This window comes from Molothrus ater, chromosome 4, assembly GCF_012460135.2.
Source record: "Molothrus ater isolate BHLD 08-10-18 breed brown headed cowbird chromosome 4, BPBGC_Mater_1.1, whole genome shotgun sequence".
NCBI lineage: Eukaryota > Metazoa > Chordata > Aves > Passeriformes > Icteridae > Molothrus > Molothrus ater.
This window is the reverse complement of record NC_050481.2, coordinates 23361668-23499795: the sequence shown is the minus strand read 5'-3', so window position 1 is coordinate 23499795 and position 138128 is coordinate 23361668. Positions and strand designations below refer to the sequence as shown.

General features: G+C 45.5%; 8 protein-coding genes across 12 annotated transcripts; 4 read left to right on the top strand and 4 right to left on the bottom strand.

Annotated features, from left to right (window-relative positions):
• Positions 1-23607: 23607 nt before the first annotated feature.
• On the bottom strand, positions 23608-40327 carry REST (RE1 silencing transcription factor). Its single transcript, XM_036382212.2, has 4 exons — positions 40286-40327; positions 38317-39227; positions 32095-32178; positions 23608-29079 (listed from the first exon to the last, which is right to left on the bottom strand). Exons 2-4 carry the CDS (start codon positions 39215-39217, stop codon positions 27383-27385), a joined length of 2682 nt encoding a protein of 893 aa, XP_036238105.1. The 5' UTR covers positions 39218-39227; positions 40286-40327; the 3' UTR covers positions 23608-27382.
• Positions 40328-50957: 10630 nt separating this feature from the next.
• SARAF (store-operated calcium entry associated regulatory factor) lies at positions 50958-61203 on the bottom strand. Its single transcript, XM_036382533.2, has 6 exons — positions 61071-61203; positions 60289-60464; positions 58669-59059; positions 55514-55622; positions 53883-54001; positions 50958-53343 (listed from the first exon to the last, which is right to left on the bottom strand). The coding sequence occupies exons 1-6, from the start codon at positions 61144-61146 to the stop codon at positions 53318-53320; spliced, it is 897 nt and encodes a 298-aa protein (XP_036238426.1). The 5' UTR covers positions 61147-61203; the 3' UTR covers positions 50958-53317.
• Positions 61204-61370: 167 nt separating this feature from the next.
• On the top strand, positions 61371-66654 carry LEPROTL1 (leptin receptor overlapping transcript like 1). Its single transcript, XM_036382641.1, has 4 exons — positions 61371-61452; positions 61701-61776; positions 62967-63153; positions 64166-66654. The coding sequence occupies exons 1-4, from the start codon at positions 61437-61439 to the stop codon at positions 64280-64282; spliced, it is 396 nt and encodes a 131-aa protein (XP_036238534.1). The 5' UTR covers positions 61371-61436; the 3' UTR covers positions 64283-66654.
• Positions 66655-68129: 1475 nt separating this feature from the next.
• On the top strand, positions 68130-82078 carry SRP72 (signal recognition particle 72). Its single transcript, XM_036382280.2, has 19 exons — positions 68130-68272; positions 69332-69452; positions 71175-71298; positions 72102-72245; positions 73019-73130; positions 74205-74236; positions 74809-74933; positions 75040-75097; positions 75277-75408; positions 75807-75935; positions 76432-76504; positions 77065-77129; positions 78125-78220; positions 78665-78768; positions 79381-79458; positions 80074-80211; positions 80492-80529; positions 80849-81005; positions 81822-82078. Exons 1-19 carry the CDS (start codon positions 68167-68169, stop codon positions 81994-81996), a joined length of 2007 nt encoding a protein of 668 aa, XP_036238173.1. The 5' UTR covers positions 68130-68166; the 3' UTR covers positions 81997-82078.
• Positions 82079-84007: 1929 nt separating this feature from the next.
• ARL9 (ADP ribosylation factor like GTPase 9) lies at positions 84008-91040 on the top strand. Of its 2 annotated transcripts, none has more exons than XM_036382337.2 (4): positions 84008-84263; positions 84677-84845; positions 87560-87735; positions 90919-91040. In XM_036382337.2, the coding sequence occupies exons 1-4, from the start codon at positions 84114-84116 to the stop codon at positions 91015-91017; spliced, it is 594 nt and encodes a 197-aa protein (XP_036238230.1). In that variant the 5' UTR covers positions 84008-84113; the 3' UTR covers positions 91018-91040. The 2 variants fall into 2 exon arrangements, with proteins under 2 accessions (XP_036238230.1, XP_036238229.1); XM_036382336.2 differs by lacking the exon at positions 90919-91040 and adding an exon at positions 88806-89986 and having other exon boundaries at positions 84024-84263.
• Positions 91041-92956: 1916 nt separating this feature from the next.
• On the top strand, positions 92957-98381 carry THEGL (theg spermatid protein like). The gene is made up of 6 exons (XM_036382334.2): positions 92957-93072; positions 94063-94185; positions 95150-95263; positions 95557-95677; positions 97342-97517; positions 98105-98381. Exons 1-6 carry the CDS (start codon positions 92957-92959, stop codon positions 98217-98219), a joined length of 765 nt encoding a protein of 254 aa, XP_036238227.1. The 3' UTR covers positions 98220-98381.
• Positions 98382-100056: 1675 nt separating this feature from the next.
• Positions 100057-107567, bottom strand: HOPX (HOP homeobox). Of its 3 annotated transcripts, none has more exons than XM_036382341.2 (3): positions 107374-107567; positions 102763-102938; positions 100057-100504 (listed from the first exon to the last, which is right to left on the bottom strand). In XM_036382341.2, exons 2-3 carry the CDS (start codon positions 102904-102906, stop codon positions 100427-100429), a joined length of 222 nt encoding a protein of 73 aa, XP_036238234.1. In that variant the 5' UTR covers positions 102907-102938; positions 107374-107567; the 3' UTR covers positions 100057-100426. The 3 variants fall into 3 exon arrangements, with proteins under 3 accessions (XP_036238234.1, XP_036238232.1, XP_036238231.1); XM_036382339.2 differs by lacking the exon at positions 107374-107567 and adding an exon at positions 103201-103268; XM_036382338.2 differs by lacking the exon at positions 107374-107567 and adding an exon at positions 103034-103192.
• Positions 107568-116155: 8588 nt separating this feature from the next.
• SPINK2 (serine peptidase inhibitor Kazal type 2) lies at positions 116156-123135 on the bottom strand. 2 transcript variants are annotated; one of them, XR_008508348.1, is made up of 5 exons: positions 123070-123135; positions 122595-122632; positions 121934-122043; positions 117930-118032; positions 116156-116228 (listed from the first exon to the last, which is right to left on the bottom strand). XR_008508348.1 is itself a non-coding variant. In XM_036382451.1 (4 exons), the coding sequence occupies exons 1-4, from the start codon at positions 123116-123118 to the stop codon at positions 117987-117989; spliced, it is 243 nt and encodes an 80-aa protein (XP_036238344.1). In that variant the 5' UTR covers positions 123119-123135; the 3' UTR covers positions 117870-117986. The 2 variants fall into 2 exon arrangements, 1 of the variants encoding a protein (XP_036238344.1); XM_036382451.1 differs by lacking the exon at positions 116156-116228 and having other exon boundaries at positions 117870-118032.
• Between the last annotated feature and the right edge of the window lie 14993 nt (positions 123136-138128).

Here is a 138128-nt window from a genome sequence, read left to right as displayed (position 1 = left end):
CCTTCTGCACGGGTGTGTTTGTCAATGTGCTTTGGCTAAGATTTGTGTTCCAGTGACTTACTCGGTTTCCATCACACAGTGATGGTCCAGGAGTGACATCTTTTTCTGGGTGCTGTTCTCCCGCTCTCCTGGCTTTAGGTGACCTTGGCTTCATTGGTATTCAGTCAGTGTCAGAGATGGGCTTGCCTCAGCTGCCTGGGCCCCGGTGAGCAGGTGGAGAAATGACCGGTTGAAAATGAGTTGTTAAGACCAGTACAGCAAAAAGATTGATGCAATTAATTTTTCATTACGTACAGTGTCTGTGGATTGTAATCAGCTTGGATTGTTCTTCCTCTGAGGCACAAATAAAATGCAAATGGTTTTTGAATGAAAGGAAACGTTCTTTATGAGGCACTGTACTATTCAGAGCTGCAAAATGGCTTGAAATAAATGGGGATTATGAGGAATGTTTTATGAATCTACCTAGGAGAACTTAATATTAAGTTTCATATGGGAAAACCACAGGTGAGTTTCCCATCAGATGAACATATTACTGCTCAAGCAACTGGAAACAAGAAAAAGCCAAAGGCTTTAAGCCTTATTTAATACTACTAATACCTAGCTCTTTCCAGAAGGACATGTCAATGCTCTTCACAGCAAAAGTACTTGTCTTACAGGTGAGTTTAAAATTAAGTATCTTTCCCAAGCCCCCCTCACATCCCTACAGCAAGGAGTAGAAGGCATGTGTGCTGTGCCCTGTCAAGAGCTTTACCCCTTGGTGACACTTTGGATCCCAGTGCAGCTCTGAACCAGCCTCTGAACCCTGTAAAGCATCCAGGTGCACAGAACTCTTGTGTCCTGGAGTTCTTCAGAGGCTTGGCCACAGAGTCTTAACAGGAACATGCTATAGACAACAGGATGGTAGGTCTGGAAACAAAATAGAAATCAATTTCTGCATTTCCCCAAAAACAGAGTGAGAGGGACATCTTGGTAGGAGAAATGGATGATTTCCTCACAAGCACATGCAGGATGAAGAGGAAATGGGAGGGAATACAATGAGATTTTATTGCCTGCAAAACATGAATGGCTTTGTTGTCAAAGGAATTACCAGCAATGCCTAGGCAAGGGTTTGCTAGATTTCCATTTAATTTTGTGCAGTCAGTCCTTCCTTCTGGATATTGCTATAACATAAGTACATTTTAAGACTCAAAAGACCTCATAAACTACTGGATAAAAGGCTGAAGTGACCACTATTGCCACCTATGGCAATCAGTAGAGGATAGCATTTCTGATCCTCTGCTCTAGGAAGCCCTAACAGTGCCACTCTCTCTTCAGAAGTATGAAGTGACTGGCTCCCATAAATTCTACACAGGCACATGTGTTTTAAAACATCAATCAAATCCTGGTGATACCAGTGAGCCATACAACTTCATTCACAGCTTGGGGACTGTTTTCTTCTTCTGTTGCTTTCTAAGAATTAATCTAGACTGTCAGGCAAGGAGATGTAGACTCTGACAGCTACATGCACCAACAACTTCTGCTAGAGGAGCCCAGGTTGTGTGTGCCATTGCTCAGGTCAGCAGGGGTTGTCACTGTTGGGCACTAATGGAGAGGTCTGCTCCACTGCAGTCAGTGTTAATTCTGTTTACATGATTCACAGAAAGGCTACACCAAAGATGACTGACCTGGGGAAAGCCCAGAACAATTTTTCCCTTACTTTCATGGTGAGGCACTGCTGTTTGGTTTCACAGTGCCTATTAGTTTAAACATGATTAATTTCAGATGATTGTGGCAGAGGCTAACCGTGTGTCCAAAACCTGATGTTTGTGTTTCAGAACAAAAGAAGAAATATTTAAATCCATGAGTATGATCCAGTACTTTCTTCTTTGTTTGCATTCTCAACTCTAACAAAATGGCTGGATATCAGCTGATAGCACAATTCCACAAGACCTTAATGCTACCTCTGGAAGATCTCACTCACCAGATTTATATGGACCCAGTGTCAGGTTTACACAGCTCTTGCAAAAGTTTAAACAGCATCCAGGAAACGAATTATATCAAAGCAATTTTAGCCCAATGAAGCCCTTTTCTGGCTTGGAACCTTTGTCAGTCAACACAGCACAAAAAAGATCAAAATACCTCAAAACACCTTGAATTTCAAGCACAATGTTTTCAAATTTCATTTGGCTTATACAGTACACATTTTCTAACACTCTGAGGAACACCATACTCAACAGATAAAAACTATTATTGTCCTGCAAAAAATGTGCATGCCAAAGTCAGTTCACTGCAAGAAAAGATGAACTTACTGTGCAGATTAGAAATGCAGATGAACAATCAGAATCTGGATTTCTTGGTGTTTTAAAACAAAATTGAACATGGGTTTTTTTCTTATACCATTGCAGGATATGTGGCATTTTTCTAAATAGGAAGAAATGAACACTCAGGAGAGAATAGAGGCAGTATGAACAAAATTAAAACCTTAATGGTTGGGAAATTTGAAAAAAAGACTGCCAATCAGCTAGGTCATGTCAGGGCTGTGAAGTGTAACATAGTTCCAGCTCTGCCCCACAGAACCATCAAGTCTATCAGCAAGGCCACTGGCCTTTTCTTCATGGTATGATTTTAATGCATTGTTTCTTTTTTTTTTCTTCTTCCAAAAATCTCTAACCTCATCTGAACTCTTTTCCTTCACTCTCCTCATTTTCTTTTATGCTGTCATTTTGCCCTTCAATATCTCGTTTAATTAGTTTCTGGCCTTAGCTGAAGACACTTAGAATAGTTTTTTTCTTGATCTACATTTTCATTATAGACTTCTTAAAAATAAGACTCTTTTGTCACAGTCTTTCTTTGCTCAATATCAACCTAGAGCAAATGTGCCAACATACATAAGAGTCAAAGATCTGAAGAGCTAAACAGTTACAGGCTAGAAGCCTTTTAGGACAGGGAGAATATTTGGGGTGGAATTTCCTGCAGATCAGAAAATCCTTGCATCGTTGCAACATTTTTTTGGATTCACAAGATATAAAGCAAATATTTCATATTTATATGTGTTTGATTTTAAAGGAAACACTATGTTATGTTGAAAGAAATAAATAATCCTGGGCTGACCACTTGTCAGTTTTTGCAGTTTAGGTGGAAACTTCCTGATTGACTGTATGTGAAATGATGTTAAATGATTGCATGACTGTTTGTTTAGTCTTAAGGATCTAACTGCAAAAAAGGCATCTGTGAAATTTATTCCTGCACATCATGCAAAAAACTCTGCTTGTTTTTGGGTTTTTTTGGAGAGTGGCCAGGAGCAGATGTACAAGGATAAGACCAAAGCAAGATCAAAGCAGTATTTCCCAGGTACACTAAAGCTTACACTAATCCAAGACATAAGGCCCTGTGAATGGGATGTGGTGATGTGATTAGCACTCTTCAGTGATTTTTCTATTTCTCTTGAATTTATTCAGTCACTTTTTGAACCTTTGTAAGCTCTTAGCACCCACACCATCCAATGGCAACAAGCTCTACAGATTAGGTGCATGTTGTATTAGAAAGCATTTCCTCATATTTCCTTCAAACCTGCTCATCCATTACCTTGCTCCTCTTACAAAACCTGTTCTGTTCCACTGCAGACCTTTTCCTGCATGCCAGATTTCAGAGGCTGGAATACCCTGACCAAAAACCCACAAGCTTCAAGTCAATGCTGAGCTCCTGCTGCATGCCTGGGCTCTTGATATAAGCTCATATTAAAGGCATTTCTGGTGGGGGTTGGCAAACTTGTTCTCAGATGACAATTTGCCAACAGACGTTCCTGAAACACACAGAATAGGTTTAAGTGTCTTAACCTGATCTGAGTGTGTCTGCAGCATAAAGCACAAAGAGAAATGATGCTGTCTGTGTGACAGCCAGTTGCTGGCAGCTTTAACCGTGAACATCTACATTAATATTTCTCCTTTACTGCTTTGTGTGTATTTGTAGCCCTCAAAAGCAATAAAAGGAAAATTAAGCCCTCAATGTCACAACCCATAAACTAATTTTGCTAACAAAGAACAGAAAAGGAGGGGTTCAAAAGGAGCAGAATGTCTCTTTCCACTCCTAGGAAGCAGCCAAGCAGCCACGTGGTATTACCCTGACCTTTCTTTAGCCATTTGTTCCTCTCTGCTTCTCCCTTGGATGCGTTTCTGTGTCACTTAGCAGTTGCATAAATAATGTCAAGAGGCCTCATGTGATGGAAAGCTGCAGTGAGCCATGAGACATTCCAGCTTTAATTAGGTACACAAACTAAACCCAGCAGTAATATGTCTGGAGTACCATGAATGTCACAGTCACAAGTCCTTTCCTGGTGAGGGCAAAACATTGTTAGAAGGCATAACAAAAGCTACTATTTATTACAGAAGCTACTTTTGCTTTCAGGTGCTCTGTTTCAATTGGCAGATATTCTGTTGAGCAAAGACCTCAGGGTATTCCTCTCTTCACCTGCCAGTTTTTAAGGCTATGTTTTTCTGGGAGGATCTGGGGAGCAATGGCCACAACCAGCAGAGGTACTATCTTGAGGCAAACAAAACTATGTGAGCAGCACAGGCAGCATTCCTGATGTAGGAAACTCTTTGGAAGAGTTTCTGGCTGCCTGAATAATGAAGGGCCAGTCCAAGGGTCTTTGAAGCTTGAGGACGTTGCAGGCTGTGCCCAGCTAAGCCCTGCTCTGCTCTCCATGAGCAGGGAGCTCAGTCCATCCCGTGCTCAGTTATTGCAGCTGACAGCTGGTTCTGAAAGCCTGGCTCTACAGCAGAGCTTCTAAAGAAGCACAGCTTTAAAAGAGCAGGGACTGGGGGTACAAAAAGGATTTTGACTCTCACGTGCCTGGCAGGCCAAACTGCTCTGAAGACAATCTATCAGAAGGCAATGATGCAAGTGAGGACAATCCAAATGCTTTCCCAAAATATCCAGTTCTTAAAAGTGGGTCTGTAGAAAAAATTATTTTATAGGTATGGTTAATACTAGCACAAATCTAATGGTCCCCAGTAGAAGCAGCTGAAAAACAATTTCCCTAAGCACTTTCATAACCATTGATAACCATTGGATTTGTAAGCTACAATATTTTAGAGCTAGTTAAAGGCACAGCATTTGTAGCTTCTATGGAAGTTACAGGTTTGGGGTTTTTTTACTTGAAAAACACTGGTTATTTCAGTGTTTATTGCAGCTATTTAAATATCCTGCCAGGTTTAGATGAACTGAATTGAGACCTCATGACTCACCTTAAATCAACTAATGTTTCTTATCAGCCAGGGTTAATTTAAATTATCTTTTGTGGTTTGACCAGTCATTCATTCCTGCAGTTGAGAGAGACAAGTGAAGTTATAATTTTATTCCCTTTGTTTTCCTGGCCAATTTGTCTCAGTTGTGTGTACCAGCTAAGTTTTCTGCAGAAGTTTTCTATACAGAGTATGTCTGTCCAGGTCTGCTCCTCTAGAACTTGTCAGAATATTTAGTGCTGCATAAAAAGGATGCAGGAGGGCCAGGTGCATAAGGTAGGGAAGGAGAATCTGCAGCTTCCACTGTGGTGTGAATCAGGCCACAGGAGGCTAGGTCATAAAATATATTTTTCAGAGGGGAAGTTTAAATATAATCTAAACAGTACAGCTGCACTATCAGTGGGTTTCAGTGAAACAGGCAGCTAAAGATACTTCTGTTGAAATAGTTTGGAGAGGGAAGCAAAGGGTTTTTTGACAGATGACAAAAGCACTACATGAATTGATTATTCAGTATTTGGAAAGCAACCACCTCTTTAATGAAGTATCAGAATGTAAGCACTTGTTTTCTTCCTTTGCAGAAAGTTCAAAATTTTAATCTCATTTTGGAATTTTCTGTGAGCTCATTGAACAGATACACTGTAGAATAACTTAGCTGTGCCTTCTGTGTTGAAGTGTAAACATAATTTACTGTACAGTGCAGTCTCAAAAGCTGACCATATCTTACCCATTTCTACCTCTTTCATATTATGTATTAAAGAATATTCTGATGTAGCAAGTCAATTCAAACATGTACAACTAAGCATATGCCAGACATTGAGCATTTATCTAGGTCCAATACAATGAGTGCTGTACTTGGATTTCAGTGATATAATCAAAATCTCTGACTTGACTACAAAAAAAAGTCTGTCCTTTAGCAGGACTTCTTATTCTTTAGTATAAGATCTGCTTGAAAATTGATATGGATTTGTACACAACCAAGTAGCAGGGCCTGCATCCTTGAGACAGCAGCATTTGGGATAAAGGCTTGCTGAGAGAGTTTGGTGCAGCACTCGAGGTCTGAGCTGCTTTTCTCAGCTGTGGCTGTGGCAAAGCTGCTCTCTAGTGGAACTGAGGCAGAAACACGCTCCAGTCACACCTCCTCAGCCCCTTTGCTTCACTACAGCTCTGCTGCTGAGGGGTCTCGTGTGTCTGGAGGTCCCTGATGAAACACTGAGATCATCCCAAGTGGCAGACCTGATCTGTGGCTCAGAGAGAAGCTTGCACTCCATTTGCAGCTCACCTCAGTGCAGCCCCTGCATCTCCATGGGCTGCATCATTAAACCACCAGAACATCTGGGGTTGTCAAGATTATGGACAGGTTATTTCCCCAAAATAGTTCATCTCTGTGGACCCAAAAATATTTCATCTCTCTGTTTTTAGCGACCACTGGTGTCGTATGTTAAATTTTCAGAGATTTTAAGTGCCTTAATAGGACATGAGTTCTTTATAATATGTCCCAAGAGCACCAGACCTTCAGGCTGCTTAAATCACTGTGGATACACAAAAGTCAAGTGGTAGAGCCAAAGCTGGAGTTATTGCCAGTAAGTGAGTTAAAGTGAGGCTAAGATCAGTCCCTGTTGTTTGAAGAATACAAGATGTGCCTTGGAAAATGTCCAAACCTCACCTGATAGGAAAATTGATTAGAACTAAAGGGCTTTTGGTTGCTACATAGCAGTCAATAGCAACCAGAAGGAACCCTGTGTGTTGTATTAATTTCACTTGTGTGAACTCTGTGTTCTGAACTAAAGCCATAGGTGAAAAAAAAAAGCATAAGAAAAACTAATTCAGATGTACAAACAACACAGGTGCAGAATTATTAATTACTGCAGAGTTATTAAAAATACAGGAGGGAACATATTTGGTGGCTGAATATGACATACATTGAATTCAATTTGGCTTTACAAACAGAGATACCACTGTAAGTTTTGCTGCCATCTTCTGTTACAGGGCCAGTATGGCCATGGCCAGCAGGTGTGGACTCTGGGTTGCTGTGCCACAGGGAAGAGGTGAGGATGCCAAAGAATCTGCTGTTGACAGATTAAGGAGGAGTTTGTGGACTCTGAGGAAATTAACTTTGTTTCTTCTTCCAAAACAAAAGCAAAATTTCAGAAGGATTTGCCAAATATTCTTGGCATGAGAAGCAGAATTGAGGAAACATTTCTCTTGGTGTTTGTAAAATGAAGTACTTTAAGACCTTCTGAGGTAAATTTTGGGCTACCCATGATCTTATTTTCATTTTTGCAGACTGAAAAAAATAACCAGGACAAATTATGTGAATCAGAAATGGACTGTGTGACCACTTGCTCTATAGAAGTGCTAAGGCTCTGGAGTTTGTGATCTGTGCTGTGTCTCTGTTGCTGGTAGGCCCTCACCTCTTGGATGAAAGGTGAATCAGGCAAGTCATGATTGATGATTGCATCTCAGATATGCCCTTGTCATGAGCACAGCAGAGAGCTTTTGAATTTTTCCTGCTATCTGTGTGTGCAGCACTGTGAATCTGGTTTGGTGATCTAGAATTCACACTAGTACTGCCAATAACAAAAAAACATTCTCTGTCTGAATATCAAGTCGGCATTTTCTGCTGAACATTTTAGCCTGCACGCTGAATTGCAGATTTTGTGATAGAGGCAGCTCTTCAAGATGCTAGTTTCAAAAATACAAAGATCATTTAAAAGCTCTTCACAGCTGATTTAGGGGAAAAAAGAGACACACGAGGGACTTTATTTCCTGATAGCTGTGCCTTCATCTCGACTGTCAGCGATGTGATTCTGTCACAGGCTTTCTTTGCCAAACATCAAAATACCTCCCTTTGCAGGGGTAATGTTAGCTACCTCTTTTTGAAATGGCATCAAGGGAATGTGCTTTTCTAACTTCAGTTTCCAAAATGAGAAGCTAAGGTTTGAGCTCTTCTTCTTGCACTGAAGAACCCAAGTGACTTAATACCTTCTGTTTCAGAGAACACTCTCCTTTTGTGCTTCATATACTACAGTCTCCATCATTACCATTTTTAAAAATAAATAAAAAAACAAAACAAAACAAAACAAAAAAAGGACATAAACAAAAAAGAAAACCCCAAAAGATACAACAAATTTCTTTCTTTTTTTTCCAGTCATCATAAAGCTGTAGCCCATACATCATCAGTCAGATGCATGAATAAAACATTATGAAGCAATTTTTCTTCTGCCTTGTCCTGTTTCAGTCCCTTTTCAAGTTGTTGGCTTCAGGCAATAATTTGTCAATGCAGGTGTGCCATGTTTTCTTGTGACTGCAGAAGCTGGAAAAGTGACTTTGAATAAAGGAGGGTGGAAATTCTAAGGCTGTAACAGCACTGGGCCTAAAGGCAGGGCTGTGGACTGACAGGGAGCATCATCTTACAGCCATGACCATGGAAAGAGATTTTGGCCTTCAGAGAATGGAGGGGAGTTATTCCAGAAACACACTAATTGATTGAAACACAGTAATGTATTCAGTAAAGGCAATTAAGGTTAAGGGTTAAAGATGTTTTTCATGTCTGTCTTATGCCCCTCTAACCACAGGCAATTCCACTCCCCTCTCACACTCCCATCCCATGGTTAAGTAGTGAGGCAGAGCAAGGATTGGACCTGGAGCTATGAAAGCAACACCTTCTTCAAATCCATTTGTCTTAACAAGGCCATAAAATCAGAGTCCAAAACAGAAAGCTGCCCACCTTCCCTGAGGCTTCTGGAAGACTGAAACATCAAGAAGGATACCGATGGTTCTCCAGGTGCTGACACTCTCCTAAATCTCCCATTGCTCATTTGCTTCAAAATCTGGCATCAGCACACTGAGAATCAGGCTCTAAAATTCTACTTTAATGTTTTTGTCGTGAGCTTTGAGGAGGAGATGTTGCCTCTTGCAGAAAGGAAAACGTTGAAATAAAATAGAAGGAGGAATAGAGGGAGAGTATAAAACGATATTCAGATTTAAATAAAGCCTATTTTGCAGATGCTAGGGTTAAGGTGCTCAACAATCAATACAGCTGACGTTTTACTCTAATTGTCATCCTCGTTGCTCTTTTCTATCAAGCCCACATGCTATGAGAAGCAGTGAAGAGACCATTTCATATCTACTAATTATTATCATGATGTTATTAATTTAGACTAAGGATAATAATAAGATTGGGTGTGTGTAGAAAGAATTCATTATGAAATTAATTGCACTGATTAGGGTCAACACATGAGATAAGGTTTATAAAGCATTTTAGAAACAATTAGCTTTGATGGCTATTTGGCATCCTAAGACATGTAAATCTAGAGCACGCATTTTACATTTCTCCCCCCTCCCCATTCATATGCTAAGTCCTCTGATAAATGCAGCTTGTTCAAAAGAAAATTGAAATCAGTGGATTGAAGCAAAGCTGGATAATGAGGTATTATTGATATATTCTGTAAATGCTTCAATTATTCCTGCCTTCGGGTTTGAAATTATTTCAAAGAAACAAAGAAATATATTAAAAATGGCTTTTTACAAAGTCAATTTTAATGTCTCCATTGCATTTGTGGTTGTTGTCTTTTCCCCTTAATAGATATAGAAAGGGCTTGATTATAGTTATCTTTCTGAATATACTGTTGCTTTTTGCAATTCCTTTCTCTTGACTCTCAAGGGCTCTCTCACAGAATGGTGGCCCTCAGTTATGTGAAGCACCTGTTCCCAATTCATCTCTGTAAATGAGACTTAACACGGCTTTGTCTCCTTGCATCCTAAATGCCCTTTCTTCTTCTCTTTCTTTCTCCTGAATCCTTAAAGAAAACAACTGTCAGAAGGAGCAAGCAGAAACATCCTTTAAACCAAAGAGTGATTATGCATGCAGGATGTTCTTTACCAGAAAGATCTGCAGTAGAACTCTACATTCCTCCCTAATGCAGCTGATTTTTGGCACTTGATTTAAAATGTGGCCATACTTGGTCAATCCTGGCAGCTTTCATAGATCTCATCCTAAATCCAGGCTGTTCACACCAAAGAGGCAGTTTAGCTAAACTTAACCACTTCTGACCCAACAGAGGCCTGATCCTTGCTACCACAACAGGTGGGCTCTCAGAGGTTCATCGGTGTGGCTGCCCTGAAAGCAGACATACCCATTTAGGTCTTGCTCATCTCCCTTTCCCATGTTCCAGTCACTCAGACTGACCATGGAAACAACCAGCTCCTCTATACAACAAATGAGAAGTCCTCAGGCATTTCTTTTTCAAGAAGCAGTTGTCATTATCTACAGCTTTTCCCATGGGGAAACTGAGGCCCTGAGGTCCGTGACTAATGTACCCAGAAGACCAAAGTGCTGCTGGCATCCAGCCTGTTTCTCCAGAGCCCTGGCACAGAAAGGACATTAGGGAGCTGTGGGTGCACAAGCACAGCACACACACCTTCCTGGATTCAAATCCCTGAGAAACACAGGGGGGTGCAATTAGGCATGGAACCAGAGCTCACTGAAGTCAGTGGAAATCTTTCCAATTTTTTCAACAGGTATCTGGCACCAGCCCCTGATGAATCCTCTGGGGCTGCCTGTTACCTGCGCTGCGTGGCTCATTAACAGCAAAACTCACGGTGAGCATGCAACTCCTCAGCTGGCAGCTTTGCAGCTATCTGTGCTTATCTTTCCATTGCAAGCAGCAGCCAACAGAGACAGGGTGCGGAAAAGAATGTAAGAGGGGAGAGATCAGCCATGGCAAGTCACAAGAGGAAGCAGCTTACAGGAGTGGCAGGACCCCTTGTTCACTTTTGCCTGTCCCCCAGGAGCTTGGCAGAAAGCTGACAGCTCTGTGGCAGTCAGTAGAGCAAACACTATTTCTCAGCTTATATTCTATTGAAAAAGTAGCTTGATCCTGTGATTGATCGATGCTCCTGGAGAGTCAATACTCAGATCACATGCAGTAAATCCCACAAGCAACACCAAAACTGCAGTGAGTGACTATGTCTCAGCACACTGCCAAATTCTCTTTCCCCTCTCACACCAGAAACCCACCAAGCTGATGGAGCTGAAGTGAGTGACATCAGCCCACCAGAAGCTAGAGGCTGGCTCATTTCAGTCTCAGAGACATCATCACTGGACATATGGCTCCATGGGAAAGGTGTAGAAAAAGCAGCACATTCTTTAAAAGAGAAAATAACACAGACAGGAATTTTGGAGAGCTGCAGTAATGCAGTACAATACCCCAGGTGATATGCCACTCAAACCATGCCCTGCATCAGGGCAAGCTAGACTATTTCATTAGTCTAGTAGAAGAACACAAAAGAAAATTAAAAAAAAAAAAAAGGCAAACAGAAAAAAAAATAAAAACAGATTATACAGCAGCAGGCAGCCCTGCCACTCAATAGCAAGTGATAAAAATCAATTGTATGATCAATAGGCTTTTCTGTCCACAGGGCTTTGAAGATTCTGCTGTCATGCTCTCTGCTATAATTAGCACTTGATGAACTTAAAATGTTTGATGACTGTGAAATTGCATTCCTATAGAGACAATGCACATCTGGAATAACAGGATTCAATTCAGGCTCTATGGAGTCTCACGCCATTAAACACAGAACTTTAAATAGTTTTCACTGTGAAAATGGGGCAGCCTCCTTGACATGCTAACATCGGCTCTGGTCCACTTGCTCCTCAAATCACTGGTGTAGCAGACAATCTCCAAAAAGCTCGGGATACACTTTTAATACAACTACAATGTTTGCTTGTTTAGGAATGAATGTACTCTCCCAGCAGGAGAGAGGCCGACCACCCTTACTTCAATTTCACCTTCACAGTCAGAATGAAAAGGAGAATGGAGTATATCCCTCTATATACCAATAAATGTAGGGAGAGAGAAAGACTCATTAACAAATTAACTCATTCTAGCTTCAGTACAAAATAAGCTGCTTTGTGATACAGATCACAAACTCTTTTGTTGAAAGAAAAAAGAGAAAATGCATTGCAAACGTGATTGACTCCAACTCCCAGTTTTGCAGGGCTGAGAATGCAAGGAGATGTAGAGGAGAGTGTGTGTTTTCTTCTCCAGACCCAGTATTTTTCACTGTAGCCATTTCTGCCTTGCACACAAAATGAAAACAGACCTCTCTTGCCTGGGCTGGGAACACACACCTGAAAAGGAAAGCTGAACTGGAAAAGGGCAAGGAGAAACTGATGTTTTCATTCCCAAGAGCAGCAGAAACTTGGCCACACCCTCAGTTTAGAACAGACCCCTTCATAGGGTCAGGATAACCTGCACTAATGTTTCCACCTGTGCTGCTCATCCTAGCAGCTAAAACCCCCCAAAGAAAAGGTCCATTGTATCAAACAACTATTTCCAAAGAGTGGGCACACAACACAGATCAGGTGGGGTCACCAACCCTGCTTTACGGGTTAATGCCAATGGAGTGTGGATGTGACTTTGGGAAGACATTGGGTGAGCAGCTGGCCCTCTCAGAATGAGGGCCCACAGCATGGGAGCAGTGTGTGGCAGCTCAGACTGGCCTAAGCTGCCTTTCACTCTACACAAAAGCCTAAAACCAGAAAAATAAAAAATGAAGGCCTGCAAATGGATCTTGAACTTACAGAGGTGGTCAGGGCCAGTGTTCAGAACCAGGACACTGGTTTCTACCATCATGCTGGGCAGATATTAAAAGAAGCTGAGGCAGAGTCCCCATCAGAATTATCTCTTTTAGTGCTGCCTCCTCTATCATGGAAAAAAATTCTCTTCTGTCTCTCAACATGTCCTGCCATTTCCCCCAGAGTCCAAGGAAACAAATGTAAGCCTAAATATTCATAAATATTTTCATGGTTTCTCTCTGACTACATATGTTTCTGCACTGAAATTCAACATGGATTCCTGTCTTAAATCTCATGCTTGATCTCTTCAGTTTTTAAGTCTGCTATGGGAAGCTTGTCATGAATTGTGGAACATGCTGAGTTGCAAGAGATGCACAAGGATCATTGAGCCTAACTCCTGGTCTTGCACAGGAGCCCCAAGAATCACACCATGGCCCTGAGAGCATTGTCCAAACACTTTTGGAGCTTTGTCACTCTTCCCTGGGGAGCCTGAATTTATTGTGAAGAATGAAAAGTAAAATTGTTCACACTTTTCTGGCATTCATTATGTGACAAGGTTAACGCATAGTAAGGTTTGAGGGCTGGATTTGAATCTAGGGGGCTGATCTCAGACTTCAAGCTAAACTTTTTTAATTTTTGCTCATGCTAACACTGCTAGAATTATCAAAGCCATTCCCATTTCTGATCTGTAAGGTCTGAAAGCTAACAGTTTCCTGCACATACAAATACAATGAAGAACACACATTGCCAAAACAGAGCAGCATCTCATATTTAAAGACACCTGCAAAAAATGTGTGAATATGGATCAAAAACCAACAAAAAATTCCCTTCATATATGACATGAGAAATACCAGTGTGTATTTTCTGTCTGCTTTTGTAAGGTGCCTATAGAATATTTTGAAGGTAGAGGTTAAACATTCAACCTTTACTTTGAGCTTTCCTGCCCCTGAAGTGTTTCCATAGATACATAAAATATAAGACAACCTGACCTTTGAAGGATGCTCTATTGAGTTTTCAGATATTATCTGATTGTAACACTTTACCCCTAACCTATTCTTGGCTTCTGCTTTGTATTATCATGAATCTCTAGTTTGTACCTGTAGGAGCAAGGTCTTGGGGTTTTTTCTTCAAACTTTAGTAGCATGGCACTGGGACCAGCTTTTGCTTCACCAATCCTTTGATCACAACAGAATGGCAGCAAAACCATAAAGACTAGAAAAGCTTTTGTTAATTCAAGTCCCTGCTGCTCTTAAACTCCCCCCCAACCCCCTCACTATCTTTTTTTTCCAGAAAGTGTAAGTGTAATTAGCTGATATTTGACACTTCAGCCATGACAGGTAGCAAGACAACCTGAAGATGTGGCACATCCTTGCTTGACTGTTTTGCAATATATTAAGTGGGTACCGAAGGCTGTGCCAAATTCTTTGTTGTCCTAAGGGCACATCCCAGCAGGAAGCCTGGAACACCCGTTACTGATCTAATGCACCTGCCTTGTGATGCTCATCTCAACTGAGTGGTTCATAGTTCATATTTAGGGAAACATCCCAAGCTGTGAGAGCTGGAGGAGCTGAGACACTGACCTCAATGAAGACGTGATAATTTACATCAGCCAGAGCAGCAACTTTGTGGAACTTTAAATCAGTGAAGGATTTCCCTCATTATCCCTGGAAATGTTCCACAAAAATACACTGTTCCCTCTAGTCTCAGTTGTCATTGTCTTAAGCAATTACTGCTCTATATTCCCCAGAAAATTGTGTAGCAGTATATATTTTAATCTCAAGGTGACTTACTGCCTGTTTTTCCATAACGAGAGATGGGTGCTTTACTTCAATAGCTTTTATTAGTGGTGAAAAAAGAAAAGGCAGTGATCAGATTTTGTAATTGAATAGAGAAGGTAATTTGCACTCCAGTCTTCTTGGAAATGAGGCTTTTTATTAGAAAAAGGAAAAGGTCTGAAAGGAATAACTGTCTTTCATGCATTGTGGCACAAAAGAAAAAGGCTGGAGAATAGTGGGGGCAGAGAAATCCAGAGCTAAATCTTGGCCAGATCTCCGTGGCACTGACCGGTTAGTTGGCTCTCAGGGGTCCTGAATGTGGGCAGCCCTTGTAAGTACAGGCCTTGTCTTGCACTGGTGACTCAAGACACAGCACAGAGAAAAAGAGGGGTTGGGTTCTGGAAGAGTGTGAAGACAGTGTGGAAACCTGTATCATATCCCAGGCTGCTCCTAAGGACACTTTCCTCTCCTGCCACCAGGCCACAGGAGGCAGCACTACAGAAACTGTAGAAATAGACAGTAAACAGACCTTTCATTGCTGACATATTTGAGGTAGGGGTACTGCTCCTGCAAAATCAGATGTTGTAGAAAATGAGCATTGTGTACTTCGAAGAAGTAGAAAGCCTCAATTTTAAATAAAAGGCTTGGAATTAAAAATGGTGTCAATAATTTAATGAATGAGACTGAAATCAGTGGCTCAGAGAGTTGATTCCACTTAAGTAGTCTGAAACATGGTTGAAAACCCAAAGACCTTTGTTTTACATAAAATTGTTATAAATTATCAAATCGGTAGCCAAATTTATGAAAAATTTAACAAAGATTTATTGGATCGATAACAAAAAAATAGAATTTCGAAAAACCACCACAGCCAAGACAGCGTCAGCGCCGGGTGCAGGCGCTGGGTGAACCAGGATTCGACTGACAGAGTGACAGCGTGTCCCCAGGAGTTCACCCCGAGTGCTTCCAGCAGCCAGCTCATATACAGTTTGTTCTGCCTGAGGCAGGGATGACCGCACATTTCTTTGTGTCTCTTCACATGTAGAGCTGGCTCCACACATGTGCAGGAACAGACGAAGATGAATCCGGAGATGCAGACGAATGTCTGAGCATCCAGGCAGAGGCTGTATTTGTGTGTAGTACAGTGATGCTGGTTCCTGAGCACAGCAGATGTAATCATGTCCAGGTGCAGGTCTTGTGAGTTTCTGAGACATTCCATCAGTCATGGTCCAGGAAGGTCGAGATGCTGTCTCCCTGGTGCAGATGCCAGGGAAATCAGCGATGATGTCCCATTCATACGGTAACAGACCTGATATTATCTTAATGCTGTCCAGGAACTGCTTACATGAAAATAGAACTCTGTTCCCAGCCACAGTGGTCAAAGACATAACTTTAGATCTTCACAATATTTTATGCACACATATATACCTATATAGCATGAATTATCTCTACCATATACTACAATATGACATAATATTTTTGAAACAATCTTCGGTAAAGTTTTTAGGTAATGCAAAAAAGCCTGCTTACAAACTGAATTTACATTTCCATTTCATTATGAAATAGCAATTTCTTTTCATTTGCTTATTAAAGTCCAGCATGAAACACAAACAGAAGGTGAAAATGCCAGCTTTACTTTGAATTTCCTCAAGAAAAAGAAATTTATAGCCAAAATGCAGAAGCAGTTGACAATAAAGACTCCACTGTCAGGAAAAAAAACAAACTGCTCATTTCCTGATTAAGGAACAAAGGTAAGAACAGTGATATTTTTCATAGACGTTAAAAAACCCTAAACCAACTGAAATACTGTTTCCTCATTTTATACAAAGGAATGGATGTTCTCACTGTTTTTGTCTCAGACTTTTCTCTGTCTGCAGGCTATTCCCCATGCCTGCAAAAACCAGAAAATGATGCTGATACATAAGTAAAGAGGAACTCAGTGGAGCAGAGAGGTGTGAATGGTTGAGCCAGCCTTGACAGCAGCTCAAAAGAAGATTATTTGTTGCTCAGAGGGGCACTAGATGGTTGTGTAAGATGAGGATGGCAAGATCTGCTGAGATTACAGTCTGTCCTGAGACTGGAACAATCAACTGTATCACTGCAGCAGGAGAAAAGAAACATAAGCAAAACCTTCCCACTTAGAAATATTGAGTAACATCCTCTACCAAGACAATAAGCTTCTCAAGATAAACAGAGCCCAGGATCGGGCCATCTGCACTTTTTGTTCATATTTTCAGAGCAGCAACAACCACCACCATCATCAGGTGCAGCTGAAGAAGAACATTTTAAACACCATATATGAAGTTTTACAGTTCAAAACTACTTGGGGGATCTTCCAGAAGGGACACAAATATGAACTGTAGGTTTTAATTAACTGGTGTGGTCTTGGTTGCCCCCTCCACTTTATTTGGTTGCTGAGTATATGGCATGAATTAATGAAGAGAAATAACCAAGGGGGAAAAAAACTACATTGCAAACACAGTTCAGCCAAGCTTTATTTTTCAATTGGCTAAAGAGGAAGATTCTTACACTTAATGTGACCTAGAAACAGCACATTCCCCAGCAGCCCTAATTAGTTGAAGAAACTAAGCATTTTACCACATAACCTTCAAATAATCTCTTTGAATTCACTGGTTTCCCAAGTGTTTCTTCCTTGTCCCATTTCATACAGTTAATGAAACATCTCAATCAAGGAGCAGGTTTTTATATGTGAGCAGTTTCTGTCTGCATTCTAAAGGACTGAGATTTGAAAAAAATTACCACTCTTTGTTTTGTTCCTTAGGGTAAAATGAGTGTCAGCACCATATCCTCTTTCTGACCCAGAAATTATTTCTCAGGTACTTCACCTCCCTTTTTTCTCTCCAAAGGATACTTTCATATCTCAGGAGGAGGAGAGTATGGGCATGGGAATCCAAAATGCTTTGTTTCTCCTGTACAGCTGCTGATTGGAGCATCCAGCCCCTCTCCACCTTTACCTTTGAGCTGGGTTAATTTGCACTGTGCCCTGAGAAGGTTCCTGTGAACAGAACACGCTTCGTATGTGTCAAGGCACTGACATTGCCATGGCTGGCACATATGTATGTAAATAAAATTTTATCCAGGGCCGAGGGAGACAGGGGCATCCTGTTCATGGAAGGCCTGTTTTCCTTTGTTTTTTCATCCAGCAGCTGTTCCGAAATTGCTTTTTATTGACCTTTGGCCCTACCTTCTGGGAACAGATCTCTGACCTAAGATACCTAACCTAAGCTGGCCAAAGTAGTGTCATCCCATTCCAGACTCCGGGAAATTAACCCACACAGAGAAAGTCTGAAATGTGTACAGCATTTCTAGAGCTTCTTCTGCCTTTCTTCTTGGTTTTTTTCCACTCACTCATTTCCACTATAACTAAGTAGGACAAATACAGTTGAAATTCCTACTGGAATTATTGCTATTGGCAGATCCTCTACTAAGGGGAAAATCTGTTGGAGTTTAATCTGTATGAAATATTGAGCCACATAGTTCAGATGGTTAAAGTGTTCATGTAATACAGGTACTTGATGACCTTCAAATTTTGGAACTGGTTGTCTCAGTGACCTACCCCAGAATCCTCAACATGGTCACTGTTTGCCTTTCTCTCATTTTGAACTGCACTTTGGTAAAAACTTAGCCAAGAGATTTATGAGCTTATCAATTTTGATGACAGCTGGTAAGCAATAGAAGATTAAGTCAACTAATCTGTAAAATAATTGTTAAGACTGTTTTTATTTCTAAAAATGCTCAACCAAAAAATTATTTAAAATATGAAAACATATTGCTGGATGTTCACTAGAAGTCCAAATTCTGTTTGTGCTAAGGTTGTGGGGGTTTAGAATAACTGAAGAACTTTGTGTCTGTGAAAGTGTTCCAGTGAAAACATTTGGCCAGCCCCAGCAGACTCCTGGAAAACTTCTTCCTTTGTCTTACTGTTACCAATATGGGGGTAAGTACACATTGGAGTAAAGAAATTACTTATTGACCAAGGCTTTTATCTGTTTACTTTCTGAAATAAATACACATTGTGGTTTTGAAGGCTATAAAAACTACAATGCAAATGCAAGCTCATGATCTGCAGCATAATAACCCATTGATGACTAGGCACAAGGAAGAGAGCAAAGGCCAGAAGGGAAGAGACAAAGGAAAGCAGGGCATACAAATCTAACCTCCAGAGCCAGCTGGAAATTATCCATCAGAGGGTTCCCTAATGGAAACCAACTTCAACAAAAAGGCAAATTGTGTTTTTTACAGTAATTATTTCAAGTCCACAGGGAGAGAAATTGCAATGAAGTTATGTTATTTCAACAGTTTTCAACATTTTCAAATCCTACTTCAGGTCATAGACAAGTGCTCAAAGGTTGAAATATTCCTTAGGACGAGGAAGGGGGGAAAAAAAAAAGAAAAAAAAAAAGTCCAGACTTTCTGGACTTTTTACTCTGGCTCTTCCTAAGATTTTTTTTTTTTTTGACAACCAAATTCTCACCAGGTGGAAGCAAACCCAGTGGGTAAGAACCGAGTTGTCATTTGGCTCACAGCTTTGACAGCCTCTGTTTTCCTGGATGTTCTGGGAAGAATGCTGCTCAGAGAAAGTGTTTGTTTCTGGTTCCAGAGGCATTTCCTTTTCAGAGTGTCTGGGGACGCACAGAAACCAGCACCATCAGTGCTCTGCACCACGTTCTGACTCCTCACAGTGGGGTGACAGAGAGGGTTCGTAGGGTTCAGTGTCACATAAACATGTCATTTACCTCTTCTGCTGCAGCTGTTATTCCTTTCCTAAGAGCTGCTCATTTGCTTCATCTATAAAATTTTACAGCTGCTTGAAAATGTGATCATATTTCTGGCACGATTTTTGCCTAGAAGCGTTTCACTAACTAGGAACGATGTGAAAAACGCAGTTGATTCTTGTTTTCAGCTTTGGAAAAGCAACCCGGGCTCCTCATGCTCAGCCCGGTGTCCAGAGCATCGCCCGAGCCCGAAGCTGCCGCTCCTTCAGGCTGCGAGGGCAGCGCTGGAGCTGCGGACTGCGGCACCATCTAGTGATGCCTGCGGGCTTGCACAGCTCCCTCCCGCCTGAAACACCAGGGAATCCTGCCTCAGGATGCCAGAGATCTCTGGCAACACCTAAACTACAAATACTGTTACAAGGACTAGAGTATCACCTAGTTTTAGGTGGCTTTTCCCCTGGCATGCCGTGTAACACTGAGCTAAGCACATCTGCATCACATTTGGATGGATATCTAATGAATTACAGAGGGTTTACAGGGCACAACAGAGTGGTATTTACTGGAGAAAGCAAGATGCAATGGGAAGGGTCAACCACATTTCCACATGGATTTTTCTGTAAATTCAGAGTTTTCAGTTTAAAAAAAAAAAAAATCTGGACAAACCCCCAGGCTTTCTCTCTTCCCTGTTGAAGTTGTCAGCTCTCAGTCTCTGCTCATATGGCAACAAGGAGAATTTCTACTGGTCCTCTTTAAGAACCTTTTGAAAGGCCTTCAGTGGGGACACCAGCCTTTCTCTAGGTCTCCTCATCAGCTGTGAGACTTTGGTTCCACTGCAGAAACCCAGGTGGGAGGTGCTGCCACATGTCACCGACCATGAAGGTGGGCTACAGCTGAGAGGAGGCCTGTCTTGTTAGTAACAACAAGTTACTCCACCGTGAATTTCACTGTAGGTTCCTCATCTCATCCCAGTCAGCTCCCTTAGTGGTCCCTTGCCTTTCTTGCCTGCCCTTCTGCTTCCATGCTGGCACAAACCAGAAGGGAAACATTGCAGTGCTCAGCCCTCAGAGGACTGATATCTCCCATAAAGCTGGGCACATCTTTTCTTTCTTGCTGCCCATCTTCAGGAGGAGATGGTTTTGGGACTTTGTCCCCTTTTTTCAGTCTGTTATATTTTTTTTCCTTTAGAGGAAAATTAATCAAGGTATCCAAAGACCATTTTAGGGTCTATAATATCAAAATCAGGCCAAAAAAATTCTAGGAGAGTTGGAAGACAGTTGTAATTTAAAAATCTTCTTTCTTGATAAGACACTACAGAACTGCCACTGAATGACAGGCTCAAAGTTGAAACCAAGTGTTGAGACTGACCAGAAATTTTTCTCCCATTGCTTTCACCCACTGGCAGATATTCAAGGTCAAAACCAGATTACTTACTTTGAAAAGAAAACATTACCTTTCGTCTGTGCTCCTTAAGCAGTGATCTGAGTTTTGGTGATCTCTTCAGTGCCACATTGCTGTAACAATAGCAGTGAGGGACACACTAAAGACCATAGAAAAGGCAGAAGACGACGGAGATCATCAGGTTGGAGAGACCCAAGGATAAAACAGGGGACTTTTCCTGAAGAGAGCTGGCTGGAGAAACAGGTGTCCATTTCCAAATGAGGTCAGCTCGTGCCCTCAGCTCCCAGGCAGGAGTTGGGTCACAACCATGGAGTGCAGAGCAAGGTACAACCCCTAGATAGAGGATGGCTTAGCTCCAGCCAGCCCAGGGGCATTTCACTGGAGTTCAGCCCTTGCCAGGGAAGGAAACATAACCTGCAAGTTCATGCTGAGGCAAGAAACCTTGCCTGGGGCTAAGGGTTATGTCAGGGAACCAACAGGAGACCCCCAGCCCCTGGAGTGGTGCTTGGAGGAGCAGCCCAGGAATGCATACACTTTGTAGGGACCAGCACTGCTTAGAAAAGACAGGGTTTGGTGGTTGTTTTTTTAATCAGAAGTGGCAAATAGGAGTCACTCAGGATCTGTGCTGTAAGTTACTAAGCTCTTAGTTTAACTTCAATTGCATTGCCTGTCTCTATAGATTGTTGTGTAAAATAGGGACAATTCTTGCCTGAATTGTCAGAGCATTTCCAGGGTTTGCTGGCTAATGCTTGAAAAAAGGCACAGAAACCTTTGAATGAGAATTCTGTGACAAAGAATTTGGGATACTAGAATTAAAACAGAGCGAGAAAGAGCAGATTTGTGTAAAAAAAACCACCACAAACATGTCTCCAGTTCTGCCATGGGGAGTAGGGAAGCCATTCACCTAAAAATGAACTTAAAGGCTATTGGTAACTTCATGGGGATTTTATTTTTTTCTTTTGAATTTGAGGGCAGAGAAGATGGGAAGGGATGAGAGCAGAAGTGAGGTACTCTCCATTTTTCCTGCTACTTTGCTAAAACTGAGGTTGACATTGAGCTCCCAGAGATTAAGCACCTACTCACATTCCAATTTTTATTAAAATTATCCAAAGACGTCTCACCTGCAGAGTTAAGTTGCTGAGTGACATCTATATATGAGCTGATAGCTGCACTCTGCAGTGACTCAGGGCACTGTCACCATCCCTGCCCCTGCCATCCCCACCAAGGGACCATCACTTCCCTTCCAACGTTTTGCCATAACTCTGCTTTGGCTGTTTTTGATGGAAATGAACCCAGCCATAAACCTCATCTGTCCCTCAGCTGCAGCACAGCCTGTGCTGCACATGACAGCAGCTTGAGCACTCTGACCTCAACAGGGCTAAGGAGACCAACAGGGCTCCTTTGGTCAGCCCTGGGGCAAGGGACAGGTTCAGCTGCCTGGCTTGAGGCAGGGTGCACTGCTGCAGGTCTGGTGCTCCCAGCCAAGGGGGACGTGCAGAGAGCTCAGTTTCCTAAGGTTAAAAATACAACCTGGGCAAGGCAAGGATCTATCCTTTTAGATCTACCTTTCCTACATATAACTTATATTATACATATATACACTTGTATACAAGAATGGTGGTAAAGCAATTTATGTCAGCATGGCTAAGCTTTAAAAACAAACAGAAGACAACCACCAAACCAAAATCTGGAACCTAGCATTTCAGCTCCTTCAGAGCATTAGCAAAGCCTGAATAAGGCAGCTGAATTAAGACATGAGCTCACTCTCTCCCCATACAGGCCATGAGGAAGTGAAGCCATCCCTCACACAAGCCAAGTCACCTTTTGGGGGCAGGATCTTCTGCTGCCCTGCAAGGTACTGCAGAGCCATGCACTTCTGCTTGGCTACCTGGTTCTGTTAAAAAACAACTTGGCACAAAGCAGGTTCTTAACATGTTTTCAGCTTAGTGGGTTTTATCCTGGTTTTCTGCTGGGAAAAAAAAATAGCTGATTTTCTGCCAGGCTGCAAGGAACTAGTCAAAGATAAGGATGACCTGACTGCAGGTTTAAGGGAAAATGATTTCTCAGGTTGCCAACCCACTGGGGTTCTCTAGATAAGGCAGCTTGTCCCAGGAACACCTTCCTGAGGTGGGGGGGCAGCACTAGCTGGTGGTACAAAGGGCAGGGCCTCCTCTATTGATCCAGCTTGAAATCATTAACTCAGCACAGGCAGAGGCACTCAGGTACCCAGCCCCTGCCATCTCTGTGCCACACTCTTACATCCCCCTTGCAGCCCGAGGGCAGGCTCAGGCACCACTCCTGTTCCCTGTCCATACCATGAACTGCTCACAGGCAGCCTAGAGGAGGAGCAAGCCAAGCCTGCCCCTTGCCTGGGCACTGCCAGCCCCACCACTGCAGCCCCCAAGGCTACATCCTGTGGCAGCACTGCACCCTGCTCTTTGCTGCTTGGGTAACAACCACATAGCTCACAAACCCACATTTCCACTGTCACCTGCATTACCTCTGAAACTCAAATTTAAATTCCACAGCTTTCATCAAGCTGCACTTCTTGTCTGGTGGCAGAGAATATTGCCCTTCATGCCCATTGGGCCCATCCTTCCAAATCACAAACAGGTTCAGCATTGCATTTGAACCTTGTCCATTTGTGTGCAGCCCCCACCTTGTGCCCTGACCTTACAAAAGTGGGCAGAGAAATGAAAACAATATGCTGAAAAGGAAAAAGAACATATTTCTGGAGCCACTGTCCCTATCTGCAGTCAAGTCTGGCATCTCTGTACTGACTCCCCCAGGCTCACCTGCCTGGCTTGAGGTCCTGAGGAGCTCTGTCGATGACACTGGCAGTGCTCCTGCCTCTAATTAAAAATGGCTTCCACAGCCATTAATAAGTGGAAGATAGAAGCTGAAGGTTCCTTAATAAAGTTTATTTAATCATAACTATGCTTAGGAAAATACACTTGTAAAGGTTAATATAATGCAATTTAGTTTAACTTTATACTACATTTTGAACAAAAGACTTCTTATACATGATTTAGGTAAAAACAGGAAGTATGATCTGGCTCGTTTTACATCTATTACAAATGCAGAAAAGACTGTCATGCACTACAGTAGAGAGCATGAAAAAAATTACCTTTGGTTTAATTCAGAGAATACAAGTATTGCACTGTAAAAGCATCAAACATGGTGCAACTAAACATCATAAACATGTTTCCATGCCAGCTTACAAAAGTTTGTTAGCTAGTGTAATTTTAGAGAGGGGAAAATATATGTACACATAAAACAATTTCTTTAGCTATTTGGATTCTGTTAATATCATATCCACGTCACATATCTATACAACTGACATTCAAGAAAACTCTTGAATTTGATTTAATACCTTTCAGCTACATTAAATCAGTTGAAATCAATGACTTTACTGAATCTTAACTGGCCTGTCAGCTGTTAAACATTCTTCTTTAAATGACTGAAGTTCCAGCCTAGCTCATCAAAACCCAGAAACAACAATTGCAAACCATGGATTTTAGGTGCCTAGCTAGCCATTTCTTGACCATTTTTTGGGGCAGTTAGTTTGAATGTATAGATTCATACAGAAAAAGCCCAAAACACAAGACTCAACCAAGGGCTGGCAGTGTAGGGGTATATCAGCATGCTAATCCTTCCAACCACGTATTGGAGGTTGAACACAAATACAGGTATTATTGCCAAAAAACACAAACATGCTAGCATTGGCAAAACCAACACAAAATAATTTAACAATATTGAAAAAGACCAAAAAAAAAAAAAAAAAAGGCATTGTTTAAAGGGAGACACAGCAATGTAAGACCACCACATATGGTGGGCTATGTGACCCACACTCCCCCTCAAATACTCATATTAGCAGTGCCTAACATTTGAGATAAACATAATGCATTACATCCTTGCCTTTTTACTGTAACATAATCCCAAACTCTGCAGAGAATTCCAACACAGTTCTGCACCGAGATTAGCTAGTTCAGGATGTTCTTGATGGGTCTCAGACAGAAAAATTCAACTTTTCTTCTTCTTAATATGTTAATAATTTATTTTCAGTTTCTCGTCTTGTGGTAGGAAACTCCGCCAAAGAGGAGCCAACTGTTGTCTTTGAAGAGTTCTTGTCAGATCAAGGATTGAAACCTTGACCACTTCACAGAAATGTGCAGCACAGTATTTCAAAGAATCACCTTTGCTTTTGTCTCACAGAGAGAACTTTAAAGTCAGTTAATAGCATCGTTTTCATAAAAAAAAATAACAGGAAAAAATCATCAGGCCAGTCCACGAGTTTACTTGAACATAGCTAAAGTCCTTGAAGTCTCTCACAAAATGGCAAAGGCTCTTCGCAAGGATAGGAAGGGAGCTTTAAACCTCTACACAGCACTGGAATTCCCAGCATCTGCTCACATCACTCACAAATGGTGGCAACATTTATATATAAAGAAACACTATTATGAAAAAAAAAATACATCTAAAACTATTACAACTGGTAGTTTAGGAAAACAATTCAGCTAGGTTTGTTTTCTTAATGTTTAACATAAATATAGTTGCAACTTGATCTTGAGTTGACAATGATTGTCACAGCCAAGGTAAAGATTGAACACTATCTATGCAAACAGAAACTCACTATACATTATACAACTTATTTCTGCCATGAGGGATGCCTTCCCTCTCAAATCTTTGGCCTCCTATTACCAATCTCTCCCAAAAGCAGAAGCAATGTAGCATTGCTGCTCTCAATTCATTCACAGCAGTGGGTTTGTTTGGAGGGGAAGATGCTGTGGGGACAACACAGTGAGGAATGGGGTTTATTCCAGAGCTTACACAGAGAGAGTTATTTGCAATAAAGCGCTCTGACAAATGCTGTCTGAGCTCTTCAACTCCACTCCCCAAGTAACACCTGTCTCCAAATTTGCTTCTTTGGAGCTGTCCTCAACTGCTCCCACTGGAAAGGCAGCTAATGACAGTCAGAAGAGTGCACAGATGGGTCCTGGAGGGTTTTGCCTCTTCCCTGCTGGTTTGGATTTTGTTTACATGTTGCCGCTGGTTGGCTACAAGCAGTCAGGTATGCAATCTCTCTTGCATTTGTGTGTACTGGAAATTAAATCTGTTTAGAATTAAAAACTCCTTGTATGACATGCAGACCTGAGATGACAATCTGATAGCTTGCATGTTTCTCTCTGCATGGAAGCAGGATGGTTTTATTAAATGCAACTTGAATTAATATGGAGCAGAAATTCCTACAGATTTTAAATGCCAGGTTTGTTGCTTACCAGTTGATTCATCTTTATTTTATTTGCTGGGTTTTTTGTGTATGAGATGTTAGATTATATCACTGCTACTATTTTATTTTTTTAAAGCTCATGAAATTTGACTGCTGTCCACCACAAAAATGAAATTGGAAGGGAAAAAAAAATTCCAGACTTGCAGAATCTGCAGACTGTTTCCACTGAGAGAGATTCTTTTCCTGTCTGGTGATCTCAAATTATAAATCAGAATTTATTACTCTGCATGTGTATTCAAAGTATCAGAAGTGGCATTTCCATGACAGAATAAATCCTGTAAAAGTGTTTTGGAACTGCATTGATATTGTTTTGCTCAAGGACTCTACAATTCTAAACACAGTAAAAAATACATAGCCAAGCAGTTCATCATTTCAGCAACTTCATGCACAGTTAATCACACCCCAGGAAAACAAGAAAAATCTGCAGTAAGGAGCATCACGGAAAACTGCCGCAGAAAACTGTCCCACTGTAAGCAACAAGTCTGAACATCTCCATATAAAAAAACTTACACATACAAAACCAAACATGCATATATAAAGTGTACATATACTGCACAAGCACTATTCCTAGAAGATTAAACTGCATAGGTAAAAATCAAAAACAAGTGCAACATTTTAAGCCCTTAAAGCACAATCAAAAAACAAAAAGCAGGAATTAAAAATAACAAACTTGCTCCCCCACAACAAAGCCAATTACAGATCAGTGATTAAGATATTAATCAAGACAGAGGTTCTCCAATCAAAAGTTGGAAGGACAGCTCTCAAATTTTGGCTCATCATTCACGCTTAGGGGACCTGAAATGTACGTTCATAATTGTAATTAGCTTAAACAGTTCTGTTCATCACTAGCCAACTTTGATTTCTTTTACAAAGTGCTCTTTATGTAATAGAAGCTATCTTCCTGGTAGAAAAACCATCAAGTAGTTTAACACTTTGAACATCAAGATACATTGAAAAGAACTAAAATAAAAAAAGGGAAAGGGAAAAAGGGAGAAAAAGAGAGTTGGCTGCTAGAACAAAAAGCAACTTTTGCCAGTGGCTCTATAAACATCCAACTTGTATATTGTTAGCTCCAGTCTTGTTCCTAAAACTCAGTTTATAAAAGAGCTGCATAAGCTAATAGACTAGAAGCTTACAGTGACTTTATAGGACACAACCTCATACACCCTACCTGCTTTCTCTAATTAAGAGATCCAATAGTTAATGAGTTCACCATGACACATAAAGTTGTCAAAAATATTTTCAACTTAAAAAAAAAAAACCTAAATCAAAAAAGAAACCAATGCAGACACTAAAGCAAACCGTGCTTAAAAAAAAATCTACAGTATTTTTACATAAGCTGTGTAAGATCTTACAAAAGAAGATTCCCCAAACCACAGCTATTTCTACTCCTGCCCTTTTGCTGCCTTCTCAAGATAATACACATTAACTAAGTGCCTGTTGAGGTGCTTGCTGTATTCACCTTCCTTTTTAAATGAGCGGTCACAAAAAATGCACACATAGTTTTCCCTGGCCACCGCGGTGTCCGGAGCTCCTTGTGACATCTTTGGGCTTGCTTCCTCTTGTACAGAGCGAGCACCATTTAACCCCGAGTCGTCGCTCCCTTCGGATATGTTGTCACTGATGTCACTGCCTTCGTGGCTGTGGATGCCCTCATCCTCCTCCATTTCCTGAGATTCATTCACAGCTGTGTTATCCCGAGGTAAGGACAGAGCCACTTTAGGGCTTTGTGTACACCCTGCTGCGGGCACAGGCGCTGGCACAGCATCTCCTGTTGACTCTGTCGCTGGCAGGCATGTCTTGGTCAGGTCCATCAGGCTGGAGTTAGTCTCAGTTTCTGCCACAGTTTCCTCTGGCTCCTTCTCAGGTGCCAGATCTGGTACCACATCCATGAGCACATCCACGCTTTTTTCAGAAGACACTGCATGGGAAGATTCCTCAGAGCAAGCATCTTCCCCTTTGTCCGCCTGTCTCTCCTCCTCTTTTGCACCACCAGTGTCTTCACTCTCTCCTACTGCCGCAGGCATTTCTTGGTCCTCTACCTCACCTTCAGTGTTGGCATCCTGAGCTGGCAGACAAAGCTGCCCTGGACCTTGGATGCAGCTTCCTTTGGGATCAGTGCCCTCCCCACTGAGAGCATGACCGCCGTTGTTGTTTAATGCCACTGTGTCAGTGGGATCCTGCTCCTTCCGGTCACTGTCCTCAGTATCCAGCTTCACACCTCCATCTTCTTTAGTGACAGGATACTCATCTGGCATCTCCTCTTCCTCAATCTTCTCCTGATCAGGTTTACTGCTTTTTTTACTGTGCTTAATTTTCAGAGCTTTCTTTTTTCTGTTTTTCTTGAGGCAAGAATTTTGCTTTTTAGGCTCTTCCTCTGGTGCAACACCACTTTTTTGAGCTTCCTTACAGTCTCTGGGTTTAGCTTCCACTTTCTTTTTCTTTTTTGTTACTACTGAGGTATCATTTGCAGGCTCTTGCTTTGAGGAAGTTGCCTCAGTCTCTGCCTTTCTTTTGACCTTCTTTGTTTTACATGTTTTCTCAGTACTTTTCTCAGTTTTAATATCCACCTCCTTGTTTTCTGAAGCAGATTTCCGACTTCTGGTTGTCACCTGGCCTGCAGAAACATTGCTCGCTGACTTCTTTTCCTTTGCCGAATTATCTTTTTTCTCCACCTTCACGATTTTCTCCGTTTTCTTTGCAGCTGAATCCCCTTTTGTTGGTTCCTTCTCCACTTTGTCATTACCGCTCTCAGAAAAGTCAGCTTCGCTCTTTTTAGTCCGTAGCTTCACCTTCGAGACATCCATGGTGATGTCAGAACAATCGGGATGCCTGGACTTGATGTGATACTGCAGGTTGCATTTTTTAGACGCTGCATAATCACAGACAGGGCAGAGAAACTGGCGTGGGTTGATGTGGAGCTCCACGTGCTTTTTGAAGTTGCTGCGGTCAGCGGTTTTGTAGTTACAGTGCGGGCAGATCAGAGGCTTCGGCCCGTTGTGCACCTGCCTCGCGTGACGAGTCACTTCGTGCTGGTTTGAGGCCACATAGCTGCACTGGTCACATTTGAATGGCTTTTCACCTAAGGGAGGAAGGATGGAAGGGAATGATGGTGATTATTAAGCACAGTGGTTGTGGAGCACTTACTTCCCACTAATACAGATATAGAAATATAAAACTTTAAAGGATAAAAAAAAAATATCCATGCGCCTTTAAAATTAAGCAAAGTCAACATAAGAAATCCACGAGTCACAAACACATTCACAAGACACTAAGAACAAAATACAAAAAAAAAAGAGAGAAGGAGTGAGGGCTGGGAGGAAGGGGATCCAAAACCAAACAAGCAGTAACAACGTCACAGGTTCTGGCTAGGCATACATACCGGCAGAGATCTCTCTACAGTAATATTAGCAAATGGAATCCATACCCAACTGGTCCATTGAATGCATTGTAGAAAAATGGAAATGCAACATTTGATGAATAGCGGTTTCACACAAACGTTTCAAAAAAGTCCAACTTTATACAGATTTAGCATACTTCATGTTTGCATTGAAAAGGAAATGAGGGAAAAGAAGCTAGCAAAACCTAAGAACATGAAAGGGGTGTCCAGATGATCTTTACCTCTGAAAAAATTCTGTTCATTGTTTTGGTGCCTCAAACACACATAGTGCTTTGGCTGCAGGCTACTCTTGGCAAGGCAACCAATTGCAGTCCACAGCCATCACGTTACTATTAAAATCTGCATTTACATTAGTGTAATGACTCCTACAGAAGTGTTCATGAAATGTTCTGCTTAGTGCAGGCCACTGCAGCAGAAGCAGCTTTCACCTTACACATCAAAGCAAATAGGAAAAACACTTCTAGTGCAACAACTCAAGTCCAGAAATACTTTGGGAGCATCTGTGTATATGCAAATTTAGCTGAGGAACTTGGGATGCTCCTGAGCTCTGAACCAGCATCTCAAAACTGATCTGCAGAACTAATGCTTGATACTTCTTCAGTATGTTGAAAATCCACTCCAGTCCCTTGTGCTCACGATACAATAGTGCTTGTCCCACCCCTGCAAGCCACTGCCCATACTCAAGCATGCTGTGTGGCATGGCTCAGGAGACCAGCCAGCCTGCACTGAAGATGTGGTGCCTGTTTGTGTGTGTTAACCACAAGATCTGCAACACCCTTACAAACTCTAGAAAAGACTGTGCTGCCTCTCTGGCAAGAAGCAGGGGGACAATTGTTTAAGAGTCCAGATTGTCTCATGTCTGTCTGCAGCATCTATTTATTATTTAAAGAAGAGCTACTTTGATTCCCTCCCTCTCCACTTTACTTCCTTCTTTTTTCCTCCCACTTCCTGGTGACATTTTCTACAAGTTTAAGCTTGATGTGTTTATTGCTCATCCTTCCTCCAAGTACAGAGCCTTTATCACCTACACTTCAAAGAACAGTTCTGTGCTGCCTTTGGGAGGACAAGTACAGCCTCTCTCACATACACATGAACAAGCTGTTCTAAGTGCACAGAGTGCTCAGAGGCAGCTGCAACTGGGTAACTCAAAGACAGCACATGAAGAGCTTGTGTCCATGGCCTCTACTAAATCCTGGGGCTTTACTGTGCGAGTGAAAAGGATATGTACCAAGATGGCTAAAACCAGCTCTGAATTAGGCTCTAAACCACTGCCATTTGCTGTCTAACATGGAAAGAAAGCTACAGCACCCATGGGCCTTAAACAACCAGCCTGTCAACTGCAGGAGTCCAGAAATTGCTATAGAAAAGGTGCAGCTGCCTGGGCAATGCAACAAAACATACAATAGGATTTAGGAGAGCTATTAAGACAAGACCCCTGATAGCAAAAGTCATGCCTTCCCTCAGAGACTTCTGAGGCACGGGCCACAGGCAGATCCCATTCCTTACCTCCTGGGGAGTTGAGACATCCTTGCACAGAACAAGGGCAGAGCAACATGTTCTTGAAATGGTTTCCAGGTTTGGTATTGACCAAACCATTTGCAAATTTGGTGGTTCATTTGCAAACCAGAGGCTCAACCAAATATTTTTTGTTTCTGAAAGCAGAATACTACATTCACAAAATCCTCACACCAAAATATTGACATGTCATTTTAAAGCTGGCTATTTTCAATGGGCCCAAGCCCCTCTCTACTACAGTTAAAATTGCCTGTCTCCTGGTTTCAATTAAAAGCCTCATCAATTGAAATTGAGACAATTTTTGCTCAGGAGACTTCAACTCTTGTTTCTCAGCATTATGAATTCACCTAGGGCTGGTCAATTCAATTTTACAAAAACAAATCAAAAGCACAGGCTCCCTTATGAGAGTCATAAAGGACAACTATGCTTGTGTCTATGGTGTTACAACTCCCAAAAATGCTGTTAATTCATTCAAAAAGAGATTTGCAAGAGCATGAGAGCAAATGTTTGCAACACCACAGCTCACAACCAGTAATGGGAAATAAAGGCTAGTGAAAGTTGCTACTTTGGCTTTTAGTGCCACAAGACTGAGTCACTTGTGAACATCCTCTGAGTTTGCTTTTTCCTCCTGTGTCTCCTTTCCATAAGCAGACACTAATTTACATCACTGTGTCATACTGAAAAAAAGCTAAGGGTTCCCTCAGAACCCCTGGATGAGATGCAATCCTAGGCATCACAGAGGAAATTCTCAGCTACTCAAAATGTTCCCAGTTTCACTGATTTGAACTCAGCTATGACAGCAGACAGTATACAAGAATTTGTTCCTATATCATCACGATGTTGGATTTATTACTAGATTACTACGACTACTAGAGCAGCCCTATGAATATCAGAATAGATCTTGAAAAGTAAAAGAAAGAAGATATATTTCCATTATCAGTTTTATTCATGACACTTAGCATTCTTTAGCAAGACAACCTTCTCCATTTAAAAACGAGCTAAAGCCCAGGCCTTACTGGCTAAGATGGCATCTCACACAGAACTGGGCAGACTGCTTTAGGTGGCCCTTCTGGAGGCAGGGTGTGGCCAGATGAGCTCCAGAAGTCCCCTCTGACTGCAGGATGCTGTGATACTGTGAGGCACCCCCTTTCCTCAGCCACGCTGCTGCCACTCCATACCAACCTGAGTGGGTGCGCATGTGCCTGGTTAAATGGGTCTTCTGAGAGCTGGAGTAGGGACACATCGCACACTGATAGGGTCGCTCCCCTGCAAAACAAACAGCAAAGGAGTTACTGAAACAGCAGATTCCCAAACCTGGTTACCAAGCCACACAGGGGAGGCTGGCACAGATCCTCACACAGTACTTGAGAGCATGTTATCTCTCAACAAAGGGACAGTGAGAAGCAAATGCCCGAGCCAGACCACTGCAACGTGTCATGCCTTATTAATGAGGGTAGTAAAAGGGCAGGATATGACAGAGGCACATCCTAATGTCCACCTCGGGCCAACTGTAACCTCAGCCAAAAGATTATCAGGACAGACAACTCCAGGAAGCCTTAAGCCACCAGACCTGACTTCCCTACAGCATCTTCTCCCAACATTCAGAAGATGCACAAAAGATCCTGTAAGAAACAAGGTATGTTCTTGCTTTGCTTAAGCACACCTTACCTCACACCTCCATATTTAATTTGGATTAAGATGGAATACAACCATCCATTCAACCTGGACTTGCATTTACCAGAACACAAGTGCAGATAGAGCAGGTCTTTGCTTCCAAAGTTTTACTGGCAGAGTGAAAATAGTTTGCAGCATGGAAAAGCATGATGCCCTGATCAGTGCAATTATGCTGCTAGCAAAAGCTTAAGTGTAGCATAAACACTTATTTCAAAAGACTCAAACCCCCCTGCCTGAAGAGTTATTGGTTCTGGAGAACTAATGGAAACTAAATGGCCATAAATTATATCTCCACTGAGGACAGTCAGCTTGCAATTGTAGCTAAAAATTGTATCAGTACAATGATACTTGAAAATCTTTTTCAAGTGAAGACAAGCTCCAAACAAAGGCAAACAGTTTTATAATTAACATGTTAGGCAGGTCTGGATAAGCACCAGGGTGTCTGCCCCAAACTGCTAGCACACTGAATTCCGTACAAACACTTTTTAGTCTTGGGTGGACATCCACAAGAGAAGAGAGGAGTGAAGCTGAAAAGGGAAAAAGACAGTTTCTCAGTCCTAGTATTTATTCAAATCATAGCCAGAATTACACTACAGCATTTTGATAAATTTGCTACATATGAGGTATACAACCAAGGTGCTCTCTAAATCACAGAGACCTGGACATCCACAAAAGCCCTGCACACAGGGTATGTGTACACTTTCAGAGGCACAGCTCTATCTGCAGCAGCAAAGATCTGCATCTGCCAGTATGCGATGTGAGGCTCCACTGCTGGCCTGTGCCAAAAGAGCAGTAGAAGCAGCCTTTGTAATGCAGCTTAATTCCACATTTCTTCCTTCCATCAAACATTTAGACTATTGTTCTTGATTAGATCAGCAGTTTAAAGGTAAATTCACCCTAACAACCACAACTCCTCTCCCTTTCCAATTAAAACAAGGTAGGAGATTGGCGCAATACACACAATAAGATTAAGTCATGTTCAAGGGAGGGGTAGTCCTTTTGGTACAAAGAAATGGTTTTGATTTTAAATTACTCCTTACAATTAAAAAATATGTGGCCAAAGGTCCTGGAATATTCAGTCATATCTCTTCCCATTTACCTGAAATTTCATATCTGTAAAGTTACCTACAACATTAGGAATGTGAAACAGGCTTTCTTTCGTGGCCTTTTTTACATAGGGCACAGCCACAAAATATACTAGATTCGAGTATAATGACCACAACTAATTTAAAATGTGTTATTGCCACTTGAGAATTAAATGCATTGTACAGGCTGTTCTGTCAAATACTATTCCCCAAAGGATTTGTATTGTAATTTTACAAGCTGTTTCATTATATGCAAACAAGCCATTAAAAAAACCTCTCCAAAAGACACTTACAGAATAAGTCCCAATCTAGCCAAAGCTCAAGCAGGCACTTTATGCAAATGAACAGGCACACTGACATCGGCATACAAGTTTAAGACTATCTTGTTAAGGAAAGTTCCCAGTCTGACCATGCAGGAGACTCTCAAGAGTCACACTCCCGAGGCCAGACTGCTGGGACTGAAGCCCTTTCATGGTGGGTGGCTCCAGTGACCCAACAAGTGCCCCCGTGATTCTCTGCATGCCCCACTCACACAGGGTCAGACCAGGTTTCCTTACCAGCTTGACCCCAGGTTTTCCACAGCAGTCTCAGATGTCCCATTCCATAAAGCCACTTACTCATGGCACAGTAACACAGAAACACCTGGAACTGTTGCCTCCAAAAAGGACCCAAGAGTGGAACCCCTACACTTTTATACCCTCACAATCTACCTGCACACAAATCTCACTCTTCCTCCCCAGTCTTCTGGTCTTGCTGCTGAGCTTCTCCATGTCCACCTTGCTGGCCTCCCCAGTCTTCATCTGCTTTGTTATCCAAAAGGTTGGCAGTTCATGGCTCCTGCTGTGTCTCTCAGTGTCCATCCACCTGGCTGGCACCACCGGCACAGGGTTGTCAACCCATGGCCTCTGTGCCCTCACCCTGAGCAAAACCTGATCTCGAACTGCAGCTTGCACACTGAGCTACCTGCACCAAAGGTATTCCTCAGAAACCTCTTGATAAAGCCTTTTTTTTATAATGCCATTAGAAGTCCCATCTGCTGGAAACAAATCTGCTTACATCAAACTTCAAACAGAGTGGCAAGCAAGAAAGATCCCCTCTCACAACCAAAATTTAAATTAAAAAACAAAACAAACAAACAAACAACAAAAAAACCACACAAAAAAAAAAAAAAAACAAAAAAAAAAAAACCAAACCAAAAAAAAACAGTCCAAAACACAGAACATTGTGACTGACTGAAGCAGATGTCACTTATATAGCCCTTCAGATTATTTTCAATGAAGTTTTCTAGAAATCTCTTCTAACAAGCAAAATAAAGAAAAAAGAAAGAGAACAATGCTGCACTGTCTTGCCCGTAGCACAGCTCCAGAATCAGCAGGTAAATCAAGTCAAAACTTGGTATAAAAGATCTAACGAGCACAAACGAGCCCAGGTAGATCTGTCCCTGACACAAAGAGTCTTTTCTGCCCAAGCAGCAGAGGAACAGATAGTCCTGAACACCTCCAGCCAGCCACTCCTGGGCAGCAGACAGGCCCCTCCAGATGTAGCTTTCCCAGGTGATAACCCTATGACCACCTGTAGGGTGGTTCTTCAAACACCCCTCTGCCCAAGGTCCCCAGCATTTGTCAGCAGCCTGTCCCACAAGCACTGTCACAAGCTGCAAGGTATCTTCAGCACGGGGCAGGTTCTGGGACACCTGCTTTTCAACATGAATGAAAGCAACAACAGGCAGGCAGATAACCTCTGCCCATCTTCCTGTGGTCCCCAAACATGCCAAGGATTGGTATTTTTCCCAATCATGCAAGGTGCTAGCATGCAGCCCCCTTCCCTGCTCCTGGCCATGTGCTCTGGTATTTGCATGTGTCATTAGTAAGGCAACTAAGTTCAGTAGCCAGCAGAAAACCAACCTGGGGAAGAGGAAAGGAGTATTTTTACTCCTTTACTCCATTTTAGTGAGCTGAATCAACTAGTCCCAGGATATAGGTAGAAAACTGAGACTGCCCTTCTCCAGCAGCAGCACATTTATCCTGTGAAACTCCACTCTGTACAGTCAGTGTTTCAGAAAATTGTATGGCTCCAACACAACAGAATCAAATTAACTGCAAAGAGGCATTTCCCCCACAAAAAAAGTCTGATGAGGAACAAAAAAACAGGAAAGAAAGGCTAAATAATTTTGGATACATGCTTTTCTATTAGCCATCAGAAAACCAAAGAAACAAATGATTCCAACTTTCTTGTTTAATATTCTGAATCCATAAAATAGGAAGAAAATGATGGATGGATGTAACCCATTTATTTTTCCCAACAAATATTTTTTTTAGTTTTTAATGAAAACTACAATCCAAAGCTATTTTAGTATCATTCAGCCAGTTTTTACTAAATTCAATACTGTTATGTAAACAGTCTGCAAATACTTTTGACTATAAAATAGCTGTGGGTGTTTTTTCAGGGTTTCTTTGGGTGAGGGTTGTATGGGGGGATTTTTTGTGCCTTCTGGTTTTGTGTTCTTTAAGGGAATAGACATTAGTATTGGCAGAGACTTTTAGCTTGGTGTATAAAATATACCTGCCAGGAGCTTATTAATTCTTCTAGTACTCTAGCTTAAACACTCTCCTCCACAAAACCAATGTTACTGGAAGCAAGGCACATTCCTAAATCATTCTACTACATATTTGGAAGTTTTTAATCAAGCAAGAATTGCCTGAAAGAACTTAACTATGTAGTTATGAAGTAGCAAAGAAACACCTACAAGGGTACACTAAAACATGCTGAAATCATAATCACTCATTCCAGCTTAATTACAGTAACTAAAAGAACCAGAAACCCTGACTGCACAACTGTCTTCAAAGGAGAAAAATAGGATCTGGATACGCTTGATTTTTTAAAAAGTTTAATACAGTTCATCGGTAAATTGGTCAAATGCAGTGATAACAGAGCACTTCCTCAGCAAACATGCTTCCATGGTTAGTTCCTGTAAAAGTCAACAAGCACTTTCAGAAATCGGAAAGGGGGACCCAATGTCATCTACAAACATAAGTAGAGATTAATTTAAAGTTGAGGCAAATGTAAACTAGACAAGAATCAAAGCACCGGCTCACATGTGGCCATGACTTCCCCACAAGATTCATTTAGGTTTTCTCCTACTATTTTGCCATTTTTACCTGGTCTCTTTCCTGTTAACTCCTACAAAACACACAAAGAAAATTAACTGAAGGATAAACAACACCATTTTCCTAATAACTCTCACAATAAACTTGGTTTACTTGTTTAGGAAAAAAATATTTAGACAGGACTGAGTTTGAAATTGATGGCATCCACTGAACAACAGCACGCAGCTATTTTTAGGAAAGAATAAAGTACTAAAATTCCCAGCAGACCCTACCAGCCCCAACAAAGCAGACACTAAAGCGAGCTGACAAACACAAACTCCTGCACACTTAAGCTCAAGCCCAGCCCCGAGGCCTCCGGAGTGCCCACCCTTTCCAGACAGCTGCAGACAACTGAACTGAAACCTCCAAACCATTCATGCCACTGCTGTGACAAAACATGACTTGAAAGGAGAAATTCCCCAGTGCTTTGCTCAGCCAGCACAGTCTACAGTAAAGGGGAACCAAGTCAGGTGAGCACGCTAGAAGATGGTTAGCAAGTGAGCCCTCTCCACAGAAAATCCCTGACACAGTGGAAATAAAAGCTTCTAAGAAGCAGCAAGGAAGCTCTGAATTGCCCTCTCACTGCCACAAAAGGGATCAGGAGGCCAAGTAACTGTACCCCATGGCCCAGACAGGTGAGATGGCTGCGATAACCCCCCCATCAAAAGGAGTTTTGGTTGGTCAGAACTCCCCATGTGCGAGGGTGGTGAGGCTCCCTGATGAAAAGCAAGGTATTTCCTAAGGCACCTGTGGTCCCAGCTCACAGGACGGCAGCAACACTGCAGTCCTCTGCTTCCACTTGCCATACACCAGGGAAAAAAGGGGCCTCACACTGTCTCTTCCAATTACAAACCAAGGTTAGAAGAAGTCAGGAAATCAGGCCAGACTCCCCAGAAGGCTTCTTATAGGGCAACAGAAGTGTGTGTCTACTTCTGGCTGCTGCAGTGATGCAGGGCCTAGAAAAAATGAAGCCTCTGAGCATGAAAAGGAATTAATTCACTGTTCAACTCTTATTCTGACTTCGTGGATGCTGGAGAACTCCTCTGCATGCATATATCGGCTGGCTCTTCTCTGTAATTACATTGTAGTCAAGTTTCAGCTCAGTCTAAAGGTACCATTTTCAAAATGACCTATGGGATTCAGGCACCTTTTGTCAATCTGCTTGCTTTGGTTTTAGACTACATCAGGTTTCAGTGTTGTGGACTCTGACAATTATCACAGGTACACTTCGTCATGTCTTCTTCAAAAAATTGGCTTAAAATTACTAAACAGAATGCCCTTCATCTCCTCTTGGGCACCTGACATTTCCTCAGTCCTCTAGGACTACAGTCTGGAGCTCAAAGCAAATTCCACTAGGCTATAACCTGGTAGCACCAGAGAAGAGAGCACAAAGCTTTATCAGATAGAACAAACTTTGCAAAAAGACTCTGCTTCCTTCATTTATCACATATTCTCAGTAGTCTTACAGCATTTCAGTCAAAAAAAGATTAAAAACTTACCTGTGTGAGTTCGAATATGTTGAATATAATTGTTCTTCCTGTCTGAAAAATAAGAGCACTCTGAGCAGGTATACACTTTCCTGGGAAAATGATTTCTTAGGTGTTTTTTCCAGTGATATTCACTGACAGTAGTGTATGTGCATATGGTACACTTGTAGACTCTCTCATTTTCCCCTGCTTTGTTGTGGTGCTTCAAGTGAGCCAGATAGTGATCATATCTGTTAGTGTTATAGCCACAGCGATCACAACGGATTGGGCCCTTAGAGAAATCCACCTCTTCTGCAGTGCAGGAATCAGACTCCTTCACCTGTGCTTGCTTTTCTGCATTTTCTTCCACGAAGAACTTCTTAGCACTGTGAACCCTGATATGATGCACAAACTCCTCTTCAGACTCTGCCTCATACTGGCAAGGCTTACAACGAAATGGTTTGCTCTTCAAGCTCTTACACTTGTCCTCTGTGCTTTCTGGAGTAGCCGGTGCTTCCAATGAGGCATCTTTGTCCACACTGGGAGTCTTAGGAGGGGAACAAGCAGCTGGACCTTGAGTTTCCACACTAGGAACCTCAAGGGAGCTTAATTCCACATTTTCAGGTGCCTCACGGTCACTCTCTGCAGTCTGGGTATCTTCCATACCCTCTCCATCACTATCTGAGAAGTTGCTGTCCCCCACCGTTGTCAGTTCTGCCATTTGTCTCTCTTCTCCAACCAGGTAATCACAGCAATTGCCACTAACTTCTCCCGTCAAGGCCACATTTGCCAACATAATAAGCTGAGGAGCTGCCAGCTCAGCTTTAGAAAGGTCCTGTAAGTCATACATGTCATTGGACAATGCCATGCCAATATTAGAACTGCCGGGAAAGAGGCTGTTCCCACCAGACTGTCCCAGCACTTGAGTTGCCATGGCAGTAATTCTGTCGGAAGAGAAAAGGAACACCTGTAAGCACCGGAGTGTGAAAAAGTCTCCTCTGCTGTGCACTGTCGAAGTAGCCCTCCAGGGAACATCAAAAAACTAAAGCTCTCTGCTGAGGTGCTGGGGCAGCGGGAAGCAGAACCCGGAGCTGGGGGTCTCGTTCTTTGCCTTAAGGAGTGGTTGGGCTCTTCCCTACGTGTGGTGCAGGATCCCACCGTGTGGAGGACGGGTGGGAGGCGCTGACAGCGGGGTCCCAGGGCCCAGGCGGGGCTCGGCACAGGTAAGTGACCCCGGGCCGGGCCCCGCGGCTGCCGCCACGCCAGACACCGGGGGATGGGGGGTGCAGGGCCAGCCGGTGAGCGCTGTGGCCGCGCTCCGCCGAGTGCCCCTGTCCGGCCGCCGCCCGCCCCAAGGGCCCCGCCGGGCCCAAGGCCGCCAACAAAAGGGGGCGGCCCGGCCCTGCGGCGACCTCCCCGCGGCCCGGCGCACATCCGCCGGGGGAGCCGGGCCGGGCCGTGCCCCCGCCACCCTCCCTCCTTCCCTCCCTCCCTGCCTGACAGGCATGCGGCCATTTTCTGCCTGCCCACACAAAGCGCCCTCCCCGCGCCGCCCCCGGCCCGCCCGCTGCCGCCGGCCGGTGGGGACGCCCGGCTTCCTGCTCCCCCCGCGGCGGGCAGGGCAGGGCAGCGGCGCCGGTGCGGGGGCGCGGGGCGGAGGAAGCGCCTCGGTACCGGCAAGGTCACAGCGGCCGCGCCCACCCGGTGCCCGTCCGCGGGAGGGGGAGCGAGCGGCGCCCCGGGCCTGCTCCTGGGCCCCGGGCCTGCGGCTGCGCCCGGCCCGGCCCGGCCGGCGACGGCTTCGCCTTCCGGCGGCGGCGCGGCCCGGCGAGCGCCCCCGCGGCCGGCGCGGCTCCTTAGCCGTGGTGCTGATCGCCCCGCGGCCGGCCCGCCTGGCCGCCCCCGCCCGCCCGCCGGCCGCAGATCAGCTCTGGACAGCGCCTCTCGCCCGGCTCCCGGCCCCCCCTGCCCGGCCCCGCCGGGCCCCGCCGCACTCACTCACCCACCGGCGGCGCGGGGCCGCCCGGCCGCGCGGCTGCTGCGGGGCGGGGCGGGGCGGGCGGGAGGCGCTGCTGGCGGCGGCGGCGGGCGGAGGCGCCCCCGCATTCCAGCACACAGCGCGCAGCGGCGGCGCCGCCCCGCCCGCCCCCGGCAGGAGGGGCCGGGCCCAGCGGGGTCACCCGGCAGCGGCGGGGGCACCGGGCGGGCGCGGCGGAAGGGGCACCCGGCCGAGGAAAGGGGTCATGCCCAGGCAGGGGCAGAGCTGGCGGCCGCAGGGTTTGTCCGTGCCCGGCCCCGCTGCCGTGAGTTCCTTTGTCCCGTTCAGGGATGATAACGCTTATCTGACCAGCTGCGAGGCGGTGCCCACGGCATCGCCTTCACGAGGCGAGTCCAGAGAAGGGCAGCGAAGCTGGTGGAGGGTTTGGAGCACTGGTCTAAAGAGGAGCAGCTGAGAGCACTGGGTGTTTAACCTGGTCAAAAGAAGGCTCTGGGTGACCTTATCACTCTACAATCGACTGAAAGGAGGTTGTGCCAGATGGGGGTCAATCTCTTCCCCCAGGCAGCTAGTGAGGAGAGGAGAGCTTTAAGCTGCACCAGGGGAAGTTTAGGTTAGATATTAGTCATGGAAAACGTGGTTAGACATCGGAATGGGCTGCCCCAGGAGGTGGTCATCATCTCTGGAAGTGTTTAAGGAAAGACTGGATGTGGTAGCCTTTCTTGCCATGGTCTAGCTGACATGGTGGAGTTCAGTCAAAAGGTGGATTCAATGGCCCCAGAGGTCTTTTCTAACCTAACCGATTCTGTGATTCACCCTGCTCCACCATGGTCTAGGCCATGAAACTACCCAAATTGCTCTCAAAACATAAATGCTGTATGCAACCATAGGACTCAAAACCTCCATAGATTGTCCTCATTGTTCCAAAACCAGGGGAAACCCCCAAAAGTTGCTTTTGCTGAGCCCAGCCATGCACTCACTGGCTGCAACGGAGAGCTCAATAGCAGCATCCAGTCCTGCCTAGGTGACAATACCAATCCTAAATGAGGAACCCAAATTTCTCAATGGTTCTTTATTCTCTTGGGCACTCATGTAGCTCTTCACCGTAACTATTGGAAAATTTTCCTTGGCCCTGAAATTCCTCAGGCGGAGCTGATTTCTAAATCTCAACATTTTCAGCAGGAGTGGGCACCTGTTGGGCTGATATCACTGGGAGGCTGCAAAACCCCTTCTCTCTGTGTCACTGGCCAGCCTCAAAGCAAGCTGTGCTGCCCTGCCTGGCAGTGGGTGCAGAGGCAGGGCCAGCCACCCCAGCTGGCAAAGCAGAAACGTCTCTGAAACTGGGGAAAGCAAATGGGATTTTTCCTAGGAACAAAAACAACTGGAGAATGTAAATTTACATCAGGAAATGTTGAAGGAGCATAAAGATACTTTGTTAGATATTGAAACTGAGAATCTAAAAAGTATCCCTGATCTGTTCCTGTGAGAACAGCCTTCCTGGCCTGGACAGCAGAGATGTGGTGTGTGTGCTGGCCAATCTTGCCACCTGGCCCTACCCTAGCTATTTCTGTTTCCCAAGGGCAAGCTCCTTTCTCCAGCCTCCATATCTGCCTGACTGTCATTTTCATCATCCAGAAGAGAAACTCTGTAATACACCTATGATGTACTATGAATTTATATATATTTTTATATATTATGTTACAGATTTATTTGCGAGAGGTTGCCCTAAAACCTTAACCCAAGGTCCCTTGCCCAGGCACCATGTCCTTGCAAACTCTGTGTATCTTTCCTCCCTCTTCACTGCTCTCAGGACACATGTAGTTTGTATGCTCTGGTATTAATGCAGGGTACAGCTCTGAGCAGCTACCCTGGGAGAGGAGCTTGAGCACACAAGGGGACAGACTCACATCAAACCTTTGCCTTTATGAAATACATGGATGCTACTGGCTCAGAACTCCTGGCTCCAAAAAATCTAACCCAACTTCAGTTGGGTTCCAATTTCTGTAAGTAGTTTTGACACTGCCATTGCCTACACCTCTTCCTGCAGAACTTTGCTTATTTGCAGACAGCTCTTTTTTTGGTCAACACTCTCCTTATGCTAGGCAAACACAAAAGATGCATTCCCAAGTGAAAAGCTCCTTTGAGCTCTATGTCAAGTCTGAGCCATTCCCAAACCCCCTTAATTCTAGGGCTGCCCCATCAGATTTATAGGTTAAAACCCAAGTTACACCACTCCTAAGCTATGCCAGCAGTCAAGTGCAGTTAATTCTCCAGTGCTTTCCAAAAAAATCCCACATGTGCACCCCAAGAAATCTTAGCAGCACACGGAAGTGGCTACATCAATTATTTCGTGGTCAGGATGCTTTTGAGCAGCTTGAATGTAGATAGTCCTGCAGTGAATATGTATCATGAAAGAAATGTTCCACATCAAAGCCTGTAATGTCTGCAAAAAATGCAATCATAAATAAAAACTTCTGCCAAAACAAGAAAGTTGACATTAACAATCATATGGATTGTTTCCATCCTGCATCAGCTGGAGAGCAGGGAGCTGAAACTGTGTTTCTAATAGAAAGCATACTTCAATATTAACATCCATCTGTTATAAAAATAAAGGCACTGCATTTAGAATTGTTAAAACTTTTCAGATGACTTGGGGTTCCTATGGGAACTTTGGTTCTTTCCTTTGTGTATAATTTCACAACTGGATTTGACATAAGCACCCTTTTGGTTCATTGCCTGGAAGCAGGTTTTTTGCACTGTCTGATTTTTCTCTTTTTTTTTTTTTTTTTTCCTGGTGACCAGATTGCTTGCTGAAAGCACCACTTTTAATGTTATCTTAATAGTATTTTAATGTTTATCATTTCACCAGAGATCTCTTTCACCTTTCAAAAACCAGTCTGACCAGATTTCTCAACTTTTGTACTCTGCAAGTATGCCAATGTGCCGTAACTGTCTATGTTAATACTGTAAAATGTGTTTATGGTTCCAGTGTTCTAAAAAAATTAAATATTAAATGCTTCACTGCCAGGAATAGATCCCACAAGCACTGCTTTAACAATACAAACACTATTCAGAGCCTCACACCATATATACACTTTGCACTATTGTGCTCTGAAAGAAATCTCTTTTGGTACTAATGGAGAAAAAGCATTGCTGTCTGGATCAAAAAAGGTCTCCATTTGGTTTGTTTTGCCTTGTTTGCTACTTATGAGACATGTCATGTTTGAAGGTCAGAATGGGCCAAAATTTCAAGCTCTATGCAGCATCACTTACATCTCAGAAGTTCTTGCCTTAATCCTTTTGAACAAGCTCATTGTACAGAGACACAGGTCTCATGATGGGAGGAATCTAATAATTATCTTTTTTTTTAAAGAGTCAGTAAAATTCTCTGACTCACAGCTAGTGTGGCACCTCCTCCCTCCTTCCAGCATGAAGGTTTCCACATCTGTGTGGTGAACAGGATCACTAGAACAGCACATATTAAAACTACTTCTCCAAAAAGCTCCTCATCAGTGATCAGCCCTGGTTTGTCTTACCTTACAAGGTCAGTGCAAATGCCATGTTCTCACTCCTGCCTAGAAGTGGGTGTAATAGGGGTCAGTTTTAGTTTCCAGAAGGTTATCCACACTTAGCTACTTCACTTTGCTCTTTCAGAAAAGCTTACAGGATAGATTGTATTTGTTATGGCTTTGCTGCCTTCTTGGGCAGCAGTTGATACTCTGAAGGGGCAAACTTTGGCAAAGCCACCATTTCATACAGTACAAAATATCATATGCAAAGAAGGCTAAGACTCTTCAAAAAGATATTTACTGAAAGTTACCTTTTTTACTCACAGGGTATTTCTCTACAAGCAATCAGCCTTAATATTTGTACCTATTTTAACACAGCCTTTTCAAAACATCTTTAGGTTCTAACGTAAGACTGTTTCCAACTGCTGTGGCTGGGATTTTACCAAGCAGTAAACCCAGTGTTCAGGCTGCCACTGCCAGACCTAATCCACCAAAGCCATCTGACTCAAATCACGAACCTGGCACAAAACACATCCTGTCAGGTCCTGTTTGTTTCAAGATGCTCTGAACAGTTAATTTTGTGCCATCAGACTTTACACAGTTCCCATTTATGTGGTTGGTACCACATGATTTCAGTCCATGGAAGGGAGAGGCAGTAGGTACCAAGTGCTGTGGAACACGTGATCTCAAGTTTGCAGCTGAAAGCTGTGCAGCTGGGTGTCAGGGCTAGGCACACAGCACCTCATCCTCTGCAGCAATTCCTGGCTTCTAAAACTAAAGTTGCCCAAGTAACTGTTTGGAAGGGGAGGGTAATGTTGTACCTGGAATTACTGTGCCACAGCCTAAACAGACATCCAGCTGCAACAACTCATAAAACTGTTTTTAAAAACCTTTCTCGTATGGGAGCACTGGTGTAACTGGATTTGGACATGCACATTTTTTGTCTTGGGTGATGACAGGATAGGGAATGGTGTGCCTGATGTTTTACAACAGCTCCCTGGATGAGCAACTGTTTCTTAAGCAACAGCCCTCTGCGCTTTGCCACTGGCTAATTGACAACAACAGGGATTATGTGGGAAGGAGAGAAGATGTAATGTACAATTTCTGGGTGAGAGGAAGAGCAAGGGAGGAGGAAGGCCCCATTTAGAAGAAACATGCGGTTGTGTGATGGAGGTCAGCTGACCACAGTCCTGACCCTTGGTTTCCCCTGAGTTCCCAGCGACTCAAACTCTGTGTTGCATGTCAGCTCTCAATAAATCCCACTGGGAAGAGTCTGTCTTATTCACCTCAGCTTCAGAAATCCCACCTAACTTTCTTAAACACTTCTACATTTAAGCCACAGTCCCCTTGCTCCTGCTTCTCTCCAGGCTTCCTATGACCACTGGCTTGTAAATGTCACTCAGCCAAACCCATGTGGGATGTTAACCCCTTTCTTAATTGAGACCTTTATTCCTCTGTTTCCTCCTTCATTGAGTCTTTGCCCATCTTTCCTGGAGCAGCAGCCACTGCCCATTCGACCTGCTGTGAGTGCCAGCTCACCCTCTGACAAGCAGGCAATATTTTACCGAGTTTGACTCTCTGGAAGAGCTGTACCCCTCCAGTACCAGGACTGGAAAAGGGGTTCAGGACTGTACAGTTGCAAGGGGAGGGTACTTTAAATCATGCAATAAGTCTAAAAAAATACTTTAAAAACTTCCAGCATTCTCTCCAGCCCAGCTCTCCACCCTTTGCTGTTTGTACCAGTGCAACTGTTCTGAGGGGAAAAGTTGAAAACATTGCCTAAATAAACATATAAACCTTTCCACTTTGCCTCCAGTAATTGTTCAGTCAACAGAAACATCATTTCACTAGCCTGAAATAATCCCTAAGAATCAGTGAAGTGTATGAGCATTTTCCCAAGCACACTCTCTGTGCACTCCCCTGCAGTTGTATGTGATTTTTCAAATGTTCAACACTTGTCCATGCCGTGGCTTTCCATGCTAGGAAAGCTGCACCATGTAGGACACCCATTTATTGTCTCAAAAAACCACCCAAGGGTGTTTCTTGCCCTTCTGCTCTCAGAGTAAGTTATGGGGTTGCAGTTCAGTTTCAAGAGAGGCTTCACTGGTGCAGTACAACACTAGCTAAAGCTCAGGTTTAAGCAAAGCCTAACATTTCCTTTAAATATGGAAAATGTACTGCTCTACTCAGAGAAAATGACTTTCCTATTGTCCCTATTTTTTTCTTAATGGGAAGCCAGAAAAAAACCCAGAAAACAAACAAAACAAAAGCTGTCATTGACAGCTGCCCTTCACCTTTGACCCCCATTATTAATGTCTCCCTTTTCACTCTTTTCCTTCAAGTATCTGCAGCTCATCTTAAGCTAATAAACCTCTTCCCCCAAGGTAAGAAAGGAACCAGAAAACCCACCTCCCATCCATCCTTGCAGACTGATCCTTGCCCACAGTCTTTTGTCAGGGGGACCTGCAGGAAGGGAATCCCCTTATGTCTTATTGGAGGTGAAATGCTGCCCAGTATGGTCCATCCTTTTCTTCTTCCAGTCTGGGCATAGTGTTTTTCAGTTGGCATTACCTTTCTGTGCTAGGAGGCTGTGCCTAGGATAAGTAGATCCTTATCCTCATAGATAATGATGTAAGAGCTGCCATACTGCCTCGGAGGAAAGCTCTGCCTACCCCAGTACCCTGACTCTGATGGAGGCCATTAACATTAATACCTTCTGCTTCTGGAATTCAAGTTCTAGGGATTTTTCAGCAAGAAGTCATGCAATGGCTCAGTAGCTGATGTATTGTTTTTATGTAAAATAACCTAGTCCTTTCCTTTTCATCTTTAGTTTTGGCCTTTAGAATGTGCTGTGGTACAAAGTTTCATAAACCAGATTGCCTGCGTATAAAAGTGCATGTGATCTCTGAGCTGGCAAGATTGTGAAAATGCATGGTTAGGCTGTGCATTTGGAGGGAGAGCAAGAGAGTGGCCAGCACTGCTCCAGCAGCTGAACCAACACAGCCTTCATAAGCCACATGCAGACCATGGGATGCAGCTGCCCCAGCCTGCTGCAGCCACTGTGTACAAGAACAGCCTCCAGTGTGCCGACCGGCTCCACCAGGGCATTCTACATCTCCTTCTAAAGGTCTCTGCTGCTGATTGTTCCATACCCTTAATTTATTTGGCATTCCAGGGCATGACAAATTCCTGTAGCTCAGCTGTCTTCCTGGGCCTCCCCTGACATGCTGTCCAAAGGTCAGCAAACAATCTTCCCTCACCCACAGCCTCTTTGCTTGGAAGTATGCCAAGCTGAGGCTAAGTGGTAGCACTCATGGCTTCATGAGGCCTCTCAGGTGCTTAAGCAAACAAAGACTGGAGAGGCACAGATGCCTCAGTAGCAGGTTCAGGCTAGAAACACTCACTGGTTTGTGTGTAGGACTTCCTGCTCCCCCCTCCTCTTCCCAGGCTGAACGCCCTTGGAGGATGGTTCACACTGTGATTCTCTCTCTCAGCTGCTGCAGAGAGTTCTGTTTCTCAGTTTTGTCCAAAGCAGCTCTGCAATTTAAAAGTCAGTATCTGCCCAAACACTAATTCCTCTTTAGCAGCTGCATCAGCTGGGCTAAAGGGAATGTATTAGTATCTTAGGTGAAACTGGATTACCCAAGTCAAGTGTGGTCTTCCTCTCATCACTTATGCTTACTCTCTTTCAGCTCTATACACATTCACTTAGTTACAGCCTGATCTCCAGCTCCTTGTTAAAAAGGGAATAAATCCTTCCACCCGTTAATGTAGAATTAACCACCCAAGCCTGCCAATTCAGAATCACACTGCACTGTGACCCAGGGTGGCTGGCTGATTTTCTAATAGTCAGAATGAGGATGGAGGGTTTGCCTGCCTAAGGGAAGGAGGACTTCAGTGCTGACAGTTGTTGTCAGCAGCAGATGACAATTTGTGCCGAACAGGATCTCAGCTCAAAGCAAAGACAGGAACAACCTTCTAAGCTGTTTCAGACTGACTGGAGCTTGTTTTTACCTCAGTTTCAGAAATAGCACAGATCAGTTTGTTTCTGCCTATGCTAAAGCCACATGAATTTCTATGCTGACCTAACCTCATATTTACTGCTACCAATTCTTTGCAAGCTGTGCATCAAACTACAAAAACCTCTGAACAGTCTGACTTTGTTGAACACCAAACCTGTTACAATTCTAAGTCTCCTACTTCTGCAGTGCAGAAGACACTGCTGGCATTATTTAAATCCACATCAATAAAGTGCTCATCCAACTCCTGGAGAAGGATGTTCAGAAAGTAATCCCATGATGAAGGTTAGCTCTGCAAAATTGTTCCAACTCAACATTTTTTCTACATTCATTGCACATTTTTTCCCTTTTCTTCCCCCAACTGTATTTGTTGTCTGTCTATTAAAGCAGATGTGATATGTTTACAGCTGCCAAATGACATGAAAATGACCACAGGAGCTGACTGGGAGATGAATAACTCCCATTATGCAGCAGCAGCAGCAGCAGAAGGTATTCTGGATTGCTGGTAATTCCAGTGCTGCCTCAATAAAGACATCCCCACATACTGATTACAAGGACACAGGAGGCACAGAGAAGAAGGCTTACAGAAACAATGATGTCAGGGCTGTGATCTCAAGGCCAAGTCTCAGAGGATCCCACACAATGGCATCTAAATAAAGTTGCACAGCAAAGACTGTGTAAGTCTTGATGCCAGGGAAGTCAGGGCAAATGCAGGAAATGAGGAAAAGTTCCCTATGCAGTACTTCAGAGACTCTGGTCTTTAAGCAGGCAGTGATTTGTCTTCTCCAAATTTCACAGTGGGTAGTTTGAAGTCTGAATTATGGAATGGCTCAGATGGCCCTCAGAGCAAAAGGTGTCAATCCATACTACTGGTAATTGCATATAGGACTTAACTTTAGGGATGCAGGAAAACTCAGTAAAATAATCCTGATACAACAGCTGTTAGAACTGCCTACTACTTCCTGCTGTGTGAGAAGTGAGCAGGCAGGACACACTAGGACACAGGTTTCACCTGCAAGCTTTGCTTTGGCCTACTTGTTACCCTTTGTCACAGTTGCTTGCTGCTCTTTCCATGTTTGGCCTTCTCTGTTCATTCTAAGCCACGCTGCAGAAGGAAAGAAACATGGATGCAGGGCCAAGTCACCTTTCTTCTGCTTGGCATTTTCAGAAGCACCTGGTATCTTTAAACATACACCTACCCACAGGATCTGCAATGGCATGACTGTGGAGTGGCTGAGCTAGCACATCCTAGGCCAGCTTCCTGGTGCTACATCATTCCTAAGTTAGGATGGAGAGAATGTTTTCAGGTCTTCTCCTTGCTGCCAGTTCACCAGCTCTGATCTGCTCCAATCCCCAGCTGCCATTCTGTACCTTTGACAAAAATGCTTCTCTGACAGAAAGCTAAAATAATGTCTTTCCAGACATACTGCCCACACAGGTCAATTCACAGCCTGACAGTTGGCTCCCTTGACTTTATCACTATCTACTCCATCTATTCCCAGCTCAATGCACTTTTTACAACTGCTCAGCCTTTCCTTGCTAAAGAAACAATGACCCCCAGCCAGAACAGAGGGAACCACAAAATGGAAGAGAGCAGGAGATAATATACATAGGCCACATAAAGGGAGTCTGCTGCTTATTTTCATTAGCATTGGCAAATCACACCTGCAACAGAAAAAGAGGCGTAAGAAAGTGAAGACTACTGCAGCTACACACAATATTAGGAAAGCAAAAGACCTGGCTGAAGAGGAAGGCTCTAGCAAAATATGCTGAGTGATAAGGAGCCGCTCCCACACAGCACTCAACCCCAGTAGGTACAGAAGGAGAAGGAGGGACCTAACATTATGTTTCAATAGACATAACAGGACACAACAGCATTGTCTGCTGGTACAGATTGCATTGCTGTGAGATTTTAATGTTTTTGTGGATTTGCTCATATGCCTTAGTTCAAAGGCAGCTGGGCTATTTCTGTACCACAATCACAGGTTGATAGGGATTCTGACAATATTAAGAATACAAATCTGCTCTAGTAAGGAAGAAAAAATACATCGCTTTTAATCAGTGCTACGTGGACAGCAGTCTATGTGCAAGGGCTGCATTTTCAGCTTTTAGACAGCTGTGCAGGCAGGTAGGTATTGCTTGCTACTTTACTTCAGCAATTCTCTGTGCAACAACTCCTAGTCCTGGAAATCATACCATCTGGCTTAATTCCTTTTTTGGAAGTCAGTGATGTAAAGTGATGACCATGGAAGAATTTTATTTTTCAAACAAACCACCTACCATCTTGCCTTGGTGCTAAGTCAAACACGCACATGGTGCCCAGGGAAAAGAGCAAGGTGCACAGTATGAGACTCAGCAGAACTAGCCAAGATCTGACCTGGCAGCTGAGTCACAAGACAGAGCAGCACAGAGAAAGCTTATCTCTGTCCATCTATTTTTTTTTTTTTTCATCACATGCTTCATGGAAAGTCAGCTGTAAAACCAGGAGTTTTGTTTCTGTAATGAGTTTTAGCTTTGTGTGAGGATGGAAGCATTGTCAGAGTACAAGCAGTTCTGGTCCCAGGTCCCAAACAGAACTGCAACTATCTACAACAGCATTTAACAGTTTGAGCATTTACACATGCCTTGCTCCTGTGAAGATGCTGCCAGAGCCCTGCCCAGGAGCAGAAGGGAGACTTGGACCTTCCAGATCTGATGCTCAGGAAGGAAGCTCAAGGTCTCAGAAGTATGAGCTCTAAGCTGCCTTCCACGAGTTCTTTTCACTCAGAAGCATCAGCAGCATTTGATGAAGGAAACACTGACAGCAGAATTTGCAGGCCCTCATTTAACCCCAGTTTAGAACTGCCAAGACATTGAACTCTCTGTGTAGACCATGTCTCTGTTCAGCAGTGACACATCCTCTGTGTAAGAAGCCAATACATCAGCTTAGGCTATCCCTGTGTCGAGTTCTGCTCTGCCTACAACCAGAACAGCAGCAGTGATCATAAATTCTTTTGAAGGGTTCAGCTCACCACCTTGTAAAACCAGGAACATGCTGACATAACAGAGCTTTTCTGCAGACTGAGATCCCAAGCCCTGATGTACAAGAAAGCCTTCAATCCCTTATAGGATTCAGTATTTTGTTACTGAAAACATAATCAATACAATAACTCTATTCCCAGTATTGGTTTATTTTATTGAAACAACATACAGCTTACTCACTTTGCATCTGGGGGTAAAGGATGATATTATTTACCCAGGAAGTGGATGATGAGACAGAGAACTCTGAGAAAACAAACAATGCCATCCCTGCAGGCCTCAAGACAGTGATTTAAAGACAAAAATACTCCTTATTCACCTATTTCATTCCTTTATCAGAGGGAAGGGCAAACATATCCAAACAGATTCAGAAGCTATAGTAGATTTATGTATCAGATTTATTTTGCACATTTCATGCAGAAACTATAAATACATAAATACAAATGAAAACATTGTCTAAAACATTTCATACCACACTGTAATTTAAGAGCAAACTTTAGCTTCCAACTACTCAGTTAGAAAAAATCCAGTTTCACTGTTATGCAATTAGTTGGCAAAGCAAATATTGACTGTGACAAGCTTAACCTGCATTCACTTAGAAATAAGTAAGAACTCCATATTTAAAATATATTCTTCTGCTACACTTTGTTATAAAGAAAAGAGATTTACCATGGACTTCTCATAAAAGGCAGAGCTTTCTAGGAGGCCATGAGTAAGGTCTTTGTCATTTCCCTTTTTAGGTTCACAGTTATTTTTCCCCAACCCTCAGGTAGCTCTGAGAAGCAAACCACTATTTCACCCTCAAGTTATTCTGAATGTATCAAATGAAATTGATAACACTTTTAGTACAAGAACTTTTTCATGAAGCACTTTTTCTGGCTGTTGACTTCATAAAGATTTCTGGGATTTGCTGGTTTGGTTTGCTTGTATATTTTTTTCTTTTCTTTTTTGAATTTCTCTCTTTTGGTTGCTTAAATCATACACTGAACTTGGGTGTTAACATACGAACTAATGTTCTATACTCATGAATGGACATGGCTGCTTTTCCCTGAGTTCTGCTGAAGTCACTTTCTTGGACTAACCAGACCTATTTAATCTCCTTCTGGAGATGCAACCTGTATCAGCTGAACAGTGTCTTGCTTTTGCTGTAACAGCTGCTATCAATTCCCAACACAGTATTTTCCCAAGGCTGAAAGACAGCGCTTCTCTGGCTGCTGCCAGCATACATGAGCTGCAGCCACAAACACTTCTACACTCTGCTCGGATGGGCTCTGCACAGGAGCTGGTGATCAAGCACCCCACTCTTCACTCTTCCCCTCTCCCACAATCCTGAGAAATTTCTCTGCTTGTTATCCAGCAATGCCTCTTCCAGGAGAGAATAAGTCACCCAAGAACTGTATGACACTTCATAGAGGCACCAAAAGATCATCACAGAACAAAGCAAGGCCTCTCTGCTTCCCACTCTTCAACAGCACTTTGTTTTTAAAAAGCACATTTGGGAAAGTTTACATGCTGTTAGACGTCCAACTTCTTTCTTAGCTTGGCATCAAGGCCTGCTGTGTCCCAGGGATTCTATCATCTCTGCAGTAAGAACATTCCCTTCCCTTTTGCAATGAGCACCTTTTTTACTGTGCCCTGGACAGGTGATCTAGCAGGACAGACCATTCACATTATAAGTTTTCATTTCATTGCCAACCCACCATTAAAAGGAAAATCTGTGGCCTCAATGCAGGCAAAACATCTGTAATCACTTGAATTTAAATTACCTCAGTCTTCCAGAAGAAGGTCAAGATTTCCAGGTTACTTATTTATTTACCCACATTAACTTATAGACAAAGTTCCCCAGGTTTGCAGAGTCACCTTGGATAAACTCTATAACATGGAGAATCCATGCATCTGCACATTTTTGCTCCAACAGTCACATAGCACAGATACAAACATACTAATGTTAATCTCTTTATACATAGTTTTGCTCTTGTCCACTGAGGAAGAACTCCTACACTTACCTGAGTAGCTGACTGCACTTACAGTAAAGTTCACATTAATTCTGCAAAGGCAAACAAAAATAGCTTCCAAGAACAGCACTCCTTACATATCAGGTAGATGCTGGACTACCAGAAAAGAGGAAAAATATTATCAGAAATTCTGGACCAAATGAAATGAAGCCCAGAACATGAGTAGTAAGATACAAGCTTTGAAAATCTGGTAAGGCTATCACTGGGGCCTCAAGTACAGACAGATACACGGTCACTGTAACATCATTCTTCTTAACCTGGATGAGCTTTTTCTGTAGGGGATGCTGATCTGAAATAGTGGATGTTCCAGCACCTGTCATACCCTAAATAGCAGTGAGAGTCCACAGAGAAAGTGAGGAATTCTTTGCCTAATCCTTCATAGCTCATATGCATTTTTGAAGTATACTACTATTAAAAGAAGCACAAGTACACAACAAGATTTAGTTCAATCGCTCTGATGTAATAATGTTAAGGATTTCATCTTCGCTTCGTGCCCCCAAAGCCTGAAAAAAAAAAAAAAAAAAAAAAAAAAAAAAAAAAAAAAGAGTCAGCTCCACCATGGCCTTTCCTTTCCATTGAACTCTCTAGTTCTAAAAATGCTAAAGGTGGCAAGGGAGATGAGGTAAACATATCCACATGAAGGAGAACAGCAAGCAACTGTGGGCTGACTGGCCTGGAAACTATTCTGCTCTTGCAGATTAGACAACCTGCATTCTACAGAGAACATGTCTGTGCATGTTTTCTAGAGAAGAGTACACGTAGTGCTCATCAAAAGGGAAAGCCTTAAACTAATGCACCTTGCCAGTGAAGACAAGCCCGATGCTGATGCTGCCATGCCCACCACAGGCCTGTGGGGAATTTCATGCCCCACAAAGCTGCTCTACTTCCATAGGGAATGGAAGGAAGGGACATTGTTACATGCCATCTACACCAACTGGTAAAATAAAACAAGGATGCCTGTTGAACCGCAGCTAACATCTGCATGTTTTTCATAGGTCAAAGTCCCTTGAGCTTCAGGGAATTAAAAGGTGCTTTGCCTTACCAGAAGCAGTTCTTGTTCCTGAGCTGCTGCCTTCTGTGGAATTCCTTGAGTGCCCGTACATAGGAGGTACAGCTGTGGGATCTGTCCACATACTGTGATATGGGGAACGCGGCTGCGCTCTGCCATGAAACAGAATAGAAGGAAGGCTTCATTAGTCCCCTTCGGAAAAATTAAGAAGACACCATTCCAAACAAAAGAACTGCATCTCCAAGGGAAAACTGTAAGCAATTATTTCAAAGCTATAAATATTCCTATTTAATGTATGTATTTAACACATTGAGAGCAAGGACATCCACTGCTATGATTTCATAATCTGTAGACTTTCAAAAGGAAATTAAGCTTTATTCTTCAGACTAAGGAATTTTAACAACTGCAAATGAGGAAAATTTTCTTTCTGAAATTTTGACCTCAAATTCCATCAGACAAGAAAGAAGTTTGAAATCTGAAGTTTAAATGCATTTTGGCATCACCTACATCCCAGCCATGTTTGGCAAGAGAAAACATCCTTTTGTTAATTCTTTTGAAAAGGTCATATCAGTAACACTAACATATCATGGTCCTTGACTCACTCACTTAAAATTACTTGCTTCCATGGATATGGAATTTCCTGCTGTTGAAATTTACAAACAGCTCTCTCACACTTCCTGGCACCAGCATTTTGTAGCACATAATTTCAAAAGCCTAAGAAACCAAATTAAACAATAGTGGACCAAAGACTGTTTTAAACAAAAAGAAGCTTAAGTTAGGAGGCTTGTTTGTGTATTTGGACTTAGTTAGATCTCTAATCTTGAGCAATAATTTGTGCCTACTGAAATGGGGGTGTGTACAGAAATCAGGGAACTAACCTGTATGTAGATACTACATAAATAGAATGCCTCAACACAAGAGTCGTGTATTTAAGCCTTAAGAAATACCAGGCCAATAGAAACTTTAACACATTATACCTTAGAAAAATTCTTAGCTGAATTAATATAAGGCTTCTGTTATTAAAAATAGCCCACAACTTTACCACACAGGTGCTTAGCACTCCTGTCCATATATCTTACTCTCTAATCTGTTACATTTCTACAGGAATAGACTTGATACATAGGCAAGTCATTTGATAAATAGAGAAAACTGCTTATGATCTGAACATTCCCTGCAGGAATCTCATATTTTCTCCAGTGAAGCCTAAAATGGCAGCAATTGCTCTCTTTAAACTGTTAATCTAAAAATGATGCATTCTGAATGTCTAAAAGCCTATACCAAATATGGTCATCCAGACTTATTTTAGGAAAGATGACACTGATACAAGAGATCCATATACAGAGTATTATATGCTTAATATGACTATGTGCGTTTTAAGGCATTCTGCAGATAAATTGTTTAAATGCTCAGTTTAATTTTGTAGGCCATCATGCCAGGTCAGAGGAAGCAGAATGAAGTACCTCATTCTTTCAAATTCTGCCTCAGAAACGTGTTTGAAATGTCTCTGGTCCTGGAGCTGCAAACAGCTGCCCAAAATTCTTCTAGTGATAGAATTTTATAACTTGAATGACACAGGTCTGAAATCTTAAAAACAATGTCAAAAAGTACATGGCATACCCCCTGAAAGCTTAAATGCTTAAAATCTGATAGTATGCATATTTTACCTGTGACTGCCTGCTAAGTAGCCTAGCAAGCCTCCTGCTCCTAATCCAGTCCAAAATCCTGGTCCTGAACTGGTTCCATGATGGGAATGAGTTCCAAAGCTGTTGTCATCTTAAACAAAATGAAAATAGGAAGCATAAGTTAGTAACAGACTAATCCTCAGGCCAGCTGATGCAACAAAATTCTCTCCTGTTAAAGATAATGGAAAATTAAACAAACTGGTCCTGATTTCAGCAGATTTTCGATCAAGCTTAACTTGAAAGGCCTCATATTTCAGAAAGCAGGACACCCCATATAAACCAACACTACTATAAGGAGTTTTATGTTAAAAATCTGCTTCCACTTCATCTCACAACCCTGATGTTTGCAAAACATGGAAAGAGTCCCTGCCTTGTCCCTAAACAGCCAAGTTAGAGTAAAAATAGAAAAAGAAACTAAGAAAGAACAATCTGCTGAAGGTCACCGAGCAGGCCAGAAGCAGATGCAGGAACACAAATCAAGTAGGTAACAGTGCAGAGTGAGCAAACCACAAAGACACAGAGCTCCTAATCTCACTGAGCACAGCTGCACAGTTTGAGTCACAGTGGCTCAGTGTAACGCTGACATTACTGGTATTGTTCCTGGTAATCCTAGTCTGGCACTTGTTATCAAAAGCCAAGCTAACTGCAACCACATTGCAAAGTTTTCATTATGCATGAGTTGCCAAGCTTGACAAATACCTTGATGAAAGTGCAAGCATTTCAAGTAGGTTGTGGGGGAAGGAGAGTCACAAATTTTCTGACTTGTGACCTGCACATAACATGAGGTTCTGAGCCAGAATGAATGTTTTCCATTTAGAAAGAAAAAGAGAAAATACAAACTCAAAGTAGAATAATTTTTCTGGTCTAGCAAAAATCATGGATGCAAGAATAAGCTCAACTATGGGTTTAACACATAAGGAAGTATAAAAAAAACTGAAGATAGCATTAGGGACTCCCTAAAATATGCCCACCTGAACAATTGGGCCAGAGATGACGTAGGTAAAAATCAGAGGGCCTGGTTTGTCTTCAAACTGATATGGGTTGTTTGAAGTCATAGAAGATAAAACAATATTGAAATAATCAGTTTCAGTCTAGACTGGATTTGATATTGAATTTCATTTAGAATGTGTGGGGATGATTGGGATGATATACTACTAAATTATGCTGATTTGGAACAACAACAAAAAAAAATTACTTAATTTGCTGCAAAAACAATGAATTAGAGATGAACCAACTCATTTGTTCAAAAGCACCATGACTGAACACTGACTCAGAAAACTAAGTAATTTTTTTTGAAATAGCAAGAGTAAACATTAAGAATCATGTCAAACAACTAACTGAGAGAAAGCAGAATTTAATTAAGATAGTCTAGCTAAACAAGTTCCACAGGACACATTCTGCATGTTAAGGGGATTTAAAATGAGGCAAATTAAATATTAACTGCAATATGTGAACAACATTGCTCTTTGTTACTGTCCAGGTTTCCAAAGACTAATACATTCCTGGAACACATGGACATACACATTCAGAGATGTGCTTTTGCTCTGCTCCCACAGTGTAAGGTAGACACTGAATGCATGATGTAGCCTAACATTTCGTATTTTTAATCTGGCTCCACATTTCAGTTTTCCTCCTTACTTTGCCTGAAATCCAAAGACAAATCATTGACATGACTTATTAAAAACATCACAAGCTAAGCATTATATGGCTCCCAATGTGTATCTTAAGTGTCTAAGTTTTCAGCAATCCTCAAGAAAACATTCTCAAGGCCCTGCCTTTGCTAGATTTGTGACTCCTGCAAAGAAAAATGCATTGGGGCAATTAACTGACACGGAACCGAAGAGAAAAAAATGAAAATAACCCTTCATTGTTTCTCCTGTGCCCAGTGTGACAGAGCTGTGTGTCATGGCCAGGGCTCCTGCTGACCACCACAGTGCAGCCAGTGCCATGCCCACATATGGCCACTGATGCCCACGCAGCACAGACAGACAGTCTGATGTAACCACATGCAAACCAATTTGCAAAGCCAACAGAAGCAGATTCCCTGTAATTTTCTGGTGCAGGTACAGCTGAAAGTTTCTGCTGTGCACGCCCTGCACAAGGGTATCCAAAAGAATTACACTGCACCCTCTGTTGGCCAAGCTGTTTGAACAAAACTCAGAGAAAGCATTAATATGCATTATTAAAATATAAAATTTTGACAAATAAACCTAATCCTTGCTACATATTTCCTTGCCAAAACCCCTTCTCTATTAACAAAAACCAAAAAACCAAAAACAACAACAAAAAAAACCAAACCAACAAACAAAAAAAACCAAACAAAAAAACAAAGAAAGAAATTATGTAACTTGTGAGAATGTGAGAATGTAATTTAGTTCCAGTGCTGTGAGCAGCTTGCATGTTTACAGGGTTAACTGAGTTAGTCAGACACCAGATGAGTAATGTTTATTTCCCTGAGACACTATGATGGCCTAAGGAAGACAACTTACTCTGTGACAGAAGACACCAGTTTTCTGGGAAAAGAAAAATTGCCTCTTTTCCCAGCAGCAGCCTTGTCACTGCTTTTGTAATTTTCAACTTCAGATGAAAGGCCACACATGAGACTCAGATGCTGTACCCTCTAATGACAGTTCACAGACACTGTCCTCTGCTTTGGGAACCAAATCTTTCAGCCCTGTTAAACAGAGGGCTGGTACATGATACTCAACCCCAACAACTGCTTGGTTAATGAAATCAGGGCTGAAAGGCTGTTCTGTAAAGTTTCAGAGTGCTCCTTTGGCATGGCTTTGTTTCTGGCTGTGTAAGAACATTCTCTTTTCCAGATTACCTAGGACAATTATTCTCCCCATCACAATCCTGCTATTTCACAGGTGATGAAAAGAATGCTTGCAGAGCACGGGGAGGTAGCTTTGCAATGGTTCAGAGGGCAGCATGCCCTGAAAGCCTGTGGAAAGCCAAGCCCTTATTTCATCTTTTGAACAAAGAGCAGAACAAAAGGTGGCTGTAGGCTCTGCAGCCAATTCGGCAGCTGCCTGCAAATGCTGTGGTTTTAACTCTATCCCACTTTCCCTTACCACAGATAAAACAGGACAATCCTGCTTGCTCTTTTGAATACTGTAAATGGCTCAGAGCCCTACCTGTGAAGGTGGACTTAAAACCAGGAGGAGGAGGTGCCTGCTGATTCTGCCAGAAGGGCTGAGAGAAGCCATCACTGCCCCCAGAACTCTGCTGAGACTGCTGGTTGCTGAGGAAGAACTTGTAAACTCCAAAAGCAAGAAGGAGAAGAACAATTACAACAATTGCTCCAGAACCAGAATCAGAATAATCTTTGCTTGACTGGTAATAGCTAGAGCCAAAGCTTCCAGAGTTCTTCACTTTCCTTGCACCTTCTGCAGTCAGCTCTAGCTTGAACAGCAAACTACAGGAGCCTCTTAGTATGTAAGGATCATCCGGGTAATCGTAGCCCTCACAGCTCACTTCCATTTCTCCAAAACGGTAGGCATTTTCCAGGTCTGCTTTGCACTGCCACTGAAAAAATAAACACAACACAAAGTAAAACATACTGCCCCAAAGATGAAAACACCCACCTGCTTCCCCACATACACCCTGAAATAAAGCTGTAACTGCTAACAAATCATCTATGGGCCATATGTAAGAAATCTCTGTGTGCTCCTATTTTGAAAAGGAGTAGGAATTTTATGTTTAAATGAATTTTAAATCCTAAAACTTAAAACAGATATTATCTTTCAGAACACTGAAGAACTGCAGCTCTGGAAGATTTAGCCTTTTCTTCACTGAATGCATTTTTCAAATATCCCTTCCTGAGATACAGCAATACTTCTAAAAAATGTGCTGTACCCTGTGCAACAGCTACGTAATAAATGCCTGTCCTGTGCAAACTCATGAAAACATACCACGTGAGCCTGAGATCCAGGGCACTTATTGTGTCCATTTGTGTCTGTGCAGAAATCAAAAGAAACTGGGACAAACATCATTAGGCATCCATATGCAACACTTAACAATTATGTTGGGGATTGTCTGGTTGAACACAGGTGGATCCTCAGGCTCACGTTCCCTTGAGGTACTCAAACAAAGGGATCTCTAATGGCACGTGACACGTATTTTGGAGAGGAAATAAGAAAGTCGTTGTCTCTAAATTAGTAATTCAGTACAGCAGTACCAACTGCCAATTTTGATTGTTCTTTCACAATACTGTATCAGTTTTAGCAAATACTTTCAGCCTTGATTACTGGTTATCTATTGACAGCAGCCTTTTTAACAGCTGAAAGTCAAGACTATTTACTGACTAGCACTCACACCCTAAGGTGAAAGCGAAAGTCAGGCAAGACTGAAATTTAGTTTCTAAAAGGTAGAGCTGAAGTGAAGCACATATTAAGAAGACCTTTCCATGCTAATAAAAAATGGAAATTCACAAGCAATAATTCAAAAGCATCCTCCAGGGTTCGCAAGAGTTTAATTTTATAAACTCGAGCACTATTTTATTTAAAACCAACAAAGGTTTGCTATGCCGTGCTTTTACATTAGCTCCTTCAAAGCTATATGAAACATATAACTACAGTAGTTCTGGAAAATCCAATCCTAAAAGTATTTAGGTCAAGTTTTTAGTGCAAGAGTTCATCTAGCAAAAAGAACTAACCTGAACTGACACCATAGCTCACTACTCTTCGCTCCTTCAGAACTTCCCAGCTTGGGGGAAAGCGATTTCATAGAGAATTTAACAAGTTTTAAACAGTTACCTGTACATCGTAGCCATCCCATCCTTTGTTGTAGCACTGCACAACCTCAGGGACACGGGAACACCCCGCAGAGCCTCCCGTGCACTGCAGCTGAGGGACCGAGGCTGTCCGCCTGGATGTTGTGTACCGCCCTCTGTGCAGAGTGAGCGCCTCAACATCCCGCAGCAGAACCTTCCCTGAAACAGGCAGCACAAGGAATCACAGAATCCATTAGGCTGGGAAAGACCTCAGTGATCACCGAGTCCAACCTCGATAAAAGAACTCAATCAGCCAGACCACGGCACAGAGCGCCACGTCCAGTTTTTCCTCAAACACCTCCAGGGACGGTGACTCCACCACCATCCTGGGCAGCCCATTCCAATATTTGATCACCCTTCCTGTGAAAAACTTCTTCCTGCTGCTTGTCAGCGCTTGTGCAGGTGCACTCCCCTTGGCTACGAGGGCCTGCTCTCAGGAGAAGGCTGCCGATGGAGGCCGAAGGGAGCAGTACGCCCGCATCTTTACGGGACGAAGCTCGCACCAGACGGAAACACGGCAGAGTTCCCCATTTCCTCCCGAGGCGGCTCTGGCCTGCGGCCACTGACCGCGGCGCGGGATCACTGCTCCCACACAAGCCGGTATGGAGGGAGCCCAAACCCCACAAGCCCTTCCTCCCCCGTGCCGGCCGCCGCTAAACCGGTAGCACCGCGCAGTGCCGGGCCGCGAGGAGCCGCCGAGGCGCCGGCAGAGGCGGCAGGGGCGGCCGAGGCCGCGCTGAGCCCCCCGATCCCCGCGGGTCTCACCCGCTCGGTCCCAGCCCAGCGCGGGTCCCGCGGCGGCGCAGAGCAGGAAGAGCAGGCGCACAGCGAGCCCCGCCATGGCAGTACCGGGCGCTGTCACCGTCACCCAAGGGAGCGGCGCCCCCGCCGGAACGCGCGGGACTCGGGGAGAAGCCCCGCCCCCACCGAGCCGTGAGGCCAATGGGCGGCGAGGGTGTGGCGCTGCGTGAGGGGGCGGGGCTGCCGCCGCGGGGCCTGCGCGCGCTCCACGTATGAGCGTCACGGGGCCGTGCCCGCCCCTTGCCCCTACGGCTTCCTCTTCCGCGCGGCATTTCCGGTTCCCGGCGCGCCCCTCTCCGGTGCCGCGCGGCTGGCGGGACGGGCAGCGCCATGGCGGGAATCAAAGGTGCGCGCGAGGCGGGGCGAGGCCGGTAATGGCGGGCACGCGCGGCCCGCGCGGGGAGGGGCCGGGCCGGGCCGGGCCGGACGGGCCCCCGGGCGGGAGGGGCTGGGAGCCCCCGCGGCACCCCGAGTGCCCCCGCTGCGCCGGGCGTCCGGGGCTGCGCTGAGCCCCGCGTTGGTCTGCGGGCGGTGGTGGGTGCCGTGCGCGGTGCGGTGCTCCCTTCACGTTGACTGGGTTTGTTCTCGTTGTAGCGCTGATCAGCCTGTCCTTTGGGGGAGCGGTCGGACTGATGTTCTTGATGCTCGGATGCGCCCTGCCCCAATACAAGTACCGTGCTCTCTCTTTCTGTGCTTCTACTTCTGTTTGTGTGGCTGTAACTTCACAGGAGTCCTGCTTCCATAATGGTGGATTGATAAGTTCTCTCTGTGTAGGAGGGGCCTTAGGTTTTGGGGGCTTTTTTGGTGGTTTTTTGTTTGTTTGTTTTTGGGTTTTTTTGTCCTTTGTTTCAAAAGGTTGGGGTGGGAACAAAAAGAAAGACCATCCAGGATTTAATTAATCCTAAAAAGTAATGGCAGCAAAAGTACCAGGCCTGGCTGCAAACCGTGAAAGGATGCGTTGCCCTGACTGTCTGGACTTGTGTCCCGCTGTGGGTGACCCTCAGACAGCAGCATTCTCGAGGTGGGCAGCAAGTGTGGGTCATCCAGGGAAAGATTTGCATTTTCTGTGGCTGCCTAGGGGTAGCTGGGCTGTCAGTGACTATCAGGTGGATCCTTGGCTGTGTCCCACACTTGTGATATAGCATCTGGAGTAATTGCAGCTGCTGTCCGTACTTTCCTGACATCGATTCCTACAGGAGATACAAAGTAGCAGACCAAGTACTCAGATAGTAAGGCCTATATGGCTTTGACTCTTTGCAAGTGAATGCTGACTTTACAGAAAAGATTTTAAATTGACTTATTCACTGTTGAATAAATATTAAATATCCTATTGATAGACCTGTTATGGGTTGTGAATTGCACTTTCTACATATATGACTAGAATTCCTAGGCCAGTTTTCTTTTGTTATGAAGCCAGTGCTAGTGACACAAACCCTTGGGAAGGAGACCCTTATACAGTTGCCCTTCAAACAATGCAGTAAAGTTTTATTGAAACAATGCTCACCTGCCTTTGTGTGCCTGAGAAGTCTGTTCTGGGGTGCTGCAAGGGTATCCCCTAAGTACAACTGATAGGATAAACTTGGAGTTAAGCTCACCTTGTAAGGTGGCATTAGATTTAGGCTTGCTTAGTGCAGCCTTGGTTTGTGAATATCCTGTTAGTGAACTCTGCTGCCGTTGAGGTCAGCCGAAGCCACTCAGGCACACGGTCTGTAGGATTAATGTCAAAAGATTTGCCTTCTCTGGGCTTGTCTGTCTGTCCTAAATGGGGGTGCTGGATGGGAAAAATGCCTTGCATGGATTTTAGGAGGAGCAGGAAGTAAATCCAGTTAAGTAAAACTTTTTTTCTCCTTTCTTTTTCAGCCAGTACTGGCCACTGTTTGTTCTGTTTTTTTACATCCTTTCTCCTATCCCGTACTGCATAGCAAGAAGATTGGTAGATGACACAGATGCTACAAGTAATGCCTGCAAGGAGCTGGCCATATTCCTTACAACAGGCATTGTGGTCTCAGCATTTGGGCTGCCCATAGTGTTTGCAAGAGCAGAACTGGTTAGTAGTATTTCAGCCTGTGATTGCCTTTTTTTTTCCTAGAAAACTTTGTGTTTGGTTGTTTATTGAAGGTAAACCTTTCATGCACTAAATAACTCTTACAATTATGTACTTTTGGAACCAGAGTAAGATTTTTTTTTTTGGCAAAAAAATCAGTACTGAAGTGGGAGCATGGCAGAACATTTGTGATTGCCAGTTGCTTCACATGGTCATGGAATAAAGCCTAACAATGCAATGCAGAGAAACACTGTGAAAACTTAACAGGGAAGTAATCAAATATAGAAGTGTAAAGAATACTTTGAAGACAATTTGTGGAGTAGTTGAGCTAAAGCAGCATGAATAAACAAAAAAAAAAGTATTTTTATACTCACTGTAAATGATATTGTAAGCAATATTGGTATAATTTTTCTTAAACTTCCAAGTTCTCATTACATATTTTCCAGTATAGAACTTTTCACTAAAATACTTTACAAGTTCACTTTGTTTGTGTGAATGTCAGAAAGCACTACCAAGTCAAAGAACATGGAGTGCACTTTCATAAATGTCTTCAGGCAAGAACAGCTCAGATGGACAGTTGGAATGCCTCACATCCTTTGAGTAATCCCCTTACTCTCCTGTGAAAACATTCACCTCCTTTTTTGTTAATGGGATATCTGCTGGCGTTTTGAAGACCTTAAATACCTGTTTTAAAAAGTCTTACAGCATAGCTGGGCTGCAGATGTGTTTGATGCTGTTGTCTAACCTTACTTTGCATAGCAAACCAGTTGTGCCTGTAGCTAGCCAATGCTTTGAGTACAGCTAGAAGAAACTTGCAGTGCTGCTTGGCTGGCTGTGAATTTGTCAAGTAATTTTGGGTAAACCTGCTTGGTGTAACCACAAATAATGAGGTATTGCGTCTTGCATCATGGATGTGTTACTGAACTTTGTTGAGAATGGGATAGTAAAGATGTTACCTTTTGTCTTGTTAGTGTTCAGCTCCAAACATGTCTAACTGAATTCCCCCTGTTCACAGATTTACTGGGGTGCGTGTGCACTCGTTCTCACTGGGAATACAGTCATCTTTGCCACCATCCTAGGATTTTTCTTGGTCTTTGGCAGCAATGACGACTTCAGCTGGCAGCAGTGGTGAAAGGAAGATCAGAGAACTATCCACAGGCATCTTGTCATGCAGTGGCCATCCATACAAATGAGAGAATGGGCAATAAAGAGAAGTAGCATAGCAAGCCTCTTGAGTATTCTAGATGCTCCTTTTGACGTTGTTCGTTCTGAGTGTCCTACTGTTGCTGACAGGGTTTCTACATTTTTATGAAGTGGAGAGATGATTGATTTCATTTTTACCTATGGTATGTTTTTAGGTGCTCTCTTGGTTTAAAATTGTCATCCTTCTGTCCATTGTTTTATGTGAAGCTTTAAACCAGGAACAACATTTAAACATAGTTTCAGAGATTTAAAGTTGAGGGGTTTTTGTGGGGTTTTTCTTTGTTGGTGGGATTTTTATTTGTTTTTTTAAGTTATGAATTAATACTATGTTTCATTTCTTTTTAAAATGCCAGGATTAAATTATATACAAGCTGAATGGAAGTAAGAGATTGTCCACCACCATTGCCAATTGCCAGATCAATAGATTGTTGCTGTATTTTAGCAGAGGCAAGGTGGGTTGGAGAGTACTGGTTGCAGATTTTCTTCTGCCCATACCTCAGACTGGGTGATGAATGTTGATAGCCTTCATTTCAGGAGAAGGCTGAGGAGCAGGTAGAGTTATCTGGGAGAGAAGTCCTAAATTTTACACCACTAGCTCTTTTACCTGCTTTGTTATCAATTCTGTGGAGGTGACATTCAAATACTCTGTAAATGTATTGATGCTGACATACAAAACTGAAGTGTATTGTAGGGGAAGAGAAAATGATGTTTAAATTACATTTTTTAAAAAATAAGTATCTTTTGAACTCTTTCTATTTATAAGCATTGTATGGTTTTGAACTTTTATGTCAACTTTTTACCACAAAAATGGTAAAATGTTCATTTATGGAACTACTGGTCTGTGTTAATTTGAAGCATATACAAAGCTATTTGCTCCTCTCCCTTTTTAATTTATTTTATACATAGCATATATATATATATAAATATATAATAAACCAGCTTTTAAAATGTAGATTAAAACTGTCTTAAACTTACCTGAGTTTTCCTGCCCCCCCGCCCCCCGGTTGTTTTCTTGTTTTTTTTCCCCCTCAATGCAGCTGAGGCACGACTTTTTTGGAAGTCACTGGCTGAACTGATTTCACTGACTGTTTTTAAGTTCTTATGCACTGTTGGTTAATAAGATTTATTGTTATGTCTGTAACTGTAGCTTGTGTTCTGTAAGATTTCACATGTAGCTTCAAGTATTTAAGACAAGTTTTCTGCATACCTCTCAATTGTCCGGATTTTTCATTTGAGGAAATCTGCCATTGGACATTCCATCACAGCACAGTTGATGAGTACCACTTAAGCAGGTTTGCTTGTACATGTGCAGTGATGACCTTGACCAAACTTACTTCTAAACTGTATTTTTCAATTCTTTAAAAATAAGTCTATGAAACTTAACTATGTGTAATTGAAAGCTTAGGTTTTGTTCAACAGTATGAAAAGTCAGAGAACAGCAGGTCTTGGCTGTAATATTTGTGCACAGATGGAAACCAAGTAGAAAGTCTGCATACATACATACATACATATATATATATATATATATATATATATATATGTTCATAAATGTATATGAGTATACAAAGTCTGATAGTCATGGGGTCCATGGTGCTCCAGGAACTGATACTGGCAGGTGGGGGCAGCTGGGCTGTAGCTCCCTCCACACGCTGCTTTGTTAATGTCCTGTGTGTGGAGCAGAGGAACAAGCAGGTGCCAAGGCTCCAGAGCAGATGTATTTCAAGTGTAACCAAGTGCTTCGCCAGGCTGCCTGTGATGGTGGTGTTTGGAGCTGCACAAGGGCTGTAGGATCATGTTTCTTTCCCTTTTTCAGCAAGATTTCTGCACCCACACCCCCAGTACAATGGATGCTTCAAAAAATCTTCCAAACCAGTGGCTAAAGTTGCAGTCCCCTGCAGTCCTTATGGAGGAGGAATGCCTAGGACTTGTACACATATGATCTGTTACCTATTCCTTTTTCATGGTCAGGAACTGTTTTCTCCTTCATTCCTGAAGCCACGTGATGCTACTCTCTGGATCACTGGTCATGGAGCTGACTCTATGTATTGGTGGTGCATTTTTTGTCTGTTAATTGCATTACAGCACTCCCTCCTTGCTTGTACACCAAGTACATGCAGTATTGCTCTGATTCATGAGCAGGACACTTGAGAGGTATGATCCTTCCATATAATATGCACTGAGATTGTGTTACCATCCTTCTAGAGGGAAAAACTTTGAGCGATACAAATTTTAAATAGCAATCTTGAGTTCTGTATGTTTAATCAAAAATACTCTAATAAAAAGAGTATTTTGTTTAAAGTATTAATTGTTCTTTTTCCTTTATTTAATGTGGTTGTTACTCCTGTGGAAGAGATGACACCAGACTGCTCACTAGTCCTTCAGAGCGAGTATTTGTGGTTTTTACCTGGGACTGATTTATAAAGAGAGGCTCCAGTGTCCAAGTTGCACTGAGTTGACTTTGTTGTGTCACATTGCAGTGTCTCCTTCAGTTTCTGTTTGAAAGCCAAATCCTGAAATGTGGGTGGTGTTATACAAAGTGATGGCCACCTTAACCCTCTGATGTATTTATAACTCTGCAATTTTTATTTTAAAAACTACACAGCCTTTGTGATATTTGTAATCATGATGTTTCTGAAATTTGAAAGCTGATGACTGATGCCAGTCTTCTGGCAGAAGAAAGTAACAGGAGTTGGTGGAAAATCCTTTTAGGATGATCAATCACCCTTTCCCTCTCTGCACACATACTCACTTTGGTCAAAACATGGAAAGGGGAGTGGAGTTATTTGGCAATAACTAAGGTGCTACATCTACAGAGCTTTTTCATGAAAGCAAATTAAATCAGTAGAATCACTGAAAGTGCTGGGCTGGAAGAGACCTGTCAGGATGACTGAGTCCAGCTCCAGTCCCTGTGCAAGACAATCCCCAAAGTCACACCCTGTGCCCGCGTGCATTGTCCAAAGGCTTCTTGAGCTCTGTCAGGCTTGGTGCCGTGACCCCTTCCCTGGGGAGCTGTTCCAGTGCCTGACAACCCTCTGGATGAAGAACCTGTTCCTGAAATTTAGCCTGGACCTTCCCTGGCTGAGCTCCATTCCGTTTCCTTGAGTCCTGTCACTTGTCACCTGAGTGAAGAGGTCGGTACTTGCCCCTCCTCTTCCTCTCTTGAGGATGTTCAAGACCACAGTGAGGTCTCCCTCTCTCCTCCAGGCTGAACAAACCAAGTGGCCTTCACGGCTCTTCATACGGCTTCCTCTCAAGGCCCGTCACTGTTCCCTGGACACTCTCCAACAGCTCAGTGTCTTTCTGATCTTGTGGCACCCAGAGCTGCCCCCAGCACTGGAGGTGAGGCTGCCCCAGCTCAGAGCAGAGCGGGACAATCCCCTCCCTTGCCTGGCTGTGCCTGCTGCCCCCCAGGACAGGGCTGGCCCTCCTGGCTGCCAGGGCTCAGTGACTCCCATTCAATGCCATGGGCCAGGACCCTCAGCTCCCTTTCTGCAGCGCTGCTCCAGCCTCTCGTTCCCCGGTCTGTGCACACCGCTAGGGCTGCCCGGCTGCGGAGCCCGGGCTGGCCCGGTTACCCCTCTGCCGGCAGCAGCGGGAAGCTGCGGGCCCTGAGGCGCTCACAGCGCACCGGCCCAGCGCGGTACCGGGCAGGGCGGGCCCTGAGGCGCTCACAGCGCACCGGCCCAGCGCGGTACCGGGCAGGGCGGGGCCACCGGAAAGGCACGAGGGCCTGTCGGGGGCGGGGCCCCGCTCGGCCCTTCCGCTTCCGGCGCGGCGCCGCCCCCGCGACGTGTGTCTGCTCCCGGTGCCAAGATGGCGGCGGCCGCGGGGGCGGCGGCGGCGGCGGGGCTGTGGAGCGAGGTGAACCGCTGCGGCCAGAACGGCGACTTTGCCCGCGCACTCAAGTCCGTCAATAAGAGTGAGTGCGGCGGCAGTGCCGGGCCCCGCGCCGCGGGTCTGGGGTCTCTGCTCGGGCGCGTTGGCCTTGCGGAGGGTCGGTGCGGTGCGGGCGGCGCGGCGCGGTGCGGCGCGGCGGGGAGCGATGATGTCCGTCCGTAGGGTTCGTGCCGGGAGCGGGGCCGCGGGGAAAGGCTGCGGGGATCTTACTGTGTTGGGCTAGAGGGAAGAGGGGCGGCCGGGGCCCAGGCTCCGCTGCTGTACCGTGACCGTCGGGTCCTTGTGTTGCATCACGCACCTCTTGCTGTGGGTTAAACCCTCGGAGTTACTCCTGGGTTTTCCTTCCGTTTTGATCATGGGAGGAGGGAGGGCTTTTCCCCCGGGAACTGGAGGAGGAGTGGTGTGCATATGGACTAACTGACTTGGGAGCAACAACTTGCTCGAAACGCAGAGTTCACGTTGAGATGTGTTGTTTTGGTGGCTAGGCATCCAAAACGGGATTGCAGTATAAGGCACGTTGTGATTATACATTCTGTCTTTGCTGCTGGTAGGCAGTAGGGATTCATCTCCTGTCCTGGAAAAGCTGGCATCCCTGAAAAAAATCAAATAGCAAAACCCATGCCTCTCTTCTAGTTCTCATTCCCTGTCATCCACTGACAGAAAGTTTTAGCATGTAAAGTGACTCCCTGACAAGAGCCACACTGTTCTTCTATACCAGCTGTTTTCCTTCCTGAGTGTGCTTTACGTGGCCCTGGGGCCTTGGCACTGTGTTCTTTGCCTGAAGTGAAATGCCAAGGAAAGGTTTGCCCAGGCCTGTGTAGCCTCTTTCAGACATGTGCAGCTCTCTTCCAGACATGTTAGCACAGTGCCTGCTTCTGGTAAGTTCAGGATCTCTACTGGATTCTTTTATCCTGCTGGGGTTTGTTTCATGATCCGAGGAAAAGCAAGCCATGCCAGGATGCTGTAAGTTGATGTGGCCACTCTCTAGGATGGGTTTTTGCAGCTCTAATAATGTGAGTCTCTTACAAAGCCTGGCTGTGTTTGAGTTGGATCACTGTGTTGAAACTGGTTTCTTCTCCAGTACTGCAGATCAACAAAGATGACGTGACAGCACTTCAGTGTAAAGTAGTGTGTCTTATCCAGAATGGGAACTTCAAGGAAGCCCTTGGTATAATCAATACCCACACTAAAGTGTTAACCAGGTGAGTTGTGCCTTGCTGTGCTCTACGAAATATGAAACTCCTGAGTCCTTGAGAAGCTGCAGCTTCAATGGAGGGGACTAATGAGGCAGCAAAATAAAGAGCAGGATATGCTCAGGGACATTTGGGCTGGTCTTCTCAGTGACAAGCTTATTTATAGGAGGGGGTGAGACAGGGTCTGGTTGAGTTTGAGGCAGTCTAACAGTGTGCTATTACCGTTGAAGGGATTGTCCCTGAGTTTTCAGCCACTTTCACATGCTGATTCTGCTTGTAGATGTGGCTGGGTAGCGTGGCTGGTACAAGGGAAGGGGACAGATCTCTCTGGGAGGGAAGTGAGAAGGGAGAAGCCTTTGTTCGCTTTGCTTGGCTGTCTCATCATACAGCTTTGCTTTGCCAGCCTGAAGGAGCTGCCTCAGCTTTTGGGGTGGTGCAAGCCCTTTGTGCATCCTCTCAAAAGCAGGACCCTGGAGACAAATTGTGTTTGAGAACAAGTCAAGCTTCTCCTTTGTGTCCTTAAGATTCTAATTTTGTTCCTCATAAGGATGCACTTTGTGCAGTGACAAGGATGAAAAGTGCTACACAAGAACTGGCTGGCAGCAAAACTTTTTTGTTTCAGATGCTGTTCTTATTAAAGAAGTTCCCAGAAAGGTGTGTTGAAGTTATCAGTGTGATGAAACATACCTTTGTTTTTGTTTGCATCTGAATAACATGTAATAACCCTGTTCACCACTTCCTTCTTTCCTGGGACAAAAGGGGTTTAATTCAAGTTTTTTAACTTATTATTTTATTATATGGTAGGGAGAAGCATTTTTTTTAATATTCAACTGGTTTCAGAGTTCTTCCTATAACTTCTTTCAGCTCATTCTACTGTGTGTCTGTGTCCTGCAGAGCAAGGAGAATGGTGGTTCTTGGTCTGTCTTGAAGTTTTCCTATCCTGCACTGAGGCTGCTTTGATATAATTCTAAATGCCATTGATTTTCAAACTTCCTTAATACTCAGTTGAATCGAGATAATTTTAAATAGTCAAAGTAAAGCTAATAATAAGTGGCCCCAGGCGTGAGCTAAAGGAATTGCTGATTATTTTCATTTGGCTTAAGTGGTAACTCAGGGCTTAGGTGGAACATAGCTTTCAAGGCTCAGATTCTTTGAGAATGCTTCTCTCCTGGTGTGAGCTTGCTTTGAAGCCAATTTATGTTTGTAAAAGCAAACCCTTTTGCTGCAGTTTGCTGCAATCATATTTCAAAATATGTTAATGTTACCTTTGTCTTGGTATCAGCCTGTAAGTGGGCTGTGTTTTATACCTTTTATACCTTTTCCTCTCTCTCTGTGAGTCAGTTGTCTTCACAAGTTTGCAGTAACAATGTTTCATTGCAATGTAATCACAGAATGAAGTTTGCTATTGTTTTACCTTTTAAGAATTTGATTAGCATAATTAGTAGGCGGCCTGGAGCAGAGAGGATTTGGAATACCATGTGTGTGGAAATGCCATTAAAAAGGAACCTTTTGTTTTTGGATGAAGTTTTGATATGCTTTCTCTGTTAAACACCAAGTACACAGGAGATACTTTCAGTGCTGAACAGATACATAATCCTGTAATCTGGGATTGTGTGTTTGGATTTTTGGTTATGTAGCAATCTGTGACTAATTAGGGCTGGTTATATGTGAATGAATACTGTTGAATGGAAACCCTAGTGCTGGCTGTCAGCCTTTGTCTTGTCCTTGCAGTGATGTTATTGCCTTTGAGAAGGCCTACTGTGAATACAGGTTGAACCGTATTGAAAGTGCTCTCAAGACTATTCAGAGTGCCAGTCAGCAGACAGACAAACTGAAGGAGCTTTATGGACAAGTGGTAATTACAAGCTTTTCTTCCTGGTGGGAGTTTCATATGCTGGATGCCTTGTCCCTGCTCTAATGGGGGACAGGTATGGGGACAGAATTTCCTTCTCTAGCTTGAAGGTAAGGACAGGTATGGTTCCAACTGCTCAGACTTCTGTGAAGCTTCAGTTGCCTCTTTCTGGAGGCAGTGTTGTCATCTTATTCCCACAGAACCAAAACAATACATTTGTGACTTCTGCTCCTTTCCTGGGTCTGGCCTGATATTAGCCACCTGGTTGAGAAAGGAGGAGATCTGATGGGATTTGTTTGTGGTTCAGCCATCTGTTTGCATTAGATACCTGTTCAGGAATAGTTTGTGGGACCTGATGTCTCAGGCATTAAAAGTGATGCGGAAAAGAAGTTATGCTTTTTCCTCTTCTTTTTTTCCTGGTTGATCAGAACAGTTTTGTGAAGAATTGGCTGTCTTCTCTCAGCTGCATGAAAGACCATTCATTTAATTTCTTTCTTAGAGAGGCGATCTAATTTGGAAGAAGGCTGTTTGAGGACAAAACTGAGTAAACTGCTGCTTTTAAAGAAGCTGTTTTAGGAGTAGGAGCTGTGTCATTTTTGTGCAGGTATCTGGTGTCATTGCTTGAGTCCTTGCAAGTGTAGTCTATATAGCTTGCCCTTGAAGGTAGATGCAAATGTTAGTAATGTTCAGCTTAATACATATGATGCTCTACTGCCCCCAGTCCATGGGGAGGGAGGAAGGAGGCTGTAGTTACCAGCATGCACAGGAAAATACTGTTCTGATGGCTAATCCCTTTCCTTTCTCAGTTGTACAGGCTGGAGCGTTACGACGATTGTCTGGCTGCATACAGGGATCTCATCCGCAACTCCCAGGATGAGTATGAGGAGGAGAGAAAAACCAACCTCTCTGCTGTTGTGGCAGCACAAAGCACGTGGGAGAAGGTGGTGCCAGTAAGTGAGTATGTATGTCTTTGGGTGTAAGAATGAGAGCCAAGGAATAGAGGATACAAATTGTATTGGAATTGTGGATACTGAACAGGACGGAAAGGTGTTCCTGTCTCGTAAAGATTTCTGAGTATGTTGAAGATCACATAGTGGTTTTCCCTGTATGGAGGAATAAATGCTGTTATTATTTATGAATTACACTTCACCTTTGATCTCTAAGAGACCTTGTACTTTAGATGTCACAGCAGAACAGGAAGAAGATCTTTCTGAACCTGTATTAGCAGAACACCTGGTGCGACTAGCACTTTTCCCTCTCATTACCCTCTTGCCCAGGGTTAAAACTAGTTGTTCTGATCACCCAGCCATGCTTGGGAATATTTTTATTAATGAACAGTGAAGATTGTAATGTTCACATTTGTTTAGAAATCCTTGTCCTTGGAGGTGCACACAGCATGCTCAGCTTTCTGTTCAGTGCTGTGGATTCACTTACTAATTCTCTAGAGCAGCAGTTCTTAGCTGCCCTTTTGCACAAGCCTAAGTAGTCCCCAGGTTCAGGCTGGAGTTTCCCTGCTGCCTTGTTAGTTGCCTCTGACTTTGTGCAGTGTGAGGAAAGATCCTTTGTGCTGCAACTTACTTGTCAGGAGTGTGCCCTGTTAAATTTGCTTCTTAAATTTATTTTTCAAGGATTAGTTTGAATGTACAGGAAAACTCTGGTTTGTGTGTGTTGCCTGTTAAATCTGTTGGTGTTTATGCAATGTTATATTTGGTTTTCATGCTAGGAGGATTTAGGCCTTCGAGAAGCTACCTACGAGCTGTGTTATAACAGTGCATGTGCATTGATTGGGCAAGGAAAGCTGAATGAAGCAATGAAAAAACTACAAAAAGCAGAAGGTAAAAGCCTGGTGAGGTGAGAGGGAAGCTTTGTGTAGAGAAGCAGTTATTTGCACTTTGATGCACAAATCAGAGGAAAAGAGGTTTTGAGAATTTAAAAACTGATCAGCAGCAGGATTTGTTGTGAAGCTGGTGTTTTTGGACAAGTGTTCCTCTGGGACACTTTTCCAGATCCATGCAGCATGTTCTGGCTCTCCTACAGCCCCCTGATTTGTATTCAATAAGTTTGTGCATTTTTTGAAGCAGGAAGTAGATGTGAATGTAATCTCATAAACATGAGATGAGATTTTGTTAGTATGAGTATGTATTTAAGTACATGCTATAAAAGTTCAAGGTACTTCATGGTATGAATTAGTATAAGCCAGTAAATGAGCTTTTTAGCAAAGAGGATTTTTTTTTTCAATGGAGTTAAAGGGGGATTTTGCATGTTTAAAAAAAGTCTGGGGAGAGAACTAGGAAGGACTAGTTCTGTCTGATCTAATTGCTCTTACAGATAAATAGGTCAGTTCTGTCCCAGTTTTGATGAAGAATAACAAGTGTCCCATACAACTGATAAGCATGTGTAATTTGAGCCTATGTCCTTTGATAGTAGTCCTTTGGAGGGCAAACAAGTCCCATCCCAAAAAGTTACCACTTTCTCTGGTGAAGTATGAGAAAGTGAAGAAGTGACTAGTATGGGTACTGAATACTTAGAGAATTGCTGCCCCATAAAGGGTGCTGTAAGCTGAATATTGCAGGCTTGCAGCGCTTAACCGGTGAGCAGTTGCAGCTGATCCCTATGGAAAAATCAGGAGCTAGGTCTAAGGAATTTTGGTCAGGAAAGAAAATTAGTGTCTGGGAGGGACAGTATCTTCTGTGCCTTTGATTGTTCTTCTGCTTCACATAGTCTGCTCTCTTACGCTTAGTCCCATCCATCATCAGCCTGGTAATCTGCTGTGCCCTTGTAGTGCTGCAGGAGTTTCAGGGATACATGGAAAGGTTCAGGGATACATGGAAATGTTCCCTCATGCTTCTTGCCTGGTTTTTTCACCCTAAAGCCTTCTAAATGGTGTTTTTCAATGTTTTTCCTTGTAGAACTGTGCCGCCAGTCACTGTCAGAAGACTCTGTAAGTTCCTGATGTTGTTCTGGAGAGTGTTTGCTTTGCAGCAGGGGAAGCGAGGGTGCAATCCCAAAGTGCAGAGAGCCAGAGCAGAGCCAGGGCTGCTCTGCTGGTACCAGCTTGTGAGGCTGGGGCAACCATCATGGCTGTTGCAGGAGGGCAGCTGACACCACAGGCTGTTTGCTGCTCTGCTCCTTGCATAGTTGCCTGTTCTGGTGCAAGTAGAAGGGTGCAGGTTGTCCGAAACCTCCCTGTGACCTACCCCTGCTAGGGATGAACATACTGAGTGGGTGGTGACAAACAGGGAATTTGTAACCAATTGTTGCAGAATGGCAGACTGAATATACAGGTTAAAGTAATCTTCAGGTTCTAGCTGGAGTAGGTAAAGCTTTCTTTTCTCCTAGTTTAACTCAGATATGCTGCTGTTAGTGCTGTGGGTACAACCTTCACCTGTAGTTGCTGGGATACTTTGCTGCTAATACTGCCCTGGAATGCTCACAGATGTTTGCCAGCAGAATGCTGAAGCTGGAAGAGAGGTGAGATAGCAGCTTTTAACTTTTGCTTTGATTTTCCTTCAGGATGTGACAGAAGAAGACATTGAGGCTGAACTGGCTATTATTCACGGTCAGATGGCTTATATCATGCAACTGCAGGGGCGTACAGAGGATGCTCTACAGCTCTACAATCAAATAATCAAGTTGAAGTAAGGGTTTTTTTTTTTGTTTTTTTTTTTAATCAAATGCCCAGCCTTCCATCTGTGAGAGACTGCTGTTCAGTAACAGTATGCTTTCTACTTTTCTTATCTGCAGGCCAACAGATGTAGGACTCCTTGCTGTCATTGCAAATAATATCATCACAATTAACAAGGTATAGATTTACCTTGCCACTTTCATTGTGGTTAGGCTGCTTGCTTCTCTGCTTCTGTGGAGAGAAGGAAGATAATCAGTAAAGATGTTTTCTTAAACAGTAGTTAAATTGCAGACCCAGGGACCTTTTCTTCTTCAAGGAATGTAGTGAAATCTTCTCATGATGTGTGATTTCCGCAGGACCAAAATGTCTTTGATTCAAAGAAAAAGGTGAAGCTGACCAATGCAGAAGGAGTTGAGCATAAACTCTCCAAGAAGCAGCTCCAGGCGATTGAATTCAACAAAGCTTTACTTGCAATGTACACAAACCAGGTAGGGGAAACTGATCTGCAGTAAGTAGCTGCAGATGGATTAAATCCACGGGAGTTTGACTGGACAAAAATAGAGATGCAGCTGTTCTATTTCAGAAGACAGGACCACTTGGTTTAGGCACGTAAGTGAGCAGAAAAATAAAACCATCCCTAAAAGCACAACTGGCTCTTTAGTTATTTGGGCATTGCTGTAGGGAGGATGGTGTGGAGATACCTAGAAGACAAAAGGGATGTGGGGGTTCTTAGATGTATCTGAAGGGCCACTAAGAGGACTTGGTTCTGTGTACTCATTTCAGGGGAGTCACCACTAGTATCTCTTCTTAGATCCTGTTGGTTTCTTAGCCCTGTGTAAGGTGCTTGCAGAGGCTGAGAAAAGTGTGTTCTCTCTTTCCACTGCAGGCAGATCAGTGCCACAAGCTGTCAGCAAGCCTGCAGTCCCAGAGCCCCGAGCACCTGCTCCCTGTGCTTATCCAGGCAGCCCAGCTGTGTCGTGAGAAGCAGCATGCAAAGGCTGTAGGGCTTCTGCAGGTAGGTTAAGAGAAAGTTGGCCAAACACCATTTAAACTTGTGCTTTGTGTTTTCCTGTGCTGTCTTCCCTTAGTTTGTTTTGTTTGGTTTAAATTTCCAGGGGTATCTGACTCCTTATTTTGGTTTGGTTTAATACTGCTGGAAAGCCTTCACACCCAATTGAAAATTCTGCTTTTAAAGGGAAATATTTCCCTTACACTTCTGGTTTTTATGCTTATGAAACTGTAGTAGACTTCTGGGGTAAGCTGTAGTAGGCTTTGCTGCTCTGCTTACAAGCAGTTTGCAACGCCCTTCTTTGGAATGACTGAGTGGCCTGGGACAGAAATCTGAAAGGGCACACTTGGGGGTCCTTCTCTGCTGTATGCTGAAACCTGCCTGTGCTGGAAAGCTTTCTTTGGCTCTTGCCAGCTTGCTGTGACTGAGCATGACATATGATTCACCAAAGCAGCAGCCTGGTGCCCACACAAGTTGAATTGTTGTTTCTTCTGACTCTCAGGACTTTGCAGACCAGCACCCTGCCAATGCAGCTGAGATCAAGCTGACGATGGCCCAGCTAAAAATTGCTCAAGGTATCTAGTGTCCTCCTTTGTTGGGAAGTGTCTGCACATGACAAGGGTACAAGGGGTAAGAAAACCAGACTTCAGGGCAAGCTTTGCTGCAGTCACTGTTATGACAGGGGTGCAGAGTAGAGATACTTTCAGTGAGGTAATACATATATTTAGCTATGGCAGGATAATGCTGATAGCTAATGTCTGGATACACAGGCTCCACAGATTGCTGGCAGAAATGCCCACAGTCTCTGTGAAATGCTGAATCTCTTCTGGGGCAGGATAATTTTGGGAGCAGTATGAGGCTCCATAATGGTACCATTCCTGTATGCAGTCAGGCAGCACAGACTTGAACCTGAAGAGAACTCCCTGGTAGCCAAAGCTTGCTCCTGAACCCTTGCAGGATGTGACAAGAGCAGAAGGGTCCATTGTGTGGAGGCCTGTCCTTAACTCCTGCAATGGGGGTGATGTGAGAAGGGGAATTGTTCTGTCCCTATTGTTTACCTTTGGCTCAAAGTTCACTGGTGGGATCAGGTGTTGTGATGCCATTCAGAGTGTGTTCTTCCTTGTCTCTCTTCTAGGCAGTGTCACCAAAGCCTGCATGATCCTGAGGAGCATAGAAGAACTGCAGCACAAGCCTGGTATGGTAAGCAAAACTCCGTCTGAACTATGTAAGGTTTTTCCCTTGCAGGAGAGCTTTGCACTTCTTGCTCCTTTTTGCCTCTTCCCCATGGCTGCCACTTGACTTGAGTGTCTGCAGGGATTCTGAGCCCATCTTCCTTGTCTTGGACAAAGGTTGTATTATAACTTGCTTCGGGTAGCCTGAACATAGTCACAGAAGTACTCTGCCTGTCAGAGGGATGCTCTCTGCCTATGTTCCCACTCCCTGGTAATCTCTCAGTCCTGCATGTTGCCTGGATTTACTTGCAATAACATGACTGGAGCAACTGCTGGTTGCTGGTAGGTGCTGTTGGGACATTTTAGAAGGAGCTTTAGGACAGCAGGCCTCAGGGGGAAAGTGCTGTGTTCCCGCCCTGCAGCATCACCCTGATCTGCATGCTTATCCACACCTGCTATTCAGAAATGCTTGATGGCCTTGTAAGTGCTCACAGGTTCAGCATAAGCATCTGGAACAGGAGCTGAGAGTTGGATCTGTTCCGATTGTAAGTGTGAATGATCAAAATAATTTATAGGGGCAGTTAACAATAACAATAACAGCCCTCGGTCATCTCTACTTGTGACTGAAATGTCAGCAAATGGATGATATCCTTTTAATCTCTTCACTGCTGATTTCTTTTTTCATAGCTCTTGAGGTAGAGAATGGGGAATGAAAAAGGCTTTGTAATGAAACTGAGTTCTGTGATAAGCAAATAAAGTGCCAAGACTGGAAGGTTCCTTCTATGAATGCAATCTTAGGCTTGTACTATAGGAAAAAGATGTTGGGGATGTTCCTTTGGGAGTGACTTGGGTAGGAAGATGTGGCCTGGGTATCCTGCCTGTTACCACAGCCGTTTTTTAGGGACAGAGCAGAAAGCTCACATTGACTCTGCTTTTGGGAAACCCCATTGTTTAACTGCTGAGACTCTGGCTGTAGACAATTTGCATGAAGATGTGCTATTTACTGCTCTTGAATGTTTGCAGGTGTCTGCGTTGGTGACAATGTACAGTCACGAAGAGGATATCGACAGTGCAATTGAAGTCTTCACACAGGCTATCCAGTGGTATCAGCAACACCAGGCAAGTCAGACCAGAGGAGTTATGTGCAAGAATCTGTCCTGGATTTTCTAGACAGTCCAATTCAGCTTTTCCTTTTGATGCATAGCCCCAGCAGTTATCCACTTGGGGATTTGGAGACATGTGAGCTCCTGTTTTGTGAGCATTTATCAATAATATATTATTTTATATGTGTTATGAATAGGGAGCAGCAGCTCCTGTCAGATTAGGAGGGTGGCATCAATGGATGCCTAAATGTAGCAATCAGGACTTCTCCCTGGTAGGAAAATATGGTGGAGCAGCAAGCGGCGTTGCAGTTCTGCCTCACTTCCCAGAGTGCAAAGGTGGTCTGCTTTCTGCGTGACAGGATGCTAAGTCAGGGCCAAGCCTCAGGGGCATTAAAGCCAGCTAGAGCTGGGCTCCACGCTGTGATAGTAAGGAACTAATCATGGCTGCTGTGTCTTTCAGCCAAAGTCTCCTGTCCATTTGTCACTGATAAGGGAAGCTGCCAACTTCAAACTAAAGCATGGCAGGAAGAAGGAAGCAATCAGCGACTTGGAGGAGCTCTGGAAGTGAGTTGGGTGGTTGCTGAGCAGCAGGTCTCTGCCCAGCGTCCTCTGCAAGCTGTCTGGTGGCAGGCAGTGTCTGACAATTTTGACTGACCAGTAGCTGTCCTTTAGAGTTGCCTTTGCATGGGGGCTTCAGTGCAAGGCTGTATTTTGGAAGAAGGGGAGATAATTTTTTTGATCTCTAGTTGATGTTCACTTGAAAACCTGGTAGACTTACCCCAGAAGCCTCTTGTGTGCAGTGAACATTTCTTTGGGGACAGGAATGCAGTTTTTTCTAGTGCCAAATAAATGTGGATGTCTAGATTTTAGTTTCTGTTGTGCACTTAATGGGATCTTTTATTGGGGGGAGTGTTAACTTGCCTTTGCTACTGGGTTTTTCCTCTTCTATTGCCTGCTTCATGATACTGTGAAATTGTCTGTACCTCCCTTAATCCACACCAGTCATGTTTGGTGGTGTGCTCTGGAGGAGACCACATACTAACATGCCTATCCCCACAGATAGTAACTGTGCTGCAGCAGCAAGCACTGTGTGGTGTTACCAGTCTTTGAGATGAGTAACATTGGTAACTTGGTCCTTTTCTGTTTTGTTTTGTTTTCTTTTATTCCTCTAAATAGGCAAAACCCAAAAGATGTGCATACTCTGGCACAGCTCATCTCTGCCTATTCCCTGGTTGACCCTGAAAAAGCTAAAGTGTATCCTTTTAATGGTGGTGAAAGAGGTGTTTGGGTATTCCTTCCTTGGATTTCCAGCTGTGTGGGGACTTCAGACCCACTCTTAACCAAAGAAAGGCAAGAAACCTCTCTGGAACAGCTACATATCCAGGTCAAGTTGTCTGGAGCTACATTATTTCTCTAATTGGCTTCATTACCCTGATATCTCAGGACCCTTTAATCTTTGGCCTCCTCCGCTTTCAGAATTAATAAGACAAGGTGGAACCAAAACCAAGAGCACCTGCATCTTTTCTGTCAGAATCTTTAACCTGTGGTAGTAATGCAGGACTGATACAATATGGCTAAGCTCTTGCTTACCCAAAATCTCATTCACATACTGCTTTTGTCACCTGAGCTGCTTTCACAGGAAGCTGTTCCCTGTATTAAAGAGGGAAAAATGAGGCAGATGGCGATTAAGCAGCTCATCCCAACTTGTGTAAGAAGCTAGTGAGAGAGATGGAAATAGCCCCATAGGCCTGTCTGGTGTCTGCATTGTTAACAGAGAGAATTTATTTAAGCTGAGGTTGCCTCTTGCTGTCTGGAAGAACATGGGTGTTTATGCTTGCTGGTTTGCATCCCTGAACTCTTCCCTTGCAGTCTTAGCAAACACTTGCCTTCTTCAGACACCATGTCACTGAAAGTAGATGTTGATGCGCTGGAGAACTCCCATGGAGCAACCTATGTTCGGAAGAAAGCTGCAAAGCTCACTGGAGACAATCAGCAGAAGGAGCAAGGGTAAGGCAGGCTGCTATATTTTTTATTTAATTGTATTGCTATAGCTCTGGTGCATCCTTCTTTGGGGTGGTTCAAGAACTACACCTGGTGTGGTGAAGGCATTGCTGTAGAAGGCAAGCTGGTGGAAAGGGAGCCTGTTGTTTGACTGCAAGGAGATTTATGTAGCAGCAGACCCAAGTTATTAAAGAGATGGGAATAGTTTAGCTTCTTCCAGAGCTAGTTTTTAGTTGATTTGTCTGCTCTGTCTCTGCTATGTCACAATGTCTCGTTTTCCTTTCAGACAAGGGGAAGTGAAGAAAAAGAAGAAAAAAAAGAAGGGTAAGTCGTATTTCCTAGGTGTTGAAACAGCACAGCTCCAGAGAGTTCTCCAGATTCTTTCTCCAAATAGCTGGCCTCTAGGTCCCTAGGAGCTAGAACCCTTTGCTAGGACTGTGTCTCTGGAAACCTGGATCTTTATGATAGCTTGTTTGATTGGGGCATTTTTCCTCAGGAGTGAGAGCAACACCCTGTTAGGGTGATGTAGTTGCTGGTCTCTTTGCGTTGCCATGCCATTGCTACTGACATCCCAAGTGTGTCCCTTGGTGATGCCTCTGTGTGTTGACCCCAATCTCAATTCCTGGCACTGGATGTTCTGCAGGAAAGCTGCCCAAGAACTACGACCCCAAGGTGACTCCCGACCCTGAGCGGTGGCTTCCAATGCGAGAGCGGTCCTACTACCGTGGACGGAAGAAGGGCAAGAAGAAGGATCAGGTTGGCAAGGGGACTCAGGGTTCAACCACAACTGGCTCTGAATTGTAAGTACCCATTTTGCAAGGATTGATGGGGGGATTTACTCCTGGGGAACTGGGAGGGCTGTGTTTGTGCTGCTCTGCTGCAACTCTGTCACTACACCAACTGCGGGTAGCACAACTGACATCGTACTGTGCTGCTTGAACCTGCTACCAGCTGCTCTCCCTGGAGATCCCTACAGGTTCCTGAAAACCAGTGTGATAGGATAGGCGTGCTTGAAGGAGCCAAGGTGCAAATAAAATTCTCATAGTCTTTTAATGCGCTTCTCCTTTGGCAGTGAGATTAATTTTGCATGCTTTCTCTTGAGCAATTTGCTTTCAAGTCTTTTGGCAGCTGCAGAACCATTAGCCATGATTTGAGAAAACACTGTACTTCCTTCTAAGCTGACACTGATTATTTGAGCTGGAATCAAGAATTACCATTATGCATGAAGCCTGACAGCAAGATGGTGTCTTAATAGCATCTGAGAGGAAGGATGCTGGGTTTGCACTGCCTAGGAATGGGACCTGAAAGGCTTCTTGTGTGTTGCATGAGCTGTCACATGTCTATTCAAAAGTTAGCCTTGTTTTCATTGTCAGTGACTTACACCATCTAGCCAACATCAGTTAGAAGGTGATTGCTGCCCTTTGAGACTTGTTCCCATCCTCCACCAGCTCCTTCTGTATGTTGAAGCCTCTCCTTGCATGAGTGCCCTCTCATACATAATGCTTGCTACCTAATGGGGCAGCTGCTGCTTTTCACTGTCAGCTCACTGCACTAGTACCGTGTCTTGCAGGTGGTTGTGAACCCACACGGTGTCTTTTTCTCTTGCATTCCTGCAGGGACGCCAGTAGAACTGCCAGCAGCCCACCTACCTCCCCTCGGCCCGGCAGCGGGGCAGCTGTGTCGGCTGCAAGTAACGTCATCCCTCCCAGGCACCAAAAACCCGCGGGTGCTCCAGCCACCAAGAAGAAACAGCAGCAGAAAAAGAAGAAAGGGGCTAAAGGAGGGTGGTAAAAAGCAGGATGTGTAACGTCCCTCCTTCAATATGTGATGCTGGTTGCAGAATAAAGGTCAAAAGCAAGTGCTGGCGAAAGACTCTTGGAATCTGGATTCTGTCCTGCCTGTCAGTGGTCTGGGGGGAGATGGGCTGGTATAGATGCCATGATCTGTCTGCTCACCAAGTTCTTTTCCTCACATTTGCCCTCACTGTGACTTAGGTTGTTGTCATCAAAGTCAAACAAAGCCCCTAAGAATAAATGTTTCTGTGTTGCCAGGCATTTAAGAGATATGAGATAATCAAGAATTTCTTAAAATGTAGTTTCATGCTCCTCTTGCATATGTCAGTTTAGGCCTTTAGCAGATTTATCTATGCATGATGCAAGCACTGTCTTTTATGTCAGTCAGTCATTGACCACCAAAGAGCAAAGGCAGAAAGCATCTTAGAAGACATCTGGGCATTATAATACAGGATAAGATAGGCTGAAGGGGGATAACAAGACTGTTAGGAGAAAGCATGGTGAAGTGTATGGCAGCAGATTCAGTGTCCCACTTTCTGCAAGCCAGCTGCCTTATTCTAAAGGGCTTGGCAAAACAAAGGTGAGCAGAATGTGTGTGGTTGTCTGAGGTGCGCTTCCTCCTCCTTTGGCCTTGACCCTACATTCCTACAAGTCTTAGGTGCTGGGTTTATGAAAATAGGAGTGGTACAGCAGCAGGTCAGCTTAAGCTCAGTGACTCCAGAGAGGGACCCAGAACAAAGGAACTCCTCAAGAAATACCTTTGAGACTAAGTGCCCATCCTGCATGCACCTTGCATGCCTCTTGGCCCAATGGTTATTTTTCATAGGGATCTTTAACACCTTACTGAGGTGTTTCTCCGTGTTCGTGCAGGAAGGCTGTTGATGGTTCTTGTGAAGTTGCAGCTTTGCTGACAGTTGTCTCCTTATCCTCTCGCTGGCAGAGCAGGGGAACCAAAAAAAGCCCAGGAGTTAGGATAAACACATTTATCAACAACGAAAACAACAGTGTACTATCGATATTTTTCCTGTACTAAAGACAAAACACAGCACTATGTCAGCTACTAGGAAAACTAATTTCAGCTATGGAGGTGTAAGTTCATGGTTTGCAGCCTGAGGCTTCAGCAAATCCAGCTACTCATCCTGAGCAAGTAAAGCTAAGCAAACAGCATACTAAATCATACAGAATTATAACTATGTATCTCATGCTGCTGAAAACTTATTCGTGCTAAACTACTATCTCTCAACACAGGTATTGGAAATTCTGGTTTGATCTGAATGTAGCCAAAACATTTTTCCAGACACGGACTGTCAGTGGGTAGAAATGTGCCTTGGAGAGAGTTGTCAGATGTCAGCCCAAAAGGCAAAAGCTTCTGTCTGAAAGAATTTAAAGGCCTTAAAAGGTAGGGACTAAGGGACATGTTACTGTGGCTTAAGAAAAAAACAACTCCTGAGTCTCCTGGCAGTAAAAATCTACTATGCAGAATCCACTTTTTTTACCTTGCCTGTACAGTGGGGAGTATCTGAGAAGGGGGCTGAAAGTGTGTTGTCTGAAAGAAACCAGTTGTATGAATGGCTGGCAGGCACTTGCTGCCAACCGAGTGCTGAACAAAGAATGTTGTTTTAAATTACTTCCCTGGGTGATGTGCCCCCACTTAGACAGCAGCTGATGACTACAGAGAGAGACCACTGTCCTGCAGCAATCCCGTGTTTGGAGGCGAGATACGGAAGAGAACGCAGTTCTGTTCTTCAGGCGTCTTCTCTGGTGAGACCTAGCACAAGCTCTGGCCTGATGGAAAGGCTGACTCGTGACACTGCTGGAGCCCTGTCCCTGTTACCTGGACAGTGTCCTCACTGCTGCGCTGGAGTTCTGGGCAGAACAAGCTGGGAGCAAATCCCGCGATGGTGGGAGCGGAGGGTGCAGCAGCAGGTGTGCGGAACCCCGTGGTCTTCCCGTACCAGCGAGAACCGCCCGCGGCAGAGCTCGTTCTCTCTTTCACCGCCACTCGCGTGTTCCCAGGCTGGCACTGGGAGCCCGGCTGGCGGCGGGGGGGCTGCGGGGGCGCTCTCCGTGCGCGGTGCGGGTGCGCGGTGTCCGGTGCCCGCGGCCCGAGCGGCGATGGACTCCCGCCTGCGGGCCGCTGCGCTCTGCGGGACGGCGCTGGCCGTGGCGGGCGGCACGGTCGCGGTCCTCCGGGCCTGGGCCCGCCGGCGGAGCGCGGTCTCGCTGCCCGCACGCTCTGCAGCCGCCGCTGCCGCTGCCGATCAGGTACCGGGGCCGCGTCGGGGCGGCGGGCTCGGCCGCGGGCTCGGGGAACGCCCGCTGGGCCGCCCGGGGCCTCCCGGCGTGGCTGCGCCGCCACGCCCGTCTCGGGCCACCGCGACCTCGGCCCCGGCGGCACCCGGAGCCGAGGCGGGGCGGTGGCCGGGCTGGGGCCGCTCTCCCCGCTTTCCTGCCCCGCTTTCCTGCCCCCGAGGCCGGCTGGTGTCCCAGGGATCCCCCATCGCTGCGGCCGTGCGCTTGTGCCGCCGGGGCCCGCGGGCATCTTCAGCTTCTTCACCGCGATGGGGCTTATGCCCTGCCCTCCAGGCCCTTTGTTCAGTCCCCTTCTTTCCCCCAGCCCTGCTAAGCTTTGCTCTTGCCCCGGCTGCCCGGGTAAGTCTGCTGCCCTCGCTTTGCAGGGTAAAGGACACGGTAAGCAGATCCTGGTGCTGGGCCTGGATGGGGCTGGGAAGACCAGCATTCTTCACTCCCTGGCAACTAACCACGTCAAGCGCAGCATGGCTCCCACCGAGGGCTTCAATGCCATCTGCATCAACACTGAAGAGTCCCAGATGGAGTTTCTGGAGAGTGAGTGAACCTGTTTTAGTATCGTGTGCCATAGGGATCAGGCACATATTTTAATAGCTCAACGTCCCCAGATGACTGCTTCGATAATGTGAAGCTGTGATTATTTTCTCCTTGGAGATTCTGCTTTCCTACTCAGCCTTTTTGAAGGAGAAGACACAATGGTGTTAGAGATCAGTTTTCATTCAACCCTGACATGCTGGGAATTCTACTCCCAGAGAGAGATGGATAATAGCCTGATGGGGTGAAACCAGAAGAGGTTTCCCCAGTAAGTCCTGTGTTGTGGTCCATAGCTCTTGTACTGCTTCTCCTTGGTGCTCATGCCTGGCAAAGGGCAAGAGTTACAGAGGAATAAATAATAAGTGAATGAAGAGAGGGGGAAGAGAAAAACTTTGTACCCTTTCTGTTCAAAAGCTTCAGAAGTGGTATTTTCTAGTCTTTAAACAGTCTTTGGAATGTCTGTAGCATTTTGTTAAAATTTCTGTACTGTTGTTAGCTCTGATTTTTGGTTATTGTCTGTGCCTGCAGAGGGCATCTGCTGTGATGCCTTTGGTGCATCACAGCTGTTTGAGGTGCAGCTAGCTGATGGGAAAGGTGGAGGTCCTGGGGTCAGGTCACTCCCTGGTACAGAAAGGCTGACATCCAGCCTCATCAGTGCCTGCCTTCTCTGGAGGCAGGAGCTGCTCATTGGTTCTTGGTGTTTCTGCTCTGTGCTGTACCAGTGTTCAACTGACTCAGTTGGCAGCTAGCCCATAGATGCCTCTGTACTTTTAGCAGGTCTGAAGGAGTTGTACTCTTCCCAGGTAAGTTTTTGGGGTGTGGGGATGAGCTGCTTAGACAAAGGTTCATTCCCAATCTTACTACCATAGGAGTCTCTGCAGTGGTTTGGGGAAATTGTCTTCAGAAGGATGCTTGTCATCTGTGCCCCTCACCTGATATGTAAGAGGGTGTCTCCTACTGGGATGTGCTTTGCCTGTCTGAGCCCAGAGAAACCCACAGTGTCTCTTCTCCTGCCTGGGGATGGTCTGGGGCCAGCACTGCACACACCACAGCAGAACCTGTTGTTTCTGAGTCGTCCTTCCCTCTCTGGTCCAGGTTGGTAGTGCCTGAGATGTGATGGCTGCGATCTGACCCATGGGAAATGCAATGTCTCAGGCCAGTTTCAGCCAGGTAAATCCATGCATGGCTCTCTAATCTGGTTACTTATCCAGTCTGTACCATTGCCTAGTCCAGGGGTTAGCAGCCTGTGCTGTGATCACACAGCACGAGGTGATCAGCAAACAGCAGGGGTTTTATTTTGTTGGCTTAGAGAGGTGGAAAACTGTTCTTTTTCTTTGTACCAGCATACAGATAACTGGATGGTATCTTGTCCACTGGAGGTGGTAGGAGCTCCTGCCTTCTGCTGAGTTCCTACAAGTTTGGGGGAAAAAAAATTTTCTCTGTGAGGTTGCTGACCCCTGGGTTATGCTGTGCATGAATACACTTAAAAAAGGGAGCAGTGCTGAGCCCCTGCAGTATCACAGTACAGAATCGGGCTTCTGTCCCAAACATTACATGTCAGTCACAGCCCTTTGCCTCCTTTCCACAGTGGCAGACTTGCACTTCTGCTTCCAGGTACGTTGGGCCACTTGAAGAGGCAGGCATGCTCTAGTGAGAAATGTTACTTCCCTTTCCATATTCTTGAAACTACTGAACCCTTTTGACTTAAGTGAAAGCAAAATTGTTTTGACACAGAACAGTCAAAGAGGGCAATAAAAGATGGCTGTATAGTCAGACAATTTTGAAAAGAGCTCCTGTGACAGAGAACCCCAGATATTATTGCTTTGTAAACTTGCTTCTTTTGAGAGACTCACACATGCCTTTTGAGCACCTCAGTACTCTTTGAGTGAGTGGTTCTGCAATGTGCCTGAAGACCACCTAGAGACCTGAAAACAAATCTGAAATACTTAATATACTGATAGTTATTCCTTCTATTAAACTCAGCAAACTGCTGAATTCTTTGTCCCCAGATGGGAGCAACAATCTCAAACACCTTGCTGCCTACAGTTTCACCAGAGAATTATTTTAAGACCTAGTTTTGAAGGTGAACTGCTTTCCTCTGTATCCAGCAGAGAAGAGCTCATGGAGAAATGGATGCTGTGTGAAGATTACTTCAAAGGGTTGCCTGAAGAGTCTGCTGGGACTAGATTTTTGTCTCTTCCTTAAGCACCTTTGGTTATTGACAAAACTGTGGGAGTTTTGAGCTAGTTCTTAGTGTCATACAAATACAATGAGAGCCCTCCACACCTCAGAGCTAAATTTCTCCTTTGGAAATTGTACACCTGCTTTGTCCTAAAATGAGATGGGCATTTGGAGATAGCCTATATGGGGACATTTGGTGTTTTTGGACACTGAACCATTTTCTACTCTCTTACTTGCTTGAGATCAAGAATCAACAAGGCAGAAAGCAACTGTAAAGAAACTGAACACAGAATCCTCTCAAAATAAGAATAAAATGGAAAGAATTTTTTTTCCCCCAGAGCATACACATATGCCTTCACGGGACCTGACTGGGGAAAATAAAGCTGTTTTCAGTCTCATGTACAGTAGCTCAAATACTTTGAGGTTTTGGTAATCCAAATATCTTGGGTTTTTGGCACAGGGCCTGCTGTCTGCACCTCTGAGAGCAGTGCTGTTGAATTACTTGCTGAGTCCTGTGCTGCTGTCTTCTCTTCCAGTCGGGGGCAGTGAATCTCTGCGCTCATACTGGAACATGTACTTGCCCAAAGTGCTGTTGCTGGTCTATGTCGTGGACTCGGCCGATCATGCCCGACTGCCTGTGGCGAAACAGCTGCTTCATCAGCTAATCCAGAACAACTCCACCCTGCCTGTGGTAGTTCTGGCCAACAAGCAGGTAAGAGTTCCCTGCTGCTGCCGCAGCTTGGGCTGGCAGCAACTTTGGAAACAGCAACAAAGCCTTTTAAAAGAGGCTTCATGCCTTTAAGGAGAGCACACGGCTGGGAGTCTTTCTGACACACCTGTTGACCACAAAACAAAATAATCTGAGGTTGTTTTGGATCTACGAGATGCAGGTCCTGTGCTTGGTGAAGATGCAATCAGAGCTGTGGGTAGAAACTGCTGTACAGTTGCAGGATTTGGGAGCTTCAGAGAAGACCGCAGTTAGATCTGAAGTTAGGTTTCTGTTCTGAGTATCTGCCTAGAAGTACCACTTCACCTAGGAGCAGCTAAAGAGTGAAGCACTGTTGTTTGCCTTCAGACTGGTTGGTTGCTCCTAAGGCTGCTTCTGAAATCTGAGAGAAAGAGCAGCTTTCCTCACAAGGCAGTGCTTCCTCCTAAGATCTTTGTGGAAGTCTCAATGAGTGGTGGTGTACCTGGAAAAGAATTGGACCTCTGCAACAGTCAAATGACAGAAGAGCCCAAGGGTTTTAATCACAGATTCTCTTTTACCAAGGTTGCGTGCTCAGTTTGCTCTACGTTGTTATCTCCTAAATTTCTTGTAACTGAGGCCCATTACTAGTAGTCATTTCTGTTACTCTTGAACACAAGTGCAGGCTTGGGCTTCATCAGACTCAAATGCATCAGGAACACTGGTGGCTGAGAAGGCAGGCAGGGCATGACTGTTGTATATTTGCCCTTTTCTTGTAACTCTTTGCTGGGCACCTGGGTCTTGGGCCACCAGTGCTTTTGTCTGCCTTGTGCAGGTGGTCTTACATAGATATCAGAAACAGCGGAATTGGTGTAGAAATAGAAACAACTGTACCCGTATTCAGGAAGAAGTTAGGTTAGAAATTAACTCTTTTCCCCAAGGCATTTTAGGACATGGGAAGTGACCTCATAAAAGGTACAAAAGAATGGTGCCCCAGAGCCTTTGAGACTCCCTCCTGGACAAAAGCAGTGGCTCAAAGTAGGAATGGTGCCACTACTTCTTGCAACTAACAGGGTTGTTTTATTTTTGTGTAACAGGACCTCGAAGGTGCATATTGCATCACTGATATTCACGATGCTCTGGCTCTGTCTGATATTGGGGACGAGAGGAAGATGTTCTTGATTGGTACCCATGTGGCAGAAGATGGTTCTGAGATCTCCTCCAGCATGCAGGATGCCAAGGAGCTGATAGGGCAGCTGGTTTTGGAAACACAGTGACTGCTCTTTTCTTAAAATAAACAGGTGTTTGCAGCTGAGGGAGAGCACATGTTAGTATGTGGGCAGTTTGCAGTGTGGCAACTGAAATTAGCAGATATGCTTTCCTGTTGGGTGTGGAATTCCTCTGAAAGTGGTATCTAGTTGGTAAGAAAATCCTTATTTATAGTGGTTTGAAAATACGTTTGAGAAGTAGTCTATTTTTAGCATATTTGTAGGAGAAAAATAGTCTGTCTCTTAGGCAGCAGATTTAAGGGAAAATATAGCTTAGATGGGCTAGATAACTTCACGTCAGGTGGGAATCAAGCACTGATTTCCATGGAAGAAAGTTGCATCCAGTGAATTTAACATGGCTTGATGTCTCAGGTTAAAGTGAAATATGTTTACTTCACAGATTTTACAGAACCCTTTTAACAGTGGTGTTCTGTTAAAAATGAGACCTCACTTCTTGACAGTGTCAGAAATTTAAAGTGCTGCAACTAGTATTTTTGACAGTGACAGTTCTTGTTGTGTTGGACCCAGTTGTTATGGGAGTGGCAAATTGGTAATCTGGAAATTGGGTTGGTTACTGCTTCTTTAGTGGGTAAGAACAAGAAAATGAAAGCAGTAATATATTGTTTATTTGCCTACAAGCAAAAACCCAAAATTGTGTAATTTGAGGTAGTGACTGGTTGCTTTTAAGTTAAATTGGCAGCAAAGGTGGGAGACTTGTCCATCAGGTTGAGCAGCTTATTTAAGCTTAGTCCAAGATGTCCTCGAGCAAGTAGTCTTATTTGTGAAAACCCTGTTGTTTCTTGACGGTGGTTTCTGTTAGCACAGCAGGTGAGGGAGGTGACAAGCTGCTGAAGAGTGTCACTTTCCCAGTGTCCTCCTAATTATACTCCAAGGACATGACCTAGGAGCAGTCCTGTAAAGGACCTGTTTTGCACCCGCATCTATTGTACGAGGCTTTTACGGTTTTGTCCTTTGTAACAGATGCATAAAGCAGAAAATTCCACCCTAAACACGGGTCCGGGCTGCTCTCTTCTCTTCCAGCTGGGGAGCAAGATGTTGGGGTGCGGGAGGCACCCTGGCCCGGCCAGCATGACAGGGCCCTTGTCACCCCTTGCGGGCACAGGCCCGGGCCGGGCCGGGCGGAGCCGTTGGGCGGGGCGGGGCGGCCATGGAGGCGGCCGGGTGCCTGCACGGTCCGTGCGGCCTGCACGGTGCTTGGGGCCGGGGCGGCCCGGGGCTGGCCATGGAGGCGGCCGGGTGCCTGCACGGTCCGTGCGGCCCCAGCGGCCCGGAGCCAGCCATGGGGGCGACCGGGTGCCTGGACGGTCCGTGCGGCGTGCACGGTGCGTGGGACCCCAGCGGCGCCGGGACCCCCGGGCGGGGGCGGCCCCTCCGCCCGGCCCCGGTGGGCTCGGGCAGGGAGGGCTCCCGGGCACGGTGGGCTGGCTGGCGCCGGCAGGCCTCGGCCACAGCGGCGGGACTGCGGGGTGCCGGCCCCAGTTCATGGCCATCGCTGCCGTCAGGGCACGTGGCTGGTTTTCCTGTCATCCCGTATCCCACACCCCCTGGTTGTTTTATACTGGCGCCTGGTGCCAGTTTAATACAGCTGCTATTTCCCCGAGGCTCTGGAAACCTGCCCTGGAAGCTGCTGAAGGCAGTCATAAGGGGTGGCTGTAGAGTCAGGTGGGAGCCTCCGGGCTGGTGACCACTGGTGCTTGCGGTGCTCTGTCCTGCAGCCTTGGGGGCTGCCAGCATCCCCCCGTGAGGAGCAACCACTGGAGAGGAAGGTACCAGGGAAAAGCAGTACGAACATCTGCTGAGCAACTGTCCTGAGGAGATGCACAAACTTCATCTGCCATGTGATTATTGCACACTTAAGGGCAGGCAGCCCAGGCTCTAGGTGTTATCAAGCTTTTAAATTCACCTGTTCTTGTCTTTGCAGTGTCAGATTACACACCTTGCATGTGGGTGTACCCACGAAGCAGGTAAGAAGCCGTCCCCTCCTGGCTGGGTGTTCAGGCCAGTGCCCCATGTCTCTTGAGAGGGCTCAGTTGGGGATTTACACCAAGCAGTGAGTCAGTGTAGCGGATGACACTGTGATAAATGCTTGAGGGGAAATTATGTCCGGTTTTGCCCTTACCTCAGCTTCTGAAAAACATCCAACCCTCCTGCCCCTTTAAAATGGAAGCTGTGACTCTTTGCTTTACAAGGAATTGATCTCAAAAGGAGTTGATCTCCCTTAAGCAATGAGTGTGTGAATGCTCAGACAATGCAGGGGAGGTGTTTCTGTGTCTGGCTGAAGCAAGGCCTTGCTGGGAAGCATGAACAGGCCCAAACAACAAAGGCTCCACCAGGGCTGTCTTGTCAGTGAGGTGGTTTAACCCCTTCAAGTTGCAGAGCTGCTGAAGGTACATCCTGAGTGAGGACGCCTGTCTGTCTAGAGCTTTTGCCACGATAAATGTAATCTTTCTTTTTGTAATTGGAAAAAGAACAAAAACGGTGCCAAGTGAGTTGAGAGACCTGATCTGAATGTATGCGTGCCTCATTCTTTGGCTGGATCATGATGCAAGCTTTGCACAGCATTGTGGGGCACTAGGGCCATGTGCACTATGTTGTGCTAGATTTGGCTGTGGCTGTGTGCTGGATCTGTGCCAGCAGCTGAGGAACAGCAATGAGCCTGCTTGCAGAGATAGGGCCAGCTCTGCAACACAGCTAGGCTGGGGGGAACCTCTGTGTGCTAATCCTTCGCCCCCTTGCAAGGAAAACCCTCTAGGGACCCGCTTGGGACTAAAGAGCTTAAACTGGGTTTTGGCTCCTGAAATGACGTCTGCCTTCCTGACCGTGTCCTGTCTTGAACTGGTGGCAGGGAGCCAAAGTCCTACAGGCAGCTGCCTCTGTAGGATCTCAGCAGGAGCTGCGTTTGCAGCTCTGTGGCCCAAGTTAGGCGTGACAGGCATCTCATGCAGTGACGATGCTGTAACAGCAGCCTGCCATTTCAGGGATCTCTGTGGTGCTGAGCTCTCTGACAAGAATTTGCCAGGGCTTGGCATTTTACTAGCAGTATTAGCCCCATCAGAGAAACCACAGGTGTGTCCCCACAGCACAGATTGTTTTCTGTTGGCAAGTATCTCTCTCTGCTGGTGTCCTTGCTCTTCTCTAGGGCCATGCTGCTGCATTGTCAGGTGGTATGGGGCAGGGAAGCAATGCCTCAGGCTTCCACCTTCTGTGTTTTTTCCATGGTGGAGCACTTCCACAGCTGCCTGCACAGTGTGGTTGTTCACCAGCTGGCTGTGGGTAGGCACCTGTGGCCCCAGTGGGTGGGTATGGGCTTGGTCTGTGACATCAAGAAGTTGTGTAACACACTTGTGGCACTGGATTATCTTGTTCTCCTCTCAGTACCAAGGCTCATAAAGTTCAGGCACTTCCCAGTCACTGGGACTTCGGGCCTCAGAAGTGATACCTGATCTTCATGAAAGGTTTTAGTCTGTTGTATATTCAGTAAAAACATTTCCAGAGCTGTTCCTAGGGCAGAGACTATGTATGTTCCTGTGTCTATACAGCATCTAGGACCTCTGTGCTAAATGGACTGAAATAAAATGTGCTCCTAAAGCCATGTGGAAACACAGTGCTGTCCCCATGGTGCCTTTTAGTAAACCATGACGTGGTGATAACAGGTGTTTGTTCATCTGGGCTCCCATAGGCTGGGAGACCATCCTTCTTGTACCTGTTTTATGGTATGTTATTGACCAGAAAAGTTCCTTCCCACTCTCCAGCCATCAGTGGAGGCAGAATTGCAAATTTGTGTCTCTTCAGTCTAAGAGAAAACACAAAAATTCATGGGCTGGTGAGTTTGCCAGATTAAATGGGTGGAAAGTACTTGAAGAGAGAGGTCCTTAAACACACTCTCTCAAGGGAAAGGAGGCAAAAGCACAGGGCTTTGAGAGTGTTTGTATGGCTTTGAGTACAGCAGTAGCTTCTTTATGCTTTGTTGGTTTAACTGTATGGTTAATGGCATGTTTGTCCTTTTCTACAATTTTGGCAGGATAGAGGTACTTGCAGACCCCAAGCCACTATTTAGCCAAGTCAGCAGTCCCACGTAAGTAGGTGTTCAAACAGACTTGCTCAAGGGCTGGGGACTGATGGGACTCAGCCAGAGCAGACCCTTGGCTATTGTCTTGCTACTCCTTTCCCCTCTGCCCCTAGAAAAGCAGACTGAGATGTTCCATACTTGAAGGGCTGCCTTCAGTTTGCTCTTTCAAGTGCTCAATCAAAACCCTGGGCTTGACCTGAGCCTTGCCTTTGTTGCCCTATCTGATCTGAGCTGCCCAGCTGAGATGTTGTGGGGTAGGATGGTGTGTGGTGCAGGGTGACTGGGCCATGGGAGCCAGGCTGCTCTGTCCTGGAGGATACAGCCCAGCTTTAGGAACAGAGCTGCTGTCTGTGTGATGTGATCAAACTACAGCTTGACAAGCCAGGGCAACAGTCTCGTGATAACATCTCTTCTCCGTTATCTGTATGGGTCTTGAATAAAGGCTCCACAAACCCATTGCCCTGCTGTTCCCTGTCCCAACTACCCCAGTACCCTCTCCCATCATGGCCTCTCAGTGAGGGATGAGCAACTCCAAATTTGCCCTGGGCACAGGAGAGTAACCACTAACCTGCTGTAAAACCTCACCCACTTTCCATGGCACACCCTGACTGTAAAGTTGTTACTATTTTCACTGTCATACCTGCGGTATAGTTGGGTGGTAATGGTGAGGCAAAAGAAATGCAGTGATGAAACTCCTCCAGGGGTTTCAGAGATGTAATGAAAGGACCCTTTCTGCACATCCACTGGTAACTAAAACCTATCACTTTAAGAATCTTTTCCTTTTAGTTGACAACAACCAGCAGGAGAGTGTTGGGAAATTCAGAGCCACAGAAGGAGAATGCTCAGGGGGTGCTGGTGGCACTTTGCAGGTGTGGAGAGCTATAGGGTGGGGGTGTGTGTGTGTGTTCCACCCTAGGCAGGGAAGGATAGCCCTAGCAAACACATTTCACACATGTGCCTGCTACTAAATTTCAACAACCTTGCTGTTCCTTCTAGGCTTGTATGGGGAAACCAAGAGACGATATGGAGTCTCACACCTGGTGCTATGACAGCTCGACCATCTGCAAGAACCTTGTATCTGTGCAAGCCCAAGAAAGATTTTACCAAGTATGGGCGCAGGTCAGTGATGTGGTAGCAGATCTTGGAGAAGGAGGCAGCTCAGAGCATATTCTCTAGGGGGGTATACTGGCTCCCAGGGAAAGGGGAGATGCCATCTTCCACTTAAACCTCTGCTGTCACTGCATGGTGTAAAAAGTAGATAATGTTTTGGAATTGAAATGAAAATTGATGTAAAAAGTATAAATTACTGTGGTGCTGCATTACTTGAAGCAAGTAATTTGTAGCTCTGTTGGAGAAGATGAAGCTCTTTTGGAGTCAAAGTGGTGGTTGCTAGTCTGTGAGAAGTCCTAGCAATGAGAATGGAGATGAAACTGCGTTGCACTCCTGGCTTTCCTCTACCTGAAGGAATCTGAAGGAATGTCAAGATATGCATGTCTGTAGTTTTCTCCCTTCTGCCACTATCACCAGTTATGGTCTCTCATCCTCCTGAGAGCTACTGTCTCTTGCTAAAGGTGTCCATACAACAGCACTTACTGCCTTTCTTCTTACCTCTTCTTCCTTCTTCCCTGGTGATGACAGGCATATTCCAACAGTTATGCTTGTTTGAAAGCTGGATGAACAAGGCACTAGGGGAGACACCAAGATGAAAGGAGCTAAAAGGGCACAAGGTGCTATCAAGCCATTGTAACAAAGAGGTTTCCAAATTGGCAGAGCTTACCAACATAAATGCTGCTAGATGTTGTGGAAGAGCTTCAGGAAAAGCCTAGACTTTGAAGGCAGTGCACCGAGAGTGCTTGAAAGAGGACTCTTCAGATGCCAACATGATTTAAAGTGAGGAAATCTCAGGTGTAAATGCCTGTTTGTTCATGGCTTTTCCATGTGCTCCAGTGCCAAATTTTGTTCATGCAGCGGGCATGGATGTTTAACCAGATTTAGGTTACCATCTGCAAGGATCATGTTCTCTGTCAGTTGCCTTTTGCTAGCTCTTCTGTGCTGCTTCTCAAAAATCTTTCTTTCTGTACAGTTGCAGACCAGTAATTGGTGGGAATCCCCTGCTACCAAAGTATGGCTACCCTTCTGAACGGCTGCTGAGGTTGTCTGAACCTAAAAAATACCTCCCTGCTTACCTGGAACAAAGGTGAGAGGCTAGAAAGCCTATAGGGTGCTATAGGTAGAGCCTCGGGTCCTGTAGCATCAGTGGTGTCTAACAAGTGCAGGAACAGAGCATGGGTAAACAGAGGGCAAAAATGCAGAGCAGGGTCTCTGCTGGGATTAGAACTTCTGGATTCTCTCATGGGATGAGTTCTACACTGGAAATGGCCACAAGACAAAGCTGCCTTCTACTGCAGCAAATGTGAGTCTTAGACAACCCAGCTGCTGCCAGATTGGAGAGCATCTGTGAGTGCCAGTGCCATGACTCTGTGCTTCCAGATCCCGTGAGACCCCTGAGTGGCCTGTGTCCCTGGCTGCACAGAACTACAATGCCTCCAAGCGGATACTGCAGCTTGCCCAGCCAAAGGGGTTGCACCCAGACTTCATGCCGCCCAGAGAGGTGAGGAGGAGGGTACAGGGATGCAGCAAACTGTCCTGTGTCCCACCCCTGGATGTGCCCAGTGTATGGAGGGGAGAAGCTGCCTGGTTCTGCTGCAGTTTATGGCACTGGAAGAAACTGCCTTTTCAGAGAAGAATGTTGTCTTTGCTAATCTCCTGCTGGGAGACAAAAACCAGCCAGGTTGGAGCAGCCTAGTATAGCAGGAGAGCCAAGGGAAGCATCTGGGCTACATCCTCTGGGAAAGTGGAGAAACCTGATGGAAATGGCATGTTTAGCTCTTAGGGAGTAGTCATGTTTGTAGCTGGGCAACTGTGCTCCTATCTGAGTACACAGGGGGCATGAGATTGCAACTACTGTGTGTACTTTAACTACATTTTGTCAGAAGCCTAATTTATATTTCTGAGCTTGTTCCTTTTAGGTGGGTCATTGCTTTGGCAGGGGTGAAAGGGCTTGGAGCAATCTCAGATTACACTAATTTCCATGGCAAAGACTAGGTTTTCTGGATGCAGCCTCTGGGGCTGGGAAATGGGAGTCTGGGCTGGAGCAGGACTGGGCAACAGTAACCCTGTGAAAAATTTTGGAAGAAGTCCCCTGCTGGAGAAGTAATCACATTTTCTGTAGGAATGCAGTTAACCATAGCAGCAAATTTACTCTGAAATCTGAATGTCTCTCCTTAGCAGGGAAGTTATTTGATTTGGGCAAGAAGATGAATATAAAAAACATGGAAGGAATTTCTCTGTACTTTTACCTGACTACATAGGCTCTCATTACAGGCACTTCCCTCCTGGCTCTGAGTGGGCAACAGCTGGGGAATCCGTATAGCACCAAAATGACTTGACAGTTCAGGTGGAAAAAAATAATGGATTCTGGAAAATTAAGAGTGACCATGTATGGGTCATGGTCACCCCAGGGAGGGTGCTGGGATGTTCATCCCTGTGGAGAGGGAGCATGTCCCTGTGGGCTGCTGTACAAGCTCTGTGTCTGCACGTCCCTCCCCCATTCTGGGTCCGTGCAGGTGCCAACCCAGGTTTCCAGCTTAGCAGTCTCGGCCAGTGCATCGGCGCGGGTGCAGAAGCTGGCAGAGCCCTTGATCAGGGAGATGACCTGCTGCACTACACACACCAAACCTGGTGTTGTCATGTCTCCGGTAAGGCAGCATCACCCGACATGGATGGGACTTCTGGCAGAGGAGTGGGCACAGGTGCTCAGTCGCTTGTGGCTATCTTCATGTCAGCCCTGGATGTGCTGCTCTCCGTGAGGCTGGCATAGCTGCTTCCTGAGCTGGAAAGCAGGACTTGTGCTCCATTCAGAGCATGAACTGACTCCCAGCACATATCCCCAGAGAATGGCAGAGCTGTGCCTAACCTGCACTTGTAGGGATGGGGATAGGTGGACAAGTGCCTAACTGGGATCTCCAGTGCTGGGGGTGGGTTGGACGAAGGGCTGTGAGTAACAGGAGGCTGGAGGGCAGGTTGTGGGACTGACGAGGCAGTGGTTTCTTCTTCTACAGTTTGCCTGGTGCCAAACACAGCTGAGGATATGATTGTGTCCCCATCTGTGTGCGGTCAGTGCCTGTGAACCTGGTAACTCTGAGTTGGTTGCAGGCTGAGCACCCTCGAATGCCAGGAGCATCTCTAAAGGCCTTCCTCCCCATTCTGCCACAGGTTTCCACGTCATCTCGGAAGGTAATTGCAAGCCCTCGGACCATTGAGCTGTCAAAGCCCAAACAACTCCACCCTAAGTTCATGCCTGCGCGGGATCCCGAGTGGCCTGTGACAGAGGCTGCCAAGCGTGCAGTGGCTACAAAAAGAATTGTGGGGCTGGCCCAGCCTTCCTCAAGGTAGGTACTGCTTCCCTGTCCCGGGAAATCGATCAGCTGCCAGCCCATTTTGTGTGGCTCATGGCACCTTGTTCATTTGTGTTTGGCCAGAGAGATTAGGCCAAGATTGGGAAGTGCTCTTCCACTTCCAAAATGCCTGGGTTTTATATATTTGGGTGAGTTAATGCTACCTGGATTGCGGTTTAAAAAGCCCTTTTGAGGTAGAAGGAGAGTCAAAAGAGAAGAAACAGGAACTCTTTAATTCCAGCAGAATTACTGGTTGGGACTTGTTATTAATTCCAACTATAAAAAGCAACCATCTGGCAAGGGCAGAGTGTAATACACTCCTGTTGCCCAGCATGTTGCAGCTGACCTCAGCCCAGTCTGCAGGAAGTGCTGGGAGGATGTTTCACAGAGGGTGGGGGAATACCTGGCTGTAGTGGCTGTGAGAGATACCCCTCTCCTGACGACAGCATTGGAGGTGTGATGCCTTTTGTCCTCCCTTGACAGGGAAGGGCAGGCTTAGGCAGAGGTGTGGGAGCTTGCAGGCAGCTGACAGCTGGCCTTGCTGCAGTCAGGATTGACTATTGCTACCCTCTCTCCTCCAGACCTCGTATGGGCTTGACTGCACTCGACCCAGATGCGTTCAAAGTGAAAGAGAGGGCTCTGAAGGCGGTTTGTACTCCACGGCTCGCAGAACTAGCTCAACCAATTAAGCGCTAAGCTCCTTCAGAAATGCTCCTGCCATCTTCCCATATCACCCCTTGGAACATCACTCTCTCTGGCTGTGCTGTGGCTGGAAAATCTCTTTGAACACAGCACAGAGGCAGCACTCAGCAGAACGCTTTCTGGGAGTTAAAATAAAATCATCATTCCTTAAGAATAGTCATCAGGGAAAATAACAGAATTCAACTTAATGTGGGAAGACTCTCTCCCTAGGATGGGTTATGTCTGGAGTTTCTCTCTTGATTGTTTTGCTGTAATAGTTTAAGAAGTAATGAAACAACTGCTGGGGGAAGGCAGCACAGGAACTGTCCTTTCATGAAGGGAAGTGTGGCAAACTAAACTCAAAAGCACGCACTAAGTTGATGCAACACAACTCCTGAATTTAGGTTTAAAACTTTTTGCTAAAGTTTTAGCAAAACTTTAGTTTAGCAAAACATAAAACAAGCAAAAGTTTTATGCTTGTGACAGAAGTAGAAATGCAAAAGGCTACAATGTATGTTGAGTTGGCTTGGATTTGGGACCTATTTTCTCAAATGCCTGGAGAACAGGCAGATCCAGTTACATAGGTGGGTTAAAGCTATGTGGTTCAGATACTCAGTTGTGTGACCCTGGGCAAAATAAGAGAGTTCTGCATTGGGATTTTTGGAGCCTAACTCAAAAAATCAGAGTTCCCCTCAGTGTAAGAGAGAAGGCAAGTTGCAAAGGCTAAGCAGAAAACAAGTATTGATGCCAGTGTCTGCAGACCAAATGCTGAGCTCCATTCAGGTCTGTGGGTGAGTCAGTTTGGCAGCTGGATTGCAGGGGAACAACACAGCCTGTGCAGGGCATGACATAAAGGGAGAATGCTTTTATCTGCTACCTGCAGGGTCAGTGTGTTTTGCGCTGGCTGCCCAACCACTGGTGACAGGCTGGAGATACTGAGGCAAGAGAGATGCTCACCAGTCAGGGACAAAAGCCACAAATGAGAGCATATGGCAGTTTCAGAGCCAATGTATTTTAATCTTCCCTTTGTTAAGCTGATTCTCCTTCCAAAGGAGTAGAGGCAGGTGACCACAAACCAGAAGGGGATTAATCACAGGATCCATTAATTGATTCAGTAATCCACTAAGCAGAGGACTTTTGAAGCCTTTTGAACAAGGTAAGGTCACTGGGAAATTGTCCTGGTTATTTTTAGACCAGGCATTGTCCTGTGCCAGGAAGGATGAGAGTCTGGACTTCGTGCAAGAGCCCCAGTGCAACTGCATTCCTCAGGCTTGAGAATGGCTGGGGGAGACTGGGGTCTCCCCCTAAAACCCCCATGCTGTGGGGGAACCCCAGCACCACCATCCTCTGCCACCCCAGGGATTAGGAGGTGTGTGGGGCTGTGTGGGCTGCCATGCATGGACCCACAGGTGCCCTAGGAGATGAGGCTGCCCATGGCTCTCCCATGGCAAAGGGAAAACCCACTGTGCCCACTGAGGCTGCCTGGGAGAAATGTTGCCCTTCCAGAGGAAGGAGTCTGCCTCCTGTCATGGGGGCAGGGAGCACAAACAGGACAGAGCACAGCTCCTCTCATTAAAAAATGTTGGGTTTTTGTAATTGCACTGGGTAAAACTCAAAACAACCCATGAGTTCTTTCTCTTTGGTGACCTTTAACAGAAAGGTAGAAAAGGCATTCAAGGGGTGCTTGGCTTGGTCTGATTATGGTGTAGGCACTTGGTTTGCAGTATCCAGAGCTGATTTAGGCACATTGAGCCAAATCAGGTCACTTGAACAACACACTTGGTTTTCCAGATGCCCCACTCTCTGGATGATCTGCACCTTAAAGCTCACACACACACTTTGCCTCTGGGGATTGTAAGGAAAAGGAATCTTTATTTCTTCCTTCTATATTTGAACAGATATCATGGCAAAATTTTTGCAAGCCTGGAACGAGGGCATGAAATTGCGCTTTCTTGTGCAGCTGCTGTTAATGGGTGGGAATCACAAGATAGGTTATCAGCCATCAAAAGTTGTATACACACACGTGTGTGTATATGTATATATATATATATTTCTATATAGTGGGTTTTTTTCTGGTTATGTACATGTTAAATAAGATTTATGTTAAATAGCAGAGTATTACTTTGTATCGCAAAACCTATTGCAACAGAAGAACTCCAAGGAAACCCACTGAAGAGCTTCACCATCCTTTATAAGAGGCAAGGGGATTGGAGCAGCATCCTCTAGTCCCTGACAGACCCGCTTTCTGAGGGCAGCCCTTCAGACTTCCTCCACTCCGCCAGGCGCTGCTTGAACCATTTCTGGAGAGAAAGAACAAAGCAGAGACTGAGTGCACTGGGCTGAGCAAAGCCTCCGAATCACTCTTCTAAAGGTGCAGATATCAGCACGTGGGACGAGGCAAGGGGAACTCATGGTGCTGTTCCCAGGCAGTGCAGGCAGCCAGGATGGTTGCTCCTGACTGAACAGTCTTGTAACCTACATGTGCGCCTCCTTCAAACTCATTTCTCTAGCTCACTTCAGACCTTGACAGCATGGGTGAGTCTTTTTTTTATTGCTGTGAGCCCAGGTTTTACTTGCAGAGTAAGAGATTGGCTGAGGAGCTGGATGGTGTCTGTTTAAATGACTGGAGAAGTGAAAAAATCCTTTGCAAGTTCCAAACTGACAGGAATTGAAAGCTCACCTGTTTCAGAAGGCATGAGAGGTACAGCAGATTGGCTCTCCAAAAAATTTAAGAACAAATCTATTTTTAAAATTGTTTAAAAATCATCTTAGTTTTAAGGCAATACACACATCTATGTTAGCAGCACTTAACACTATGTCTGCTGTAACTTAGCATCTGGAAATCTATTCAAAGGGCTGCTGATGCCACTTCAAGACAGCCACAATTTAAAATATTAGATAAAATGTATTTGGTTAAAGCAACACTACCTAAGAAGAAAAGAAAGAAAAGAAATACTACTCATGTGCCGGAAGCACAGCTCAGCCTTTTCTTTGGCCATGTGCCTGTGATTCCTTTTGTTGCAGTTCATTTTGTTGCTATATTTGTTCATGGTTATTTTTGAAACTATTATGCTCCATAATGATACAACCACAGTGCTCTCTATAAGTGCCTCTCACACTCACACTGCCTTTGACCACATCCAGTCATACGATTGACAGCCTAGCCTTCTCTCAAAAGTTTCACTTTCTGTCCTAAATCATAATCTCCTCTTTGCATCTCATCGTTACTGAATTTTTTATTAAAATGGCTGCTATTTCTAGATGATAAAACACTCCAGATGACAGGGGCAATGATTCCCTGTGTTCTACGCAATGCAGGCACTTTGCAGCTCACCACCCCAGTCTTGATCCTGTCCCTGACATGACCTCCATCTCCAGATCTCTAGGAGCACACTGGATTAGTGGTAAAAGATAGCTATCAGGGAGGATTTTAAGACATCTACAGAGGTGCCCTGGGCATATATGGCCCGTGTTTACAAGTTGCTGTAGAGGAAATAAAAAGGATTAGTGCCATTTCTATGGAGAAAAAGGTATTTTAGGGGTACTGCCTCCTTGCTGCCTCAAACAAGCAGTGATTGATACCTGCCTGTCACCAAAGCACAGTCCACTCCAGCTGAGGACTATCTGTGCAATGGATGCTGTTCCAGCATCTTTCCCTGGGACAGGCTAAATGCTGACATTGCCAATTTGGCTTTGCTGAGCGAGAGCCAGGCTTGGCAGCTCTCTGCAAACTGCTGCTAACTTTCCAGTGGGATGGATTTCTTTTCTATACCCATAAATGCTTCCGTGGGTCCAGTAAACACCTACATCCCAATGAGCTGCACTGCCACCTGAAGGAACTGGGAAGAAGCCGTTTGCTTCTGAAGCCCACGGTAGCCTGCAGGTAGCCAGCTGGATCACAGGGCTTGGTGGCATTCCCAGACAGTGGCAGCCTGTCCCTGTGGAGGGATATTTGGAGGCCTCTATGTCTCCTGGAGAGGCTGACAGACTTGCCTGACATCGGGGCTTTGGGACGCTGACTGGGGGAAGGTGCACAGCCTGAGAATGTCCCACAGCATATCCTGCAGGAATTGCATCTACCCTCTATCTGTTTTAAAATGACAGTAGTTTCTTCAGACATTAAAACCAGCAGTAGTTTGTGCATCCAAGACTATCAGAAATAGTTTGGAAGAACAGCATGCACAGGTTGTAAATTCAGGAGCAGAACACGTGGAGTGCAGGAAGGATGTGGGGTACAGGGAGGTGCTGTGTGGCATTGGAGCTCTCTGGGTGCAGTTAGGAGTGTGCTGGGGGTTGCAGAGGTGCAGAGGAGACTTGTGGGCGCAGTGAGGAGAGTGCAGGGTGCACGGTGGTGCAGGGAGCACACTCAGGGAGCACATGGGGCACAGAGGAGTGCAGGCATGTGGGGGGAGCATGAGAAGGGCAGGGGTGCTGTAGGAAGCCTGTGGGGGGACAGACAGGTGTATGATAGACCAGGGCAGGCAGGAGATGTGGAGCACAGAGGCATGCAGGGGGAGCAGGGCTGGTGCCAGGGGCAGGATGAGGGGCATGCACTCACCAGAGTCTGCTCCTCGGAGAGCCCAGTCTCAGCAGCGATGAGGCACAGTGTGGTGGGGTCAGGATGCTTATTCACCTTGCAGAAGTGGTATTCCAGGATCTCCAGCTGCTCCTCAGTGGGAATCACTGGCTTTTCCATGGCCATCTCCTCCTGGGGCAGGGCTATGGGGCCAGGCACTGCAGAGAGGGCCTGGTGTCATTGCTCAAGCTGGGAGTGGCCAGTGGGGGCCACACTTGCTGAGCCCCAGATTTGCCATCCATATCCCACCAACCTTCCCCCCGACCCCAGCTGTGGCCTCTGGCTGCAGCAGGACTCAACTCCCTTCCCAAAGGCATGCCAGGGAGCTCAGCTGGGAGCACCAGCCCCCCAGCAACTCCTGTCTCATTTCCTCACTGCAGCGAGCACACGGCAGCAATGCCCAGCGCTGAGCTGTCTCACCATCCTCAGCTGGCAGGAAGCTGCAGGCTGCTCAGCACTCCCCTGGTGCTGTATTTATAGCCAGTGTCACTCCCATGGGAACGATTCCTGTTTACAGCCCTATTTAGGCCTGGGCGTCACTTAGGAGTGATGTCACAGCAATGGGCATGTTCAGGGGGTTAATTTAAAGACATTAGTTAAAAAACATTATTTATCCTCTAGGAGAAGGGACAATATCTGACATCTGACCTAGTAGGTGGTTGCTTATTTTTTTTCCCCTGCTTCCCAGTGATCAGGCAAGTTTGTGCAAAGGAATGATAAAACAGAGCATACATGATCTTCTGGGAGCATGGTCTTTGATCCAGAAACCACCCTGTTTCCCCTCCTCAGGATCAGTGTCCAGGTCCTTCTCTTAGCAGTGTGGCCGGACATCACATAATGCTGGCCATGAGAAGGTGAGCTGCACTGTTTTAAGTAATATTTAATGTTACCACACATGGGCATTAACAGTTTGTCCTATTGTTCCTGAGCATCACTGAACTGGTTAGTTGATTGATTGGGTTTTGGTGTATAAGTGTTCAAATCCTCAAGGACTGGACGCAGTGTATGTCTGTTGTTCAAGCACTTGCTGCCTCTGACTGGGGTCAGTCCTAGGTGCTCCCAGCAGAGGCAGCACCAAGAAGCCCATGTTTTCCTCCAGAGTTACCCTTGTCCCACTTGTGCTTTGCATAATCTCTGGAAGATTTGGCCCAAAAGAACACGCAAAGCAAATGCATCTTGGCTAAGTCCCACACCTCTTTTCTGCTGGGCTTCAGGTTTGCTTTCACATGGCAGAGAGTCGAGCTTGCTAATTCAGTCAACTAAAACAAGGCACTGCCCCCACACAGCATGCACAAGTCCCTTGATGCTGAATCACTGTGGTGTTTTTGAAACCAGGCTGTGGGGTATTGGCAGGGGAGGAGCTGGTTGCAAAAATGTGGCCTTTCTTGATCTGCTCTCCTGCTGTCCCAGTTGCCTGGCCCATCTCTGTCAGGTTGGCTGGTTGGTGTTGCTGGTTCTCCAGTGCTGCCAGGAGCCCTTGGCCCTTCTTGGGATTCCTGTGGGCCATCTGCTGCAGACCTGCCCTGCTTCCACACTGCAGTCCAGCTTTTCTTTCCCTTTGGCTCTGGAGTGTGATCCTGGAACATCCATCATGCTGCACTCCTACTGCGCAGGTTTAAACCCAACTGCTTTCTTGGTTGGCTGGTAACTCACCTTTAGGTACCCTGGGGTACTGAATGCCCCAGGGCTTTCTCTTGCTGACAGAACTGCTAGGATGGAGCTCAGCTTCAAAACTGTCTTGCAGCTTGTGAAGAGCCAGGCACAGTGAGAGGCTGGAGAGATCCTCTTCTTTGAACTTTACCTCATAAAACAAAGATCCCCCTGAGCCTCCTCTGCAGAAAGTGCTTTGACTAATAAAAGAATCCTTTGGTATTTGAGTAGGGGCTTATAAATAGACTAGGGCTGGTTGTGAAACAGCCCACTCTGCTTGAGTCACTTGGTAAATACGGATTGTAACACAGAAGTTGTGTAACATCGGAGCCATCTGAGTGCCATAGAGTGCTGGTAGACAGTACAGACAGTATGACCCACCAGCCCTGGGTGGACTGAGGAAAGACCATCTCTAACCCCAGGTACTGCAAGCCAAGCTGGCCTTGTCTGCAGTGCGTTGCAGCTGCCTGGGCTTGCTGAAGTCAGCTCAGTTCAGAAGCATCCATATAGGGAGGGGGCATCATAATTCAGTTCCTCATTCATGTGAGGTAGTAGGAGTCTGCTGAATGCTGCTCAGCTACCTTAGATGTTTGTAGACCTCTGGAAAAGATGCAGGGGTAGAAGGAGGTCCCCTGGACTTGAGGTGCTGCTCTCCAGCACTGTGGCTGCCAAGCTCTCCATGAGGCCAAAATGCAGATGAGGCCAAGCTCAGGCCACAAGTCCTGCCTCTTCTTTTTTCAGCACACAACTGAGCCACCTGCCCTTCCCATAGAAAGCCCAGCCACAAAGGGATCCTCATTACATCCAGATTATGCATCTAGCCCGGGCCACCAGCAGCAACATGCCTTGGCAGCTCATAAATCACTGTTTGCAGCCTGCTGCATTAATGTGCATTGATGTGAGTGCATGGATTTGCATAGGGAGCTCGTGCTTCACCTTTCATGTTTCACCTGCACAGCTATTTCTGCTTCTGATGATCTCCAGCTTCCTGAGGCATTTCCCCACAGGACACAGTATCTTCTACCTGCTGGCAGCTCAGGGTGCCCCAGCAGGTGGGATGTGATGCCTGATAGCTTTTCTTTGTGTCCCCCCTACCCCTGCTCTGGAAGGAGTACAGTTTTTGCCTCTCAAGGTTGTGAGATGGGTTTCAGGAAAAGGCAGAAACCCTGGGGCTCCTGGAGGGCTTTGCAGGTCTCCCCACATCGCTCCAGTATGTCCTGGAGGCTTTCAGGAGCCATGTGACCCCTGTGCAGCATATGGCCTCTAGCACTTGGCACCTCCTGGATGCTAAATTTGGAGGTATATGACACGACTTGAGGGCACCAGGAGCACCTAAATGGCCAGACTGGCCCTATTGAGACCACTAATCATCTGCCCACTACTTAAATGGAGCCTCGTTTAAGCCCAGGCATGCAGCTGGGCTTCAGGCTGTCCAACATCTCTCCCTGTACAGGAAAGGTGATTGTCTCACATTTCTTTAAGCCTGTCAGAAATATGGAGACTCACAGCTGTTTGGCTTAGCTGCTGAAAAGCACCACTTCTTACTGCTTTTTTCCTCTTAAATTTTTGACAACATTGAAAAAAATGCTTTTTCAGTGCAAAGAATGTTAGCCAGAATTCAGCAGGGCTGTGGGGCTGCAGTTGTCATTCAGCTGGGGTTTACTCACCCAGGCAGAAATGACAATTCCAGATGCACTGTCACAGGGAAACCACCACACCTGCTCTGTCCTAAGTGTCAGGCTAAGGACCCCTGGGGAATTCACACTTGGCTCTGACTGTCGTGGTTTTAGGTAGAGCGATGTGATAGCAGAAGATTGCAAGTGGATCAGCAGCTGCCTGGGCTGTGGGCAGCTCCAGCCAGCATTGCTATGTACATGACAGCACCTGGTGCTCTTAGTGTGGCTGATAGGGCATTAAAATGCACCTTCAGGGCCATTTTGGAGTGAGCAGACAAAAGGTAATGGCCGATGGACACAAGGTGCAGCGAGAGAAAGTCTTATTATAAATATGTAATACTCTGTCCATGTCCTGTGGTTGCACCCAGCTCCCCAGAAACACCCTGGGGTTACTAGCAGGACTCCTAGCTCTGGCCTGAAATGGGCAAGGACATCTTTCTGTGTCCCAGCATGCTTGTCCAGCACTGCTAGTGCGGTCAGCATTTACAACCCTGGCAGAAATCTGCCACTTTTCCAGAAAAGACGTGATCTCTGTCTGCTCAGCTTTGCTTTTTTGAACAGTAGTCACAATAGCTGGCTGGCTGTGCAGCTTTCTAATGATTTACTGCACCCAAAGCTCCTGGAAATCTCTCTGAGCTGTAGCTCCTGTCGAGCTGATGGGGCTCCATAGCCTCTGCTGGGCTTCTTGACCCCTTTCCCAGTGTTCCCACTGTCAGGGCTGGGATGTGACTGGAGGCATCTGCATCTGGTTTTAGCTTGCAGCTATTTCCTGCCACTGCAGGGATCAAAATAGCAGTTCTCAATGCAATCGAGCTCTTTTACCCTCCCTTGCTCTGCTGCAGAGCCATGTCCTGTCCTGAGCTTTGCTCATCCTCCTGCTGCGGGGTGGCTGTGGATAACATCAGCCAGCATGGCGCACAGGATAAGGTGGGACAGAGGCTTTAAAAATAAACCGGGCCCTGTCATAAATAAGGAAAAAACACCTGTCATGCATCCTGTAAACTACCCGTCCAGTCTTTTAGAAGATAATATCGGGTAGGAACAAAGCAAACAGGAGCACAGCAGCTGCTGTAGCAGAGGCAGGATGCCGTGGTGGCCTCTGCCTGGGGGTCTCTCTTGTGCCTGCCTCAGGCATGAGCCTTCCTGCCCTGCTGGGTGCAGGTCCGACCTCCTCAGCATCAGTACTCACAGGGGAGCTCTTCCCTCCATCCCATCATCCCCAACTGCAAACCCACCCCAGCACCCCCTGCTCAAAGCCTGTGCTTACCTGGAGCTGGCAGGGACCAGAAGTGTGTAAAACAAGAACCCCGCAGGTCCTCGGGTGACTGCTTAAGTATCTGCGTGTGTGTTTGACAGGCGGGGACCTGAAAAACCTGCCGCAAATCACAGGAGCTGCCGGGATCCACAGCCACTCTCTGGGCTGGTAATTCAGGTTTGGCACCCGCTCCCTTTGGCAGGGCTCCCCCGCGCTCCGTGGCCGTGCGCTCCGCGGGCTCTCGGTGCCCGGCGGCCGTCGGGGCGCGTCCCGCCGCGCTCGGGGCCGCAGGACGCGGTCCCGGCCGGGGCCGCTTCCTGCGGGGGTACAGGAAAGGTGCAGGCGGGGTGCGGCGGAAACTGCGCGTCGTGCAGCCGAGCCCGTCCCGCCCGGCCGCGCTGCATCCCGCTGCGCCGCTGCAAGGAGCCCGGCCTGATGGAGCCCGCAGCGCTCGCTGCTCTGCGGGGCTGGATTCTCATCTCGCTTGAGTGTCTTGCAAATGATGTGTCCAGCTTTAACATTCCTGAGCCTGCTGTCATTTTAGTCAGCCCTGTGATCGCGCCAGGCTGGGTGTAAGGGCAGGACTGGGTCCTGGATCTGTCCTGCTGCTGCTGCGGCCCTCAGAGGCACAGCCTGCCTGGGGATGGGGAGGAGAGCAGGGCATCCTCTGCCAAAGCTGTCTCCTCGATTAAAGTGCCCAGGAGCCTGCCGTTCTCAGTGTGGTGGTCTGGGAGCATTAGACAGCAGCTTAAAAAGAGGCATCTTGTGGGGTGGAGTGCAGTGGGGAGGGGCTGATTTTTCTCTCAGTTTATAGACAGCTGGAAGGGATGCTGGAAAATGAGAGAAGCTGAAGAAAGGGCTCATGAAAAATTGAGTATGGCTTGCAGTGGCTGAGATTATCTGCCAGAGCAAAACTCAAACTGGCACAGAATGCAAAAGCTGTGGAGCTGTCTGGAACCAGAGGGAGGGAGCCCTGACCCTGGGGAGAAGTGGATGGACAAACCCAGGCAAGAAACCTGCCATATGTTTAGCAGTGAGCCAAGACCATCCTTTAGAGGTTTTGTAATTTTGGGGGAAACATGGGCCAGGGCAAGGAGATTGCAGAGATCTGTGCCAAAGGACAGGCAGACCTGTGCCAGTTTTCCTAGCGCAGGATGACATTGATCGAGCAAGATCAGGGGATAGCTTCAATGCCTGATAAACCAAATGGTGCTGTTCAGTGGCTGCCAGAGAGGTTTTTGGGAGAAGACTTGATCCTGCATGCCTTGGGCAGGCACCTGGCCAAAGGAATATGTCCTGTTTATCACTGGTGCTAAGCAACAGGAGCATAGCTACAATGGGTGCACACAAGCGGATTGGACAATGTGACCAGAGGATGGCTCCAGGAGCTGTGCTTGGGGGCATCAGGGTACATTCAAGGAGGCTGGAGCAGACCCCTGCAGCAGGACTCAGCCTGGGATTTCAACCCCAGTGTGGGAAAGTCCAGGCAGAGGTCCCAAACTGCATGCTGACACGTCCTTGGGGGAGCTCTCAGGGGTATTGCTACTTATCTGCCCCGTGTCTGTGCTCTGCTCTGGCATCTGCTCTTGGCCAGCCTCGGTGACAGGACAGATGGGAAAATATTCTGATCCAGAAAGATTTTCCTATGTTTGTATGCTGTCTTTTCTTTATTCCTTCCGTGCATATGCCCCAAGAGTTGCAAAATGTGAGTAACATGGCCTGCAGGAACAGGATAGGCTCCTCTCTTCCCTTGTTTATTACTGTCAATGGAGAGAAAGTCTTTAATGTGGAAAAACCCTTTTCTCTTAGCCTGTGAACCCAGCCCAGGCTTGCACTGGGAGCACTGGCAGTGACGTGTTTCAGGCTGAGATGCCCCATTGAAATGGTTCCAGAGGTACTGGGAGTCCTGCAGTGACAGTGTGAAAGTCATGTCACAAATCTGTGCACATCTGGCTGGCACATGTTAATGCTTCTCTGACCTTTTCTGAAATCTTTTACACCCCATTTCTCCTCCTGGGAGAGGGTCGAAGTACTGCTGGAATTTATGCCTCACCTGATATGAAGAGATCCTGTCCCAGAGGATGTCCTTTGTCAGCAGAATTAGATTAAACAGAAACAAAATGAAGGGTGCATCCAGGCCCATCACAGAGACTTTCTTCCTGTTGAGAAGAAGTAGAGCTGTTGTGATGTACATGTGACAATTTTGCATAATACTGTGGCATTGCAGGGAGGGGTTGGCAGCTGCAGCCTGCATTCAGCACCCCACTGCTCTGGACCCCTCCTGAAGAGGGCTTGAATATCATCCATACTGCTCCATGGCAAGATATTGGCTGAGGTCACTTTTGGGGGGGAGGTGGGGTGGGCATTGAACACACAGATCATGCCCACCCTGGCCCAGTTGATGTCCCTTTAACACTGCATGGAGACAGAATGGAAAAAAAACATGGAAAGGAGAAGGGGGAAGCAACTTGTCAAGCCATCAGGATAGAATGGGCTCTAACACAGCTTTTCTGCCTTGTTCATGTTTCCTCCTTTTCATGCATGTGTCTATCTTGAATTTTGCCATGTTTTCTTTCCTGAAAATGAGGCTTAGCACCAGCACCACTTGTCTGGGGATTAAGCAGAGATTTTCTTCCTTTTTCTGAGTATGTGAATTAAAAAATACATGCTTTCCAGACTCTACCCCAACCCAAGTGGCAGAGAGAGTGCAAAAGCTTTCTTTCTCCCTCTGAACACCCCAATGCAAAGGAAAACCTCAAAAGCCATCTTCTGTTTTGTTTACCAGTGGGTTTTTTTTTCCTGATGTGCTGGGGTTTTCTGGCCGCTAATCCAAAAAAAAAAATGTGGCTGGAAACAAGGCTTTACAGAATATTTTGGCTTCCATTCAGTTAGAGAAGAGTTTTCTAACTAGTCAGTACTGACTCACAGGACAACTCTTGCAGCTAACCAGATGAGATTTCTACCTCCATACCCCACTTGCCCCATAACAGCATAAGAGATTGGTTGTTCTTCAGGGTGCAGCCTTTGTTGGACATCCCAATACACAAGAACTTGACTGAGTCATTGTTCTTTTGATCCATTTTTTTTTCCTAGGAGGGCAGCAACACTGGTTGTACCCCAAGAGCCAGCAGCACAGTGTTTACCCAGACCATGCCCTGGCTAGGGGCAAGAGGAGGTGGGCACAGGTGGCTCCTGCTGCTGGAGCAGGACTGCTGGTCTGGGATCAGCTGCTGCCTCTTCTGCTCTCTCCTTCATGCATTTTCCTTTGGTTTTTGTGGACAGGGTTCAACCTGTCTCTCCTCAGCAGTAGAAGGGATCCAGGCCAGACAGATACTAATCAGATGTGCCTTCCAATAAGATTCCTGCCTTTACTTTGTCCGTGGGATACAGTTGTGTGGATGGAAACTGCAGTGTTTTATTATTCCTCCCGTTGTTCCAGCACTTCTCAGAGAACAGTGTCATCTCATTGGTATTTCCATGTGCAATCTCTGCCTGGGGTACAGTCTTCCTCCCTGCTCTCACTCTTACTAACCAGATTGTTTTGAAGTGACTAAACCGGGAGTTGATACGTGCAGTTCCTTGCCGGGAGGATTTTCAGCAGCGCTGCCATAGCTTGTAGGCAGAGCGTGCTGCAGCACGCAGAGACAGCCAGCAGGGCATCAGCGCATGTGGGAGCTTCTGCCATGCCCAGCCCAGGAAAACACGGCCCCGCAGCGGTGAGAGGCAGGGAGGGAGGACAGAGTAGACCTGCAGATCCACTCTCTACCCTGGCAGTGCCAGGGGAATGTGCAGGGGAGCGAGTGCCCTTCCACAGGCTCGGACAGCTGTGCTTTTTCTAGGGAGCAAGTCAGGGAGATGGGGGCTGGAACATGTCTGCTGAAATCTGTTCTGTTCTGAATCTCTAGGCTGAAGCTGCCTAGAGAGCTTTTGGAGGTTCTGACTCAAATACTTCAGTGATCAAATACTTCAAGGCCAATGAAGGGACTTTATCCCTTCCAGAGCAGGGATGAGCTCTGTCCAAACACGTGCCTGCCACCACGGCTCTCAATTGTAGCAGGAATGCTACCCTGAAGACCAACTTCAAGGCTGAGCACGGGTGCTGAACATCCCATGACTTTGCTCAGCCTTCACCATGAGGGACAAGGACCAAGATTTCCCCTGTGCTGTCCCACGCCAGGGAGCCCACAGGTTCCTGGTCCTTGTGCCCACCTCATGGCAGCAGTGCCATGCAGCTGGCAGCCCGTGGTTTCTGTTGGACCAGTTTGGGCAGGCGCCTGTGGAGGGGTGGCTCTGGTGCCACCAGCTGCTGGGCATTGTCACAGCCAATGAGCAGGATGGGTCATCTCTGTGACACTCACCACAGCCCCTGTGGCACCTGTAGTGCCCTGTGACACTGGCAGACAACTAGGATGACTCAGAGTGACAATGAACCAGGAAGGAACATAATGGAGACTCTGCTCCACCTGCTGGGTGTCAGGGTGTGGCTTGAAGTGCCCTAAGCAATTAAATTAAAAATTTTTGTTCCCTTTAGCAAGCTGGTTGCTAGAGAGAGCTCCTGGGAAGCTGGCACTGACAAAAGATGCTAGTTGCCCATAGTCTTGTCTACACAGCTGGCCACAGCTGGAGACAGCTGAGTGAATGCAATAGAAGCACTCACAGATGCCTTCCTCATTGCTGTGGCAGCCTTATTACCACCCCAGGCAGGGGTCACCCTCAGTGGGACATCTCCTGCTCCTGTGATCTCCCCTTGCTCCTGCTCTGGGGGCTCAGGCACTGCTCTGTCAGAGGGTTGTTTGTGTCTGGTGTGCCTGGCAGAGAGGCTCAGGGTGTAGGAGGATGCCCTTGCCCTGTCTCTCAGGGTATGGTGCCTGGGCTGGTGGGTGGGGGTGCTTTCCAGGGAAGGAGTATGGGAGCAGGGTGCAGTGCTGCACAGGCAAGCAGCTGGAGAGTGCTCAACCCATGGGAGAGCCCAGCAGGCTCAAACAAGCACAAACAGCCTCAGAAACCTGAGCTAAGCCCTACCTGCACCACTGCTTAGGGAAGTCACACTCTTGTCACAGCACGTCTTTTAGCACCTTGTCCTGCTGGAGGGAAGTGGTTTGGGGGACACCCAAGGCTGGGGGCCAGTTCCCATCAGTGGTGAGGGCAGGTTCTGGAGGCTCACTGCCAATCTGAGGCTGTGTGAAGCAGAAGGAAGGCTTCTGGCACCGGCGTGGGATTGCTCTCATGTTGCTCCAAGTGTCTCTGTGCCCGTCTCTGGGCTGGCTGGTGCTACATACAGCCAGTCTGTCTGCCTTCTCTGGGTGGGCTTTTCTCCCTTCTTCAAAGGCTGTTTCTCATCCTAGAACTAGCCCTGGCTAGTAAGATCTTCTCCAGGGAGGGCTTTATGTAGGGCCATGTTTCCTGCAGAAAGCCCTGCTCAGTGGGGTGGGCACTGCAGGGCTGACATCTCTCTCACACTGGAGAGCTGTGTCCCCTGAGCTACTCCTGCTGTCCAGCACAGGCCTGTCTGCATGGTAAGGGAACACTGGAACAGACTGTCAGGGGTTTCCAGAGCTTGCTTCCCATTAAATACACTTCACTTAGCAGCTATTATTTCAGCAAGATACTAATTCTAACCTCTGCTCCCCATTCACCTGTTCTTTGCATAGAAATGGGTTTGCTGACTTGTGTGCCCGACCATGGCAAATATGAGCCATGGGGAAAATAAAATACACAAGGGGCCAGCTCTGCTCTCTGTGCCCAGCCTGCTGTTGCACTGGAAATGTTGGTGACCTGGGATAGGGACACACAGGAGACAGCTGGTGTGTAACTGCTCACAGCCTGCTGGTCTCTGCCAGAGGTTTTTCAGTCCTGTCATTTCTGAAGACCTGGAGGCTTTCTTGAGGCTCTGAAAGTGTTTTATCTGTTCTGAATAAAGTACTCTTATCACTCCCCAATGGCAGACTGTTGACCCTAAACATTTCATGATGTTTTCACCCAAGGAAATTGAATGCAACAGATGGGAAATTAGGCAGAAGGGTCAGAGCATTTTTCTGCTGTGCACCTACAGACAGCACTCCAGATAACTGAGGTGCTTTCTCATAAGAAGTCAGACCTGTCAGGGTGGCTCTGGTGGTTCTGATAACACCCGACTTTGAGCAGCGCAGGTGCTGGTTGCAAATTGCCTGTTGCTATTGCAAACTGCAGAATAAGTGAGGTGGAAACGACCTCTCCAGTTTCTAATCCAACCTCCAGCACCAAGCAGGGCCCTCTAGATCAGGTAGCTTAGGATTGTGAGCAGCAGAATTGTGGACATCTTGAAGAATGTTGTTCCTAAAACCTCTTCATGTTCCTGTTCTGGAGTTCCTCATGGGAAAGAAACTTTTGCTGGTATTTAACAAAATTTTTGTATGCATACAAGATCCCTATTCTAGCCCATTATTACTTTTATGTGGGGTATTTGCTTTACTGGTGCATGGAAGAGTCTAAAGGCAATGGTTTGTCAGAAAACAACCAATGTTTTTTTCCCTCCTCATGAGCCCAAACAGTTTTCAGAGTTTAAAACCTTCTTTTCCTTTTCTGATGACTTTTTAAAAGGATACCCTTCTTTCTCTGTGTAGGAGTGGAAGAAGTCCCCAAAATATGCAGGTTTTTCCTCTTTTTGGACTCAGTCACATAGCAACAGGTGGTGCTAGGAGTTTACAGACCCTTATGCCCAGAGTTTAGGAAGTCTTTACTTTAGCTGATCCATGGAGATAATTTGCTTATTGCCTTGTCCTATTTGATTCTGACATGAATATTATCTAGTTCTCAATAGACAGTCCAATTTTAAACTTTGGTTATGGTTGCAGATCCCTAAATTCTCCTGGAGAAACTGGCTGATCATGGCATGGATGGATGCACTGTTTGCCATGTAAAAAACTGTGTGGCACAACCCAGCAAGTGCTGGTGAATGGAGTTACATCCAGCTGCTGGATGGCCACTTGTGGGGTTCCTCAGGGATTGGTGTTGGGGCCAGTCCTGTTTAATGTCTTTATTAATGATCTGGCCAAGGGGATTGAGTGCACCCTCTGGGCAAAGGGCAAGCTGATAGTCAGAGAAAGCACCAGGGACACAATTTGCATTTGGTTGATTGTCAGGATTTACATTTGGTAACACAGCTTAGTGGGACTTAGCATGTTAGGTATACAGTTGATGATCTTAAAGGACTTTTCCAACCTACATGATTCTATGATTCTTAGCAGATAAACTTAATCATTGCTGTGACCCCCATTCACAACCTCACATTTCACATCAGCTCTGTGCACCCAGCTGTATTTATGTTCCCTACCAGAGGCCTAGTGAAGGCAGAAACACGGATACAACAGCCCCAAAGCCTCCTACAGAAGCCACTCCTCTTTGACACCTTCAAATGAAGAGAGACGGTTCATTTCAAGTCTCCATTTACAGACATCTGCACATTTCTGGATACCCAAAATATTTGAAGGGGACTGGCAGATAAGAATGGACTTCCAGAAAACCCAGGCCCTTCCAGTGCAGCAGTTTGAGGCTTACTACAATATCCCACAAAATCTGTAGTGACACCCGATATTACTTGACAAGCTAAAGATCTCAGTCCCAGCCATATTCTCTGCTCCAGAGTGCTTCACAATAGGATTTTTCACTGGGGAAGCTGGAATAGACTGTCTTATGTAAGAACAGTTTTAGGTCAGCTCCTAATGTCAGGAAGAAATATTCAGAACTGCTTAAAAGGTAAAATTATTTAACACATGTACCAGATTCTTGCATAATTTCTCACCAGTTGACTGAAGAAGCACTTAAAAGAGGTTAATTTTTCCTCAATGTAAAGATGAGGCACTTTTACAGAGAAAAGTTGGGGGTTTTCTCTGAAGTTATCTAGCTAAGAATTCCCCAGAAACCTATGCTGCTTCTATAGATGTTTAGATGTCTTTCATTTAGAAAATGAAGTAGTTGCTACGTGACCAGCTCAAAAATCACAAAGCTAAGATAGAAGCCAGTGCAGTCCTACACATGGCAATGAATGCCACAGCTTCATCTGTGAGTCATCTGCCCACGGAATAACGTTTCTACCAAAGTGTATGCCATGGAGTCTCCTCCAAAAAACCACTTGGATTCAATGATCAGGAAAAAGCAAGTTAGCTTTGCCAAGTAAATGAGACTGACCGAGTATCACTGACACTAATAACAATACAGTTGAAAACAAACAGCTCCTAACAGAACGTTTATGCATTCAAACGATAATGATGAATAAAAAGCCTTTCCTACACCCCCTACTGACAACACAAAAGGAGCTTTAAAAGAAAACAAATGCTGCCGCCTAGGGAGCGAGCTGGAAATCCACAGATCCAAGCTCTTCGTACGGACTATCTCCCACGGGATTTAGTCATGGCTTTCCCTTCTGCTCTTGCTCGTGGTCCTGTGTCACCCAGGAGAGACTTCTCTTTTCCTCTAGATACCAGTGTTACTGAGCAGTACACCTCTGGAGGAGAAAGCCTGCATTCCCTTCAAAGGGTGCCTGAGTACTTCCAACTACCCCCAGTTAAGCTGGGAGCTGGAGCCCAGCTGTCCCAGAAAACACACACACTGTGCCTGCTGAGTGACAGCATGTGGAGTTCAGGGAACTTTTAAAAACATTTTTCCTGGGCAAATTTAAAAACAATTAAAATTCCACAGGAGGGAGAGTTGAGAATTTAATCAGTTTAAAAAAAATGCTGTTCTTGCAGCTCAGCCAGGGAAAAAAAGCCATTCATCTGCACGTTTCATTATCAAAAGGCAGTAAGCCATCTTCTGACCTTCCTTTCATCTTTATGGATGGCTGCACATTCTCCTCCCAGTGAGATCAGGGCTGTGCTGCTCCTGTGAAGCTAGAAAATATAATAAAATCCTAATCAATCAAAAGACTGTTCAACCACCTGAGCTCAGACAGAAAAGAGATCCTTTCTTGATTCGCAATTCATGACCATGCCATTCAGCTGGCATAAGTCCTTGTTAGCCTCACACATGTGTCATAAGCCAACAGGAATGCTTGCCATAAGGTTGTTGATGTCTAAAGATTACAGTAGCATCATTCTATAACACTGTATAATGAATTATGCCATGAATCTGTCACTATTATGTTAATATTATTCTAAGTTATGCTGTGAAGCTGTGCCAGGAGAGGTTTGGGGTGGATGTTAGGAAAAGGGGAGTTAGGCACTGAAACAGGTTCCCTGGGAAGCACCAAGACTGTCTGAGTTCAAGAAGTGTTTGGATGATGCTCTCAACATGGTCCTAAATGTAATGTACAGTTTTAACTTAAAAAAATTACACCCATCATACTGAAATTCACCATCTTTTTGAGCTATAAACCTTCATAAACACCCAACTGGGATACACTACTGTTATTGGTTGGCTTTGTTTGTTTTTTTTTGCTTCCAGCCCTCCAGTGATTAATCTTTGCTCAAAGAAAATGAAAGCAGGCGTGTGCTGGAAGGTAAGGATAGTTTTGACCCTTTAAAGGAACTGTAAGGCAAAAACATTATTGTTTTTCAAACCCGAAGTCACTGACCTGAGAATGTTCCTCAGGCATGAAATGTGCTGTACATCTCCGCCTGCACTGCTGCTCCCCAGCAAAGCCTGACAAAGCCATGGTCTGGGGCCAGGGGGAGAGCAGGTGCTGCTTGGCTGAGATCAAAGGTAAAAGCCACCTGTGTATTACCAAGCACTGTAGGACAACCCCAACACAGTTAATTTCAATCAGCATGCAAAAAACTGTTGTTGGGTGGAACAGAAAGAACAAATCTAAGATATGTGCCCATATCCATGACAGGTACAAGGAAAGGACCAAACCCCAGTTCTTGCACACCCTCCCTTGTGGGAAGGCCCACCAGAGCCACTCTGGAGGGCTCCCTTTCACAGGAGTCTTGAGCTTTCCAATTTTGCTTTGATGTTTGCCACAGGAAGTGGCTCTTGGGTGCCAGCCAGGCCGGTGACCTCACGGTCCCAGGGAGCAGCGCCCAGAGGGATGGGGACCTGGAGGGCAGTGCATGCCCCCTGCCCCTGCCTCCAGCATTCCAAAACAGCCCTCACTTGCAGCAAGAGCAGAGGGTGCCCAGGTCACTGCCCTCACCAGCAGGACCTGCAGGTAGGGAGCCAGGGGCAGAGGCTTGGCACGTGTCACGTTGCCACCACCAGTTTGGTAGCCACCACAAGAAACCCCTCCAGTGGCTCTCCAGGGGTCGCTGGCACCTGTGGGCTCAGAATATCCCAGAACCAAAGAGCACTGCCTCTGACAGAGATGCTGGGGTCTCCCTGATCCCAGGAGGGACTGTGGGAATGGCGCTTGGTACCCACTCACTTCCTTCCTTGGTGCACTCAATCCCTTCTCTGGACAACTGATCTTCTGGTATAGAGTGAGGACATCCCCTTCTTATGATCCATCTTTAGCAAGAAAATACATCAGAGTTCAGGTTACAACTGTACTATGGGTATGTTTACAACCACTGGTTTTAATACAGTAAACAAACTTTAAATATGCAAGTTTGTTTATTAAGACAGGCTACACAGAAGGTATACTTAAGGCATACTTCCATTTGGATTGTCTGTGACCCTCTAATTTTCTTGAAAAGCAGCCATCTGTCATATCAGCAATGTCCCTTTCGGACAATTTCTATTTGCGTATGATCTTCCCTGCAAACAGAAGAAAAATATATTAGAAGAGGAACACTACTTGAATCTTACAGACACATTTTATAAGGTGGTCTCTCTCGTTTCTTTCTATGTGTTCAATTAAATGCAGTGCTGCATTAATTGCATCACTTACTGAAAACATCACCACAAAGTAACCAGGATGCAAAAATCTATGAAATCACATACACAGAGAGAGTAACTTACCACAGGCTTTGTTACCTATGAAACCTGATAAAACCATCTGCAAATCTGATACCTGTCACAGCACATGACAAATCACACCATGAGGACTAACGTGTCCATTGCAAAGCACTAATACAAGTTAAACTTCGAAGTCTCTGAGATGCAAACCAGTTCTAATGCTTACAGTATTTCCCCCTTTCACATGGAAATTCAGTGGGAAGGATGTGCATCCTGATGCACCTGGGCACCTGAGGCTTTGCTAAATTTTGAATGTGTGGTTCTCTGAATGCTGGAATCTTCTTTAAGGAAATTTTAGCCAAGTACCCCTTAGTTTGGAAACACTGGTTTGTTTTTCTTGCAAGTCCTATACATAGTATTTTGGGGTGCTCCATTTACAAATCTCAATTTACCAGGCAAATGCAGACAGAAAAAGAAACTAATAGAATGCAAATTGTCCCAGATTATCAGTTTGTTTCCTTATCTTAATAGAATCAAGCTGGTTTACTCCTTATGAAATTCAAGAGGCTTGTTTACCCAAAATCAGGGTTAATCTGTACTAGTTAGTAATAGTATTAGTTTTATCAGGGATCTTTTAACCACAAGGTAGTGCCAGAAGGCAGATCAGGAATATGAAAGGCAAAATCAAGGCCAGGGGATGTAAAACACTGGTATGGATGTAAGGAGTGGTTCTGGCTGAAGGACACGCTCACACTAAACCCTGCAGAGACACCTCAAGCTGCTGCATCTTGAGATGTTGAGCATGTGTTGCTGTCAGACTAGGTTCAAACTAAGATCAGATGTTGTCATTGCTACTGGACACTGAGTATGGAAGAGACCTGGGATTTGCATGTGAGCACCCACTTAAGAATAGATTAAAACTAAGCTTTAAAAGAAAAAAATAAAGTAAGGAGGAAAACTAACTTTGGTCTTACAATTAAGGGGCTTCACTGCAGAGCCAGGATGGGGAGGGTTTGTGCTGCACCTTTGCTCCAGGTGTCTCATGTTATCATGGATCAACTGCAGCAACCTCTTCTGCAGCACTCTATAGATTCACACAGGGCTCTTCAGGTGCCCACACATTCCTTCACTCTATAGATTCACATGGGGCTCTCCAGGTGCCCACACATTCCTTCATGGCTAAAAGAGCTCATGGACAGTACTGTCTTGGCCATCAGGAAGTACAACTCTCTCCAAGAAGTCCCTTCATGGGGTTAAACTATGGGCTAGAACAAACCTGCAAGATGGCCATTGAAAATCACTCCAAGTTAATTGAGAAGTGACTGTTTTGTAATTTAGTACTGGATGTGTCCCTGTATCTGTTTCTATATCACCACATTACACTATTTCAGCAACTAGTCATGCAGCCTGCTAAACAGGGCAGAAAAATCTCTTTGTTCTGTCTTCCTAAGTGTGACAGACTGTACCTTAGATTACTCGGAGTGGAATGATCATTGCTTATGACTATGGACTGTTTTTCAAAGCTGAAATTCCTCCAATAAAGCAAAATGTTTTATCCGTGTTGTGTTCATGCCAGGTCAAACACTTTAGAACAACAACTCCAGGCTAAACTAGAAGGCCCCCAAATATGCCAACTACTGAACTATAAAAGAAAAATGATCAGGAGAGTACCTGACCACCCTGTTACCTTCAGACCCAAATACATGTTTCTGAGCATGTAAGAAGACAGCAAAAGAAGATGGTTAAGACAAACTTCTTACTAATTCTGCCTTGTGTTTATAATTGGATTTAATCCCATGTATCACACAAAACATGCACTTTACATCTTATACAAAAAAGACATAAGCCTTATCACTAATTTCTTAAGGAATTACTTAAGGAGTTGAAATAAGCAGCAGATTTGACTGGAGAACCCTTTGTTCTGTGTGCAATGCTGTATTCAGGAATCTGCCATGCATTCATCTGGAACTGAGGGATCATGCCTAAAAAAATGAAGAATCCTAGAAATCCTAGAAAGGCTGGATCTCAAAGCCCATCCTTCTGTTCTGAAAGGATTAAATATACTCTTTAGGTTGTGAGATGCTCTCCTGTCTGTATCTCCACAATATGGATTTGCACTCTCTGTGGGCAATACTCAGCACTTCTTTTTGTCTTTTACTGTACTGATTTCACTCAATTTCTCCAGATCTCTGTGAATTTTTATAATATCCTGCACAGATCCCCATACCTGTGCCATTTTGCAATTTTCATTATATAAAATATGATAGCTCTTTCAAGTGTAAAATGCTGATCACTGCTTTTGAACCACAGCATTTCAAACCTCTGTGACTTCATCCTTTAACAATTTCAGCTGAATAACTATTTGTCTGCTTATGTGAATGTCAAGTGGAGATAATGTAAACTGCCTTATTAATGTCATGCACCAATACTTCTATATCCTCCTACTCTGTTTGGCCAGATATCGTGCCAAAAAACTAAATCTCATGGATTTGATAGGATTATTTCTGACAAATCTGTATCTTCTTTGCTTACATTCCTCTTTACCTCTGGCTATGTACAAAGCCAATCACTTAATAACTTACTCCAACATCACTCAAGGCAGGAAAGATGGGTAGGCTCCTAATATGTAACATGCCAGAACCTCTTTTCTTCCCCTTTTAATAGATTCTACTGTGTGTGAATTTTGATTAATCTTCTTTTTTTTTTGCCTAAACTGTGGGTTTACCAATTCTCTTTGCAATTTGTCACTTGCTTGGGTTGTTTGTGCTGTGCTCTGGTGAAAGTGTTACCAAATTCTGCAGATATTCATTTCAGCACTTTCTTTATACCATTACCTTAAGTGTCCTTTGATACCTTTGTCACTTTCTTTATTTTGGCCTACGTTTCTTTTATCTTGGTAATTTGAATTTTGTAGATTGTCTGGTCAGAATTAATCTTTCCTCAGCCCCAAAGTCAGAAACTCATTTCAGCCTTCCCTTTCTTGAGATCTATCTGTTCACAGTTTTGCTTCTGCTATTCTGCTTCTCTCACTTATACCTTCTGCTGGAAACAGAAGATCTTTTATTTCATTAATATAAATTGCCTTTTACCATCAAAATTTCTATTAACTGCAGCTCCTCTCAGTTTGTACTGAGAGACTGCTCCATAAAGGTTTACAATCAATTGTAATGGAGAGTAATAATGCTCATTAGATACCAATTCTCTGTGTTTTCAATTTGTTTTTTAAAAAATTAAATTATTAAGGAATAAAATACCCTCTCTCAAATATCAGTCAGTCTTTTTCTTGATTTTTAGACAACCTGAAGGCAAAATAGTGTTTTCTCCTAACATTTGGCATTCTTACTCTTCTTTGTGAAAAGAAGTACAGGAGATTGGATCTTGAACATAAATATTTTATATGTAAAGCTGCATTTTGGGTGGGATCTTTCATGTTTTCTGATTGAAAGTGTGGGTCTGGCATTATATTTATTGGTTGTATGGCATTGTATGAACATGACAAGCAAGCTCCTCTGAGATGCTCCTTCTCAGGAAATACTAATACAAATATTCAGTAAATCCAGCTTGACCAAATTCAATCAAACCCGTTTACAGGTACCATGATAAAATCTGTTGCAGAGGATCCACAGCTGAGAGGACACTGCTCAAACTGCAGTGCAACAGTGCAAATGATCCAAAGCCAGTAAATTATCTATCAGTTATCTGGAATGTCAGGGTGAATGTTCTGCTTGCATGTAGGGAAGGGAAGGACAGAACTGACTACCTGTTAGCAAGGCAGAGCACACACTCATTTCCGTAGGTCTCTCCATCAGTGCCACAGACTGGATGGTAGTCCCTTGGACACATGTAGTTCCCATACTGGGCACAGTTGGGCTAGGGAAGACAGGTAGAAAAGAAGCCAAAGTTGCACAATTTGAAACAGGTTTCTGCCCAGCTTCTGAAGAATCCTGGCATGCACAGAAAAAAGGTGTCCATGGGGAGCTGGCACAGCATTTTAAAGTGCCAGATTATCTTTCATGCTCTTAGGGGAATTTATCACTTGAGGCTTGGCTCCTACTGCCTGGCACGGCTTAGCTGTGCTGTATGTGCGTCCCACAGCGCAGCCCCTCCTACCGCTGAGCATCAGCAGGACACACGGACAGCGAGTCCCCATGAAGGGCAAGGCAGACCGAGATGGTGAGAGAGAGATGGGCATGAAGGGCAGAGCGAGATGGTGAGAGCTGGGCATCGCCAGGGCGAGTGTGCTGCGGAGCCAGCAGCGTCCCGGGCGCCTCAGCTGCGGGGAGAGACCCCTGCTCAGGGCCGGGCTCCGCAGCCAGGCCAGGCTCACACCCCAGCGTGGGGCCCGCGGCTCTGGGGAAGGGGCCGGGGGCAGCGGGAGGCCTGGCTGGAGGCAGGAGGGCAGCGGGGCCGGCGGCACTCACCGGGTAGCTGGCCATGGCTCCGGGACACGACAGGAGACCTGCGGAGAGCGAGCAGCGTTAACGGCGCCGGGTCCGGCACGGATCCCCCCGAGCCCCGCGGGACCGGCCCCGGCTGTTACCGAGCGCACGCTGCCCCCTCCCGGCACCCCTGACCACTCTCTGTCCGCTCCGGGGACACCCCGACCAGCCGCGGTCCGACCTCAGCATCCCCCGGTGTAGCCGCTGTCCCGGTCCCGGCCCGGGCCAGCTCCGTCCGTCACCATCCCGTGCCGGTTCCCCGCAGAGCCTCCGGCTGGCTCCGGTGCCGTGCCCCGGCTTAGATCCCGCCGCCGCTCCGCTGAGCCGGCCGGGGCACGGCACCGCTTCAGGCTCGCCCTTCCCTGGGACGGGACCGGCCGGGACACGGTAGCAGCCCGTCTCCCACTTCCCCGGCTCCCCTCCCCGAGCGCCAGCGCCCCGGCGCGGTGCGCGGTACCGGCGAGGAGGACGGGCAGCAGCAGCAGGAGCGCCAGCGGCCGCGCCATGTCGCCACCTGAGCGGGGACAGCAGCGGGGACGGCAGCGGGGGCGGCTCGGGGCGCAACGGCCGCGGCAGCGCGGGAGCCAACGGGGGGCGCGGGGCGGGACCGGTACCGGGCGGGGCACGGGGCGGCCGCGGGGACGCTCACGGCTGGGATGCCAGGGCAGGGGCACGGGGTTGAGTACTGCAGGAGCCTCCCCAGGAACCGGCTCACGGGGATGGAAAACTTTCCCGTCAGAGCTCGGCGGCACAGTTAACGGGGGGCGCCGGCTGGGATTCCAGCGTGCCCCAGGCTTCCCTCCTCGGCCTCAGCTCCTCGGGGTTGTGCTTTGATCGCAGTGTCTTGGGCAGTGCAGGGAGGTTGGAAATACGCACGCAGTGCCGTGCGGCTCTTAAGGTCAGGGCCCCCGTCTCGTCATAAAGTGACAATAAAGTGACATGAAATGGCCTCTGCTGAGCTGTGAGTGCACCTCTCACAGAAGGAACAGAAAAACTGTCCCGGCAATAAAGCAGCCTGCCTGCCTCCAAAGGCGTGAGAATACGGGCGGCTGGAAAGCCTTGGCACGCTGTCCTTCCAGCATGGCTGGTGTCTCGGCAGCACTGCTTTCCAAAGAGTATCTCATCTGGCGGTCACTGATAAGAGTGGTTAGTTTTGCAGAGCCCAGAGGTTGGCTTTGCACAGGGTCTGGCTCTGCAAATGTTTTTATGCAGTTTCCCAAAATCTAGGGTATGAACTTCTTGTAAAATGGCCTGTGCTTTCTATGTGTGAACTGGGATTCGACCTGTCAAGTGTTTTCACATGTCCCACACAGGTACATACACAGACATCACATACACCTTTCCTGTCTGTGTGTCAACCTCTGAGTCCTTTCAAGTATGGCTTTTTTTCTTTCTAACAGTGTGCCCTGCCTACCTGGTATCATAGGGAGGTTATTTTATTATCTGCTTAATATGTTCTTATTCCTCCAGGTAACCTCTGCAATCTGATTGCAGTTTCAGATTTTCATTCCGTGCACACCTTTGTGATTACTGCCCAACACAAGGCATATTTCATGCAAAGGCCCCTGTCTTGGCTGTTTTAAGCAAGATGCCTAATCAGAATGTTTTGTGGCTGGTGAAGCATGCCGAGGGTTATTTCTCTCTGCCTGATCTCCTTCCCTAGCTTTCCCAGCTTTTTGTCCCAGCTTTCCCTGTTAAGCCATTTGAGATGAGGGTGTCTTTCTGTTACCTTGTTATTGGTGGGATGGTTGCTAGATTTGCCATCCTGGAGGGAAGGATTGTAAGGGCTTAAATACTGGAGAGTTGTGCTGGGGTGGGTTTCCTTGGTTCTTGAAGGCGTGATTTTTCAAAGGGAGAGGGGCCAGCTGAAGGTGAAGAAAGCAGAACCACCATGGGGAACGTGAAGAAAGCAAAGCCAAGGGTAGAAGTTATCTCTTAGGTTGTGAATCTTGTAACTTCCTCTAGACAGTTAAATTCCAAGCTCTTGCTCAGAAAAAAAAAAGCCTGAACAACATGAACCAAGTAAAAGCTCAGTGTTCCACTGTAGGTAGCCCAGACCAGCTTTCTTTCTCCTGAACAACTCCTGCACAAAGGACTAAGTGGGTGTGTACTGTCATCGTGTCTCATAAGAGAATAGCTGCCCCCTAAAAAATCTCCTCTACACTGGTGTATTTTCCAACATATTTAATGTTAATTCCATGATCATCAATGTGTGGCACTTGATCTCAAATACATGGCTTGAATGGGACCATTTGGGTAAACATGACTTCACTTGCCTTTCTGTGGCAGTAATGAACTCAGTCACAGCCATGTGTTCTATCCTGGACAAAATAGGGAAAAGTAAAATAAAGGTGCTCTATTGACTCTCAGTGTGACAATCATATTTGAAACTGGTGCCAGTCTCCTCAATTCTGAAAGCATTTTGTTTCACTTCTATTTTTCTACTGAGAGTGTTTAATTTTGCCTTATTTAAGGAAAATTTTAGAGACAGGTCTTTAGAGAAGGGAAAATTGTAGAAATGAGATTTTAAACACAAGAAAAGATAACTTACAAAATTTTTCTTCTGGCAAGATTGAGTATTACAAGATACTAGTTTTCTTTCATAAATTATTAAGAACTGGAGGCAAGGAAGAGTATAATTATGCAGAGAGCTTCTTAATAGCTTTTGTATTCTGTTAACACATTTCTGATGCAAATGCTGAGTCCTTGGAAAGGAAAATTGCAGAATTATTTGCATATCTCCTAGAAGTTATCTTCTTGTTAAAATCAGGTAGCCGATTAACAAACATGAGAGACAATAATGAACCTAGAATATAGGCTGCAGGGAACAATGCATAATTAGAAGTTACATCCCTACAGAGAAGGTCTGTTTCTGCCTTATGCTCAGTGGAATAACCCTCTGTGCTTGGAAGCTAGAATTTATTTGGACTTCAGTCAAACTCTTCTGGTGCTCCATGGCCTTGCTGCTGTCCAGTGAGTGCTAGCCAGGTCTTTCTGAGATGTACCTACTGCAAAGATTGGCACTGATCATCACCACCTCCAGGTAGGGTCTTGTGAGAGTGGAGTAGAGCAGGAAAATCACCTCCCTTGACCTGCTGGCCATTTCTCTTTTGATGCAGCCCAGGACACGTTTGGCTTTCTGGGCTGTAAGTGCACACTGACAAGACATGTCCAACTTTTTAACCACCAGCACCCAAGTCCTTCTCGACAGAGCTGCACTTTACATCCATTCAAGCCTATCTGATGCTCATTTTTGAGTAACTGTTTGAGAAAATCTGAACTTTCCCCATACTCTTGGTGTTTCTTGGAAAGAAGATGTGCTGAATATTTGTGACCTTTGGCATCTCCATCTTTGGGGATTTTCAGGACTCAGCTAGGCAAGATTATAATTTTGTTGATCTACTGTTGCCAGTAATCCTGTTCCAAGTGTCAGGGGGGTAGAGACCCAAAGGTCCCTTTCTGCCACCCTTCCCAGGGTTTAGGTGGCATGGCAGGTTGGAAATGAACTATGAGACAACAGATCTCAGCATAAAATTTGTTCACAATCTCAAAAACCCCCAAAAAACAAACAAAAAAAATCAACCAAAAAAAGCAGCAAGCTATCTATCACTTCATTTGCTTAAAACAGATACAGGAAGAAGTCCAGGTACCAGGAGGACTGGGACTATGGAACTGGATTGCCTGCTACCTCTATGATTCAGCAGTGTGGCATGAAATATCCTCTTTGCCACAGTTTGTGATGGATGCTAAAGGTTTAGACTTGGAAGAAAAAAATAGAACTGCAAGGTAAGAAAGCATAGGTGGCCTTAAGAGCATGAAAATTCCCACTTGAACAGGTCCCTGCGGGCTGCTGCAGGCAGGAGGGCGACACACGGCTCCCGTTTTCTCTTGGCCATTCTTGGTGGCCTCTTGGAGAGCAGAGGCTGGTGAGAGGGATGCTGTGGTCACACATAACCTGCAGTTAGTGTCCTCTGGCAGCCCCCAGTCATTTGGGGCAGGGTGTTAAATCCATGGTAGCAGCAGGACAGTGCAGCTGATGTGCCTGTGCTGCTGCAGGCGGTCTAGAAGGGCACAAGTGCTTGGACATGTCCCAGCTGCACTTGTGCCATGTACATGTGAGTCTCCTACCGTAAGTACAGGAGCTTGTCTTTCCATCTGAGTAATTGCAGGGACAAAACCAAGCAACACAACAATCAAGAGCGCTTCTGAGCAGCATTTCAGCATGCTGGTCTGGGGTGGCACTGCTGAAAGCCTCTTTCCTAAGGCACTGGGGGGCTCCTGCCTCCTGTGAGACTGGAATGCCCTAGAAATGGTTTGGCACTTGCTTACTGGCTGATTCTGCCAACTTGAACCTGCACAGCAGCAGGGCAGAGATGGACAGAAAGGGAAGAGCTGATTTTTCTAACGTTTTAGTCTCCCTGACAAAGATTCCTGCAGGGAAGAAGTTGTCAGCACTAAGCTGCAATAGGCTTTTGGTGTAAGTCTGGGTTTGTTGTGTGTAGGGAATTGGTTCCCATTGACAAGCTGTCTTCCTGACCAGGCCCTGAGTGCTGAGCTGTGGCATCACCTCTAATTTTGGTAGACCCTTCCAGGTTGTTTCCATAGAGGCTGGGTTCAAAGGTTCACAGAAGGATGTGGAGGAAGCTCCTCATCTCATACACTCCCTCACCATCCTGTCAAGTGGCATTCCCACCTCCACACCACTAAGAGATTTCTCTGGGGGTCCTATCTGTCACACACAGCCCATGAATCATTCCTTTCAGTTGTGCTCCTACGTCTGCAATCCCACGTAGTCCCAAAGACAGGATCAGCCTCAGGGATTCAATTATTTACACTCCACTCAGTCTTTCCATCCTTGATCCCTCTGTGCCCATTCATTTTGCTCCATCATGTGCTGTTCTCCGCTGTATCAGTCACAGATGGGCAATTTATCCTCTCCTGTTTCCCACATGAATCCCATCTATCACCTGCCTGTCTTTGAAATTAATTTACTGGCTGGCCAGCTGCCCACTCTGTGTCCGTGGCTGCTTCCCACCCATGTGCAATATGGGGGGTGCTCACTGAAGGGGGGTGGCTGCAGGTGCTGCAGTGTTCTGTGCCCTAAGGAGCATTGCAGACCTGTGGGCAGTGCTTTGGGACAGGACTGCTGCATGTGCTGTGGGACAGTGGGGAAGGGGCTGCAGGAGGTACCCAGGCATTCCTGGATCCGCTCGTGCTGTCAGTCACTGTCACAGCACAAAGCAGCAGCCTTGTGCCTGCCAGAGAGATGTGTGTGTATTGCTGCCATGCTCAGGCTTGAACAAGGGCTTTAGGAGTCCCTGGAGCCTTCAGAAAGCTCCTGAAGGCTGTCCTGATGGGCAGAAATAAACATAGTTTTCTTTTTTCTCTCCCCTCCAGAAGTTCTTTCCTGCTGTTGTTTTCAGCTCAGTTAAGCACATCTGTCTACTTGATCTGTCATGGACATGTTTCCAAGTGCTGGCTTTGACTTCTGCTCTCTGTGTGCTAGTTCAGATGACTCATGGCAGAGCTGGGCCACCATCCCGCTGAAGGGAACACACTTTGTTTATTGATTTGCCCAGGATCATAACCCCTTTGGAGGGAGGTGGTTGGTCCCAGGGGCATTTCTTTTGTCAAAAGTTTTATCAAAGAGCAGAAAGTTTCAAGACAGGCTGTAAAAGCTGCTTCTAACTGCTTAAGCTGTTAAAGGAGGCAAGGTTAAGGGAACCTACCCAGAAGGTTGCTCAGCTTTTTCTGGGTGCTAAGGCTAAACCCAAACCCCATAGATGACCTGCAGCTATAGAGGAACAGCCCGGCTGGAGAGTAAACAGAAACGTTTTTCATCTGTGAAAAATGACAGAGGCTGTCCCTGGGAGCAAAGCTGCAACTGCATCAGTACAGTGCTTGAAAGTGAATTGATCCAGCAATACTTGACTTACTTCCATATGAGAAGACACTTGGAAAAGTCAGAGGCATCTCCTTTAATGCCCACTTATTTGAAACCATTATAGAATGGCTTCAACCAGGGCAGTTCCTATGCGGATCTGCTTTCAGAGACTGCCTCACACCCTCTTCATCCACCAGAAAAAAGCTCTGTGAGTGGTGTGATCACTTAAGAAATGTGGTCCCCATCTCTATTCCAGCAGAGCTTCTGTCCAACTTCTAGTTGAACAGAAAACCCTTGGGCTGGGCTTGTAAGATTTTACCTGATCCATGCTGGGGGAAAGGGATAGACAGTAGCTATGAACAGGGCAGAGGGAGAGCAGGTGGAGGGGAGGAGGGGAAGTATGTTCAACATCTCCATTTTCCCAGTGCCTTGTTTATGCAGCACTGTGACCTGAGCATGTTTCATGGCACTCTGTGCTCTCTCTGACCCTATAAAGAAAGGTTTTCTTATCTTGAAGAACCCACTCAATGTGCTTTATGGTCTCCAGGAGTGAGGATGAACTGCAGATAAGGATTTCACAGTTGGCTGGTTTATCTCAGTCAGGCTTTGATGCCTGTCCACCTGATGGATTGCCTGGTAAAATGGAGGATAAAAAGACCTTTATTCACCAGGGAAGATGATGACAGCTTGGAAATGGAGATGAGTTTGCTGCAAAGATGGCAGGCACCACTGCCATGAAGGCTCAGTGCTGCTGAAAGCTGTCCCTTCTCTGTGAAGCCCAGTGACAGAGGCACCCCTTTGCCATGTCTGTTTGTGTCTCACTGTCTGAACCACTGCCAGCCACCACTTTGGGCTCTGTATTTTCATCAGAAACCTGCCATCAGTCAAGAGAGGAGAACAGCAAAAAGGAGGAGGGAGTGACAAAGCCTGGGACTTGGAGGCACCATTTCTGTGTGGTTCTGCTGGATGGAACACCCTCAAAAGTAAGGAATCCCCAAAACACTGCCTGGGCTTGAGAATGATTGTTGCCCTGATTTTTTAAGATTTTCTAAGCCTTCTGATGTTTACATTCTTGTAAATGTAAAATAAAATTCTTTCTCACACACTTCATGTAAATAACTTATTGTTTTGCATTCTTTTGTGGAGAAGGAGAAATTTGATGGACTGTTGGTTTGTCCAGTGTCATTGGAGAGGTGGCACTTTCACCCTCCAATCCACTGTCACTTTTGGAAGTCTGTAAATGTTGGAGTCAGAAATTAAAAAGCCCCTTTTTACCTTGAAAAGAGCAGCATGTCCGTGTTATCTCATGTCCTATAGTGACAGATGATGGAGGCAGGTAAATCTCAGCTCTGTTTCCCTGTCATCCTTCTAGGCCTGACTTGGCCTGTACTCCTCCAACACAAAGCTGTGATTTCTCTTGCCCCTCTTGCTTCTACATTTGTGTTTTGGCTCTGTTACTGCAGAGCAGAACCACAGTTACCTGAGCCTGCTCTGTAGTTCAACACAAGAGGCCAAGGCTGCCCAGCCATTATTGGAAGTGTCATGCTTTTGCAGTAGTTCCATGCCACAAGCAATGCAACTGCAAAATCTTGGTAGATTTTTGTCTATCAGTGCTCTCAAGCTCTGCTGAGCCCAGACTTTTCTGGTCTGTGGGGCACTGTTAAACTGATTTTTCTCAATTCAAATTTTCTGTAGTGAGAATGGCCAGATCTCATCTGTGTCTTAGGAATCTCTATTTTACAAGATTCAAGTGGTTTCTTCACAAGAGATTTTAGTGACTTAGAGTGGATGGAAGGGGGCGAGAGAACCCCGACCAAAGTAATTGATCCAGCTGAGACCTCACGATTTGGCTGTAGCTGGTCAGTGAGGCAAGGGCTGGCTGAAGTGTGAGGATAGTTTTCCCCTCTCCTGCCCGGGCTCAAGGAATCTACAGGCTTGTCCTTGTGCCATGTGGTGGCAGCCTTGCACACAGTAAGTGCTCTGTCTTGCCTTCTTGCATGACTGGTTTTGTTTGCAGCATTTTTTTAGGGTGAAGAGCTCAATGGTCCATTTAGGCTGTCAGCTGGATAATATGGTACTGTAATGTAGTGGTCTCATTGTCACAGCATCAGCAGTGCAGAACTGCTTCTGTTCCTTGCTGGGCTGGAGACATCTATAACTCAGTGTGAAACTGCCCGTTCCATCGGGCTCGGTGCTTCCACATCCATTGTCAGCGCTGCAGGAGTGACAGGGCTGTGCAGGAATGAGGGCATGAGGATGTCTGGGGCATGTGAGATCTCACACAGCCATTCAGATCCTTGCCTGGCAGTTCCAGAGGTTTCCAGGAGCTGTGACCAAGGAATGGTGGCAGGTAGAAAGGGCCATTCCTAGCTGACCCTCTTCCCCTTGCTAATTCACATAGGATTTTTCTGTCTGTACTGTGTCTCACTCTGAGTCCCATCTGGGAGGGCTGGGATCTCTTCTGCTCACAAGTGTGCCTTTGCTGGTTCTCGAGGGGAGGAAGGGGACAGATGTTATTTATCTTGATTGAGCTGCAGGGCTGTGTTTGGCAGGGCTTTCCAGCAGCAATGGCTGAGCAGGTTGTGGGCATACTCAGGAGTGAGTCACCAAGTAATAATGACAGTAGGAAGCAGAGAAGAGAGATGCTTCAGGAGTTGTTCAGCTTTTCCTGCTGGGAGCCAAACACAGGGGCAAGGTTTACTTGGAGCGGCAGGAAACATCTAAACTGAAAGGTCAGCTGAGGTAATCTGGGGACATGGCTCAGCTGTGGTCTCTGTCTCAAATCCTCTTGTGTGCCTGTCACCAGATGATGTGGAGGCTTCCTGGCAGATGAATATAATGTTTCGGGAGAACTTCCTACCTGTCAGAGCTTCTCCAGCCACCACAAATCTCATCAGACTGATGTGGCAGTCCTAAAGGACATTTGCTTCAGTGTAAGCTGGCTGTACTGGAAATTATCCAAACCCTTCATATTTAAACAGCACTACTGCTGTAATAAAAGCACCTGCATGGAGAAGGCAGTTTGCTTAAAAATGGTTTACACCTCACTGAGCCCCAGCAGAAAGGAGGGGTGCGATTGGCAACATTGGTTTTTACTGTTACTTTTGGCTTTCACTGCCATTCCTGATCAGAGGTGAATGTATGGGATAGTAATTAGTTAGGAAAAAAATTTTCCTAGGCTGCATTCTGAGGAATACAAGACTACTGCTCTGTTTTCCCTCTGCAATATATGCTGGTCAGGTCATGGAATGAGGCAGCTCTGCTCCCTCCACTTTTGCTGTGATTCTGATGTATGTGCTACACTGAGGGCTGGTACTCTCTGGGAACATTGCCATTACTGTGGAATCCTGAAAATCCCAATTTTCCTACATTTAGAGACCTTTTGCTTGCAGGTGCTGACCCCATGACAATGACCATAGTAGAAAAATCTACTGGTGAGTTTCCTTTTTGGTTTATCACAGAGAGAACCCTTTGCAGCAGATCTAATTTTGCTTTGGGCTTCAAGTGGAGGACTTGGTGCTATGGGATGAGTTTGTTGTAGGAACCAAGTGTAGTGTAGTAACTAATGACAGGATAACACCACTGGGGAGCTTGGGAATGGACTACTATTGCTAATGGCAGAGTTTTCAATTGCAAAGGACAAAGAAGCTGTGGCCTCCTACTCATGTATTTGCTATTACTTTAGCAGGAGCTTTTCCTGCTGGTGAGTGGCAACTGTGCAAGCTCCTCACCCTGTGGTGTTGGTCCAGGATGGGATGCTTCCTGTTTTAACTGTGATTCCCACTCATTCCTTGCACCAGGAAGGAATTACCAGGTTTATCTACCAGACTCTGGAAGCAAACTGGTGATTAATGCTGAGGTTGTCCCTGAGGACTGTGGTTACAGCACCTGCAGGAGAGGCAGGAAGTGACCTGGCATGTGGAGCAGCCTACCTGGGTGCATCCAGCATGTGGGAAGCCTTCCTCCTGTGGGTAGGTGTATGGAGAAGTGCAGAGCTGAAGTCAAGGCTAGCTTACACCATTCCTCAGCTATAATACTCTGACCTCTTAAAGAGCCATTTTTCTTTCGGTCAGGCTTCCCATATTGGTGTGATCAGGGTTATGGACATTCTCCCAGAGCCCTGTGCTAGAGAAGTTTTGGGAATGGTGGTGTTAGCAGAACATGGTTTACAGGTACCTTTAAAAGTGGCTTTGGAAAGGAGCCATGGATATATCCTAAAAACACAACTCTGACTTTTTTGGTTGCTCCCAGTTCTGTCAGAGCAGGTGGTGACCAGAGGCTGCAAAGCCACGTGGAACAAGGTAAGAAGGGCTGGAGAGAAGTCCTACATTCCACTATACTTCCAGAAGAGTCTGGGGAAGAAAGGCCTCTCAGACTAATCTTTGTGGGAGATTCCAGTCACTGCCATCAGGGCAGAGAGGACAGGCTGAGCTTGCAAACCCCCTGTGGGCATCCCTCAAAACCTATCACAACCAGGAGCCAAAGAAGTTGCCTTGGAAACTGTGACGAAGCTGAATTTGCAGGGAGCTCCTGCCAGGCTAACTGGAATTGCAACGTAAATACCCGTCCCACTTCTGGCATCAGGCAGAGCTCAGCAATCCTGGGATGCTCATCCCAAGCCACATCCTAGGCAGCTTTTCAGTTTCAGGTCTGCACAGCTTAGGGAACTTGAAGAGAGGCAAAGTTCATATCAAAGTACTTTCTCCCCAGGGTAAGAGTGAGGTCAGTCAGCTGTGCCTGTTCCTTGGTTGTGCTATCCTCTGAGAAAGATGAATGAGCCAGGCAGGTACATTTGCATTTGCAGCAGTGAAAGAAAGGGATTCTGCATGGAGTGGGAAAGGAGATGGACTGGAAGACCAAGCAGCTGATAAATTGCCTAAGGGACAAAGAGAAGTTACTGAATTATTTATTTCTTTTTACACTCGCCATGGGCTAATTAAGGAATCTATGTAATGCTGGAAACCTTTGGATGTTTAATGGAAAAGCAGCTAATTAATTAACATTACAAATCATAACCATTAAGGAATTAATCTTTCATGAACTTAATTAGGAATGGTGAGTGAATGGGTACATGGGAGGATGACTTTTGGAATATGAATTATGGTTGTTTCTTTTCTAATCACTTCTAGTTAATGAAGACACAGCAATATTACTGAACAAACAATGCAGAAGGGAACAAGGCTGTGTAATGATCCCAGCTAAAAGCAATAATTGATTCATTTGTGGGGAAGGCTCACAAATTGGAAATGCTATTTAGCATGATCATTCTGTTGCTAGAGATGACCATTTGCTTATGGCAATAAATGGCTAAATTGTCATTGCATAATTTTGCCTGCAAGGCAAAACTCCTGATTGGCTGAGCCTTTGTGTCCAGTTCCCAGGGCTGGTTGTGGTCACTGCCCAGGGACCTCAGGAGTTCTCTCATCACAAGGTAATATGGTGTAGATGAGAAATACAGTTTTTGAAAGAAGAAGCACTGGTCACAGTGCTTTGTGAGGGCTGTACAGAAAGAGATTGGAAGGTGTGAGAGGACTACGGTGGTCTGGATCAGGAGACTTCCCTATGTGGCATTTCCTTAAGGGTCTGTGCTGCTCAATCTGGATTAAAAAACTCCAAGTGATGGTTCCCAGGATGTTCAGATCCACCTGGGAATTCCAGACTATTAAAAATGTGTCTCTCATTTTGCACCGATATTGGGGATCCGCTTCCTCTTGTCTGACTCCCTTCTGCTAAAGAGATCCTCCCTGCACCAGGGAGGATCTGATCTGACTGTGTTAGGGGTGGTCCCAGTGGTGCCAGGCAGAGCCCTAAGTGAGCAAAAACCCTTTTAGATGAGGTTTGGAGAGTTTTCTGGCTTAGTTAATGAGCCCTGTTTCCTGCTCAGTGCTCATTTGGGGATCATTCTGCTAATAATTGTTCTTGGGTTTGGCTGTCAGAGTGAGGCTAAAGACTCATTTTGGATGGGGGAAGAGATATATCTTAGAGGGATTTACCTAGAGAGCACATGCTAGTGGAGTTAAACTAATAGCAAAAGCAGGGAATATTGGCCCTCTATTTTTATCTCTGGCATGAGTGTCTGACATTAGGTTCCTTTGGGCACCAGACAACAAAAAAATCTGGAACAAAAGCTAACAAACACCCTCCTTTCTTAAAATACAACTTAAACTACATGGTTTAACTCTTCTGACAGTGCTTGCTAGATTTCTCTTTCATTAAAGAAACTCCTTAAGAACCTTGTTCTCCCCTCATATTTTTTTGGTAAATGTATTTAGGTTGGTTGGTCTGGACAGAGAAAATAACCTATCTCAGAGGCTGACACGATCAAAGAATAAAGGATGGTTATGAACACCACTCTTCACTGAACATCCCTTTCTGATGCACTTGGAGCTGTGTTGCCTGTCTGCACAGGCATGTTTGCACTCTCCCCTTCCTGCAGAATAGGAGGTGTGTTTTTCAGGTGGAAGTGGAAGGGGGCACAGGATGTTTTCAGGGTTTTGGTGTTCCAGGCTCCTTTTGAAGGTCTCCAGTCTTTGGAATTCAGGGGCATGGTGTGTAGTACTTGTGCAGTGCAGTAAGATATCTGGAAAGAGGTACTGAAACCAAAGAAATTCTTTTCAGATATCTGGAAAGAGGTACTGGAACCTTTGGGTGATGAGTGTTGAAGTGGAAAGAAGACAAGCTGGTCATGGATGCTGCTTAGCAGAATTCACTCTGATTTAGTGCAGAAAGCCCAGCATAGACAAAAAGGGGTGGCTCTTACATAATGGGAATTAGAGACCTTGCAGACTGAGCATTTTGGTTTGTTCTGATAATGGGCCCATCTATAAAATTCAGATTTAGCTCTGGCATGAGTGCTGGGACTGTTTCCCCACAGAATTCATACCTTTCCTAGAGCAGCGTGTGACTGTGGAGATCATGCAATAGCCCTTGGCATTACTTTGTGTGTGTGATGCCTGGGAAGCAGCCAATGCCAACACAACTAGCAGACAAGCAGGGGTCCTGGGTGGAATGAAGCAGCACTAATTTTTTCATGCTGGGCTCACTGGCCCTACAGTGGGGGAAGGCTGCAATAGACTTCGATTCATTCAGATAAATAATGAAATACATGAGTGAGTGTGACTTTTATTAACATGGGGTTTAGGGTCCTACAATTGCTTTGTGAATTTGGGCTTTAGAGATTAGGCAGAAATGGATGTTCACATGACTTGAAGACGTAGACCTGCCCCAGGTGCTCTTTATGGATTTTACTAAAAGGAAAAAAGTGAGCAAGTATATGCTTATTAAGCACATTATTAGGCTAATTTACTGCAGTTTCATGAAACTAATTAAAGAAGAACAAGACAAGGATGAAAATAAGGTCACAATTAAGACTGAATCTATAAATCACTGTATTCAGCAATTTAATACAGCAAGTAATTTAACTGAATTATGAGTTTGGCATAAGAAAGAATTACTTTTTGAGTAAATCCTGTTCAGGGGTAGGTAAAGGAGACTCATCTCTATTTGAATCAAAGCATACATTTCGCTTGCTCTCCTGGATTAATGCATTGACTTTGCCAGTGAGAACTTGAGAGCTTGATCCATTGTGGGCAGAAGCCTGTAGGATCTGGGCACCAGATCTGCTCTTAGCCCCCTAGCCCCTCACCTGGGGGTGTTGCTCAGTGCAGACTGGTTTCTGCCCAAAAACCTCCCAAAAGGAGGAACCAACATGACTGTTCCGAGCAGTTCCATCCATGGCAGTTCCATTCAATACTCCTTGAATATCTCTGTGTTCATGTGGTTTTATTTTGGTCCTTATTTCCCTCTTCCGAGTCCATGCAAATACAAAAGGGCCTGTTCACACTTTCCTACAAAGGCAATGGCAAAATCAGTTTGAGCAGCAGTTTTAAGCAGTGATCTTTTTTGATCACTTATGTATACTGACAAAGTGGGAGAGTCACTCACTCAAGAATAAGAAATTGGACCTGCCAGAGTCCTCTTTTGCAAAGGAGAGGTGCAGGTATATTGAGGGATTCCTTAATGGCTACAAGTGTTGTCACAGAAACCAAGAGATCGTTTTGAAACACAAATTTTATTCTGAAAATTTTGGAAATGTTGCTTTCTTCACAGTTAGAAGCAAGATTTTAAAAACTCTTGCGTATTCTATGATGAAATTCAGTGTATTGAAAACATATAGATTTATATTCCTTTAAAGATTCAACAGCATGTTCCAAAATCACCAAACTGACAGCAAAAAAAAAAGCAGACTAATGCAACCCATTCCACCCTAAATAAATTAACAACTGCTAAAAAAACCCCAAACAAACATTTCTGTGTTGAATATCTTTCTACTTTGAATTCCAGAATTTGAAGGAGTGGAAAACACCCTAAAGTGAAATGAAAATATCTTCCCAGGCTGATATATAATCTCTCAGTATCTTCACTGTGTTTCTACTGGATTGTTTTGAAACATCAACTCTCAAAGAAAGGAACATTGCTTGTGAGATTTTAACTGTTGTAAAAATAAGTTAAATTTATCTTAAGGTATTTGACTGTCTCATGGCATTACCTTCTATCAGCCATCCCAGTCCAGGACAAGTCTGGGATGACTGGTGGGGCTTACTTCCCTTTTGAAATTTCAGGATTTGCTGCTGCTTGTGCCAGTCTTTCTTCTCTTATTGCATTATTAAACATTATATGGGAAAGATAATATGTTAACAGTAATAAAGCCGTGATGAACTGGCCAATTTCTCTAGTAGCCAAGTATTAATTTTAAGTGTTTCTCTTCATTAAGAGGTCTTCAAGAATTGCAGTGTAGTAGATTATTTTTCCAGAACACTTGAGATTATGTCCTTATGGCAAATTTCACACAAAAATGAGTTAAAATTATATGAACCATCAACTTTTAATAGTTATACACTACTCCTAGTGACTACTCACAGCTCTGGCTTCATCTTTCCCAGACTGACACTGCAGCAGAAGATTCTCATTGACCTGTGTGTTGGCAATAGGACTGAGAGTACAGGCGTGCATGTGGTGCTGACAGCTGAGAAGCACAGGCAGGACGTAAAAACAAACCAAGTTTGAACAGTAGCCAATGTTGTCAGAAGGAACTGGAAACCCAGGGTTTTTTCTCAGCCAGCTCTGCTCAGCAGCAGGACCTGTTTGCAGCTGATCCACCTAAAAATGTGACCCCTCACTGGGAGGCTGGATTTGCTTTCTCACATTTCATTCTTTTGGCTTCTACCCTAAGAATATCGTTCACTTGGTGGTCCTCACCCACATATTACTCCAATTCCCTTAACAGACAGGCAGCTGGATATGGTCCAGGGCAGCTCTTGCCATCCCAGACATCCCTTGCCATCTTGTGGGTGAGGAGCCCTTTACTTTTACCCTCCAGGGAGTCTTCCTGGGCATGAAAGGGGTAAATGTGGGCAATGGGTTTCTGACAGCACATGGGTGCGGCAAGGTCGTTTGTAGGTCATGCTGCTGCAGCAGGAAAGACACGAACATGTGAGTGAAACAACCACAAGGAAATAATGAGTTTTAACCCCACATGTCCCCTTTTGTCAGCATAGTAAGGTTACCAAAACTAAAGCTTCAAATTAGTGCCAGTGTGGGATTTTTAATGGAACCCTGATCTTTCTCAGATA

Bases quoted from the DNA above. Each gene is read 5' to 3' on its own strand.
- SRP72 (XM_036382280.2), top strand. From the start codon at position 68,167: ATGGCGGCGGCCGCGGGGGCGGCGGCGGCGGCGGGGCTGTGGAGCGAG. The intron at 78,221-78,664 runs GCAAGTCAGACC...TGTGTCTTTCAG, and splicing joins AGTGGTATCAGCAACACCAG to CCAAAGTCTCCTGTCCATTT. The intron at 78,769-79,380 runs GTGAGTTGGGTG...TCCTCTAAATAG, and splicing joins GACTTGGAGGAGCTCTGGAA to GCAAAACCCAAAAGATGTGC.
- HOPX (XM_036382338.2), bottom strand. From the start codon at position 103,097: ATGCCTTTGGGAAGGGAGTTGAGTCCTGCTGCAGCCAGAGGCCACAGC. The intron at 102,939-103,033 runs GTTGGTGGGATA...CCCTCTCTGCAG, and splicing joins CAGCTGGGGTCGGGGGGAAG to TGCCTGGCCCCATAGCCCTG. The intron at 100,505-102,762 runs GTGAGTGCATGC...CTTTCTCTCCAG, and splicing joins TCTCCGAGGAGCAGACTCTG to AAATGGTTCAAGCAGCGCCT.
- REST (XM_036382212.2), bottom strand. From the start codon at position 39,217: ATGGCAACTCAAGTGCTGGGACAGTCTGGTGGGAACAGCCTCTTTCCC. The intron at 32,179-38,316 runs GTAAGTTTTTAA...TTTGTTTTGCAG, and splicing joins ACATATTCGAACTCACACAG to GGGAGCGACCCTATCAGTGT. The intron at 29,080-32,094 runs GTTGGTATGGAG...TTCCTCCCTTAG, and splicing joins GCACATGCGCACCCACTCAG to GTGAAAAGCCATTCAAATGT.
- LEPROTL1 (XM_036382641.1), top strand. The intron at 61,777-62,966 runs GTACCGTGCTCT...TTTCTTTTTCAG, and splicing joins TGCGCCCTGCCCCAATACAA to CCAGTACTGGCCACTGTTTG. The intron at 63,154-64,165 runs GTTAGTAGTATT...CCCTGTTCACAG, and splicing joins TGTTTGCAAGAGCAGAACTG to ATTTACTGGGGTGCGTGTGC.
- THEGL (XM_036382334.2), top strand. From the start codon at position 92,957: ATGCTTTGTTGGTTTAACTGTATGGTTAATGGCATGTTTGTCCTTTTC. The intron at 94,186-95,149 runs GTCAGTGATGTG...CTTTCTGTACAG, and splicing joins TTTACCAAGTATGGGCGCAG to TTGCAGACCAGTAATTGGTG. The intron at 95,264-95,556 runs GTGAGAGGCTAG...CTGTGCTTCCAG, and splicing joins CCTGCTTACCTGGAACAAAG to ATCCCGTGAGACCCCTGAGT.
- SPINK2 (XM_036382451.1), bottom strand. From the start codon at position 123,118: ATGGCGCGGCCGCTGGCGCTCCTGCTGCTGCTGCCCGTCCTCCTCGCC. The intron at 122,633-123,069 runs GTACCGCGCACC...CGCTCTCCGCAG, and splicing joins GCTGCCCGTCCTCCTCGCCG to GTCTCCTGTCGTGTCCCGGA. The intron at 122,044-122,594 runs GTGAGTGCCGCC...TGTCTTCCCTAG, and splicing joins GAGCCATGGCCAGCTACCCG to CCCAACTGTGCCCAGTATGG.
- SARAF (XM_036382533.2), bottom strand. From the start codon at position 61,146: ATGGCGGGGCTCGCTGTGCGCCTGCTCTTCCTGCTCTGCGCCGCCGCG. The intron at 60,465-61,070 runs GTGAGACCCGCG...TGCCTGTTTCAG, and splicing joins GCTGGGCTGGGACCGAGCGG to GGAAGGTTCTGCTGCGGGAT. The intron at 55,623-58,668 runs GTAGGGCTCTGA...ATTTTGTTTAAG, and splicing joins TTTTAAGTCCACCTTCACAG to ATGACAACAGCTTTGGAACT.
- ARL9 (XM_036382336.2), top strand. From the start codon at position 84,114: ATGGACTCCCGCCTGCGGGCCGCTGCGCTCTGCGGGACGGCGCTGGCC. The intron at 84,264-84,676 runs GTACCGGGGCCG...CTCGCTTTGCAG, and splicing joins CCGCTGCCGCTGCCGATCAG to GGTAAAGGACACGGTAAGCA. The intron at 87,736-88,805 runs GTAAGAGTTCCC...TTTGTGTAACAG, and splicing joins TAGTTCTGGCCAACAAGCAG to GACCTCGAAGGTGCATATTG.